General features: G+C 42.3%; 2 protein-coding genes across 4 annotated transcripts; one reads left to right on the top strand and one right to left on the bottom strand.

The window, feature by feature from the left end:
• Positions 1–49,010: 49,010 nt before the first annotated feature.
• On the bottom strand, positions 49,011–113,620 carry LRIG2 (leucine rich repeats and immunoglobulin like domains 2). Of its 3 annotated transcripts, none has more exons than XM_059135429.1 (18): positions 113,159–113,620; positions 79,123–79,188; positions 77,448–77,522; positions 77,149–77,283; positions 76,479–76,622; positions 76,223–76,366; positions 75,237–75,380; positions 74,888–75,031; positions 72,076–72,156; positions 71,282–71,353; positions 71,078–71,146; positions 66,268–66,431; positions 58,307–58,627; positions 57,017–57,298; positions 54,775–55,224; positions 53,802–53,966; positions 51,894–52,184; positions 49,011–49,940 (listed from the first exon to the last, which is right to left on the bottom strand). In XM_059135429.1, the coding sequence occupies exons 1-18, from the start codon at positions 113,395–113,397 to the stop codon at positions 49,714–49,716; spliced, it is 3,213 nt and encodes a 1,070-aa protein (XP_058991412.1). In that variant the 5' UTR covers positions 113,398–113,620; the 3' UTR covers positions 49,011–49,713. The 3 variants fall into 3 exon arrangements, with proteins under 3 accessions (XP_058991412.1, XP_058991413.1, XP_058991414.1); XM_059135430.1 differs by having other exon boundaries at positions 53,802–53,951; XM_059135431.1 differs by lacking the exon at positions 113,159–113,620 and adding an exon at positions 112,785–113,145.
• On the top strand, positions 80,623–81,944 carry LOC131809846 (small ribosomal subunit protein eS27-like). The gene is made up of 2 exons (XM_059137262.1): positions 80,623–80,713; positions 81,655–81,944. Exons 1-2 carry the CDS (start codon positions 80,623–80,625, stop codon positions 81,942–81,944), a joined length of 381 nt encoding a protein of 126 aa, XP_058993245.1.
• Positions 113,621–144,179: the final 30,559 nt, after the last annotated feature.

Genomic DNA, 144,179 nt, shown 5'->3' with positions numbered 1-144,179 from the left:
CGGGTGCTTCAGGGCAAGACAGAGGCCAAAACTCAGTCCCCACCCTCATGGAACTTTCAGTCTGGTAGGTGACGTGGGGACTTCAAAACATGACTGCATATTTTTGGTACATGGAAGTGGAGGGCTGTCCTACCTAACAAAAACTTAAAATGTGAGAACAGCTTTGGAAGCAGGTCCGCTGACTAACTAAAGGGGAGCATGGATAGATGGATGGAAGCAGGTTTCAAAAAAAAAAAAAAAACATATAATGTTCTAGAAATTGAAATTATTTTGGATTTACTAGAGCAGGGGGTCTATTTGGACAGGAATTATAGAACTCTCTTCATTCCAAAACTATTTATCGCCTGTTCTGTCCCTGATACTGTGGTATTAGTGGAGACTACAGTGACCGGCAGGCACACAGAGGACTGGAAGGTGGCCACACAAGCTCTCTTCAGAGCCTCCTCCTTCTTTTCCCTCTCCTTAACATTCACAGACTGTGCACCTCAGCCCCTTCTCTCACTCTGCCTCCTCACTCACTCCCCCCGCCACCCCAGCTCCCAAATCTGTCTTCCTGGCCTAGACCCTGCCTGGGCTTCGGTGTGCCTCCGTTCTCCCTATGAACCCAGTGCCTCCAAGAAAAACTCGGAGGACCACCTGCTGGGCACACCACCAGGCCTTTGTCCTACCCTGGAGAACCAGGCAGAGAGCCAAAGGTGAGAAGCTCAGTTCATGCATGAGGTCTCGCCAGGAAAAGAAAAGAGGAGGCAGGAGTAAAGAAAAATCCATTTCCACTATCTGGTAGGCAAGGTCATGATTCTTCCCTGATTCCCCTGAAAATCTCTGGCATTTTATCTATTTATATAGGATACCCATTTATTATGAATATAAAACCTAGTATATATTCATTAATATTAATAATAATACACTAATATACTACCTGATTCTCCTCAATATGTAATAATAAATTTTATCTAGAATATAGATAAATATACACTGAGCCCCTCCAGGTGACAGGCACAGTTTCTAAATGCACTGTGGAGCTGGCTCTGGTCGGAGGTGCAGGTAAGGGTGCCAGAGTGTCCAATGAGGTACTAAGTACAGGATCAAGGTGGGGGTGAGGCAACAGTCGAGGCCTTCCATGCATGGGGGCACTGCACATCTGAGTGACATACCCCTTGCACAAATATTTGTGGAGCAGCTAGGCCCTCCTGTAGGTGCACAAATACTTGTTGTATGTGTGAAGCCCTCTTGTAGGTCCTGGCAAGGCAGAATTGGACAAAGTAGGCAGAAAGTCATTTGAGAAGCATAAAGCTCGTCTTCTCATGGCGTGTCTATCCCCGGCCATTCTCTTGGTGTCCCACGTTCCACTCCTATCCTTACCGCCACCAGACTGGCTTCTTTCGTGCTTTCCATCTCTCGCCTGTGTTCCATCTCCCAGCAAAGAACACTCTTACACGTGCAGTTGCTCAGAATACAAATACGGCGCCATCCCTCGCTTTTCCCCATTCTTAACTCCCTAGCCCACTCTGTGCTGCCGAGACACCATCTATCAGACAAACATTCATTGTCACATTCTTCGCCATGATCTCAGTAGCAGCTCAGTAAATGTTTACCTAGTAGAGGTAGGGAGGGAAGGAGCTATAATAAAGTCAGCACAGACAAAATACATCCCCCAGACCTGGGGAAAGGTCCAGGTATGATTCTCCTCCCGACCTTTCCTTTCTGTCCTCTCATTCCTACTGCTCCCAAGGTGCTGGCTCTGGTCAGTTCACGACAGCTCCTGCCGTCTAGTCCAACTGCCGTCGGCAGCCTCCAATCACATCTCCCTCCCTGCTCCCAGACCATCACACCCAGTCCTCTCAAGATCCACACTGAACTCCTGCCAAGGCCTGGGCTCACCCTCGCTCTAGGGGCCCACCCTGCTGAGCCTATCTGCACTTCTCAAGCCGCCTCTTCCAGAATGCTCCCTGCCCCCACCAGGTGTACGGGACACTCTCACGTCGGGACCACCTGTTCCTCTCAATTTAGCAGCCTCCTCAGAAATGCCATGCACACGCATGCTTGTATTCAGTCTACACCTTTCCTTGTTCTGCAAAGGGTTTCTGCAGCTTACAGAGCAGAAAATGGAAAGCGTTGACAGGCTACCACATTCAGCTACACAGGGGACCCACTGCACAAGAGCACAGCCTGAAGGGCCAAAGGGGGTCCCAAAGGCAATCCTCATCTGTTCACCCAGCCCTGCAGCCCAGCACAGACTACACCTGCCCAGAGGGGACTTCTTTTCCTGGCTGGCCCAGCATCTGCCACGGACCCCAGCGAGCACTAAATAAAGCAGCATAAAAGAAGAAAGAATTAAGACTGAGGACAAAGGGCAGACAGGTCTTCATGATGAGAAAGCAGCCCAGGGCAGATCTGTGTTCAAATTCCCACCCAAGCAGGTCATGCGGGGAAAAAGAGGAGCCACATGTGACTCCCAAGACATATCCATGCGCTAAAGCAAAAAGAAAGATGAACAGTGTCAGGATATGGGAAAAGATAAGCAGGATTTTCAAGAACACACACCACACTGCTTTGCACTCTGGTTGCCCTCAGTCTCACTTCTGCCATGACGGAACTAGGGAGTCTAATCTAGCAAAGCAAATCCCTATGGATGGAAAGGCAGCACCACAGCCTCTTCCCACACTGACAACCGAGCATCATCATGAGTTGACTCAATCTCTTTATACAGGCAAACTCTTGGGGCCTGGGCACTGGCCACACCCTGCAGCAGACCTCCCGGTGAACTCAGGATTACAGTGTTACTCTGCTTGCTTCCCTTTGGCCAGTCCGCTTCTGACTCTCAGGAATTCTGCAACTGAGGAGAATGAGAAATTGGATTCTATAAAGCTACAAGACTCTCAAAGCTGAAAAATGAGGATTAGTGGGAATCCCTAACCCTCCCACACCTGGGCCTTCCACACTGGCTTCCTTATACTTGGCAAAACAATCAGAAGGGCTTTTGCTTTAGGATCTAAGCGTCAAAACTGCAAGTGTATCTCACTCCTGCTGACCGACATTTTATTGATCTGCTGATAACTCAGATCTATTCAAGAATTTAACTCACGGTAGCACTACGAAAGGATTGCAACCTCTGTTTTCAGACCCAAGGGGTTCAGATGAAGAATTTTATAAATATTTTGCTTTGTTCAGTGTAATGCCTGGGAATAACTATTACAATAAACCAGAGGATAGATTTTTAGTTCAGGCCCACTGCTCGTAAGACACATGGACACAAAATTATGTTAACAAATGCAATCAACAAAAACTACCATATCTAACATAAACTAAGCAGGTGCTTCCAGAAGCTGATACAGCCCCTCAACTGCCACCCCACTGGGAACGGCAGCTCACTTTGTGGGTGAGCTGTCACTCCTAGGATAGCTGGAGACTAGCGAGCTTCTCACACAGGCCACCTTCCTCGTGTTCCTTCTCTGGATTAGCTAGAATCTGCAAAGCTAAAGCAGAGAGCAGATGTCTTCTCACCACATCCTAGTGGCTGCACAGGAGTTCAGGCCTGTGTACTCAACACTTGGAGTGAAGACTGCTTTATATTCACATCACTGTGGGCCTGGAAGCTGGATGCAACCTGGAGAAAGGTACCAGCTCATGACCCACAGAAGCAGGTGAGGCTCTTGGAATAGCAGATCTTCATCAATAATAAAAGGCTTTTTATACAGATAGGGCAAAAGATATGTAGCCACTTTTTTTTATCTGCTTCAAAGAAAGGACAAGAAGCAACCTTTACAGAAGGTGCAATTTGTCAATAACACAAACAAAAACATTAAAGGAAGAATAATAGCTGGGCTTTTATCCAAACCCTCATGATGTGTCACAGAGCAGGGAGAGAACCCCAAGTTGTCCAAGTACCCCGTGCAAAACGAAACAGAGGATCCCACAGATCGAATGTTCAAGGGGCGACTCTGTTGATTACCTCTGAAAATTGAGTTAGAAAAGCTTCATTAAGGCCTTGGGAGTCAGAACTCTCTCTCATTTTGCAAACCTAAGTGAAAGTGAAAATTGGAGAAGCCATTGCGCTCCGCGGATCTGGAGCCCGGTCACAAACCAAACCCAAATATAAACGGTCCTTGTCACTGGTGAGATAATCCTGGGGTGAATTTGGTCTCCATACTCGGCCCGTAATTAGTTTTATAAGAGTCAGGGCTCCAGCCAAGAGGAAACACGATAGGCTGATATCTCCGAGGAGGCTTGGTACAAACCCTGCCCCACCAGCCAGGATTCGTCCTTTTTTGCCAAGTGCCAGCAACCCAGCCCTAAGGAGTGTAAGCAGACGAGGAGATACATTGTCTCTAAAGTTTGCTTTAGCGTTCCATCTCTCAGCTCAGTTTCTCTTTGCGCTTCGGCTTCATTTACTCCAGGAAGGAGATTTCCTCTGTGACTCCGTATCTTGGGGGAGAGGACTCCATGCAGCTCCAAAATTCCCCATAGGGTTCGTTAGCCCAGAAGAAGGCAGAGCTCCCCTCCCCCTGCTTCCATAGCAACGCCTGAGGCGGACTCTGATTGGCAGTGCTTCAGAGACAATACTAACTCTGCACCAATCGCTGTGTCAAGGGGGCTATTGTCATTGGCCAGACTGAGGACAAGTAAAGGAAGGGGAGGTCAGCTCTGCCCTGACCAGATGGATGGGCTCCTCAAAGTGTGGTTTTCTTTCCGGGAGCAGCGGGAGGGCAGCTGGTTCGGTGAAAAGAGGTGCGCTACTTCAGGGCAGGAGGAGAGCTCTGGTTGATGGAGTGGGAAGTTGATACGAGTAGATCCTTTTCTAGAATAAATCTACATATTTGGAAAGAGGGCATATCTAGGGCCTTAAATTGGAATCCTGGTTTCCACGAAGAATGCTAAACCCCCTCCCCACCCCCAGGACCTTGGAAGACCAAGGTGTTGCATGTTGGGGTGGGCTGCTGGGCCCAGTTTACCACTGCAGGGTGGTAAACTGGGCACATTCACAAAACAAAAACAAACAAACAAACAAACAAACCCCAGATAATGTGGCAGGCCCAGACAGACTAATTTACTGACAGAGGCCCTCCTCCACTTTACCCAAAGTTCCTAAATTCCCAGCTCCTTATGCTGCAGGCTCTCTGCCCTCCTTCAGGATCAGGCAATGTCTATGTTTACTACATAGGCCATACATTCATTCCATTCCCCTGCACAGCCCCAGGCACCAAGGAAGTCCTCGACAGATGTTTGTTGAGGCCCTTTCTGGCAGCTGAAGTAAATACTTTGGGAAGAATTTGGAGGAAAGGTGACCAACCAGGCCTCCCTTATTGGTAGTTCATCCTTCAGTTGATGAGAGCTCCTTATAGGACCTGGATGGGATGTTCCAGAAGACACGCACACCAGTTTCCCCCTGTGTTAGTAGCTGTTAAGAACTGACAATTCGTTTGCTACACAAAAGCATTTATTTTTTTTTAATATATTTTATTTATTTGACAGAAATCACAACTAGGCAGAGAGAGAAGGAAGCAGGCTCCCCGCTGAGCAGAGAGCCCAATGCAGGGCTCCATTCCAGGACCCTGGGATCATGACCTGAGCTGAAGGCAGAGGCTTTAACCCACTGAGCCACCCAGGCGCCCCCACAAAAGCATTTCAAACCCAAAAGGAAGACAGGTTTATTTGCTGAGCAAGACTGAAGGCAGAACAGCCTCAGAAGATTCCAGCCCTTCAGCAGCAGGAAATAAGCTCACAGGTTTTGCCAGGTATCTCTTCTGCCTCTTGATGCTATAATGGAAAACAGTCAGCAAGGCTGTTTCTTAACTGTGTCCTAAATGCCTGTCATGCGTGGTGCTGAGTAAGTCCAGAAAAATACATATGCTGTTATGGGCTGAATCCGCCCCAGATTCCTGTCAAAGTCCTAAACACAGTACTTCGGAATGTGACTATTTGGAGATAGGGCTTAAAGAGATAATCAAGTTAAAATGAGGTCATTAAGGTGGGCCCTAAACCAAATGATGGCTGTCCCTACAAGAGATTAGGACACAATGGAAAGACCATTTGAATACGCAGAGAGAAGATGGCCATCAATAACCCAAGGAGAGGCTTCTGAAGAAATCAGTGCTTGATCTGATGCCTTTAACTCTGATTTCCAGCCTCCAGAATTATGAGAAAATAAATTTCTGTTGTTTAAACCACCCAGTCCATGGTCTCCTGTTTGGGCAGCCCTTAGGCAAGTAGTACATAGCTGAATGTTGATCAAGGTGGTTTTCATACCTGAGCTGCCTTAATCTTCACAACAAGTTGAGTAAAGTGTTTTCCTCATCTTATCGATAAGGGAACGAAAATGCTATTAGCCTCAAGTCGTATGAGTGGCAGAGCCATGGCCTGAACCCAAACTTCCCGACTCCAGATCCTGCAGATCCTGCGTTCTTTCCAACACACTTGCTTCCTATTTGCAAAGCGCTGGATGCCACTGTTGTCATTCATGTCCCCACCCTCAGTATCTAGAGGCAGGTAGGTTACAATGGGTCCCCTTCGTCTAGAGAGTTGGCTGAGTGATTCCCTCTGCTTTACACAATGGCTTGGTGGCAGGAATGGTATTAAAGTGGCTCCTGAAATTCTGGGTCATTGTTAAGTGGTGATTTTTTATTTCTCCCATTCACTCATCAAATCCAAAGTGTCAAGAGCTTTTGAGCTGGCAGCTTTGTTCCAGGGTGAAACGGTAATGGGCCCCACCTCTCACGCCTGCCTCTCAGGCCTCCATCAGGTGAGTCCGGAATTCAGACGCTGAGCACCTGAAGGTTCCTACGGTGTTTACAGCCACAGTGCAAGGGTGGGATTGATTTGGCCCTAAAGGAACTGCTTGAAGGAACTGCTTTCATCAGTCACCACCCACTGGGAGGTGAATTGAACAGGGAACCCGGTTCATGTGGGGTTTACTTTCAACCTAGAATAGTCCTGTCTTTTCCCAAGAATATTGGTTGAAAAGTTGATATCAAAATAAGCACAGGAGCCAGATAAGCAAACTCCAGTGGCTCGGCTTCTTTTTCCTTTTTTGGGGTGGGATGGAAGTACCACGATTAGGGCAGTAAGCAAGATTTTAAAATAAGTCTCTTACTTAGTGCACCAACAACAGAAATCGATAGAATACATTTTTAAAAAGGAAAAATTGTATCCACAATCTTATCAGCCCTTTTTTTCCCCTCTTTTGGTGTTCCTTTCTGTCCTTCTCCAGATGCATAGATAATCTTTACAGTTCTACTGATGGCAAAGATGAGATTTCATATTTCCCTTTATCATGGTATAAACGTTTTTCCAGGTCACTGCATAATTTTTGTGATTATATTAAATGGCCACTTGTTATCCCTTGAAGGGATAGAACCTTCTGCACAACCATTCTCCTCTTAGCCATTTAGGTTGTTTCCAGTTTTTCACCTCAAGTGATACACTCCCTTATCGACTGCCAAAAAGCGGCAGAGCTTCATTTCGCTGGCGGTTTTCTGGTTTCAGCCAGGGCCTCCACGTACAGGTGGGTACGCAGGAGCCGCCCCGCAGCCATGGAACTGACGGAGGGGTCATCCTGGAGGGAAGGCTGAGCACAAAGGGCCCTTGGGAGCCAGCAGGCAAGAGCAGGGCCAGGATCATCCACTTTCCCACCCAGTCTTTGTGGTTTCACAGGGACCTCTGGCAGATACTCAGCTGACACCCAGATGGGAGGCAGCTGGTGAACGCAGAAGGTAACAAAGGGTCCCGATTCGGCACCTGCAAGAAGCAGAACCAACCACAAGCTACCTGGGGAGGCTGTGTGCCTTGCATCCTTCCCACTCCTTAAGTGCTGGGCCTTCTGAGAATTAACACACGGGATCCTCGAGGGACCTAACCATTAATCCTAGGAGACTGAGCAGAAGAAAAATGGTGTGCTTTGCTCATTTTATCAAGCTGCAGTCTGTCTGGCCTGATCCTGGCATATTTTCTGCTCCCCTGCAACTTCTGCCTGAGGGGACAGAAGTCCCAGCCCAAATACAGCCGCAGCACAGCCCCATGGGTCCTGCTGGGGCCAGAAATTATTTCTGGGGAACTCCTCATCCTGGAGCTTCTCACCTGACCCCTTTGGGGAAAACAGCCTGTAGATGAGAGAGCTGCCGACTGCTTTGGGAAATGAAAATAAGCAGGAAGGCAGATGATGTTCCCGTTGCATTTAAAGTCAGCTCCATTTGGAGACAATTCAAAATGCAAACGTACTAATGCAGGCACTGTAGCCCAAATTAATTATTGCCTCCCGTGTTACAAAATCGGTCCCACCCCCTTGGAATGAGTTGCATTTTGGGCAGAAGCCTGTGGAATCTTCTCCGTTATCCTCTTCATGGCTGAACTCAAGGTCACTCAGGGCTTGTCTTGACTGGTAATAACAGAAGAAGCCAACAGTGACAGAGAATTTATTGCTAGGTACTGTGCTAACTGCCTTACATAAAATATGTCAATCCTCACAACAAACCTATGAAGGTTATTATTAGCCCCTCTTCATAGGTGAGAAAACCAAGGCTCAGAAAGGTCAAGTAACTAACCCCAAGTCACAGAGCAGGTAAGCAGTACTGGTTAAGACTCAGACTCGGGCAGGCTGACTTGAGGGCTCAGCTCCAAGCTGGGGACACCTCCCCCTGCTAGCCCCACTAGTAATAGCAATAACGGAACACTTAGTAAATGCCAGGCACTTTGCTAAGATATTTTTGCTTGCATTCCTTTAACTCTTGAATGAGGAAACTGAGAATCAGCTTAATTCACTTCCCCAAAGTCACAGAGTAAGTGAATATGACAGAGACTGTTTTTCTCTAAAATCCAATTTCTCCTTCTTAGAGAATAATAGACTCTCATTACTAGCTGAGCACATGGCCTTCTAGAATTAAAACTATATTCTCCAGAGGTGCCTGGGTGGCTCCGTCGGTTAAGCATCCAATTCCGGATTTCAGCTCGAATCATGATCTTAGGGTCAAGGGATAGAGCTCTGCTCAGCAGCAGGGAATCGATTACTCTCCCTCTCCCTTGTCCCACCCCCAACTCATGCATGTGCATGTGCTCCCCCCCCTCAAATAAATAAATCTTAACAACAACAACAACAAAGACTACATTTTTCAGACTCTACTGAAGCTAGGCGTGTCCATGTGACTAAATTGTGGGGAACAGGATTGAAACAAAAGCAACTTCCTGGACTTGTGAGTGTCCTCCCCTTTCCTCCTTACAGTTATGTGACCCAGAGCTAGAAGGGGGCCAGCTTGAGCCAGGACATGACAGAGGGTACAGGCAGAGGAGCCACAAGGTAGAAGGAGCCTGCGTCCCCTGAAGACTCCCTGGGAGCCAACTCTGCCATCTTGAGGTGACCACCTCTAGACTTCTGACATGAAAAAGAAATAAGAGAAGTGAACACCCAACTTGTTTAAGACATCATTGTTTGCGGTTTTCTGTCATTTACAGCCAAACCTAATCCTCATTAACATAGTGGTGGAGCTGGAATTTAAACCAGTTTGACTCCAAGGCCACACTTAACCCCTTGGCCTGCTATTTCTACCATAAAACTTCATGTTGCCTCATCTTAATATTCCCAACATCTCCCATTCCCTTCATCTGCCGAGTCATTCAATAGATATTTGACAAGTGCCAGGTTCTGTGCTAGCAAATACACCAAGAATATAAATACGAGTAAGATTTGGTCAGTGCCCTCGAGGAGCTGGCAGTCCATCTTGGAAGACAGATGGCTCGGCAAATAAATAAAATACAGTGCAGTGAGTCCTGTAATAGAGACACGAGCCAAAAGCTGTGGAGCACGGAGAGGAGTGACTCACTGCCTGAGGGTCAGGAAGGCTTCACCGGGATGCAGCAGAGAAGCTGGACATGCTAAGTGTGAGGTACACTCGGCGATCCTACACCACTTTTGGTCTAGAAATGCAGCCCACCCTCCTAACCTGGAATTTCCGACGAAATCTCCAGCACTCTCTAGCCCTTTGGGAATCCAGACTGCTTCTGCTTGCTGCACCCAAGGTCATGAAGAAAAATGGACGTGGGACCCAGAAGGCCAACAGCCCTCACGACGAGGAAACCAGAAGGCCTCAGCGGCAGGGCTGGATAGATAAAGATTCCTCAGCATAGTCGCAAAAGCCAGAAGGAGTTCTGTCTGTAATTACTCTGTGCTTGGAAATACTGTTCCCAACATGACCTTTCTACCTGCAATTCTAACGGCAGAGCTGCTGTCACTGTTAATAAAGCCCAGGCCCAGCTCTTCCTGATTGGAGCCAATTAGAATTACCTGGAGAGGGCAGCCAGGGCTCCTCGTGGCTAATGAGGGCAGCTGAGGTGCTGGCGTTGGCTTATTTGCCCAGCGACCAGGGGATGGAAAGCTTATCCCACCAAGTGGTCCCTCCACCCCCGCCCCCCCCCCCCAGCATTCAATAACTCTTCTCAACTATTCCATGCACATCATCCTTAAATCAAAGGAAAGAGATCTACTCAGGGAGAAGGCTCTCTCCTGTATGAGGCCAAGCAACGCTTTCCCTCACTGAGCATCTGTTTAGTAAGCAACTACTATGTGCCCAGAGTGGTGCCAGGGGCAGCATGTCATCGTGAATAAGATACAGACGGAGGCAAACTTACCATGAGGTTGAAGAAGCTCAAGTTTCAGGGCCTCCCATTGGCACAAGTTCCGAAAGGGGCCCTGGCAATGTGGTCAGTCGCACGTTTTTGTAAACTTTGCAAAAGCGAACTATTTTCACCACACTGAGTAAAGAATGCTGTCTCTTTCCACTCAGGCTTCCCCTCTGTCACATTCCCCCCCAGGGTGGGTTGGCACTGAAGAGACCAGGGGCATTTGTGGGATCTGGCAAAGGGGAAGTAAAATTAGGGATATAACTGGGTTTGTGTTTTGTGGTTTGTATTTAGGGGGTTGGCGGTCACTTTTGTGTATAATAATTTTTAGGTTCGTCTTCTCAGTGTGGAAATGGCTTCCAGGAATCCTCCTTACTGCTCATGGTGCCGACTCACTTGGCATTGTGTCACTAAGGAGCACGGCCAAAGATCGTATCAGATTGGAGAGAGTGTCCTATGGAACTTGGCACTGAGAAGCATGGGGGTAGTGGAGGAGAAACACAATTTGCATTGTATAGCGCCAAATGCTAGTCTATGGGAGTTTCTTCTAATCATCCGATGTGCACAGTTCTACGTGCAAATGGAATTTATCAGAATTCCTGTATTTGTAGGGTACAAACTATAGCAGTCCTTCCTACAAACAGCAAGTATGTCTGGTTGTGGACTCACATGCTTTATGCACCCCAAATATTAATAATACATAAGAATTTTTGTTATTCTGGAGGAAAGACTTCATTCCTTCCTTTCTCTACATAGAAAATGTTACAAAATTTTTGTCATGCGAAAAGTATTCAGATTAGAGTATTCAGCCAAAAAATGCAGAGGAAGAAAGATTACAGCAGTGTGCTAGGGTGCTAATTAATAACAACACGGTAGGAGCATCTGGCTGGCTCAGTCGGTAGAGCATGCAACGCTTGGTCTTGGGGTTGTGAGTTCGAGCCCCACGCTGGGTGTTGAGATTACTGAGAATAATAAAATCTTTAAAAACAACAATAAAGGGCGCCTGGGCGGCTCAGTGGGTTAAGCCTCTGCCTTCAGCTCAGGTCATGATCTCAGGGTCCTGGGATCAAGTCCCACATTGGGCTCTCTGCTTAGCAGGGAGTCTGCTTCCCCCTCTCTCTGCCTGCCTCTCTGCCTATTTGTGATCTCTCTCTCTCTCTGTCAAATAAATAAATAAAATCTTTAAAATAATAATAATAATAATAAAAAGGGACACCTGGGTGGCTCAGTCAGTTGAGTACCTGACTCTTGATTTTGGCTCAGGTCATGATCTCAGAGTCATGGGATAGAGTCCTGTAACAGACTGCGTGCTCTGTGCAGAGTCTGCTTGAGATTCTCTCCCTTTCCCTCTCCCCTTCCCTGCTGACATGTACATGGTCTCCAAACTAAATAAAATCTTAAAAAATAATAATAATAACAAATGCATTGTATTATTTTTCTGTATTTTGTGATACTTTTGTCTTTTTCAGCTTTACAAGTCTTACAATTTGTTGTCATTTCTTTTCACAATCTAATAAAGATCCACTTTCATGCTGAATTTTGTTTTTATAACTTTGTATTTTACTTAGAGAGTAAAATTTACTTTGCAGTCCCTTTTTCTTTGCCATGGTCTAATGGGAGAACACTATTGCTTTCCTCCCCTCATCACGTATGTGATCAGAGCTCACTGCATGCCAGTCTCTAAGCTAGGTATGGGCACACAGGGGTGGGTGAAGGAGATTGGGCCCCTTCGCACATGGAGAAAGGGACACAGACATCAGATAAACCAAATCGCATAGGATGCTGTTCAGGAGAATAAGAGGGAAGAACTTTTTTTTTAAAAGATTTTATTTGTTTGTTTGACAGAGAGCACAAGCATGCACAGGGGCAGGGAGGTGGCATTGGAAGAGGGAGAAGCAGATTCCCTGCAGAGCAGGGAGACCAAGGCGGGGCTCTACCCCAGAACCCTCAGATCATGACCTAAGCCAAAGGTAAACGCTTAACCAACTCAGACACCCAAGCATAAGGGGACAACTTCTTATAGGAAATAACATTTCAGCTGAGGCCCAAGGGGTAAGAGTTAGTCAGATGAAGAATTAAAATATATTTCAAGCAGAAAGAACATCGTAAGTGAAGGCCCTGAGGTGGTAAGAGCTTGATGCATTACAGGTATTTGGTAAACATCTACTGAATTTTAAAAATAAATATTATGGTTTAGGCAGGGCTAGGGTATTATAGGAACATATGAGGAATAAGAAAAAGGTCAAAATTGACTTTCTGGGGCACCCAGATGGCTGAGTTGGTTGGGTGTCTGCCTTCCACTGTGGTCATGATCCTAGGATCCTGGGATCGAGCCCCACATGGGGGTCCCTACAGGGGACTCTGCTTCTCCCTCTCCTGCTCCCCCTGCTTGTGCCCTCTCTTTCTCTCTCTCTCTCTCTCTCTCAAATAAATAAACAAAACCTTTAAAAGAAATTGACTTCCTGACTTTTAGGAAAAAAAGGAGCATGTGCCATGCCCTGGGGTCAGAGAGAGAGCAGAAAGTAGTTCTGTATCACCGTGCACATAATTTGGAGAGAAAGCTTTGGCTGAGGGGAGGTTGAAAGTAGAAAGGGACGAGAGCTGGGGTAGAACTGGCAAGAAATGAGGCCAGACCATGAAAATCCTCACAAGCCATGTTAAGATGTTTGCACTTCCTGTTGGCTGCTATGGTCACGTGGCTTTAGGAAAGGCAATGACGTGTTCAGATCAGCATGTTGGAAAGACTGGTTGCAGGACAGAGAGGACTGCATTAGGCAGCCAGGCAGGAAGACCAGTCCAGAAGCTGTTAGAGAAATACAGTCATGAGAAGGTGGGGCCAGAGGAAGAGGCAGTGGGGATGAGAACAAGGGGACAGAAGCAGAGAAGAAAATTATGTATTTGATGACGTCAGGCAGGCAAGATAAAGGAATGACATCAGGGGGTTGGTACCAGGCTGCTGTGCAGTTCCTCGACCTTCTGAAACCAGTCAGTCTCGTGGGACACAGGCACAGGGTACTTATTTACAAGGGATGGATTCTTTCCAGAAAGAGGATTGCCTGCGTCCTTGGCCACGGGTCACTCTCTGCTGCATACTTCTGTTCACCCCTCAAACCCTCTCTCTATCCCCTCATTTCTCACTGGGGTTGGCCAAGCGGGAGCCGAGAGAAGACCAGAGAGCAAGGAAGTAAGGTCACAGTATTCCCCACTGCCTCCTTGTGCGGACGCCCCTGCGTCTCTCACAACAACCTTTTCATCTCTACCTTTTTCTACGCGATTCCTCTTCCTGGTTTCCTGTCCACTCCCCCGCCGTTCGCTTAGGGCTGACTAGGAGCGGAATCACCCCAACAACCCCGTGGTTCCCCCGCTCCTCACCCACACCTCTGTCTCTTCCTCTTCTTTGGTTATTCTAATGAAGGCGTCATCTGTTTCCTGCGGGGCCTCCGCTCCCCTCGGACACCAGGATGCGGTTCCCACCTCGTGCATTTACGTCAGGCCACGCCCCCTCGAGCCAGACAGCCAATGAGGCAAAGACCACGCCCATCAGCCCTCTCCTAGCAGCCAACCAGGACTTTCCTGCACCCGTTCGCTCGGGGCCGCCGCAGGGTTACCCCTAGACTAGAGTTAGGCTCCTTGGGGCTTTCCTCCCGCCCTGGGGAGACCTGAGCAAACAGTCCTCAAGTGACCAGTGACCAAGATACCTGCTTGCCCCTCCTGAGAGCCCTAGACAAGCCTCCCCAATCGTTGTTCTCAGACTCCCGGTCTCCTGGGCTCTCCTGCTGACCTGTAATCAGCTTCCTTATGCCTGTCTGGGTACACACGTGTGACCTATGGCCGTAGCATTTTGCTGCTGCCTCCTCCCCCACCCGGAGGACAGGGACATCGCCATGTTCATGTTATATCCCAGTGCCCAGCCCAGGGCTTGGAACACAGTAATTCCTATTGCCAACTAACGGTCCGACCAACTGGTCTCCCGTCGTCTGTCACAGTCTTCCCCCAGACAAGATAGGACACCATTAATTAGGCTTCAGGTCTCGTCATTGCAGTCCCTTCTAGTTTTGCCTCCCTCAGACCAGCCTCTTCAGCATCACGACTATTTCCAGCCACTGCTCCGACACACATGGGTAATATTCTTCTGGGACACTTCCAGGGCCCAATTAATGTCTTTATCAGCCCTAACCCTTGACAAGTTTACAGGGACTGACTTCACATGAAATTCAAAATAAAATTTTATTTTCTGATCTAACAAGAAACATTAATTCATGCTAAATTTTTTTAAAAACCAGGTTTCTGGGCTCAGTTGTTTAAGCATCTGCCTTCAGCTGATGTTATGATCCCAGAGTGCTGGGATCAAGCCCTGAATCAGGTTCCTCACTCAGCGGGTAGCCTGCTTCTCCTTCTGCCTGCCAGTCCCTCTCCTGTGTTCTCTCTCTCTTGCTATCTCTCTCTGTGTCAAATAAATAAAAAAAAGAAAAAAACTTTCTAGATTTTTCAAAATTTGCCTGCAAAATTGTGAGTGATCTCAACACAGCTGAACTTACCCTTCTTGCTGGCTGGTGCCCTATGCTTTGAGTCTGCCCTTGGGCACTAGTTACCGTGATACAAGGCTAATTCCATTCACAAAGTGTGTATTGTACTGGTTTGACTAGGCAAAGTTAAGCCAAGGTGGGGTTGGGGAAAGATGACCCCAGTTTTCAATTTCTTGGGAGGATGGAGATGGCAAGGAGTCAATTACCACATGTGTTTTTCAACCTTGGTGCTACAGTCAGGACAATTCTTTGCATGAGACTAACCTCGTCATTGAAAGATATTTATCATTTCTGATTTCCAGGCACTAAATGCTATTAGCACTCCTCAGTCATTGTGACAACAAAAAAAAACCTCCAAAATCTCCTAGGGGAGCAAGGTGAAAAAACGTGAGAAAGTGTCATGACCTGTGTGCTTGAGCACAGGTTGAAAGAATATTCTTCGAATGGTTCTGTCTTCCCCTATTTTTGTCTGGAATGAGCACCCCTTTCTGCCCCTCCCTACTGACCGTGCGGTCGCATGTTCCACAAGACCTTGCCTGGGCAAGAGGGCTCCCAGCTTGTCCTCACGCCGAGCAGGCAATGGTATTGGTAAGCCCACTCCCTCATTTAACATTTTGTCATGTGATATGACTCTTGTTACATCACCACCTTTAATTTTAATTAAGTCTCTGGATTTGTTCCAGAACATTTTAGAACCAGCGTGCGTGTCTCTCTGACTGAAATACAAACTCCCTGAGGGCAGAACCCCTGTTTCATGGCCCCTCTGTTGTGGGAGGAGATGAACAGGAATTAGGTGGAAAGTGACCCAGATGTAAGCTCCCAGTGAGCTACTTGGACTGTGGGCTGAGGGCGAAACGGAGCTTGGAGCTGCCCACAGGGATAGCCTATAGGATGGCAGGAGAAGGCATGCTGTTGGCCCAAAGGCACCACTTGGAGGAATGACCAAGGGTATGCTGGAAAAAAATAAAGTCAGCAAAGGAAAGAGGTTGTGGGAGGTGATGGAAATGTTGCAGAGTCACAAGTCACGAGAGAGGGGACTGGTCAGGACCAGAGGAAGCAGGAGAAGTCCACGGCAGCCTTCTGGCCCCACACAGTGCAGTGGGGAGAGTGGGCCATGCCATAGGGGCTGACCAGCGAGGAAACTAAAGCAGAGAAGGCAGTTTTCAAGAATTCCAGAACCAGGGGCGCCTGGGTGGCTCAGTGGTTAAAGCCTCTGCCTTCAGCTCGGGTCGTGATCCCAGGGTCCTGGCATCCAGCCTCAGGTCTCAGCAGGCAGCCTGCCTCCTCCTCCTCTCTCTCTCTCTCTGCCTGCCTCTCTGCCTACTTGTGATCTGTCTGTCAAATAAATAAAAATCTTAAAAAGAAAAAAAACATGATTTCCAGAACCGAAGGGCAGGGAGGACGCCACATGAAAGGACAGCTGGGCACATACGAGGCTTTCCACCAACATGTCCGATTATGTAAATGTGGAATCGATACGTATATTTATTTTCAGAACTCTTTCTGAATAGTATAGAAGAGATGGAAACAGTGCTTGTGAGCAGAGGTGGAAGTGGAGTGTTAGCAGATGGAGCCCTCAGGTCTGGGAGGGAGAACTTGGGACCCAGAGAGTATGGGGGCCTTGGCCTTGGGAAGGAAAAGGGCGTTCCTGGAAGATAAAAATGAAGGCATGTCGGAAGGATTATTTTGAAAAATGGGTATTTTAACGGGAATGAGTTGCTTTCCTGGTAATTTTACGAAAAACATGAAGTAACTGACCATTTCTTATTTAGGCAGAAACATTTTTGGTGGATCCTAGCAGCTCCTAAGCCTCGCACAGAATGCAGAATTTCTGTCACTGGCTTTAAAATACCTTTTCTTCATACCTGATTGCTCTAGCTTGGATAGGTCATGTGAGGGCATCTCAGAAAAAGGAGGTAACATTACCAAAGTGTCCAGAAAACCAAAATGCCTCTTGCATTCCAAGCATAGAGTTCAGTAATAAAAAAGCGTTTCTCACAGATTAATCCACAGTCTGAACACAAAGTTTACATGATGGGGAGAGGGGAAGAAACCCTAACCTAGATGACAGGCAGGCACTCTTCCTTGTTACAACCCTGGCAAAAACAAGCAAGAGACAAATCCCATTTACAAGGACAGCAAAGCCCAGTCTCCTCTTTGACCCAGGCCCTCTCCATGCATCATAAATATTTCCATAGTCATAAATATCACTGATGAGGAAGCAGAAGGCTCTTAATTGGCTTCAAGTCATTTCATGGTGGAGGAAGCTAGGAAGAATGCATTGAATAAGAATAAGACAGGGTGAGAGATCTCCCAGGAGGAAACTAAAATCGATTCTTCCATCGACATGATGTTGTCTCTACGCACTGACTTCAGCCAGGAAAGAGCCGACTGAGGTGAGAAGCACCTTCTCCCACCGGCTCAGGGCCTTCCTGTCTCAGACCTGCCGGATTCCTTCAGGTCGAGTTTTGCAGTGGTTGGTGTCATTGATGATGAGCTACTGTAAGGAAAGAAGGGAGACAACTAGAGTTTGTTAAAAATGAGTTGCAGGATAATGGATCAACAAACGAGGGTGTGTTCATCCAATGGAATCCTGCCCAGCAGTAAAAAAGAGGGACCATTAATCTCACATCATGGATAAGCTTCAAAAACACGCTGAAGGAAGGGAGCCCTGCAGAGAATTCATACTATCTGATTCCATGTATACAACTTTCTGTAATAGATGATCTAGGCCAAGGGCAAAAACCCAAACGACGGTTGCCCCTAGGAGTGGGGGAGGGATGAATAAGGAAGGGGTTCGGGAGAACTTTCTGTGGTGATGGAGATGCTCTGTCTGTCCCGATGGGGGTTTGGATTACACAGGTGTTTGCATTTGTTAAAACCCAGTAAATGTACACTTAAGATTCATGCATTTCATTATAACTAAATTTTACATCAGATGAAAAACTAAACAAATATTGAACCCTAGTTAATGATATGCACGCTGAAGTATTCAAGAGAAAGTGTTCTGATGTCTGCAATTTACTTAAAATAAAATATACTCACGGATGGATAGAGGGATAGAGAGACGGATGGGTATGTGGAAAAGCAGTGTTCGATGTTAATGATGGAATTTCGGTGGTTAGTAGACAGCTGTTCCCTGTGCAATTCTTTCTTCTTTGTTCTGTGTTTGAAAATCTACACAATAAAATGGAAGAGATAAGAATGATATGGGCCTCTGGGTGGCTCAGCCGGGTGAGCGTCAGACTCTCCGTTTCTGCTCAGGTCATGATCTGGGGCCGTGAGATGGAGCCCCACGTTGGCTCCTCCCTTCTCTGGGAGTCTGCTTCCTCTCTCTCTCTCCTCTGCCCCTCCCCTGGGCATACACACTCTATCTCTCAAATAAATAAAGAAATCATTATATATATACATATATATATTTATTTTCTTTAAAAAAAAAAAAAAGAAAGAAAGAAAGAAAAGAAAAACAACCACTGATGGAATGTCTACATCTACCAAGTGCTGTGAGTCCATTTCCCCAATCCTCATATGAACCCAATTTTGTAGACCACAAGGTTAACATTCAGAGAAACACAGGTTCGAGATAGAGGGATGTTTCTTGACCCTTCTTTTCCGAATGCCATCCAGAGGCAGGATCTGGGGGTGTCCAGTCCCCGGCACTTGTATTCTGGGTAACAAACGTTCTCTTCCAGAGCTGCTCCCTCTGGGCCTTCATCTCCGTTCTGGCTTCTGGATTAACCTCAAAAGTGAAGAGCAGTCCTCAACACCAGCCAACCAGTGACTCCACAAACACTGACTGAATGTCTACTGTGTGGCGGGAATTCAAAGGACTGTAAAACACAGTCTCTGTCTTCAAGGAGAAACCATAATATGAAACCCAGCCTAGGGTTTCTGGAGATCTGGCCTTGAGGTGGGTGACTTGGATCTTGAGCAAGTTACGTCAATCCTCAGGCTTCTAGCTCCTCTGAAATAAGGCCTTGAACTAGACCATCTCTCCGGTCCCTGGCAACCCTCATGTGTTTGTGACTTTTGACCCATGGGAATTTTAAGAGTCAGTGACTGGTCCAGGTAGAGTTCGCTAATGGAAGACCGAGGAGGAGAAGTCCCTTGGGCGGGGAGTTGCCTCACAGGGAGTGCGGTCTAAGTGTGCCTAGTGGATGAGAGGAGGAGACGGTGCTCCAGGTAGAGGAGATGCAAACGCCGGGCCTGGAAGGGGGGGACCCTCGGGGGCAGTAAGGAGAAAGCTGACTGGAGAGGGGGCCTCGTGTCCATATCCGGGGAGCAGAGATGATTCTGGGAAAGACGCTTTGACTTTAACTTCTGAGAAGCAGCATCTTGTGGGGGATGGTGAGCACAGGAAGAGCGAGATGAGACTGTATCTAAGGAAAATTAATCTAGTCACTTGCAGTCGTGGAGGAAAACAGCAGCGCCAACAATCCCAAATGACAGATTATTATAATACAATGTGGCAGACTCCAGAACATTCTCCATCAGTGGTTTTCAAGCTATGATCTTCAGAATGTGAGGGCTGCTGGGAAGGGCCGCAGGGACAGGGAGTGGGGCAAGGGCCGGCCAAGGGAAGGCAGGGCCCGGCATCCTCTCTCGTTCCTGCCCCAACTGCAACAGCGCGACATGTACCAGATGGCTTCCTGGGAGTTCCAGATCAAATTTATTTTGAAACAAGAATTCAACAGACCTCAGTTGAACCATATCAATTAATTACAGAAATAAGTAGCCAAACAAATGTGTCAGGAGGGGGTTGTTTGAGGATAATTTGCTGGGCATGCGCCTCACACCTCGAACCGAGATGACTGAACATTTTCACCTGTGAGAGGCCGGCTCTGACAAAGGCGGGTAGTGCCGGGAAGAGGGCAAAGCCCTCAGCCTCCCAGAGGACAGCTGAGCCCCAAGCCCCAGCAAGTAACCAACATGGTCTCACTCCCCGAATCATCCAGATGCAATGGGCTTTTGACTCTCAGGCCCCAAGGACCTGCCAAGGGCCCTGCCAGGCTCTCGGTCCTGATGTGATTCCCTCCACACCTGGCTTACCTCCCCCGTGGTAAACCACCAAAGTAGCTTTGAGGGGGGCACTGTCTCTTCCTGACTCCTCGTTGTTTGTCACCCCAACCAAACATTCAAGAGCATTTCACTCTGTAAAACTGACCAGTGTCACCCAAACAGCCAAGTTGGGGAAGTTACACAAGTTCTAGATTTTGGCTGATATTTTGGCTGAATCCCCTGACTCCTGGCTCCTTCCCAGGAGAGAACTGCCAGACTCTGTCCTCCACATTTAGTCCTCAGTCATCTCATCAATGGTCTCTTCTGACCACCTGCTCTCCGCTGCCCTCAAGGTAGCGCATGGGCCCACCCCTTGCCTCAGGCGTCCCTCACCCTTTGTTCCACAAGGCAGGGCTCCCTTTGAGGACTTCCTCATGGTTGTGCTTCCAACCATACCACATGCATGACCTTCTGCTAGGCGTTCTGGTTATCTGTTACTGCCTAACATATCAGTGGCTTAAAAAAAAAAACAACCAATTTTTTGTTTCCTCTCACGGCATCTGTTGGTCAGGAATCAGAGGAGGACTCGGCTGGATGAGTCTGGAGCAGGGACAGTTACAGTCATATGCCCCTCCTGGTGCAGGAGGACCCACTTCCAAGGTGGCTCCCCTCACCCAACTGGCAAGTTGTTGCTGGCTCTTGATGGGGGACTCATTTCCTTTCTAGATAGGCCTCTCCAAAGTGCTGCTTGAGTGTCGCATGGTGTGGAAGGTGGCCCCCCTCCCCCAGAGTCAGGAAACCACGATGACTTTCATGGCCTACCTTGAGGGTCATACACTAGGCCTTCTCCCTTATTTTCCTGGTCACCTGGGACAAGTTCAGATTCAGTGTAAAAGGAGATACGCAAGAGGGCAAGGGTCATTGGAGGCTGAACCAGCATACAATAGAAGGGTCAGAAGAAGAGGGGTCCCTGCTTGAGCCATTATTAAGTGGCTTGTGACTTATCTGTAGGGAGAAATCTTATATACTTGTACCTATAATACTAAATATTATATTAAATACTTGTACAAAATTATATTGTGTTAAATGTTGTACTAAATACTAAATAATGACAAGGCAGACAGCACATGTCCTGGAACACCCCCTACGTACTGAGTGAGCAAGACAGATATAGACTCTGCCCTCTTAGAGCTTGTAATCTAGCAGGAACAGGAATGACAGGTTTCACATAAATAATTGCACTTGAAATAAAATCCTATCTCCTTGACCTTGCCCATCTACTCTTTCCTTCTACTACTCATCTCCTTTGTCACTGGAGCTTCAACCAGTCACCTTTTCTCCAGTCTTCCAACAGACTAAGTAATCCCTGTCTCAGGGCCTTTGCACTTGCTGTTCCCTGGAACGCCCTCCAGGTCTTCTCGCCATCCAGGTCTGTGCATTTAGTTGCCATCTGATCTTTTCTTGCATACTTATCATCCACCTCCCCCGACTAGAGCTGCGTAAGAACAGAGACTGTGAGTCTCCCTCACTGCTGCGTGTCCAGACCCACATGGCTAGCACTCGTGGGAGAGTAAGTGGTGAATACATGTTGTAATGAGTGAATGAAGTACCCACTTTCTGGGCCATGTATGAGATCCTCCCTCGAGGATCTCATTGAAAACATAAGTGCCAGCCCTGCCACCTTGCCATCTCATAGTCCAAACCAAGGCTGGAGAATTGCTGACTCCTTGACCCGGAGCGAACAGTGTACATCTGCCCCACCTGAGTTTTCACCCACTTCTGGATTCAGTTGATCCAGCTCTGGCTGACTATATTATTTATTCCTACTTCTCCTCAGGAATGGTCCTCAACCTCTGACCACCTTTGTTTGGCTTCCTGGACAACTTCCCTCTCCTCCAGAGAAAGGGCGATTCCCAGCCCTGTTTTGCCAGACTCACACTCGGGTGGTTCAGCTTTCCTGGGCAATAAGAATATTAAAAATGGATGCTCATTAACTTCCCAGCTTTCCTGATTTTCAGGAGAAAGAACATGACAAACGGGAGACCCCACGCATATTTATTTTGAAAATATGTTTTGTAATTTGCAAGCAAATGGACGCTGCTGGTCTGCAGGTCACTTCACCTGCTGTGACGTGCAATTAGCGAGGCCTTTTCTCTCTGGGTGGTGAGGCCAGCTAATGGTCTCAGGCTCCCTGTGTATGTTTATCTTCAGTTAATTACAATTTTGCCAAGTCTTCCTCACAGCCCCTGTGCCCAGCAAGGCTGAGCCTTGGTTTTTGGCAATGATCTGGGCTGGCAGCCTGGGAGGGGGCGATCATCCTATCAAATATTAATCCAGAAGGGCAATCAGGCTTGTGGGCTTCCACCCCTGATGTCTCTCCCCAGGAAGTCACAAACTGATGGCAAAACTCAACGCCTGTGACAACTCTCCCTGCCAGGCCTGAGTCAGCATCAGGCGCAATTTTTCAGAACTGTTATTTGACAATAAATCCGAGCAGGACTCTGGGAGATCACTCTTAAAAACGGGAATGAATTACACGCACATCCACGTTTGAAGGGGGTGTTAACCATCGTGTGAAACATTATAAATGATGAACAGGCCAATTTGCCAGCATTAATTTCAAAGTTACGGGTCAGGGTCAGGGTCAGACTAGCTCTTCAGATGCTAGTTTTGAAAACCCGCCTTCACCAAGAATGGGGGAGGCTATTAAGGATTGAGCTGGCACTTAAGGGCTCCACTGCCCCATTTTTGACAATGTGGAAGTTGGTCCCCACAACTTCACCTTCCCATCCCCCGCCCCTTCCTTCAATCACTGTGAGTTAGGTCCTAGCTATAGAATCATTTCTGCAGACACCTTTGCCAGCAAACTTGGAAGAGAAGAAGAGCACTCTGTCGCGGGTTGAGCTGTGTCTCCCAAAACAGTAAGTTGAAGTCCTAATCCCCAGGACCAGGGGGACTGTGACCTTATTTGGAAATAGAATCTTTGCAGGTGTGATTAGTTAAGGTGAGGCCATCCTGGATTGGGTGGGCCTGATCCAACAGTTGGTGTCCTCATAAGAAGAGAGAATAGTGATAAAGAGATACACAGGGAGACGACCATGTGATGTCATGGAGACCGGAGTGGTATATCAACCAGCCAAGGCCACACCAAGGATTGCTGGCAATATCAGCAACTAGGAAGAGGCAAGGAAGGCTCTTCCCTCTGAAGAGCCTTCAGAGAGAGCATGGCCCTGCCAGTGCCTTGATTTTTTTACTTCCAGCCTCTAGAAACGAGATGATAAATGTGAGTTGTTGTTTTGGTGTTTATTTGTTTGTTTTTAATCATTCTTTTATGATGTTATGCTAGTTTTAAAGCACCACGTGTGTGGTACTGTGCTCCAGCAGCCCTGGGAAACTAATACACACTCAATCCAGGCCCTACTGCTAACAGCCTCCACAGCTTTGCCTGCAAACCCCACTGATGGGCTCGCTTCCCTGCCTGGGACGTTAGCTACAGTGAAGACCCAACTTGCTGGAAGGCTTAGGAAGTGGGACATCAGGCTAAAAAGAAAATCTCCTCATATCTTACAGCTTGCAGATGAATTTGAAACATCTCAGTCCACATTCTTGCCTGAGCGGAAGTCAGAGTACATAATAAGACGGCTTTTTGATGATGGAGGATGCCACTTGGCCTCAGGGGTCATCACTCCAAATTCAAGTTTCCCTGCATGGCATCACATATACACAGAGAGTGAGACTTTGGCGTGACTTTGTACGATCCCAACACGTACTCTGGAAATTGAATTCTTACTATCACAGTCCTGAGTAACTGAATGTAATAACGACGACAGATCCAGCAACCAAGATTCTACAAAATTCTGTCGGCTTAAGAGAGCTGTGGGAAGGGCTATTGAACTTGAGGTCACAAAACTTGGACCTGAGTTCCAGCTCTGCCCATCCTCACAACGGGCTTGCCAGGTGAGCATGATCGTCCCCCATGCCCTGTGGCAGGAGGACTGAGGCCGTCCTGTCCACCTGCAGACAGACACAGTCAAGGAGAAGAGCTTGGGCTTGATCTTTATTTTGCCTAGTGGGGCACACCTGCTGAGGGGCAGGCATGAACTGCTCTGGACAACAAAAGGGGTTTTTAAAAAGTCCTAGAGGTGAATCAAAGGAAAGAGAGAAAAGATGATTGGCAGGGAAGAGGAATTTGAGAGATGCCTAATGGAGAATTTGATTTAATTTCTATGGTGTGGTGTATGATCTGTATCTTCTTCCCCACATCCCCCCCAAAAAAGATTTCTAGATGGAATTAGATCTGCTTTGGGAGGTGGGCATCAGACAAGGAACAAAGACCACCCAAAAGGATCCAATCAGCCGATGAGGGGCTGACTAGGACATTGAGTGCCTTGCTCAGGGTGATGCAGCCTTGGGTTGCAAAGTCAGATCTGTGTGACTCCACACTTGAGTTCTTTCCTCTAACATAGGGTGGACTCACTACCTGATTTCAAGCCCAGGAGGTAGTCCAGATTGAAAACTAAAATATCCCCGAATTAGGGGTGCCTGGGTGGCTCAGTCAATCATCTGTCTTTGACTCAGGTTATAATCAAGCCCCAAGTCATGCTCAGCAGGGAGCCTGCTTCTCCATTTCCCTTTGCCTCTCCCCCCTTGCTGTGCGCTCTCTCGCTCTCTCTCAACAGCCATCTTTAAAAAATAAATAAAATGAAATACGCCAAAATTACTTGTATAAGTGCCCTGAACAACAACAATAAAAAAAGCCGTTTTCATACGGCTAGAGCTTTGCAGTCTGGAGAAATACCTCCTGTTTATTGAGCATTTACTAAATGTAAAGCTCTTTTATTTGCATGATGTGATCGAACCTTCTGAGTAGATCTGAGAGGCAGACATTTTTATCCTCATTTCACAGGTGAGGAAACATTAAAGAGTGGCTAGCCCAGGTCGTTGTTGGGAAGCAGCGGACCCAAGATCTAAATGCCCAAAACTGTTTCGTTTATTTACTTTCTGAGTAGGTAATACACACACATACTACGATGTTTACCAACGAAAAGGCCAACAGTGTCTTCCTCCCCCCAGTGACCAGGCTCCCTTTGCTGCCACACTGAGATCACCCACTATGACCAGTTCTTGAGTGTCTTTCCAAGATATCCTTGGTATTTACAAATATGACCAAGTTCTTCTGAGAGCACAGTTGCCTCGCTGGGGGGAAAAAGAACATTTGAAGTTGACTCAAGGAGACAATACCTTCCCTCAGCCCTGCTGGTAGGCTTCTCTTTAACCTCTGGAGCTCCAATACCAAATGGAGTATGTTTTTGTGTTTCCCAGGGAGCCGGTGGGTGTACTGAAGAAGCGTGGGGTCTGGAATCTCAGGACACCAAGTTCAATTCATAGCCAGAGCAGGTGACTCCACTGCTTGGAACCACTTCCCTGTCTCAGAAATGAGGCCCATGTCCCACCTACCTGCTGTGAGGATACTAGAAGACAGAAGAAAGGGAAAACATCTGGCACATCTGGCATCCTCCTTCCCTCCTCCTCCTACAGTCTCCCCCGTGCTCCTTTCAGAACACAGAGAAAAGGAAAAGCAAACTCCCCCAGATCGACACGCTGTTTAATGATCAGCTTTGACCTAATTCTACTTCAAAGCATTTCTGTCTCCTTCCTACCTCCCACTACCTCCCACCCAGCTGCCAAGTATAGAGAACACATGAAAACTTGGGCCAAATGGGAACCTGGAATGTTCAAGCCTTTGAGAAAGCAGCTGTTTGTTTGTTCATGTATTACCCGGTTTTTGCCCCTGTCTTGTTTGATTACAAGAGCCCCCCGGGAAGGGAGAATCCTCTGCGCTTTGGTCTACACAGTTCTCTTCCACCCTTCATTCCACTCCCCAACAATGCTGTGAAAACAGCGAAACTGTGGTTCAGGGGTTCACGCTTCGGCTGGGAGGCACGAGGCAGAAATGGGGCTAGGACCCAAGTCTCCCCCCGATGGCCTTGCCTCCCACTATCACTAGTAGCTCTTCATGAGTCCTCGCTAATGTATCAGTTAGGATGCACTGGGCTGCCAGCAACAGAAAATCCAAGTCACACCTGCTCAGGTAACTGGAAACCTAGAGGTTGGACGGCTTCAGGATCAGCAAGACAGCAGCTCTGCGCTCTTTCTCCGCTCCCCTCTTGCTTTTCCCCCTCCTCTGTGTGTTGCCTTCATTTCCAGGCTGGCTTCCCTCATGCCGGAGTGACTTATTGTACTCCAGACGCCACATCAACACGTCACAGTGTGCAGAGAAAAGAGATTCTCTTCTTGTGTCCCTTTTATAAATGAGGACGATTCTTTATAAGAAGTCCCAACAAGCAATGCCCTTGTGCCTCATGTTCTCAAACTGGAACAAATCTTGTGGTAGACATCTGTCATACCTGTGGTCACTCAGGCTCTTTTGAACACTCATCCTTTGTTAGGGCAAGTTCAAAATTATAAGTTCCACCTCTCTGAGGTAGAAGCCAGATTTCGCTCTTCCTTTGTTAGGACAAGTTTGTAAGTATAAGTCCCACCTCCCCAAAGTAGGGGCCAGACTTTGCTCTCCTGACACAGACATGGGTCTTTTACTCAAGAGTGAGTGATGCAAGAAGAAAAGCATGGAGACAGGCTCCTAGCTCTCCCCTCTACTCCTCCCTGCGTGCTGGCCTGCCACACACGTGCACGCGCGCGCACACACACACACACACACACACACACACACGGTGGAGGTATTAGTGGTGCAGAGTAAAGTCAAAGCACAGAAGCAGCTGGAAGGCAGTCTGTAGCATGGGCATCCAGATCATGGTGACTGGGGGGGCCATTTTCTTGTCAGCTCTGACCCGTGGAATGGTTTGGGCCAGCTCTCCCTATGATCTGGCAAGCCACCCATTGTCCTTTCTATAAACATTGAAAGTGCTGAATCACCCAGACTCGGCTTCTGTTGTTGCAGCTAAGAACCTGATGGAGGCACACCCCCGTTCCTGGGCACATGGCCGGGGCTGGACCTGTGCCCTCTGCTGACCGGTATACACCTGAGTTCCTGAGCCAGTGGGCAGCAAGAGAGTTGGGATTTCCCTTATGCCAGTCAAGACCAGCTCTGAAGTTCAGGATGCGGCCAGCTTTCCAGGAAGCACGGGGGACATACGGGAAACCTAAATAGAAACTGAGATTATGTGAGAAAGGGGCACTAGCCATTTTGAGGGCAGCCCACAACATCGCCGAGCCCTGCTGTGTGAGATGCTCTGTGGCCGACCACCTTTACCCTCAAGCAACTCTAAAGGTAGGGGTCGCCCCCACTTCACAGTCGTGGAAACAGCCATGGAGACATCAAATAACAAGATGATAGAATTCATAGGCTGGAATTCAAACCAGGCCCATTTGACTCCAAAGGCACTTGTACACTTACACACAGAGTCTTTTCACTCTCGGGTCTGTGGCTCAGCTGTGGCTCTCTCGCATTTGGCTCCAGCGGCCAGTTGGGTTCGGGCTGGCTCTAGGAGCCTCGTCATTTTTCTTGGACCCGTGGCTACTCAGTGGCTGCCCAGATTCTCAAGGTGGCAAGGAACTATTCTGAAATGTGCTATTAGTCACACAACTCTGCGAATCTACTAAAACCCACTAAATGATCCACTTTCGAAGGGTTGAATTTTATGGTACGTGAGTTACATCTCAATAAAACTTTTCTTTAAAAAGAAAAGAAACCTAATCGAAGCATCTTCTAGTGGAGGTTAGCCCAGCAAAGGCGGGTAGACTGGGCTGCTCAGAGGAACTCCACCTGGAGATCCCAAAGATCCGGTTGTAATCCTGGTCTGTTTCTTGCCATCCTTAAATGTCATCGTTTCGGACCTCAGTTCCGTCATCACTAAGGTGGAGAGGCTTTATTAGATCAGTGTTTCCCAAGCCTTTGTCATTTGTGAGCATGATTTTTAAAAATTTTTAAAATTACATATAATGTATTATTGCTTTCAGAGGTACAGCTCTGTGATTCATCAGTCTTCTTTAATACCCAGTGCTCATCACATCCCATGCCCTCCCCAGTGTTCATCACCCAGTTACCCCATCCCTCCAAACACCTCCCCTCCAGCAACCCTGTTTGCTTCCTATGATTAAGAGTCTCTGATGGTTTGTCTCCCTCCCTGTGTTCATCTTGTTTCATTTTTTCCTCTCTTCCCCTATGATCCTCTGCCTTGTTTCTTAAATTCCACATATCAGTGATTGACATATTTCACTTAGCATAATACTCTCTAGTTCATCCACTTTGTTGTAAATGGCAGGATTTCATCTTTATGATGGCTTCATAGTATTCCATTGTATATATGTGTGTACCACATCTTCTTCTTTTTTTTTTAATTTTTAATTTTTTATAAACATATATTTTTATCCCCAGGGGTACAGGTCTGTGAATCGCCAGGTTTACACACTTCACAGCACTCACCAAAGCACATACCCTCCCCAATGTCCATAACCCCACCCCCCTTCTCCCAACCCCCCTCCCCCCAGCAACCCTCAGTTTGTTTTGTGAGATTAAGAGTCACTTATGGTTTGTCTCCCTCCCAATCCCATCTTGTTTCATTGATTCTTCTCCTACCCACTTAAGCCCCCACGTTGCATCTCCACTTCCTCATATCAGGGAGATCATATGATAGTTGTCTTTCCCTGCTTGACTTATTTCGCTAAGCATGATACGCTCTAGTTCCATCCATGTTGTCGCAAATAGCAAGATTTCATTTCTTTTGATGGCTGCATAGTATTCCATTGTGTATATATAACACATCTTGATCCATTCATCTGTTGATTGTACCACATCTTCTTGATCCATCCATTCACCTTCATGATTTTCACTCTGTCACCGCATCAACCAACCAAACGATTATTTACTTATTTTTTTTAATTCACCTTTTCTTTTAAAACCTAACATCATTCTAAACAAAAATGTTCATAAAATCATGGGTTTGCTGGGCTGCTTGTATTTCCCCCAAACACATTAAAATCAATGAATAGATAGAAAACTTAGAAATGTGCATCCATTCCCCATGGCACCAGTCTTATTCCTCCCATTTGGGAACCTTGATGGAAGGGTCTCCAAGCCGGGTCTACAGGCTAGCCCGCTGGAGAGAGGACAAGCTCTGACCTTGCTCCTCCATCAACCAACCAATGTGGACATTTAATCATCGCTTCTTATGACTTGGTCTTGCTGTGGCCTAATGTTGCTTTGGGTGTGGGGCTTCCTGGTCTGATCCAAAAGGAGGACTGTCCCGAGTCTAACTCTGTTTAGTAACCTAACCATGAGTTCTAGGAGGTACTTGCTGAGTAAGTAAACGGAGTCAACCACGCTAGGGATGGTTATTGTTATTCCCATCTTACAAACTGGGAAGATGATCTCAGAAACACGAACATCCCAGAAGAGGAAGAGCCAAGATTGGAAACTAGATCTTTTCTTAATTCCTAGAGTTTTGTAACTGTCTCATAATACGCCCTGGGGCTGGACATTTTGGGATGGATGTACTTGGAGTCTCCATGAAATCAGTCAATGCCCATAACTCCCACCTTTGCCTGTGGGCAGCATCCGCCTGGAGGAAGGGGACACAAGGGCGGCTTCTAAGATAAAAATTGTATCCACTGAATATCTAGTATTTCTACGTATCAGCAACAAACAGTAACAATCTCCCGCACTTCCTCCACTACACATCCCACTCGTAGCTGCTAGTGCAAAATCTCTCTTCCTGCTAGTCAGGGACCATGTCTTTCTCATTAATTGCTGTGTCTGCCACACTCAGCACAGTATTTGGCACAGGGCAGGCCCCTGAGAAGTCTGAGTGTAATTCACGAACAGCCCCTTGCCCCAGAGGTCCTCTAGCCTGGGGAGGTGGAATGGGATAGGCTGAGTCAAGCCCACAGACAGGGGACAGGGCTCACTGCTGTGTCAGGACACCTGCTCTGCAGGCAGGAGGACACCGGTAAACCCATCAGCCGTGTACCCCACATGATCGACAAGTATCTGCTTCCCTTTCCCTGGAGCAGACCGCAGTCACCACCTGAGTCCATCTGTGGAGGTGGTTTCGATCTGTCCAGACAGGAGAGCAGAGCAGAGCAGGGATGCTCCTATTCCATCCAACAAATAACTACTGACGAGCAGCCCCATGCAGAGCCCCATGCCAGGCACCACGGAGGAGACCAATGTAACTCAGGCCTGCAGTGAGCCCCACGCAGGGCTCCTGAGTACACAAACCACCAGCCTAGGCCTGCCAGTTCCTTGGGCGGTGTTCTTTCCACAAGAGCACAACCTTCCAAAGGAGATGCCCTCGCTGCCAGAAAGGAGCTTTCTTCCAGCAGCATGCTCTAGAAGGCTGCAACTGAGATTTCTGTTTGAGGGGCCTGCAGTGGGTTAGGTGCAGGGCTACAATGGAAACAGGACTCATCCCTCCCTAGGGAGCATCAGTATCTAGATAAGATGGGGGGATAAGAAGAACCGGCTCACAGACATCTGGACCAGGCGGATGCAGAGTCAGTGTCTGGGAACCTGGGAGAAAGGAAGCCACAGGCAGAGGGAGGGAGGAACAGGTGTGCAGGGGCACAGAGTGCGCTCCGTCTGGGGTTTCAGTAACCTCGGGCTTTCTGGCCGGTCCTCGTCATGGGATGGGGCACTGCTCCCTAACAAGGCAGCAGCTCTCCTACAGCCCCTGCCCCTCACTGGACCTGCAATAACAATGGACAGGAAGGCTTTCTGGGTTTTGCTTCCTGCCTTCAGAAATCTGTCCCATGAGTTTTATACTCTTTGGGGAACCCAAGCACCAGAGTGTGCCCCCTGGAATGCCTACGCTCCCTCCAGCGGACTGTGCCACTATGGCTACGGTCACCCAGCCCATCCCATTTTCAGTTATCCGGGCAGATCAAGGACAGAGAACCAGGAGCTTTGGGGAAGCCTAAGGAGATGATCCATTGGTAATAGTTGGTCTACCAAGCACTGTGGGTATGTCTCAGTACAATGAACGTTTGGCCGGATCATCCTTTGTTGGGGAGGGAGAAGAGCTGTCCTTTGTGCTATAGGATGTTTAGCAGTGTCCCTGGCCTACATAACAGAAGCAACTCCCCAGTGGTAACAATCAAAAACGCCTCCAGACATTTCCTATGTCCCCTGGGGGTAAAAATTGCACCTTGTTAAGAACCACTGGTGTACAGGCTTGGAGTCTGCATCCCGGCTCTACTGTCCAGTTTCTGTGTCAGCACAGCAAGTTCTTTAGCTACTAACCTGGGCCTCAGTTTTCCTGTCTGTTAAAATGGGGATGATAATAGTAACTTCTTCGTAACACTGTTGTGAAATAAGTTAATACATGTAAAGAACAGTGTCTAGCACATAATAAGCACTCGCTAGATGCCAGCTATTGTTCTTACCATAGAGACCAAACTGCATCATCCAAGTGTGATAATCCAAGCTGCCCTTTTTTGGACTTTTGCTCGCCTGTTTTATTTTCCTCGTATAATTGTGATTTTTTTTTTTCCAGAAGTTGGTTTTAAACACTATTCTAGTCTGTCCTTCATCCCAACTATTAGTTGTAATTAAAATTCACTGCTAATGAACAAAAAAGAAAAGAATAAAGGAACCAAACTGCAGATAAAGTGGATGGTCAGAAAGACTACTCCATAAATACTCATTGAGTACATAAATAAGAAATTTAATTCAATCATTCATTTTCTGCCCTGCTTATTTCTGGTAAACTATTCGAGGCAGCTTAAAATAAAAGCACAAGGTACCTGGGTGTCTCAGTCAGTTAAGCGTCTGCCTTCTGCTCATGTCATAATCCCAGGGTCTTGGGATCAAGCCCTACATTGGGCTCCCTGTTCAGTGGAGAGCCTGCTTCTCCCTCTCCTTCTGTCACTCCCCCTGCCTGTGGTCTCTCACTCTTTGTCAAATAAATAAATAAAATCTTTTAAAAATAAAATAAAAGCCTACACTAACAGGCAATTTAAAAAAAAATTCTACAACCCAAGGGTAAATAATTTTAACACTTGAAAATTCATATAGATCAAGAAATGAATCATTAATATCACCTAGATTAATCAGGACAGGAGTTTATAGAAGTTTATGGGAGAAAAAAGTTTATAGAAGGAAATGACTTAACATGGAAAAATGCTCAACAAAGACATAAGAATTTAAATAGCAACCAAAAATAACCTATGAAAAATGTCAATTAGCAGAGGATGGTGAAACTGGCCCTCCCATATATTATAGTTAGAAACATGGCAAATTAAAATTAATCCAGATATCAACAACCATTAAAATGGGAGGAAAAACTGAAGGGAGGAAGTTAATTTCATCACAAACTCAAAAATCAGATGGAGGGTTCACTTAAGCAACAAATAGAACCCTGAGCTTCCTAGCAGCCACTGAGAAAATAAAAACACAGCTAAGAGAACTTCTGGCCAAGACCTCTAGGAGAGATCAGATTTGTTCACTATGCTGAAAAAGAACTGTGAGTCCTAACACAGGGCCTTGAGTAAGAAAATTAGACAAAGTTTCAACAGCAATATAACAGGCAGCTCAGCAGCAACAAAGTATGTTTAAGACACCACACATCTCTGCACCCCCTAGACTGTGCCCTCACCCACCCACTCCCAGCAAAGAATGAATTCCCTGAAAATGCCATCCCTCCAGCAGCAACAGAAGGCTGGCCAGAGAAGCAGCCTCTCCCAGCCTCTCCCAGCAAATGCTGTGGCCCTTCAGTACAGGGAGGTCCATAGTGGAGCTTGGCGCCAGGGAGATACTGCAGCCAAGCCTCCCCTGCCTTCCCCTGGCTCAGTTCTGAATGGTGCCCTAGGCTGGAGAAGGAGGCAGTGTGGAAGTGAAGAAGCCAGCTCTCTATGAGCAGAATAAAGGAAGCCGGGGCTCAGAGTACCCCCAAGGAGAGGAAAACAATCACCTGGACATGACATGGTGAAAGCAGCTCCTTGCCCCTGTAGCTTCCCTGGGCCTCCACTTCCTCTTACGTAAAATCAGAATATTCACCTCACAGATTGTTGAAAGGTTTAAAAGAGTTCTCCATGTAAAGTGCTTAGAGCAATGCCCAGCACACAGTACATGTTAGCCGCCATTATTGGTATAATTCTTGCCCTGGGTGCACCTGTGTATATATTCCAGACTTAAGCAACAGGTCTCCTGGGGGCGCTCCAGGGCACCGGGTGGGACAGGAGAACTTTCTGAACTTTTTCATCGCTGTGTAACCCTCAGCCTAAAGCCAAGCAACGGGACCAAGTATTAGTTCATGATGGATTAGAGGAGCCCTAGCTGGAGGTACTAGTCCCGGCCCTGCCACTAACTCCTGCCCTCTTGCGAGGGTCTGGTGCAAGCCTTTGCTCCAATCTGGGCCTCAGTTTACTCATCTATAAAATGAAGTGATGGGACGAAATAATTCCTAAATTTGACTAACGCTCAGAACCACTTCAGGACATCATAAAATGCAGATCCCCAGGCTCTGGAAATGGAGACTGAGAATCTGCATTTTAATGAGCTTTTTGAAGGATCCTGATGTTCTGTCAGGTTTGAAAGCCACTGACTAGATGAGCTCTGAGGCCCCCCACTCCAACATTCACACACTCATACTTAAAAGATTCATGGAGAAGAAAGGAGCTGGGCATGGCCACAAGCCTGGCTGTCCAGGGCAATGGCCGTAGCCTGTGAGTGAGCTCCTGAAGTCATGCTGGTGTTCTTGGTACTCCTCTAGTTGTTAATCATTCTCAGAGACCAGAGACAAGAAGTTATACTTCCTGCTTAATCAAATACTTCATCTCAGCATTCTACCTTCTACCAATCTGTGGGTTTTGCTCTTGGGTTGTAGGAAAGAGCTGGTTGGTGCCTTACAGCACAACCCCTCATGAACCTGAGGGCTCCTGATGTCAGCCTCGTCCTGCCAATACTCCTAGTGAGATAGCTCTTGACCTTGGCCCTTCTCTTCTGTTTCCATTGTTACCTCCCTAATGCAGGCTGTTAATACCTCTCGTTTGGACCATATAACAATTTCCTAGCTAATCTCCTGCCCTCCAGTTTCTCTCCTTTCCAAGCTTTTCTTCATGGTATCAACAGTTATTTCTGATTGTGTTATGTCTCTAGCACACAGCCCTCCACATCTGCGCACCCAAACCTAACTACTCAGACTGTCACTCAAGACCTTTCAGAGCCTAAACCAACTCACATTTTTGCTTTCATATTTACATTTCTCTTCCATAATCCCCTCTGGTCAAGAGCCACCTTGAGCTAGTTAACTCTCTTGAAATCTTTTTTTTTAAAGATTTTATTTATTTATTTATTTGACAGACAGAGATCACAAGTAGGCAGAGAAGCAGGCAGAGAGAGAGAGAGGAGAAAGCAGGCTCCTTGCTGAGCAGAGAGCCCGATACGGGGCTCGGTCCCAGGACCCTGGGATCATGACCTGAGCCAAAGGTGGAGGCTTTAACCCACTGAGCCACCCAGGTGCCCCTCTTGAATTTTTTTGATAGAGGATTTCCCAAACTTGTATACAGTGTAACTCTACTTCTGTCTATATATATATATTTTTTTAATTTATTTTGGGAGAGAGAGAGCATGAGCGCAGGCAGGCAGGGGGAAAGGGAGAAAGTCTTAAGCAGACTCCACATGGAGCGCTGAGCATGGAGCCCAATGCAGGGCTTGATCTCAGGACCCTGAGACTATGACCTGAGCTGAAACCAAGAGTCGGAGGTTTAACGGACAGCACCACCCAGGAGCCCCTACCCCTGAGTATTTATCATGGCAAAATACCCATAACATTTCATGGATACTAAGTGATTCATGGTACTCAGTTTGGGAAACACTCTCTAAGCTTTTCCCTCTGTTTGTCAATGGCTTGACTCTCTATTCTAGAATCTGCTCAGGTCTCAAACTCCAACTGAGAACAACCATCTAATGTCATGCCTGCTCTCTCTCCATCTGACTGTTTCTGAAGACCATCAGGGTTCTACAGGGGCGTGGAAGCCAGAACACTGATCCATCCACCCCCCTTATCCCTTCTTTGCCTTCCTTCCCGAGCTGGTACCACATTTCCCCTAAAAGCTGAACCGCTCAATGTCTGTCCTGATTGACTTAAATGAACCTAGTGGACCATTCCACCATCTTCGTTTTACCAACTTCCAAATAAACAGCCTGTGCTTCTCCTTAGCAACTCAAGCAAGTAAGTCTCTATCTCTCCTGGGGCTACTCCCTTTCCTGCATCCTTGACAGCCATTGTTGACTGATCATAGCACTTGCTCCTGAGTCCCAGATGTGGGGTATAGATTCAGAGTCCTCCTCCGACACCACTCTACAGGCACGTATTCTCCATCAATCAGAGTTGGCATGCCAGTTGAGACAGTCCTACTCACATCAATGACATAATTGATTATATAGCGAATGTGTTTACTAGAAAAGCTCTGTCGAGTTTCAATTTCAACTCCCTTATGAAACCTCAAACTATAGTGGTCTCCAGTTACACTCCATCTACTCCAAGCTTTCTAGGCTAGAGGATCTGAGCTGTGGGAGAGGATCTATTAGGAGTCTAATCTGACATGAGAACTGGAATGAGACTGCTCAGGTCAGACGGGCTTTCACTAGCATTGTCCACCTCCCATCTTTCTCTCATGCCAGACCCCACAGAAGTGTCCGGTGAGCTGGCTGGTCTCTAGACATAAAGAAGAGCACTTGAGAGGCTACAAAACAGATGACCAACTACCCCTAGAAAAACAACTCTCTGGGGCAGGCAGCAATTGGAAACTCCTTCAATGTCTCAGAGCAGCAGCAAGGTTTTCAACTTGGCCTGAGCTGATGCAACCATCAGCAATGGAACCATGTACAGTAGAAGGACTGATATCTTTGGTCCGGTAACAGGCTGCTCCAGTTTCTTCTCTCTCCTCCTCCCCCTCCTTCTCTTCCAAGCTGATCACATTTCCTTGGTGATTTTCATGCTTAGTCAGTAGGTCTTAGAGGACAAGTGTGAATTCCACAGGGACCTTGTCTGTATAAAGTACTCTGTACTAATGTTATCATCTGTCTTCCTTCCTCCCTTCCTGCCATGAACGTTTATTAAACACCTACTATGTGCTATGTGGCAAGCACCGCTATAGAAAAGAAAGCCCTTGAACTTGGACTGGAGCCACCAGGAGAGGCTATATATTAAGCAAAGATAATGTCACTGCTCTGATCAGCAGAAAAAAGCATTTCAAGTTGCTTCCTCTCATTTTTAGACCTCACAAGAGTTATAACTGTGGCAGAAAACTGAGGGCCTGGAAGCTACAATGCAGGAAGTCCAGGGAATACTACAAAATCATGAAGAGCCCCCATAGGGTAAACACAAGCCAGTTCTCAAATCCTGGATACTATAAAGAGAGATGTGTGGAACACAGTCTTAGCCTTGACTTACTGCCAGGGACTGTTTTAATTGTTATATAGTTATCCCCTAAGTCCCTAAAATACCACTATGAATTAAATACTCTATGGTCGTCACTTAAAAGATGAGAAATTGAGGTGTGAAGAGGTTAAAGGTCTTGCCCAAGGCTGCAGCTAAGAAGTGGTGGAGCTGGGATTTAAACTTGTATGGTCTCCTGGCAGAATTCTACACGATCTGAAAAATGTACATTTAAATCAAGAGTGCTAATTCATGGATCAGAGTGGGGTAGGGTGGATCACTGGATGAGCTTTTTACCCCCAGACTTCCTAAAGCTAGAGACAGAAAGGTTTTGATAGATGGGAGCAGAATGTCTAGCACCCCCATCCCTCACACTTTTAAGGCAGGCTTCCGAAAGGACAGCCACGCCCCCAGCCCCACCCACATCTCCTAGAGTCCCCCTGACCCCAAACTGGTGCTCCAGGGCCTGACCTGAAGTTAAGTCTTCATGTTCTGGAATGTCACACATGGAGAAGATCTGCATGGGTCCCTTTATGTACTTGCAAACTCTATTTCTGCCTGGAAAAACACATGATATAACTGGTACCCAGAGCAGCAATGTCACTGCTCCTAGAAGCCCTAGAAGCCCGAAGCCCTAACTTTTAGACTGCACTCCACCACCTACTGTCCCTTGATTAGGTCTTTTTTTCACCCGTAAATATACATTCATTCAGCAAACCATTTTGAGCATTTCCACCCTGCCAAACACCCAGCCCTAGGCTCTGAAACCACTAAGTGGAATTCAGTAGCTGCCCCTAAGGAACTCAGGATTTGCTGGTAGAGACAGACCAGGAAGGGGGTCATTCTGTTGCACTGTGCACTGCACCCTCCCAGGGCTCCTGAGAGCAAGGGAGGGGCCCACCTGCCCCTCCCCCCAGGGAATTTGTGAGCCAAAAAATGAGATCACAAAGGGGAAAGTGCTTTGTAAACAGGAGAGGGTGAGAATGAGGTTCGTGGGGAGGGAGAGGGAGAGGATTTCAACCCAGATGCTGTCTGCCGTGTTTGCAGACCTTGGGCAGGCACGCAGCTGACCAAGCTAAGTGCCTGGCCTGGGGCTGTGAGCCTGGGCATAGTCGCCGGACAGAGCCTCCTGGATGGGTGAGGACAAAGCCTGAAGCTCTGGCCTCATTATCCCAAAAGGCCAAGCCCAAACCTTGCTACCCAGGCCAAGCTGCTCTGGGCTCTGTCCTGGCAGGAACCTAAACCTATGGATGTTATTTTGCTTGGGTCTAGAAGGTTTTGTTACCCCACCCCCACCTCACCCTGTTCCCTGACCTCTCCAGGGTCCCAGCTTGAACAGTGACAAAGGCTAGATCTTCCCTCCACTGTATAGCTGGAGAAGCCCAATTTCCATAAATCCCTTTATATAACTAGATGCTAAGAAACAGTGGCCAGAAGTGACGCCAGCCACTGTCGTTCGCTGTGTTGAAGCGCCATCTGGAGCCCAATCCTAGATCAAACAAATGGGTAGGTGCGCTTTCCTGTCTGCCTCAGCAGGGTAAACAGAAGGAAAAGAGATGCGCAGGCAAGAAAATGGCAGAGGGCCCCTAAGAGGACCCCATCAGTCCCTTCACCAGCTCCGCATCGTTTACCAGTGAGACAGTCAAGAGCTGAAAAGCTGTCTCAGCTTTTCACTGAGACAGGCTCTCCTCTGTGGCCGGGGACCAGCATGAGACTGCCGCTGTTTCTCACAGATTCTAAAATCTGGATCCAAACAGCAAACATGCAAGAAAACCCTCCAGTTTGCCCTGCAGCCCAGACCCCCCCATCCATCTGATCTTCTATCCCACACTTCAGACTCTCTGGCAAGCTTGGCAGAAGGGAATTTCAGTGGATGAGGTCTCCTTTGGGGGGGGGAGTTTGTTGGTTCTCTGGAATTGCCTGCCCTACACCAAGGAGGAACACACATTTATTATGAGCCATTTTTTCAGCAGTAGCTGGATGCGCCTATAAAGACATCAACAAAAGCCAATAGTTCAAAATCAGCATGGAGTTATTTTTGCCTGAAGAAAATCCAAGCCAGATGGTAGCAGAGGATCAAGAAAAGTAAGCCAAGCTCCCAAACTGAGCAAGGACTTTTTTTTTTTAAATCATCCTACTTTAGGTCTTTCTGCTCAATCCTTTGCCAGACCAACAAGTTAGCGTCCTACCAACTGTGTTTATTGAACTCTTCAGTATCATTGGAAAACAAGATACATAAAGTATTTAAGCTCTTGTTGTCCATCAGAGCATCCTAGTCCACGCTGTTGGGGACAGCCGCTGTGTGCAGTATCCAAGGAGTTCCCTCAGAGGCGACAATACGTCTTTGCCTGCAAGCAGCTGCTGGTCCCTCTTCAGACCAGCGACAATTCAAACAAGGGGCACTCTTGAGAGTACACCCTGAGGAAACTTGGGGGGAACCAGAAAGGTGTTTGAATCTATTAAAAAGCTACTGCTGTCCCTCATGGGTAGCATGCAGTCCACTGACCAGCCAAGAGGCCCAGAGGAAGTGAGGTTGCTGTTTCCTTTAGCCATACTCCAAATAAGTCAGATTTACTGAAGCTGAAGGGTTTGCTTTTCCACAGTAGAAACAATTCCACCTTGTGCTCACAGCAGTCTTGACATGAGACCTTAAGGTGAGTATGATCATTGCTGTCTTGTAGAGACAAAAGCAGAGGCCAAAAGAAGTTGAGTAATTTTCCTGTAAGCCAAGTGGCCAAGATTTGAACCAAGTGTTCTGCTTTCAATTCTTCCAATGCCATCATCTACCATGGCATGAAGCCAACATATTAAGTACTGAAGAGAATATTCTGAAAAGCAATCCAGTTTGCCACAGATTGTTGCAAGAATTCTTACACAATCATGAGAACTATGTTACAGGGTGGCATTTGTAGACCCATGAAGACCCCCACGGAGAAATAATGCTCCCTGGAAGTCAGCTCAATGTACTTCCTGGGAGGCTCAGAACTTCTCGAGTGAACAATAAAAAATTCTCCTTTGTCTCCCACTTTCTTCCTTTCATTTAAACCAGACAGTCTCTTCGTCTCCTCTAAAGTCCCATGCACGTATTTATAATTCTTCTTCTTCTGAGAAAAAGTGAGTTCCCTCTCGGGAGAGTTAAGAACTGCTAAACAAGTGCAAGAAACAGGCACAACAGGGATAGTGTTGAGGGGGGTCTATGCCCCTGGAAAAACCACGGTGATATTCAGAGCTGGAAGGGGCTGCTGAGAGCATCTGATAACTGTCCAAATTCTCTTTTGGCAGAAGACATTGAGACCCAGCAGTCAAGTGACTTCCCAAGATCATGTGAAGTGAGTGGCAGAGCCGGTCAGAATCCCAGTCCCACTGACTCCTACCTGAAGGCACTTTTCAATTAATCGTCGTTGAGGAGACTATGTCTTGTTTCTAAATAAAATCCAGCTAGCAATCCAGCTCTCCAGCACTACCCCTAAAAAGACTCTTTGGGGAAACTGTTGACATTCCCCATCTTGAGCTGTCCTAGATAGGGAAAGGAAGGGAAGAGTAAAGAAATAAAGGGGAAAGGAGCTTTCCATCTGAGTCCCCATAACAATGACTAACAGCAGCCAAAATTTACTGGGCCCTGTGCTTAGTACTTTATATGTATTAGCTCATCTAATCTTCTCAACAACCATTATCAAGCATGATTATTTCCACTTTACAGATAAGGAGAATGCAGCCCAAAGGACCTAAGGAAGCTGCTTAAGCTCCCACAACTGGTAAGAGGAAGGACTGGAGGGTCGTAGTCCAGCTCTGTTCTGTATTAAAGCCAGTGCTCTGAACCACTGACTTTTAAAACCATATGATAAGGCAGGGCCCAGGGAGACCCAAATTAAATTTTGGCTAACCACAGAGAATCCTGATGCATTGGCCAACTATATCCCTGCCAAAAACTGCAGCCCCCACCTAGCTAAAAGGGGGGACTTCCACCCCAGTGGCAGATTTGGGACTTGAGTTTCTTCCTTTTTCTGCCCAGGCTCTTTAACTGGGAGGCGGGGGAAGAGTAAGATGGGCAGTGAGGAAGGACACATTCAAGACTGGAGGTTTTTTAGTAGCTCCGGAAAGAAAACAGACAGGTTTGTTTTCTAAACCAAAGGTATTCTAAAGGCCACACCCTGCCTTCAAGAGCTACAGAAGAAATTGGATGCCATTCTGAAAGTCTCCCACCTCCCTCAGCCACATTTCGCTAACAAGTCTAGCATCCTCTAGAACTGAAGACACAAGGACTTCATGTCAAAAGAAACCAGTCACCTCTCAACTGGATTTCTCTTTTTTTTTTTTTTTTTTAAGATTTTATTTATTTATTGGACAGAGAGAGATCACAAGTAGGCAGAGAGGCAGGCAAAGAGAGAGGAGGAAGCAGGCTGCCGGAGGAGCAGAGAGCCAGATGTGGGGCTTGATCCCAGGACCCTGGAATCATGACCTGAGCAGAAGGCAGAGGCTTTAACCCACTGAGCCACCCAGGCGCCCCTAGAGTTCCTCTTTATAAAACACCTTTCCCTGAGTGAAGAAAGTAACGTTCCTGGCCAGCTCTCAGGGCTTCTCTAAATGGAGGCTGCCCAAAGAAAGGAGCACTGAGACTTTCCTCGGGGTAGATCAGGAGGTACTCTGCAAACTTCTTACTTCACTGGGTATTAGTCTTTCGAGCTCAAGGGACCTTTAGGAAAAGTACACCTTTGGCAGGTGAGACAGGCAAGTAAGGTCTACAAAAGGTGTGAGAAAATGCCGGTGCTTGAGGTGGAGTGGGCCCAGGAGGTAAAACTCCCGCCAACGTGATGCATCATTTTTTCTCCAAATCTGCTATTTATTGCGATTTTTGTGCTTCTCCAAAATTCTCAGCACCACACACTTGAATCTTAACCTTAAAAGTTCCTTTTCAGTGAAAGCGTATCAGTGTGGTCCCCGAGCCACCCCTAGGTTACAGGTATAAAGAACAGGGCCCTGGAAGCAGTAGGAATTTACTGTTTGACAACAGTGTTTCTTCTCTGCATGGTTTCTGGCATAGAGCATATACTCATGCACTTGTCTCTGGAGCTCACCCAGAAGTATAAATAATTCAGGCTAGCCTCCATCACGGAGGACCTTAACCACATGCCTATTGTTTTTGAGACAGAGGAATTCGCATCGGCTTTGATGACGCGTTTAAAAGGTACACAAAATTAAACTACTTGATACAGCATATAACTCTGGTTTCTTCTTGGGAGAAAAGAATAAAATAGGAGCTTAAGGCACTTACTTTTGAATGCTCCAAACAGCCTGCTTCTTTGTTCCCAGATGCACTCAACTTGAGGGTACGTTGTAAACATGAGCAGCTTCTGGCGCTCTGGCAAACGTGGCTCAGAGCTGCTGTTGGTGAGGCTCACGACGTGCGTGCCGGGCGTGGGAACTACAATCTTGCTGGTCAGGGTTCGTCAGTTTCATCTCCAGTTTCTCTACAGGGCTTTTCAGGCTAGAAAGCACCAACTGGGGCGGAAGACACCGTGGCTCAGTATACAGAACACGGGCTTTGGAGTACGTGGCTGCAAGCAAATCACATAGCCTGTGTTCTAAGAAAATTCTGCCAACCTGGCTTGGTTACTGGAAGTCTGTGTTCATCTGTTCGGGCTGTCATAACACAATACCACAGATGGGGTGGCTTACACAACAGCTCTTTGCACAGTTCTAGAGGCTTGAAGTCCATGATCAATATACCAGCAGGCTCGATTACTTCAGAACTCTCCCCTGTTGGCCGGCAGAGGACTGCCTTCTTGCTGTGTCCTCACATGGGCTTTCCTTTGTGACCATGCGTGTCTGCTGATTAAATTTCTTCTTATAAGGACACCAGTCATATTGGATTAGGGCCCACCCTGGAGATCTCATTTTAACATCATTACCTCCCTAAGACATTATCCAGTCACATTCTGAGGTACTGGAGATTAGGGCTGCAACTTCTGAATTCAGGGGACACCCAATTCAGGCTGTAACAAAGACTAAGGGACAAAGGTGATAAAAGTTCACATTCTTCCTGTCTTTGGCCTAAGGAAAAAACTTGTGCTTGGAAATCATAAAGCATTACTTTTGGGCATCTTGGTGGCTTAGTCAGTTAAGAGTCTGCCTTCTGCTCAGGTCATGACCTTGGGGTCCTGGGATCTAGTCCCCCATTGGGCTCCCGGCTTAATGGGGAGCTTGCTTCTCCCTCTACCCTTCCCCCTGCTCATGCTCTGTCTCTCAAATAAATAAATATGTTTTAAAAAAATAATAAAGCATTACTTCCAGCTCCTGGTTCTATTGCTTGCTAATTATATAAATTTGGGCAAGCTGGTTTCAGCATCTGTACAATGGGTATAAGAGTATTTCCCTCAAAGGGATTGTTGTAAAGATCAAATGCTGAAGTGCTTAACATACTGGAAGGAGTAGGCAGAATATATCTGTTCTTACTGCATTACTTCATCCTAGCAATAATTGTGTACTAATGCTTCCTATTTGCCTCTTTTTGTCAAAGTGCTTTCGCAGCTAGCCTTGGTAATGACCAGTGAACCAAATAAACCAAGTGAGAAATTTCTTCCCTAGGGATTTCAAGAACCGTGTCTTGGTTGGCTGAATAAAGACAACAGCGGTGGTGGCAGCTGAAATTTCCCCAAGGGAGCCTTACTACGGCGATTACACAAGTCCACATCAGCCCCCAGCATCAGACCTGTCCCTCCCAGTATGCTGACCCATGCCCCTTCTCTTCCCTTCCCCTTGTGATGACACATGCGCTTTCTCTCCCCCTCAACCTAGCTCGTGACAATTTCCCTCGTAACAAATGTCATAGAGCTCTGGCCAGAAAGACAGCAGGACTAGAAATAACAAGCCACATGCTACCAAAAACTCCATCGTGCAAGCAAGGAGCTTCAGGGCAGGGGTGGGTGGCTGAGCTAAAATGGTGCCTTAAATCATTGCTTCCAGTCAGGATGGCCTCAAGGGACAGAAGCCCGGTTCTCCAAACCAGCAAGAGTAAAAGGAACCTCCAGAAATGAGTAAGTCGATTCCCATCATGACACACAACCAGGTCATACATGGTTACCACTCTTGCAGTATGCATATCTGTGCCTATCCATAAACTGCTGCTGGCCCATGACAAAGCACAGAAATCAAGAGTAACATTTAGAAACTGTAAGAGCAGTTGGACAGTAATTTTGTGTCTGTCAAATCTAAAATAAAAATTTTATGGTTGTATTTTGCCTTTTTATTTCATTTTTCTGGAAATTTATTCTCACTGTCCTTTACAAAAGCATTGCCAGGGGTGGGGGTGGGCAGTCGGGGAAGCATTGGTCCACGGCCACTAGTCCGGCAGCAGACAGCTTCAGTGCTGGGTTACAAGCGTCTAAATAGTTGAGTGGGTGCAAATCTCTCTCCTCATTCAGCAGGATGTAGCTACTTGGGCTGTATCCCCCTCCAGATCAAAAACACAGTAAAACCATAGCATTTTTCTTCATTCCACCCATAAGAAAAGAAAATGATCGTCTGTTTTATCAGGACTGTAATAAAAATCAGTTTCCAATATACAATCCAGTCCAAACTTCACCACAATGGAAGTCATCAATGTCCAGAGGGCTTTTTCTTCAAGCATTTCTGAAGACCACAGACACAATACTGTGTTCGGAACTAGAAGATATCAGTGGGGGAAATTCTGAATGTGAGAGAGAAAATCTGGGTTCAAGTCCTGGCTTTACTGCCCAAAGGCTTTTTAACATTGTGTTAAGTGATCATCTCACTGAGCAGTTTCCTGAAGTACAAAAAAAAAAATGGAGATTAAAATCATCTACCCAATCTATATCTTAGGAGACTCAAATAGATAATGTCTGTGGAATGCGCCCCATAAAGTACATGATAGGAATGGGATCGCGGGCCCAGCCAGAATAAAACAGGAGCTTCTGACAGTCTCAAAAGAAATAGTTCCAGGGGAACTAGATGGCTCAGTCGGTTAAGGGTCTACCTTCGGCTCAGGCCATGATCCCGGGGTCCTAGGATCAAGCCCTGAGTCAGGCTCCCTGCTCAGTGGGCAGTCTACTTCTCCCTCTCTCTCTGTTGCTCTCCCTGTTTGTGCTCTCATGCTCTGTCAAATAAAACCTTAAAAAAAAAGAAGTTGCTAATACAGTAGAGTGAGAAAGTTGATCAGAGTATTAACATTCTTCGAGTATTTTCTTAATTTTGAATTAGAAAATGATGCCTTCAAATCTTTCCCTATTTAGAAAGCACTCTTATTTTCTAATGAACTGTTAAGTGTATTTGTTTCCATCCACACTACCAGGCATCTAACATCACAGCAGACACGATGACAGGCAAAGGGCACACGGCGCAGGCCCTTGGGAAGCACAGGGCTGTAAGGTATTCCGATGGCAGACTCCAGACAGTATGTGACTCAAACACAGCAGGAATGAGAGGTGCCATAACTTGTACAACTCTTTGGTGACCCTCTCAAAGGACCACAAACTTAAAAATATACCACTTCACTCCTGTATGTCAGGCGACAGAAAACCAGAAAATCATAATGTATTTTAGCTTTATTGGAGACATATTACAGTAGACAAACAAGTAGACAAACACATGCCTTATAAAATATACATTCTCATGTGTGAGAAAATATAAATAGATACTAGGAAAGGACCACACTGAAAAACAACTTGGCTTAGAACTCTCTTTCGATACATCTGGTATCAGGGCTACTCAGATTGACATCCTCTGTGGGAAGAAGAGGGAACAGGAGAGGGTAGAAATAGTCTCTCTATGGATCAAGAGGCCACTTTAAGTAGCCAAGAGATATACTCCAAGAGCACTTGACCACCTGATGATCAATTTCTCTTTCAAGACGGTTTAGTTGATAAAGGATCACTTTACTCTTTCTAATCTAAAAACAGGTTCAAATCAAGTTGTTTTTTCACCCTCACCCCACTCATCGGTGGAGATTATTGGGACCACTAAGAAACACTCAACACACAACCTGAAGGGAGCAGGTCCAAATATTACTCTCCACACACACACACACACACACACACACACACACCCCAACACATGCACACATGTGCATATAGACACACACACATGTCCCTACCTCTTATTACCCACAACATCTTCAGATGATTCATGGGCTTGCAGGTGTTGTTTTGTAAAGAGCAGCTTGTAATATATCTCTTAATTCAGAGCTTGTTATTTTCATCAACAAACCAGGCAGTTGTCCGGAAAAGGAAAAAAAAATTAAGGCTAACTGATGTTGGTTGAGACAGCACTCTAAACAAAAAAAGTTCTAAGTTAGAAGCAGAAGGGAAAAACATCTGCCAGACTGAACTGGGAAAGAGGACACGTCAGAGAAGAATGAGACATTCCTTGCAGGTTGCCAAAAATCTCAGCTCAACCTTGGAAGGCCCAACTACTTCACATTACCTCTGCAATCGGCATTAAGAAGCAAACTCAAAAATGGAGCACACAGCATGAAATGGCAGTAAATTTACCTCTGTTGCTCCATTACCTCCTAGTATTCCGGTGAATATTAAAATGATTGGAAAGGCTCCAACACCCTTGGGTAAAATACTGGGTGCAAAGCTGAACACCACAATTCCAACCCCATTCCAACTGGAGTCCTACTGATAAGAAGAAACAGGCATAAAAATTAAAGAGTAAAAAGGAGGGTCATAATACATTATATAGGCTCTTAAAGTTTTTAGTATGGTAATGCCATTTCTGTTACTAACTAGTTATAGATTTCTTCAGAAGCGTAAGCCCAGACTTTGATGTTTTTAGCCATTAACAGGAAAGTCTCCTTTTGTCAACCAAAAACCAAAACTCTTGAACTGAAAAAAATTTAAGTGCTCTATACTTACTGTATATAAAGGATTTTGAAAGGAAAAGTTTTAAGACTGTTAGAATGGGAGCAGACATGACCTTTGTCCTCAAGAATAAAAACAGTGAATTCTAATCCTAATTCATGGCAACACTTCAAGGTATTAAAGACTTTTAGCGTATCTCCCATCTCTTAGGAAAATGGATAAGAGTCTAAGTTGCTAGATATCCTAATGTTGCTTTTACAACCCCACAATGGGCAGTGTGAAGGCAATTATTTTTAAATAGGAAAGTTACCTTTCAGAAAAATACACATAAAACTCTCAGAGTGGCACATTAGAGGGTTCCTGATACTTCGTATCCCCCAGAGTAACTTGCACAACTAGGGAGAGCAATTTAGAAGCTGCTGAATGACAGAAAGCCAATGGCTTATATAGAGACCACGTGCCAGTGCGGACTTAAAGGAAGATGCTATTTCTTCTTCCAAGGAAGACTTGAAGATCAATGTAAAAGGGGCACAACTTAAGAGAACTTATATATCTCTACTGATACAAGGTGGTAACTGGATGAGGAGCAGAGAGTATTTCTCCTGGCATTTTAGTTTGCCTTGCTTAACAACAATCCTGATTAAAAGAGGCATTAGGGAGACATCACATTGCAGGGAAGGAACACTGATGAGCTTCTAACCCTGTGTACGGTAGATGGATAAATCACTGCTTGGTCAAAAACATATGCAGTAACAAAAAATTCCAGGAAGCCCTTCTCCTAAGATTAGAATTTATTAAATTTATTATTTTTTTTTAAGACCAGTTTTGTTAAACTTCACGTTTAAACAAATTCTTGACTAGTTCCTTAGGTACTTTGGCAAGCTAGGAGCATGTGGGAAGGCATCTCACCATTGGTGCTAACGGAAGGGAGAACCTGGCCATTCAGGAGACCTGACTCTGACAGTCCTAAGAGGAAGAGGACCACCATATCCTAAGTTTTCTAGAACACTGGTTCGCACCCTGGTTTTCAGTCCTGTCACCCATAAGAGCTGATACTCACCTGCAGCCTCGCTCTAACTACCCCTTTTCACTCAAGAGAAGTCTGTCAGAATTTGAGTGAGAGTATCAGATAGTTACAGATCACCTGCATGAATGAAGACATCTGAAAGGTAAGGGAGTCACAGACTAGCTACAGATCAGCTGCAGCGCACCTCTCAACTGATTCCATGCTCTGGTGCGCGGCAGCACTGGCATTCAGACCCGCTGCCCCAGATGGCATCTGGTAGCTTCCATTGAGTCAACAGTCTTCCTTTACTGAGCCGGTTTCAAAGCAGAAGAGCTCTTCTCACAAATACATCTTACACTGTCCCTCCTGCTAAGGAGGAAGTGAATCTGGCTCAAGTCAGAGTAAGCAGCATCACTCTTGTTACACTAACAAATGTTTCATGAAAGCAGCTTTGTATTAGAGTAGCATAATCCTCCCTGGTCCTTGGAGGGATCACAAATTCACAGAACGTTACAGCTGGAAAGGGCTCTGGAGCATCTAGGAGAATGCCCTTATTTCAGAAATGAGAAAATCTGACTGCGAAGCAGACTCCTGCCCCTGACTACAGCCAATATGGGGCAGAGCTAGGAATAAAATCAGGTCTCCTGATTCTACATCAGCCCTGTACAGATTAAAGTACAACCTAGTAAGGAAGAAGAGGAATCACAAATTGAAAGGATGGGAAAATAGTGGTATTTAAGAAGTTTGAAGTAAAAATGAACAGAAGCTGACAGTTCAAAAAAGGAAAGAGAGAATGGCTTGGTGGTACAAAACCGTTAGAGACGGTTTGGGGAGAAAAAAACTAGGACTGACAACTACATGTAATTCAACTTTCTGGCAAAATATGAGTTTAGAACCCTTGAAATGCACAATAACTTAGAAATAGATATTTTCATTTAAGTGATGGAAGTTATCCAGCACGTAACTAGTACTCACTAGACTGAGAGGACTGAATCTGACAGCCTAGGGTAAGGAAATCTGAAAGCACAAAGCAAAAAAGAACTTTAGTTCATTACATTCCATTATAAAGTCCTTTGTTCACATAAAGCTTTTTGCAATCAAAAATTCAAGAGAACTTTTTGGCTTAAATAATCACTTGTATAGAACAAGGAAAACACTCTAAAGCTTTGTAAGAATTTGTGCACATTCAACTTATTCCCAAAAGCACCCTTCCCTTAAGATACACTGTGCATTGGCAGAAGAGATATTAAAAACAACAACAAAAAAACCCCCAAAAAACAGAAAAGAAGCAATCTTTGGTTTCCTCATCACCTAAATACTTTGCTGAAAGAAGGTATTCCCAAAAGAAATTTTCCTTTGTCTCTGTGCACATGACTATGATAAGACGGACTGCTAGTCAATTTTGAGTCTTTTTATGCTAGAAAGGTAATACTACCTGGCACTTGTAAACAGATGGCAAACGATTAGACATATGAACTTTTAGGTCTGAGTAAAGAAGCTAATTAGACCAAGACTGTGTTTGTGTGTATGCAATCACTAGGTTCCCTGCCTCTATACATATACTTCTTAACAAACATATTTTTAAAACTTCAAACAAAGTCTTTAGGTTCACTAAACCAAGTCATACAAAATCTGTGGTCTGAGACGCTGCTGTCAATATTATTAACTGGGTATTATATATAATTCTGGCATATCAAAAATATTTACAATGCAGCCAACACATATGGTCAATGAATACAAAAATTATTTATAAATGCACATATATTTACAATGAGATCCCTGGGTGATAAGGACCAAAAAAAAAAAAAAAGATTCACAAGAATACAAAACCCTTTGATGTGGTAACAATTGGTCAAGCCTGGGATTCTTGTCAAAGACCCTGAATATCAAAGCCCTGGTCTCAACTAGATGCTTAAAACCACTGAAGAATCCCAGACACACTTCCCAGAGGGCTCCAAAGTTATTTCTGCTCCTGGAAGACACACCAGAACAGTGATGTTTTCTCAGAATCATTCTGCAGGTTGAGACAATCCAGCATGTTAAGCAGCAATGAGACTCCCTAACAGGCAGTGCACAGCTGGGCACATCCCCATGGAACCATCAGCAAGAACGTTTTGTCCTGTATTTTCCTCTGTCCGTGTTGCACAGGTTTTATTAGATGTACCCATTTCTGTCAGCCATTTCCCCTTCTTCATCAGGAATAAGCCCAAATAAATGCCTGGCGTACCTCAGTGGGGTCAGATGTAACTGCAGATGGGGTAAAGCAAATGCTGACTTTGGGGTTTCTTCTGAACTCTGAGGTAGTAAATACAAAATGAAGTAACTTGAGTCTCTGCCCACATCTCTTTCTGGAGTGAGTTTCATGTGCCCTCACTACCATCCTGAATGTTCCGAGTCCTACTAAAATCAAAAGCATGGTCATGCAACCTGTGACAAGGCGTGGGGGAGGCGGAACAGTCTGGGCCACTCTCTGCCAGACCCTCATTTTGATGGACTTGTGGTGGCTCAAGGACTGGCTGCTGGGAAAAGGGAGGATGAGGCAAGCCTAGCTCTTTGCTTATGTTCCACAGAGGCCGCGGCAACGTTTCTGAAAATGAAAGATAACAATCAGTGGCGAATGGAAATTCAAAATTAATGGTTTAAAACTTCATTTTCTTTTATCCAAATTCTCCCAGAAATAAAGATACCCAGTATTCCTGAATAAGGACATTGAGAGTAAATGTACACTTCTCATCTTCTTAGCAACAGCTAATAAAAGAAAACAAAATAGAAACTAGAACCATGGTCTTTCAACAAGCTTAACCAATTATTTACTAAAACCATGTAATATGTCCTCTGCTTTCATTTACGATTAGTGCTTCTGCTGCTGCAAAATTTAAAAATACAATCTTTAGACACATGGAAACAGATTAAAATAGTATCCCTACTGTAGTGAAAGTTGCATTATACAAAAATCACTGATTTAACACAGCCATTACATCTTTAAATAACAAATGAGCATGTTAAAAAAAAATTGTTTTAAAAATAAACCATTTCCCTCCAGCTTCTAGCATGCCAGTAATCCTAACAATAAAGTAATAATGAAAAGCAGCAATTTTAAATCCAATTATTATACTTTGAGACTCTGGTCTCAAAGATAATACATCTCTCATTCACCTTACTTACTGCAGTGGTGAGCTCTTTCCCCAATGAATATTTGCTGAAAGCTATATTAACTTCATGGGGATACATTTTGGAAAAAGTCAGGCAAACATTCTGGAAACAAACACTCAGAAATAAAAACAAAACCCATGTGTTAAAGTAAGCTAAGGCAGGGTTTCTTAAGCTCTGACGTGCATACAAATAACCTAGGGATCTTGTTAAAAAAAAAGACTCTGGTTCACTGGGTCCGGGGTGGGCACCTTGGTCTGCATTTCTAACAAGCTCTAGGTAATGCTGAAGCTGAGACCACTCTGTGAATAGCAAGGAGTGAGAGCGCCCCAGGTAGGAATGAGCAATGCACCAAAGCACTCATTTGCTGATCTCCTCACTTATACACCAAGGCAACAATTGAGACCTCTCCGAAATGAAGAAAAAGGTACACTGCATTTTTTGTTCTACTTAAAGCCTTTTTAGGTGTGGAACTCTTAGGACATGGGAACACGGAATTAGTGTTGGTGCCCTTCTTTCACGGGCAATGAACTTTAAAGCCAAGAGACTAGCTTCAGTGAGTGACAGTACACTTTTCTCTGACTTGTACTGTCTTTGGAAATCTTTGGAGTTGGTCTCTAAATTAAGAACAACAGAACACATCTTAAAAGTCCCAAGTCAGATCATTCCCTCCTACCAAAAGCACCCCTGGAAGCACCTGCAGGCCTCAGCTCTACCCAAGTTCCTGTGCTCTTCCATTTTAGGCTGACAAGAGGGTGACAGCTGATGAAAAACCTGGACGGCCAGAAGGACATGCTCAGCAGAGCCCCTCATGGTCTAGAAAGAGTTCCGTTTTACTGACCAAGCTGTTACCAAATGCCTTCTCTGCACAATGTGACTTGTGTTTCTTCTCCTGGGTCATCCCACAACTGCTTCCCCACTTTGGGACCTGATCATAAGGCCTCACAGACGAAATCAAACACTGGCTAAGTGATACTGCCATTCAGTATTTACCCTCTAGAACAGCAACCAAATCATTTTTAAATCTTCTCAGGAAAAATCTCCACCAAATTATATCCTCAGCATTTCCAATCACCATTATTTAAATAAAGATGAAAAAAAAATTAAACCTATATGAAACTTTTTTAAAGCTTTTTCTATATGGCTTCTGAATTTTTAGAAGTGTGATCTTGATACTCCCACAGAAGCTGTTTCCATCCTACTGATGCAGATGTCTCTAATTCTAATCTCTGAAAATCTCTGGCCCTAGTTTATACCAGCTAGCTGTAGCTAATTACTCTATTATTCCAATTTGTTTGCTTCCTGTCAAATCAGAATGCTACTTATATGACGGAAAAATCAAGTAGGTGAGAGTAAAAACAAAGTAATCAAAAAAGACTGTGTCCTTTACCACTATTCATCTGTGTGGACGTAAGTTTCTTCTCATTTATCCTCTCATGGTTGGTGGGAAAGGCAGCCATCTCTTTGTCTGCTGATGACACCAGGCTCTCCAGGGTAGGGGCATCTGGGGGAGGATGTGCCAAATATGTCTCCTTGGGCATCTGGACCATGAGGCTGGACAGTGTCTGATCTAGAACATCTTCCTCAGCAATATACGTGTACGGGCAGTATTCTCGGGTCCTGGAGTAGATGTTGGCATTGTCATAACAATCTGAGCAAATAACCCGGGTACCAGGACCACCTGATGACGACACAGGAAAGAATCCTTCAGTTAAGGAGTCAGCTTTGCCAATCACCAGTTTTCTGCACCAGCCATCCCCATTTTCACCGCAGCTGGCACTGACTGAGCACTTATTTGATAAATCAGGTAAAATCTCAAGGTCCTTCTGTGCATTAACTAATTTAATCCTCATGGCATCCCTATGAGGTGGGTACTATTATTACCCCCATTTTACAGACGGGGTAACTACAACACAGAGACATGAGGGAACTTGCTCCAAAACACTGCTATAACACACGGCTGAAAACTTGGGCGCTCTGGCTCCGGGGCCCATGCCCTTAAACGCTACGGTAAACCACTTCTGTCCAGCCTGGATAAGGTGATGCCCAATTCAAGGGAACGAAGATGCGGCTGCACTGTGCTGTAAGACACAGGTCTGGCTGAAGCGAACTAAAGCAGAGAACAAGGACTAAGGAGGACTTCACTTCATAAAGCCAGCATTACTTTCATGAGTCAAGGAATTAAGCAACACTCATGGCTTAAAGTACCCCTAGAGAAAGCCTCTGATGGTCAAGAGTCCTGTCTGACGCATGTGTGTGTCTGGCAGAGGTAAAGTTTAATAACGAGCTCCCCAGACTGTTATGTGCTCTGAAAACTGTTCAAAGAGAAAAAAGTGAGTGAGAAATAAAGAGCAAGTAACTTCCTGATCAAGCAACAGTGTTACAACTGGAAGTTAGTTTGGCCCAGAAAGCAGTGTTATTTCCCACCAATTTCAAAGAGCAGAGGCATTTAAAGATTCTTTTAAATGCTAGAAGTAACCCCTCTTTCCATGGAAAGCCAAAATAAAATCCAATTTAGCGATGAAACCGATAAATTCTGTTAGCTCAGCCTAAAAAAATCTCCATATGAACAGAAAAGGCCTTTCATTTGTACAGTGCTGGAAGGACTACACCTATTTGTTGAAAGGATCTATGAGAATTCTGAGGGAAGTGCTTTACTTTACCGCTTCTTTACTTTAAATGAGAAAGTTAAAGCTCAGATTTCAGTAACTTGTTCATGGTCCCAGAGCCAGAAAAAAGGAACTAGGAATCAAACCCAATTCTTCTATCCCTTAATTCACCTCCCTGAGTTCTGTCACTCCCTGAGGGAAGGGGGGAGTGGGGAAGAGAAGTAGTATTGAGAAGCCAAGTTAATTAGGGAACATCTTGTATCTCTCTGATTTCTCCAACATATGCTGAGAATCATCACTGCCCTTTAAACTTCAGCGACTACCAACCAGTCAGCAGGAGACACAAACCGCCCCTGGATATGGTCTAAAGAATGCTCATGCCTTAAAAAGACAAGACCCCTCAAAAAAGTTTCGAGAGCACCTCCTTCTCATAATAATACTTTGGTTTGGGAGACTTTGCTGGGTACACCAATCCCTTGTTTTGGGATGTGTTTCTTCTGTCAGATGATTTTCTTCTCTGGTACGATTTCAGTCGATTTCCATCCATCCTATTTCTCAGGCAGTCCAATGTTTTCACTGAGTATCTTACTTTAAAATGTTGTATCAGGTTAATGGGAAAACTACACGCTGACAAATAAACTCAACAAAATAGGCCAAAATTATAAGCATATACAACAAAGAGTCAGTACCATCAGCGCCTTTGTGTAAATATCCATTGGCAGGAGGCATAAGTTGCTGATGACTGCCTGCCTCAGAGTTGCTGTAGCCTTCTTGTGGCTCTGACAGTGTTCCTTGGGAAGACAAGTAGCTGGGAATGTCTGCAGGCAGATTAAGCTCCTCTGTAAAAGAGACATCTGTAACTTTCAAATTACATTAGGCAACACTCAGAAGACTATAGTGCAAATGTGCTCCACTCTGATATACCCACTGGCCAGGAAAATGTTATCTAACTAGGAACAGGTCTTAGGATCTTCCCCCCAAACTCTTTCTCGCTAAAATTCTTTTTAAAGATTCATTTAAAAAGTATTACTAAAAGAGGCAAATCCTAAAGTCTAAAATCTAGTCCACAGGCATACTTTCACTGTCTGATTGAGCCTCTTCTCTTTCAGGATTTCAGGGAAGAGGTGTGAAAGGCCAATCCCAGTCAGAAGGGCTCCACTCTTTGCCCACAGAGAAGCTTCGACGGAAATGAGCCTTAGGCATTAAAGAAAGAAGGTGCACCTGTACCATGTTTATAAGAGCAAAGTTTGGGGGGACTATCTAAAAATTCTTAAAATTATTCATCGGACGGGTGCCTGGGTGGCTCAGTGGGTTAAGCCTCTGCCTTCAGCTCAGGTCATGATCCCAGGACCCTGGGATTGAGCCCCGCATTGGGCTCTCTGCTCAGCAGGGAGCCTCCTTCCCAAACACCCACCCCCCCACTCCAGCCTGCCTCTCTGCCTACTTGTGATATGTCAAATAAATACATAAAATCTTAAAAAAAAAAAATTCATTGGAGACATTCCATTATTTCAATGAAGTTGGACATTTTAACAAAAAAACCTCTTCCTTCTACTATATATAAAGGATCAAAGCTCCATAGCTTTTTCTATTTTATAATAAATTGTATACTACATTCCTGACTCAAGTACAAGCTGTAGGTATCAACTGAGTACCACTCACCTGTGTTTGTGATACTGTAGTCTTCATTCTTCCTTCTCATGTGGTAAATAACAATGACCCAGATCAAAGAGGTGCCCACAACACAGCAGACCACAACAATGATGACAATGCCAACTGTGGTCCAGCCATCATCTTCATGCCCAATGCTACTCTGGGAAGAGTCACAATTGGGAGATGAAATGACATTTAGGTAAATGTGACCACGTTCTGTCCCAAGGGTGTTAGACATAATGCAGGTGTATTTCCCAGCATCTTCCAGGCCAGCATCGACAATGATGAGAAGCTGGTTGGCTGCCGCAAAGAAGTGCCGTTCTGTCACCAGCAGTGGCCCGTCATCTTTGGTCCAGTTGAGACGAGGGGCAGGGCTCCCTCCAGCTATGCACTGTAATACTGCAGTCTCACCTCGGGTTACTGTCTTATCTTCCAGGGGTCTGATAAATGAGGGTGTCTCTAACAGAAAGAGTGTATAAAAAATCATGTTAAAACAATTTTATTTCTTAAATCCCACTGTATTAGATGAATGAGGTAATGATGCAATAAGTAGGCAATTTCAGGGGCGTCTGGGTGGCTCAGTGGGTTAATAAGCAGCCAACTCTTGATTTTAGCTCAGGTCATAATCTATAGATCCTGGGATCGATGCTCAGCATGCAGTCTGCTTGAGATTCTCTCTCTCCTTCCCTCCCCCTAGGATAAATAAATAAATCTTTAAAAATAATAATAATAATAATAAGTTGGGGCATCTGGGTGGCTCCATGGGTTAAAGCCTCTGCCTTCGGCTCAGGTCATGATCCCAGGGTCCTGGGATTGAGCCCCACTTCGAGCTCTCTGCTCAGTGAGGAGTCTGCTTCCCTTCCTCTCTCTCTCTGCGTGCCTCTCTGCCTATTGTGATCTCTATCAAATGAATAAATAAAAAAATCTTAAAAAAAAAAAAAAGTAAGCACTTTCATATACTCATGTAAAGATTAGAAGTTAGTGTTCAGAAAAGCAAAAGCCTCAAAAATCTTATCTTACTAATTCTACCTTAGGCAAGCTATCCTAAGCAAGGAAGTCAAAAAGATTTATACATGAACAGGTTTATTATGAAATTAGTTGTAATTTTTAAAAATAAAGGAAAAGATCTTTAAATCTAGCAGGAAAGGTTGTTAAATAAACCATAGTACAAATACATGATATTTTTTGAAGACTTAATGACAGAGTAACCCTTATGATACAGTATTTAAGAGGAAAAAAGTAGGTACATAACTTCATGAAAATGTGTTTTTTAAAAAGTCCAGCATATGCCAAAATCTTTAAGTGTTTTAGTGACTTTCCCTTTTTCTAATTTTCTATATATCCTACATTTTTAAAACGATATACTTATTTTTCTGATTACACAAGGAAATAACACAAACTAACAAACTTTTAAAAAACCTAACATAAGGGGCGCCTGGTGGCTCAGCAGGTTAAAGCCTCTGCCTTAGGCCCAGGTCATGATCCCAGGGTCTTGGGATAGAGTCCCGCATCAGGCTCTCTGCTCACCAGGGAGCCTGCTTCCTCCTCTCTCTCTGCCTGCCTCTCTGCCTACTTGTGATCTCTGTCTGTCAAATACATAAATAAAGTCCATTAAAAAAAATAAATAAAAAATAAAAAACCTAACATCAAGGGAAACCAGAGAACTAGAAAGCAGAATCTGCCTTTGGGTTGAGTATGAAGAAAAGTATTCTCATAAGAAAAAAAAATAGGCTTGTCAGAGGAACTTAGGGAAAAGACATTTTATTTTACCATAACACAGAATCAAGAGGCATACACTGGAAGAGAACAGGAAATCTAACCAAAAGATGGTAATTTTTATGCATTAATTTTTTTTTTCAAAAATGAGTTAGAGGAGAAACAAATTGTCTTGAGTGGTCTGTGAAGCAGTATAAAACAACTGCAAACCCACTGGTGAATACTAGAAAAAAACATGTTTGAATTAGAAACCTCCAAGGGGGCAAGGTAACAGGATAAGGGGATTTGAATTTTCAAATTCATGTGATGAAGATCTCTAATTCTGCCCTCACTGCTTTTGCAGATTTCAGTTTTCTGATCCACTAATATCCTAGGCTGACATGACCCAGCCATATATTGGTAAAACATGGTGACCAAGATATAAGGATCACTATTAAAATCTCAAAGTTGGATCTTCTCTGCCATTAAGACGAGAGCAGACCCTTAAATATAAAGGCTCCATCCAAACCAAGGACCCATGGGGCAGTACACATACCTAATACTGTGAGAGAGGCATTTGCTGAAAGGCCTCCGGCTATATTTTGTGCCATGCAGCTATAGACTCCCATGTCTTCTATTTTCACGTTGGCAATGAAGAAGACATCATCCTCAGGCATGACATGCATGCGTCTTTCTCGAGCTGCAGGAAAGTCGGTGCCACCATCTTTCTGCCAAGAAATCTGAGGTGCAGGGTGCCCCTCTGCAGCACACTCTAATCTGGCCATGGCACCAGTGCGGATAGTGAGATCCATTGGAGTTTTCAGGAAAGATGGCATCTCTGTTTCAAGAAAGATTACCGAAACAAAGTGGGTGGAGTGGTGGTGGTGGGAACATGAATACACACACACACACATACACACACACACAAAGTACCAACTTGTAATATTCTATTTCTTTCAGAAGGCATGCTCTCTAGATTGACAGAGGCCATCTTTTCTCTTTGAACCTCAGAATACTTAGAGTACAGTGATGAATAAATTCTTCTAGAATGCAGACACATCTACTACCTGATCTCTCTGATGGGGACAGGAAAGGCAGAAGGCCACAAACCTTTCAGAACTCCGTACATTTATTATGACTCCCTTACTTAAGAGACTAAACAGTGCTCTCCAAGCTAACATCTACAAAGCTGACAAGGCAAATGCATGTTAAAAAAAATTTATACCAAAAAATAAAGAATACAAAAAATGTATGCCTTCAAAAATTTCATAAAACAACAGTGAATTAAGACACAAGTATGTCCTTTGGTTGCACAAAACCTAAACTGTTTTAGTGATTCAATCCGATAGGTGACGATTAATCAAACTGTTTTGGAGAAGTTCTTTTTTTACAGCCACAGTGAAGAAGAGCATTAATTTAAAAAATGATTCTGTATGACTACATTTAGACAATGATAACAATCACTGCACCCAGAAATGTCCTAAATACTTCGTTATTATAAAGCCCTGCGAACAGTGGCAGGAATACATTTCAGTTTTCAGAACAGAATTATGGTTCTAGAAAGAACAGAGAATTTCTAAAGAATTTTTTCAAAAGCAGAAACAACAAAAAAAAGCAGCCTATCTCCTGGGGCCGTGAAACTTCCCCCCTCGCTTCCAACCAAGGACCAATTAGGGACATAACTGGACAAAACGGTAACCCAGTCTACATATTAGCACAACCTTAATTAATACAAAACACTAAAATCTCCCCTTCAAATGCCAGGCTTAGTCTCATTTTCTTATCCAAGTGGTTCAAAATTGAACATGAAAAATCCTTCTAACCATCAGGGACCAGAACTCCTTACCATTCACAGTCAGTTTGGCTTTTTGAGAATAATTAGATCCAAAGTGATTAGTAACGATACACTGATATCTTCCTTCATCTGTGAAATTCACATTGAAAAGATGTAAGACACTCGTATATTCTAGAGCTTCTCCAGCTTGCTGCTGATAACGAACAAAATTCTCAACATCGATGTCATTCAGGATTTCACTGTCTTTGCGCCACACGGTAGACATGGGTGAGTCGCTGCTGCTCACTGCGGTGCACGTCAGAGTCACATTCATGCCTCTTAGAGCAACTGTATTTTCAGGATGCATTTTTATCTGTGGCTTGAGAAAATCATCTAAGAGAAAAAAATGGGGCAGGAGCCAAGTCACTCAATTTTAATTCTACACATTTTGAAACAAATAACGTAAAATTACTTGTTCTCTTTACAAAATGGCATATTAAGATTGACAAGCGACTACAGGGCTAGAATCCAATTCCTTTCTGTTCAAAGATGTGGGAAATGAGGCCCAGAGGGTCAAACAACTTGTTCAGAGACAAAGGGTGGATAGGGAACTCAGGTTTTCAAACTTCAGGGTTTAGCATACTTTCTTTTTTTTAAAAAAAAAGATTTTATTTATTTATTTGACAGAGATCACAAGTAGGCAGAGAGGCAGGCAGAGAGGAGGGGGAATCAGGCTCCCTGCTGAGCAGAGAGCCCGATGCGGGGTCAATCACAGGACCCCAAGATCATGACCTGAGCCGAAGGCAGAGGCTTTAACCCACTGAGCCACCCAGGCGCCCCTAGCATACTTTCTACTATCACTCATGATCACTTACACTTAGAATGTATTTCTTAAGTACTACCAATTACTAGGAAAAAAGAAAAACCTGAACTAGAGCGTATCATGCTTAGCGAAATAAGTCAAGCAGAGAAAGACAACTATCATATGATCTCCCTGATATGAGGAAGTGGTGATGCAACATGGAGGCTTAAGTGGGTAGAAGAAGAATAAATGAAACAAGATGGGATTGGGAGGGAGACAAACCATAAGTGACTCTTAATCTCACAAAACAAACTGAGGGTTGCCGGGGGGAGGGGGTTTGGGAGAAGGGGTTGGGATTATGGACATTGGGGAGGGCATGTGATTTGGTGAGTGCTGTGAAGTGTGTAAACCTGGTGATTCACAGACCTGTACCCCTGGGGATAAAAATATATGTTTATAAAAAATAAAAAAAATAAAAAAATAAAAAAAAAAATAAAAAAAAAATAAAGGAAGTATAAAAAAAAAAAAAAAAAAAGAAAAACCTAAATTCAAATCTCAAGACAAGTTCTAATCCTGTTAGCTCTCGTGAATATGTAGAGGCTACATATATAAACATATATATGATAAGACCCATTATCTTTTCCTTGCCAATAATGAAAATGGGGATTACATATTACATGTTACAATACTTACCTATTAATAAAACATTTGTGAGCACGTGGGTGGTTCAGCTGGTTAAGTGTCTGACTCTTGATTTCAGCTCAGGTCATGATCCCGGGGTCCTGAGATCAGGCCCCACATTAAGGGCTACGCTCATAACGGAGTCTGCCTGTCTCTCTCCCTCTGCTCCTTCCCCTACACACACACACTCTCTGAATAAAATCTTTTTTAAAAAAATTAAGCATTATTGGAACATACATCATATATGCATAACTCTCCCTTCAAACAGTGAGAAATTCCAAATAGGCTTAGGAATAGCTAATATACTACAGATTCATAAGTAATAGTATATTGTTAATATGTAAAAAACAATGTAAGTATTTTGTGGGCCTGAGCTTCCAAGTGTTCTAAGTATCTTTTAAGTAGATTATAAAAATAGATCTGGCAATATATGGGTATCTAAATAATCAGATACTAGTGACATGCAAGACAACTACGCTGATGTAAAAGTTCTAGTGCCTAAAGCTAGTAATCAGTTACTCTACTTAAAAGGAAATTTAAGGGGCACCTGGATGGCTCAGTGGGTTAAAGCCTCTGCCTTCAGCTCGGGTCATGATCTCAGGGTCCTGGGATCAAGCCCTGCATCAGGCTCTCTGCTCAGCGGGGAGCCTGTTTCCTCCTCCCTCTCTCTCTCTCTCTGCCTGACTCTCTGCTTACTTGTGATCCCTGTCTGTCAAATAAATAAATAAAATCTTAAAAAATAATAATAAAATAAAATAAAGGAAATTCAAGTGTAAAGGATAAATGCCCAAGTTGAGAAAGAATGATATAGATACATACTTCAAATTATGAGTACTGGAATTATGACAACGTTTTTTTTTTTAAGATTTTATTTATTTATTTGACAGAGATCACAAGTAGTCAGAGAGGCAGGCAGAGAGAGTACGGGGAAGCAGGCTCTCTGCCAAGCAGAGAGCCTGATGCGGGGCTTGATCCCAGGACCCTGAGATCATGACTAGAGCTGAAGGCAGAGGCTTTAACCCACTGAACCACCCAGGCGCCCCTGGAATCAAGACAACTTTTACATGGTTGTCCTTCTACCCCCCCAAAAATTCTAAAACCCTGCCACCACTTTAGTCTTAAGAAACTGCATCAAAAATAGAAACTACATTCACACATTACTGGTGACAACATAAACAAGTGCTATCTTTCTGGAAAACAGCTGGTAGTACTTTTTAAGATCTACTTTAAAAAAAATCATTTTTGATTCAGGAATCTTACTACTGGATATTTATATTAAAGGTTAATAACCTGGGGCATCTGGGTGGCTCAGTGGGTTAAAGCCTCTGCCTTCGGCTCAGGTCATGATCCCGGGGTCCTGGGATCGAGCCCTGCATCAGGCTCTCTGTTCAGCAGGGAGCCTGCTTCCCCCCACCCATGCCTGCCTCTCTGCCTACTTGTGAACTCTGTCAAATAAATAAAATCTTAAAAAAATAAAAAATAAAGGTAACAACCCCCTAAAAGGGAAAGGCCTACATTCATAAAGATGCTGTTATACTATACTGACACTGAAAATGATCAATGAAGAACACACAGGAAAAAACTTGTCTTATGATATATTAAGTCAAAGAATACAAAATTAAATCTACGATTACAAAATATAAAAATTTCACAGAAGAACACAGAGAAATGGAAATAGATATGCTAGTTAGAAAGCATTCTGGTTGGGTTGCCTGGGTGACTCAGTTGTTTGGGTGTCTGCCTTCAGCTCAGGCATGACCCCAGGGTCCCAGAATTGAACCCTGAATTGGGCTCCCGGCTCAGCGGAGAGCCCACTTCTCTCCCACTACTTGAGGCTCTGCAAACTTGTGCTCTGTCAAGTAAGTAAATAAATAAACTAAAAAAATAAAAACTTTAAAAAAGTGAAAGCATCCTGGCTTAATTTTTTTCCATTCTGTTGTTAAGACAGTAAGTGTATGCCATGCATCTTTTCTGACAACAATGCTATGAAACTAGGAATCAACCACAAGGGGTTCATGGGTGGCTCAGTCATTAAGTTAAGCGTCTGCCTCAGCTCAGATCATGATCCCAGCATCCTGGGATCAAGCCCCACACTGGGCTCCCTGCTCTGTGGGATGCTGGCTTCTCCCTCTAGACCACTCCCCGGACTTGTGTTCCTTCTCTTCTTGTCTCTCTCTCTCGCGCGCGCTCTCTCTCTCTCTCTAATAAATAAATAAATAAATAAATAAATCTTTTTTTTTAAAAAGAGAAAGAAAGAAAAAGAAAAAAAAGAAATCAACCACAGTAAAAAATATAGAAAAGAGCACAATATATGGAGGTTAAATAACATGTTATTATACCACTGAATGGGATGGGCAGCCTGGCTGGCTTAGTTGATAGAGTGAGCATGTGGCTCTTGATCTCAGAGTTCTAAGTTCAAGCCCCATGTTACGTATAAAGATTACCTAAAAATAAATTTTTTTGTTTTTAAGATTAGATTTATTTATTTATTTATTTGAGAGAAGAGAGTACATGGCAGGGCAGGGGTGTGGGACAGAGAAAGAGAGAGAGAATCTTTAAGCAGACTCTGCAGAGAGTAAAGCCCAATGTGGAACCTGATGCCATGACTCTGAGATCATGACCTGAGCTGAAACCAAGAGTCAGATACCTAACCAACTGTGACATCCAGATGTGTCCCCCAAATAAATTTTTTAATAAATAAACAAATAAAACAATGAGTTTGGGGGGGGGGGGGGCTGGGGGGCTCAGTGGGTTAAAACCTCTGCCTCAGGTCACGATCCCAGGTCATGATCCCAGGGTCCTGGGATCAAGCCCCGCATCGGGCTGTCTGCTCAGCAGGGAGGCTGCTTCCTCCTCCTCTCTCTCTCTCTGTCCTGCTTCTCTGCCTACTTGTGATCTCTGTCAAATAAATAAATAAAATCTTAAAAAAAAAAAAAAAAAAAAAAAAAGAATGGGTCAACCAAGAAATCAAAGAAGAAATAAAGAATTACATGAAAACAAATGAAAATGAAAACAGAGTCCATAATCTGTGGGATACGACAAAAGTAGTTCTAAGAGGGAAGTTTACAACAATACAGACTTACCTCAAGAAGCAAGAAAAACCTTTAATAAACAACCTAACCTTACACCTAAAGAAACTAGAAAAAGAAAACCCAGTCCCAGCAAAAGATAGGAAATAATAAATTTAAGAGCAGAAATAAATGACATAGAAACTAAAAAAAAAAAAAACAGATCAATGAAACTAGGAGCTGGTTCTCTGAAAAGATAAAAAAAAAACTGATAAACTCTAGGCAAGATTCACTTAAAAAGAGAGAGAGAGAGAAAGAGAGAAAGGACCCAGATAAATAAGATTACTAATGAAAGAAGAGAAATAACCAATACCATAGAAATATAAATAATTTTAACAGAGTATTATGAAAACCTAAGTATCAACAAATTCAACAACTTAGAAGAAATAGTTAAATTTCTAGAAAATATAACCCCCCAAAACTAAAGCAGGAAGAAATTTTAAAAAAGCTTTAACAGACCAATTACCAGCAATGAAACTGAATCAATAATCAAAAAATTCTCAAAAAACACCAGTCCAGGACCAGATGAATTCATAGTTGAATTCTACCAAACATTTAAAGAAGAATTAATACCCATTCTTCTCAAACTATTCCAAAGAACACAAGAGGAAGGAAACTTCCAAATTCATTCTACGAAGCCAATATTACCCCAATACCAAAACCAGATAAAGACCTTACAAAAAAAGAGAACCGACCAATATCTCTTATGAATCTAGATGCAAAATCCTCAACAAAATATTACCAAACCAAATCCAATAAAATATTTTTAAAAATCATATACTGCAATCAAGAGGGATTTATTCCTGTAATGCAAGGATGATTTAATATGCACAAAACAATCAATGTGAGGCATCACATCAGTAAGAGAAAGGATAACAACCATATGATCATTTCAACAGATGCAGAAAAAGCATCTGACAAAAGTACAACATCCACTCATGATAAAAACCCTCTACTAAGTAGGTCTAAAAGGAACATATTTCAACATACTAAAGGTCTTAGATGAAAAACCCACAGCCAACATCATACTCAATGGTGAAAAACTGAGAGCTTTCCCCCTAAGGTCAAGAAAGACAAGATGTCCACTCTCAACATTGTTATCAACAGAGTACTAGAAGTCCTAGCCACAGCAACCAGACAACATAAAGAAATAAAAAGCATCTGAATCAGTAAGGAGGAAGTAAAACTTCCACTATTTGCAGATGACATGATATTATATATAGAAAACCTTAAGACTCTACCAAAAAATACCCACTAGAACTGATAAATTCGGTAAGGTTGAAAAACACAAAATCAATGTACAGATATCTGTTGCATTCCTATACACTAATAATGAAGCAGCAGAAAGTGAAATTAAAAAAACAATCTCATTCACAATTAAACCAAAACCAATAAAATGTCTAGGAATAAATTTAACCAAAGAGGTGAAAGCCCTGTACTCTAAAACTATAGAACACCGATGAAAGAAGTTAAAGATGATGCAAAGAAATGGAAAGACATTCCACATTCGTGGATTAGAAGAGCAATACTGTTAAAACATTTGCCCTACCCTAAGCAAACTACACATTTAATGCAATCCGAATCAAAATATCAACAGCATTCTCAAAGAACTAGAACAATCCTAAAATTTGTATGGAACCACAAAAGACCTTGAGTAGGCAAAGCCATCTTGACACAGAAAAACATAAATGGAGATACCACAATTCCAGATTGCAAGTTATACTACAAAGTGACAGTAGTTAATGTGGCATAAAAACAGACACACAGATCAACGGAATAGAACAGAAAACCCCAAAATAAGCCCACAACTATATGGTCAATTCATTGTCAACGAAGAGGAATGAATATACAATGGGAAAAAGTTGCTTCAACAAATGGTGCTGGGAATACTGGTCAGCTACATGTGAAAGAATGAAACTGGACCACTTTCTTTCACCATACACAAAGATCAACTCAGAATGGATTAAACACCTAAATGTTAGACCTGAAACCATAAAAGTCCTAGAAGAGAGCACAGGCAGCAACTTCTCTGACCTAAGCAATAGGCAACATTTTCCTAGATTTGTTTCTAGAGAAACAAAAGCAAAAATAAACTATTGGGACTACACCAATACACCAGGGGCACCTGGGTGACTCAGTCTGTTAAGCATCTGCCTTCAGCTCAGTCATGACCTCAGCGCCCTGGGATCAAGTCCTGCATCAGGCTCCTTGCTCCATGGAAGCCTGCTTCTCCCTCTCCCTCTGCCTGCCACTCCCTCTGCTTGTGTGCATGTTCTCGTTCTCAAATAAATAAATAAAATAAAATCTAAACAAAAAGAAATTCTGCACAGCAAAGGAAACAACCAACAAAACTAAAAGGCAACCTACTGAATAGGAGAAGATGTTTGCAAATGACATATCCAATAAAGGGTTAATATCCAAAGTATATAAGAACTGATACAACACAATACCCCAAACCAAATAATCCAATTTAAAAATGGGCAGGGGTGCCTGAGTGGCACAGTCAGTTGAGCATCTGACTTGGTTTCGGCTCAAGCCATGATCTGAGGGTCATGAAATCGAGCCCCACATTGGGCTGCACACTCAGTGCAGAGTCTACTTGAGATTCTCTCTCCCTCTGCCTCTCCCACTCATGCACTCTCTCTAAAGCAAATAAATAAATCCTTAAAAAAAAAAAATAGGCAGAAGACACGAACAGACATTTCTCCAAAAAGACAGACAGATGGCTAACAGACACATGAAAAGGTGCTCAAGAACACTCATCATCAGGGAAATGCAAATCATAACCACAATGAGATATCACCCCTACATGTGTCAGAATGGCTAAAATCAAAAACAGAGTAAACAACAAGTGTTGGAAAGGATGTGGACAAAAGGGAACCCTCCTACATTGTTGGTGGGAATGCAAACTGATGTAGCCACTACAGAAAAAAACAGTATGGAGGTTCCTCAAAAAATTAAAAATAGAACTACCCTACAACCCAGGAGCCACACTACCCAAAGAATACAAAAACATGAACTGAAAGAGATACATGGACCCTTGTGTTTTTTATTTATAGATTTATAGATGAATGGATAAAGATGTGGTATATACATACAATGGAATATTACTTAGCCATAAAAAAGAAAAAGTTACTATCTGCAGTGACATGAATGAAACTAGAGAGTATAACACTAAGTGAAATAAGTCAGACAGCAAAAAAGTATCACAAGATTTCACTGATATGCAGAATTTCAGAAACAAAATAAGCAAAGGGAAAAATAAAGAGAGACAAACCAAGAAATGACTCTTAGACATATAGAACTGATGGTTACCAGGGGTGGGGGTGGTCAGAAGAGATGGAGATTAAAGAGTACACTTATCATGATGAAAAAAAAAGTAATAATAAAATAAATAATAACAAATTAATAATAAAATAAAAAGACAGCATGTTTCAAAAAGACAGCATGTAGTATAAAATATTTTAAAACAAAATACAAACCACAGACAAAGTCTTTCAGATCCACGTTCAGGATGCTCTGCCCTGCTAGCCACTCGGGGTGTGCACAGCTTACGTTCACAGAATGCTGGAAGTTATTATCAACCAGCCACTGAAGCAACCACTTCAAATGGCAGTCACAGAGTAAACTGCTTGTGTTCAGAATCCTGCAAAGTCAAGAAGAAAAGAAAGACGCTTTACTTTTCATTCTGTTTTCTTCACCATTAAAAGCTTACTGCACACCCATGCAGTCTTCTCTCCAAAAAGTGCTCAACCTGAATCAAACCACAAGAACACAAATTCAGACGTTCAGCCTCAATTCCTCAAATACGTCACTGTCATCCAAGACATTAAGAAAAGGGGCAAAACAACAGTCAGAGACCTATTTTAGATTAAAGGAGACTAAAGGCTCATCACCAAATGCAGCGCATGATTCTAGACTGGAAGAAATATCTACAAGAAACATTTTTTGGCACTGGGGAAATGAGTATGGACTCCGTATCAGTGACTATTATTTTATCAAAGTTAATTTAATTGAATGAGGTAATAGTGCTGTGGCTATATGTAAGAAAACACCATTGTTCTTGGGATATACATGCTGAGATATTTAGGGTAAAGTGTCATGATGCTTGCAACTTACTATCAAATGGCTAAGCCAAGTAGTCGTGTGTGGAGGAAGGAGGGACAGAGAGATGATGGGAGGAGGAAGGGAGAGAAACGTCACAAATTTAGCAAAATGTTGACAAGCAATAAATCAAGGTAAAGGGAATATGGATGTTAACTGTACCTTCCTTTCAGTTTTTAAGGTTTAAGATTTTTCCCAGAAAAGTCTGGGGGAAAGCTTACCATATACATTGCAGCACAGAGACATGTTTGTTGTGGAGAAGATATTTTCCAAAAGAATATTCCACAATAATTCCACAAGCTTTATTTTCAAATTATTTCATTAAGACTGAAAACATTGGGACGCTGGGTGGCTCAGCGGGTTAAGCCTCTGCCTTCAGCTCAGGTCATGATCCCAGGGTGCTGGGATCGAGTCCCACATCGGGCTCCCTGCTCAGCGGGGTGTCTGCTTCTCCCTCTGTCTGCTGCTCCCCCTGCTTGTGTTCTCCCTCTCTTTCTCTAACAAATAAATAAAATCTTAAAAAAAAAAACAAAACTGAAAACATTTCATCCCTGTGGCAATGTGTACTGCAACTTAAACTAGGAAACAGTGAAATTTTATTTGTTGTCTATGATAGGGCTATAAAACATAATCAGAAAAAGAAGATAGGTTTTCTCTTAATGACCCCATGAATGTCCCATCCACCTGGAAGTAGTGAGAGCAAATGATTTGGAGAAGATTGTGACTTGCTTTGTGTGCATCACCCAAACCCTCATTTAGTCAAAGTATCTAAGATGTGATTCGAAGACGTTTCAATCAGTCTTCAATGGAATCTCAAAAGCCTTACTTGAGTAAGGGTTATTTTAATTAATCGGGCCAGAAGTTACCTTTTGCATTTCAGAGTTCTTCATTATATTCATTCACTGACAGACAAATGTTTGAGTCTCCTCTATGCGAGGGACTGCTCTAGGCCATGCGGATGCAGGCCTCACAGAACTTACGCATTCATCAGAGACAAGCAGTGAACACATAAAGGCAAAGCACAATGTCAGAAAGGTAGTGCTATCAAGAAAAACAAAGCCAGGCAAAAGTAAAGAGAGGGCAGCTACTAATTTAGATCAAGCAGTCAGGGAAAAATACTTTGAAGAGACAGCATTTAGGCAAAGACCTGAAAGAAGCAAGAGGGCAAATCCCACAAAGACCTGAGGTGAAAGTGTTGCATACATAGGAAACTGTAGGCAAAGACCTTGAGGCAGACAGGCCCAGTGCTCCGGAGGAAAAGCAAGGCCACTGAGGCTAGAGCACAGTGAGGGAGGGGGCAGTGACAAGGACAAGGTCAGGGAGCTGGGTAGGGAAGAGCAGGCCATGCAGGTGCTTTGCAAACTAAGAAAAGAATTTGAGGTATTTTCTCCCTATGTGTTGTACAGGAAGCCACTGGAAGGTTAAAAACAGAGGAGTGATGTGGTCTGATTTATGCTTTCTTGGGTATAAACTGACTCATGAAACCTGGCCTTACTCTTCTTCTGCTACTTACCTTAGGCAAAATACTTAATGTCTCTAAAATCTCAGTTTCTATTTCTGGAAAATGGGTTAGAGAATGTCTACCTCAAAAAAAATTTTAAATAAAGCATTTAGCACAATGTCTGTACACAGATGCCATTGAATTCACATTACTTCCCTTTAGTTATGTTTCTTTTACATCTTTCCACCCTCAGTGCTAACCAACCTGCTCCCAAGGACCTCACAGAATAGTCCGCATTCTTTCAAAAAGTGTGAGGACAGATATACACCAAAATATTAAGAGTGATTGTTTCAAGAGTAGTAGGGATCTAGGGACTTACTCTCCTTCTTGCTTTAACTATATGTTTTCTACTGTTTCTACCATGATTATGTAAGTTTAATGCAAAATATTTTTAATTTACATACGACTTTCTCATCTCCCCCTAATATTTATGCAAAGCACTGTGAAGGATACCAGAAAGCACAAGGTTACATTTTAATAAATCCTGATGTAACAGTATTGTAAATATGACTTAAAGTAAACCAAAAGCAACCAAAATTTCTCAGTAAAAAAGGTATGTTACAGTTTCCTCCATTAGCAGTTTGTTCAAACTAATTCTCCAATTACCAAATGACTAAGACTGAAACTACACTATCTGCTTTCAACAACTACCTAAATTACATTTTACACTTAGCTCTCATTAACAAGAGTTAAAACTTTATGGTGGCCCTCAGATTATCATGGACAAAAAATGGGTAATACTGAAATGCACTAAGGTGTGCCCTTAAAAGTTAAACTGAGGGTTGCTGGAGGGGAGGGGGATGGGGGATGAGCATTAAGGACAACACATAATATAATGAATAATAGGTATAAGACTGATGAATCACTGATCTCTACCTCTGAAACCAATAATACATTGTTATATGTTAATGAGTTGAATTTAAATTTTTTAAAAAAGAAAAAAAAAGTTAAGCCTAGGAAAAATAAATCAAAATATGCTGACCAGAAAAAAAAAAGCCACTTAAATGTCTGGCAGAAAATAACTAATAATGATTCCTATAACATTTTTATTTTATTAGTATTAGTTATTCAACTTTCAGTACGTGCCAGCCTCTGTACTTAGCACCTTCTCAAAACCTTCTAAAGTTTCCTAATGAACTTAGAGGGGAAAAAAATCCAAAGTCCTCATGACTCATTATGCCCTGGGTGGTCTGGTTCCTGATTAACTCTCTGACCTCACCTCCTACCCCCCTCTTCTTCCTTTTGCTCTCTTCCAGCTACACTGTTGTCTTTGCTGTTCTTCAAGCATAAAATGCAAGCTCCTACCTCAGGGCCTTTTCACTTGCTGTTTTCTGCCTGGAATGCTCTTCACCCAGTATTCAAGGCTTTGCCACTAAGGTACTGACTCAAATGTTATTATCTCCCCCCCTCGCCCCCCAAAAAGGCCTTCCTTTACTACTTTATCCAAAATCCTGGTCACTCTCCATACCTGTGACCCACCTTTACTTTCCTTCAGAACTCTTATTACCTGATGAGATACTATGTACCTACTGACTTATTCTTTGATTCCCTTACTAGAATTCATTGTAATATGCTATGAGGATAGAGATTTTGTCTTGTTCATTCTTGTGTTTTTAGCATCTAGGACAGTACCTTACATAGCAGATGACAATAAATATTTCTTGAATAAACAAATCATCTAATTTTATCCTCACATAAACTCTGAGGGAGATATGTACAACTTTCATTTTGAGAAGGGAAATTGAGTCTTAGGCTAAATTTTCCCAATGTCACACAGGTGTAAAGAATGAAGCAGAAATCTGAAATCAAGGGAGTTTGACTTCACACACTTCAGTGTATCTCAAACTACCTGTGATGAAGGACCAGTTTTATAAATTTCCAATCTGTTATAGATTAATACTATAATATTCAACAAAAGTGTCAGAGTAATGTCAAATTGTTTAAAAGTTTCTGAACACTATGAATTTCTATCCTTATCTCTTCATGAACCAGTTCTGGTCCACAGTCCTTCTTTTGAGTGGTTTTAAAGCAAGGCCACTGATTCTTAACACTGGCTCAACAGTCAAGTCACCAGAGTTTAAAATTAATAAAATTAATACCAGTGCCCAACTAACCACCCTCTCCACCCCCCAGGGGAAATCTCTAAATCAGTAAGAGCGATTTCTTAAAAATCATAAATGAAAAAGGGTATGAAGTAATATGTGTTTTTTTATTACAACTATTTTGAATAGTGTTTGACCATTTTAGTAATTTGGCAAACAGATTAGAGACATTCCTTCTGACAATACTGAATGTGCTAAATTATCTCTAACAAATTACCTAATATCTTAACCGTAATCCACCCTAAGATTCCCACCTAAGGATATTAGAACATATTTTTCCAATAATCCAAAAATAAACAAGGGGAAGAAAAGGAACAGGAAGATATACCTAAAGCATAAGGAGCCATGCTAAGGTCTTTTTAACTAAAAGCACATGAAAACAGTTTGGTGCAATAAATTCTAGGTTTTTCGATCTTGGGTTATTTTAAAATTATATCCAGTCACTAAAATAACTGAATATTAACATCTTTTTTTCCTGCCTAAATTGTGTGTTTTTGGAAACACATGGGTCACATTCATCTCACTTTAAGAGCAAAAGTATGGATAATGATCTAATGATCGGTGAAAAAAAAACTTGTTACGTACAGTTCTTTCAAGCGAGTCTGAGAAAAAGCATTTTCTTGGATAGACATTATAGCATTGTTGTTCAAGTCTCTGAAATGAGAAATAAAACATTACCGGTCACCATTTCTACAATTAAATTATATAAACACTTTAAATGGTCATGAGAACCTCTGCTAATAGCAAAGATTATTTATATACTGAGCAAAATGGATGCAAAATACTTACAGATGCTCAAGGGATTCAAGACCAATGAATGCTTTCTTTGTAATTGACTTAATTTGATTTCCTTGTAAGATTCTGAAATACAAACAGACCTTTCTAGTAAAGTTCTCCACTAAGCAAAATTTAATTCATTAAATCAAACATTTACCTATAAAAAGTGAAAATAAGCTTAACATGCATTTTTAAGAAAGTTGTGAACCTTTATCACCAACTATTGCAAAGCACAGAACGAAGGCCTCTATGAGAGGTTGGAGCTCAACGAGGTGCTGTGAAAAGCAGTGAGGACCAGTGATGCCCTACTAAATTTCATGTGAGAAACTGGATTAGAGTCCCAATCTCTCCCTTCTTGGCAAAAGATCAGGTCAAAGAAATTCAGACCAAGTGTGAAGCTTTGGAAAAATTCTCAGGAGAAAAGATCTAAAATCTTACTTGAGAGAATTCCTCTCTTTCTAGATAAATTACCCATAAATTTCATATGATTAAAAGAATACTGCTTCAACTCTGGTTTCTCAGTGCATTTCTTTTATGTGACTCGTTAAGTCTACTTCTATGAATAACCTCTTTGAGTGCCCACTGGACAGCTTTTCTCAATAGAAATGTCCCAACACTAACTAAATAAATAAAACTTAAAGCCACCAATAAACAAAAAACTTAGTAAACAAAAAGGTTCTTCCTTTAGTGGGTGAATCAAAAGGCTGACTTTCCAGCCATAGCAAAAAGACATAATGCAATCACACATACAATTGGTTCTTGAAAATACACCTTTATAGGCATACATAAATATTATAAATACATACAATTTAGTGAGACTTGTGAGTCCAGCAAAAGCTTCACTAGCATCTTCTATGGCCCATGAAATTTCATTGTTCCTTAAGTTTCTAAAAAAATATCAAAGACAGGTTATGTTAGTTCACATGGCCATGACAACGCTGGGCATCATCCTGGCACGGCAATACTAATTTTCATCCTTATTTTAACAGTTATTTATGAAGATGACTCGACTCTTTTTTTTAGAGAATATCTTCAATAAGCATATAAGAACAGATTCTCATAAGCAAAGGGTTAAGCTGGCCTTGATAAATAAATAAAGCAACCTGCTAAGAGAATTAACCTTACTATCTAATAGCCCCTAATTTTGTTAGCATATTAAAATTATAGTCAGGGTCCTGCAAAAAGCAGGATTTCAAGAAGCAGGGGATATGGCTTACAAATGTGATTTTAGACTAATGGGATTTCTGGGTGACCCAAGTCTTCCCGTGGGCTCTTAAACCTAAAATGGCTAACAAAGAACAATGTCAGTATAAAGCTTCACAGCTTGACAGCAATTAAACATGCCCCCCTGGGAAGCAAGACTGATACACCCTTGCACTAGAGTGATCACTCTATTACTTTTAAAAGGAAAAGTATGGATCTTTTAAAATCCACTGCTGCATTCTCAGAGGAAATGCAACTGCATCATGCGGTGTCCTGCTGGAAGAAGTATCAGTTAAAGATTTTTTTTTTTTTAAGATTTTATTTATTTATTTGACAGAAACGACAAGTAGGCAGAGAAGCAGGCAGAGAAAGAGAGGAGGAAGCAGGCTCCCGGCGGAGCAGAGAGCCCGATGCGCGGCTCGATCCCAGGACCCTGAGACCATGACCCAAGCCGAAAGCAGAGGCTTAACCCACTGAGCCACCCAGGTGCCCCTCAGTTAAAGATATTTAATCACTGTTGCTTCCTTAAGTCATCTCATAATAAAATACAAAGCTCTTTTCTTCATAATACACTTTTAGGTTATGTAACAGTATGGCGATATAAGATCACTCTTCCCCTTTAGCTCAATCTTTATTTGAAGTGAAAGCTAACAGGTTCATTTTATTTTACTAAGGAATAAACATTGAAACAACTCAACCTTCCAGGACTTTCCCCCACCTCCAGAGTACAGCATAAATAGAACTCACTGACCAAAGGGAGTAAGAAGTATACACTCTGGCAGGAATACTGGCCTCAAGCAAGATTTTCTGATCTTATCCTAATTATGCCTTAACCTTCTTTGTGGCATTAAACCATGACTTATTTCTGCAATTATTTTCTTAAACTTTAATACTAAAAATAATAATCAGCTGAAAGAAACTGCTTGCCATTCTTTGAATTGCCAAAAGGCTGCAGTTACATCTGAGAGAAGCTCCTGGGTTTGAACTATTCTAGGCTCACCTCTAATAATGTAGATAAAAGAAAAAAAAATCACTTTAAATATTTCAAGGCCAAATCTGAAGGAAGACTGCCTCATTAAGTTAAAAAAAAAAAAATCAAACAAACTTGTACAGGTAAACACACCTTCACAAAATTATCATGCTTTCTTTCTCACTGATGCCTAGGTCCCAAAGTTGAGAGCTTGCCTCTTTTCAGACCAGAAAGTCCCCTATTCAGAAACTGTAAGAATCTACAAATTCTACTAATTAGCCTTTTTCTCTTATTCTCCTCTATGTTTAAAATCACTGTATTTCATTTAAAATACCTCTTTGTTCAATTACATTTCATAACAAGGGTAAAACATCCAGCTTACAGAACCCCAGAATTTTAGAGTTGAAACTGCCTATAGCAATCATTTATTCCTGTCTCCATCCTCTGCTGAAGACATATGCAAAATGACACCTAGGGAAGGCTAAGTGATTCTGTTCATCTGACAGTATGGTAAGAAGTACCCGAACTTTAGTGTCAAACAGACCTGGGTTCTACTTCTGGTTCAAATGTTTATGAGCTGTGTGACTTTATGCTGAATGTGCCCAGTTTTGTCTGATCTCTGAAACTAAGCTGGGTCTGGCCTGGTTAGTACTTGGATGAAAGACCAGCTGGGAATACAAATTGTGTTATTTTAAACCATCATTTTAATCTCTCTGAACCTCAGCCTCCTGATATGGAAAAGAACTGTAATATCCTAGTATTCTGAAAGCACCTAGCACATATCAGATCACTGATAAATGTTAAGTTTTTTCACGTTCAAAGTCATGCAGCAAATTAGCAACAATGAACAGCGCTCCTGCCAGAGCTCCTCCCACTACGCACCCTTATCCTGCTGAATGAATGTTTTCTGGTAGTAGTTCAAGGTCAGAGGAACAAAAAAATGTGTGCATTCTTGATTCTCTGTCTGTCTTGATTAGCAGACTGTGTTTTATTCCACAGTAACTGGCACAATAAGAGATGCCTTGTTGTTCAGTTGGTTAAATTCAGAATTAAAGCACAAACTCAACTGGCTAAAGATAAATAAGATTTATGTATGGGGACAGACACAATTAACAATGTCTTGTCCCAAGGTGTAAAATAGAAGAACTACAAAATATTAACATAAACATAAACATGTAGCTTGATTAGCTGTTTTATTTTGCTTTACTATTTTTTTTTAATTGTATTTATTTATTTGAGAGAGAGAAAGAGCACAAGCAAGGGGAGGGACACAGGGACAAGCAGATTCCCCAATGTGCAGGGAGCCCAATTCAGGGCCCAATCCCAGGACCATGAGATCATGACCAGCACCAAAGTTAGACACTTAACCAACTGAGCACCCAGGCGTCCCTATTTACTATTTTTAAAAAATTAGCAAAAAAAAAAAAAAGGACAGATGTACTTACAGTGTCTGAAGATTGGAAAGAAATCGAAATACACCATCAGCAATGTGAGTGACTCTGTTGTCCCCTAAATTCAGTCTCTCCAGTAAGCTCAGACCCACAAAGGCAGATTCATCCAGGCGGGTCAACTGGTTATAGGACAAATCACTAAGAACAGGAAACATGAAAGATAAGGAATTAGTTGTATTTTAATTCAACTTTCCTATTCTCATTCTATTTATGTGATAAATTTAGAGTTTTCAACAAACTTCTAACAAAGAGGGATGTTAGATCTCATTACTGGCCATGAGAGTGATTTATTCCAATGTACTCTAGTCTCACAGCCTCCACTGAAATGCCATCCAACACTCACAGTTCAGATAGTCTTTGGCAGAACTCCCACGCGTCAGGGCTGATTCTTTCAACAGCATTCTGGCTGACATAGAGCTGTTGTAACATTCGCAAGCCATACAACCATCCCTTGTTCACTTCTGTAAGGTTATTATGCTCTAGCTCTCTGCAGAATTAGAGAAAAAAAGGAGAAAATACGTTTCAAAACAAGGCACTGCAATGAGAAGATTCCAAAACCCTCCATTAGGTCTTGCTCAGAGAGGCATATACTTTTTGCTCAATTCAAGTGAGCCAACAAATTCTATTCAAGAAATACTAATATTTTACTTACAATATACTGCTAAAAGGTAGTAAAACCATCTAAAACATCAGATCTAGGGGTGCCTGGGTGGCTCAGTGGGTTAAAGCCTCTGCCTTTCGCTCAGGTCATGATCTCAGGGTCCTGGGATCAAGGCCCACATTGGGCTCTCTGCTCAGCAGGGAGCCTGCTTCCCACTCTCTCTCTGCCTGCCTCTCTGCCTACTTGTGATCTCTGTCTGTCAAGTAAATAAATCAGATCTATAAAATCAACACACTAAGAACTTTGATACACCTGTTCGAGGTGAATCCTGATCATTTTCATTAGTTCCAAATATTAAGAAAAATATAAGCTTTCTAGACAAATTTTTTTTTAAAGTAGGCTCCATGCCCAGCCTGAATCCCAACATGGGGTTTGAACTTACAACCCTGAGATCAAGACCTGCACTGAAATCAAGAGCAGGACACTTACCTGACTGAGCCACCCAGGTGCCCCTAGATGAAATGTTTTTAAGAATGATGAAAAAAACACTAAATAACAATATCAATAACAAAGCTTAAAGAGCTTTGTATACAATTATTTCGCATCAGAGTAGGGAGAAAGAACTAGTGAACTTGGGTATAATTAAATCAACTATCCTAGCCATTTTGTACTAATGGCACTGGCAGACCCCTTTCGAACAATATTCTATTCTAGTTCATAGTACTTACAATTCTTCCATGTTATCCAAGCCAAAAAATGCTCCATCCTTAAGTTTGCTAATACCATTCCGCTGCATCTTCAAAGATCTTAAGGAGTCAAGCCCTTGGAATGTCAGACCTTCCACCACTTTAATTCTGTTTCTTTTAAGTTCCCTTTAACAAAAATGGTTTTACAGTCTGAAATTTGCCGATTTGTTCTAACAATAATTAAAATAATTTAAAAGAAAAAACAATCTTTTAAAAATCCATCTATTTAGTTACTCACAAGAACTGGAGGTGAGGTAGCTTGAAAATCTTAGGTGGAATCATGCTGATTCTGTTCCTGTTTAACTTTACCACTAGTAGGGAACTGGATAAATTATCAAAGCAACCAGCCTCCAAGATGGTTATCCTATTATTACTCAAATTTCTAAAATGAACAAGGTAACAAAAAAATTTAGTGAAACATTCTACCACTTGACAGCTACCCAAAGTCTATGAGTGAGCCCCCTGCTCTACCACTTAGCAACTACACCCAACTTTACGGATCATTTAACTGCTTTGTTTCTTCAACTACAAAATAAGGATAATACCAACTTCATTTAGTACATTCATCTAGTACATTCATACAGTAAATATGGATATGATTGGTAAACTATAAAACACTAGCACACGTTGATTATCATTATATAGGATAAGCCACTGTTTAACAAACCAATCTTATTTACCTTTTACAAAACTGTTAGTAAAACACACCCAGAATTAAACCTCAAAAATAACCCTGGATACTTAATATTTTCTGACAACAGGAGAGAAAAAACAACCCAAAAAACTGACTCCAGATTTGTTTTTCATAAGCATATCAATATCACAATAATAACAGACATTTCTGAGAAGATAAGTATCAATAAATAACAAACATGAACTTTAAAATAAATCTAGATTAAACTACTTACAGGTATTTAAGCTGCATTCGAGGAAATGAAGAGGTCTTGATTTCTGATATTATATTTGAACTGAGATCTAAATTCTCAAGAGCAGGGTAAAACTGAAACACTTCTGCATTTATTTCTGGGATTATATTATGGACTCTATAAAAAAAAAAAAAGACTGTAATGAAGCTATTGCCAGAGACCTACCCCAGGCCATGAGGATGTTAAATAGTTAGGCTCAACAATAAGGGTACCGAAAACAAAATTTTTTTTTAAAACTGTACTATTCATAATTTAAAAGATCTGAAATCTGATTTACTTACAGTGAGAGCAGAGTAATATTAGAGGTTGGTTCTCCAAAATATGGGATTTCTGTTAGCTCATTATAATTCATTTTCCTAGGAAAAGAGGAAAAACAAGATTTCAAACTTTAGAAGGGGAAATGTTGCCTCTTGAGTTCTGGTTTCTGGACAATAATTATTTTTTAGGATCAGTGCCAAATTTGAAAAAGGCAGATGACTCAGAATGAATCAGACTAAATGCATTATACTGAGAAATTGAAGATTTTAATAAGAAATGTTTTTTCATGATGTAGATTTATGACTGACGTCACTATTTTGCACATCAAGTATTTTTAATCCCAGCAAGGTTCTTGAAGTTACTTTTCTGACAGCTAATACCAATCCTTCTTAAAGAATTAACCTACCCATATCTCTTTATACATTTATAGTAAATAAGATTAAGAAATTATAAATTAAGTAAATTTTTAAAACATACACACATTTTTTAAGTTACTCAAAGTTAGAGAGGGTTGCGTGAGTCCACAAATGAATCTGCCCGAGAGATGGAGCCTATGATTAATTTTACAGATGACATGACATGTCACCATCTGATCTTAGCAGCTCTTTAAACGTAATGTCTCCAATGTTTTACTAGCAAATCCAACATAATCACATTTCATTAACCTGGTTTTCAATCACTGAACAACCTCAATTACCTAGACTACAGAAAAGAAACCAGAAGTAAAAGGCCTCCAAGAAACCAGCCGAAGTTACAAAGTCCATGTCCTAAAGCTCATGAATTTCCCACTGAAGCATTTTTCAGGACTTTCTTCAGTGCCTAGTCTTTAAGCCAAATAACCTTGTCAATTGTTTATTCAGAGCAAAGCAGATCAAAACCAGTCAATTTGGAGCAGAGACAGAGGGAATTCAAGGACAATGAGAGCATGAAGAAGTTAACCTCATCAGCAAGAAATCAAAAAAGAAAAATAAGTCCAAAGGTTCTGCATTTTAGCATAGAGGCAAAAGGGCTCAATACTTGTGCCTCTGGAAACATCACAATGCAATAACTGATATTAATAGTATTTTAGAAAATTTCCTCCAAAAAATACATAATAATACATCTCAGTATTAAAGGAAAAACTTTAGTGAAGTAGAAAATTGAATTATATTAACCACCACACTACAGACAATACAAAACACTCAAAAGTATTTCAGGTAACTCATTTTTTTTTTAAGCAGGTTCCATGCTGGGGCTAGATAATGATAATTACCTGAGATCAAAAGTCAAGACGCTTAACTAACTTGAGCCACCCAGGCACCCCCACGTAACTCTACTTTAGATATGATGCTTGTATCTCAAGACAAGTCAAGACATGAAAAAGTTTAAACAACAGAGAATTTCACTGACTGAAACCAGCAAGAAACATGCAAAATATATTTATTCTGAAAAGGGGGGGGGATCTTACATTTTGGCCCCAAGAAAGTAGATAGAATAATATTTCTACACAGTTTGCAACTAATCACCAACCTAATAGCGCAACACCCAGAGAGCCTGTAATGGTAGCAAAGCCAAAGACAAGTTTAGATTTAAAAATGTCTTTTAAATTTTTTCTGTCAATTTCGGACAGCATTTCTGATTGAACATCCTCAAATTCATAATGCATCAAATCCACCTCTAAGAGTTTAATTTAAATTTAAACAAATAAAAGTAACTTACACTTCTTGTAAGGTTTGAGATTCCAAACTGATGTTCCAGTCAGACAAGCGATTATGACTCAGATCCCTAATGGAAGACAAAAGATCATTCTTAGTTCAGTGTTGGAAAAGAGACTTAACGGAAAAAAAAAAACTAAACTAAACTAAAACGTAATCTAAAAGCCCCATTGAATATAAATTTGCATAACACACACAAAAAGATGTTTATAAAGAATAAATATCTAGATTTCAAAACAGCTATTTTACTTTTTCTTCACTTTTATGAGGTCTTTTTAAAAAACTAACTGGGGAATACAGTCACATGTTTCAATAATCAAAAAGTGTAAAAGAAAATATAGTTAAGTCTCCCACCCTGTCACCAGCCATTATGATTTCCATCCCCAACAGCAACAAATGAAAATCTACCATTTCTTGAGCAGCCTGCCAGATATTTTATGCACATACCAGCAAATTTTTACAAAAATGGTAGATTAATTTATGCATTAATTTGCCTTAGTCTTTTCACTTAACAATACATCTGATAGACCATTCCACAGCAGTATTATAAGGTTCTTTCATCTTTTTTGTGATTATCTTCTACTTTTATTGTAATGAACTACACTTTACATATTTTTGAAAGAAAATACACTTTTTAAAGTAACATGTTATATAATTTTTCAAGTATTGTATGTACTTTAAAGTATTTACACATTATAAAATAATATTGTAATATACTGCATTATACTTTAGCAGTAGATAAAAGAAGATTGATTTTGCAAGTCAAGATAATGAGCTTCTATATCAGAACTAAAGTTGACCATATCCTTAATAGAGATACAGTCTTCCTAAAAAAAGCAATCCAGCTTTGGGGAAGAAAAATCCATCTCCAAAATTATGTTAATGATGATGACTGGTGGTAGTGGTGGTGGCTAACATTCATTAAGCATCAGGCACTCCTCTATGTACTTTATACACACACGTTAACTACCTAAATCCACCCAACAACCTTGCAAGGCAAATACTTTCACAATCCCTGCTTGCCTAAGACAGAAACCGGCAGAGAGCAGTAATTTGTCAATCCAAGGTCATACAGCTAATAAGTGAGGAAGCCATAAACTTGAAAATCCATCTCACTTTTGGCAAGTAAGTTTGTTAGATATAGCAGAGATTTCACTGAAATTAGTCACAAGTCTAAATATTTAAATAGGCTTTAAAAATTCACCTTGATGCTTCCTGGCATCTTTACAAGGCTGAAGTGGAATCCAGCCCACACAAGCTGTCTGCCCAAGAGATGTATTATACATTACAATATGGCTAGCAATAGGGATACACCAGAGAAACATTACAGATCACTTTATCTCACTGTGCCATCACAGGCAGTTGACAGATGCACACAGGTCTGAATGATGTCTCTATCACAGCAGAACAATTTGTTCTCAGCTAGATTCACGTCTGTCCATCTGTAAAATTTAGCCACTTTCATTTAGAAGCTTAATTTACACCGTAAGATAATTAAGGCTAGATGAAACCATCCCTCTTCCGCAACAGTTCTAACACCTTTATTCTAAGATACCTGGCACCAGATATCAGCTCAAGGACACTCATGACTAGGGGTATGTGCTGGGAAATGCTAGAGATAAAAATAGGAATTTACTCCACACAAAAATCTTATATTCAGATACTTTCATCCAACTCACAGTTGCTACTAAACAACACTGGATTTTATGCAAGTGGCATGTCAACTAAAGAAGAAATTCAGCTCTTCTAATTTAAGTTAGATAGTCCACATTCTGCTCCAAGGTGGCCGGTCTGGCAACTATGACCTGTGTAGCAAGCTAGCACAGTATGATTTAATTCCGAATCTGATGCTTGCTAAAATTTATTTTTCCCCCTTTTACAGATTAAGAGCTTTCATTTTAATCGTAACAGTGCTTCTAATGCCTTCCCAAACCCTAATCTCTCTGGCAATGTAACTCTTGACTATACTCATTTCCTACAGTTCTCTCATGGATGTCAATGACCAGATAATCACTTTTTTTTTTCTTAAGATTTTATTTATTTATTTTACACACAGAAAGAGAGATCACAAGCAGGCAGAGAGATAGGCAGAGAGAGGGGAAAGCAGGCTCCCGCTAAGCAAGGAGCCCAATACAGGGCTCGATCCCAGGACCCCAAGACCATGACCTGAGCCAAAAGCAGAGGCTTAACCCTCTGAGCCACCGAGGCACGCCCCCCCCCATTTTTTTAAAGCAATAATCACTTTTAAAGAAAACTATTATCAAAGAAATCTAAAACAAGTTAACCCAACTCACACATGGTATAAGCTACTTTGTATTAAGTATCAGTGAAAACTGTCCAGTGTCTCTACTGGGGGGAAGGAGTGATTTTCTCTCTTTCTTTGAAGAACTTCTAAAGGCTTTTTGATGGAACTCAAAGGATACCGGAAATACTTTGGAGCCTCTCTACAGGATAATGCTGTCTTAAGAATATATGCCTCAGATGCTGCAAGCCCAATCTCGTGCTGCTCACAAGGGGTGTCAACGTTAGAGATCAGACTGTCTGGGCTCACGAAAGATCAACAGGCTTTTGGCTAGAGATTTACTATACCCGTCCTCGGAAAAGGAAAAGAAAAAAAAAAAACATAAAAAGAAACAGCTAGTTCAAAGCCCACATTCCTATTTTATGGATGTACAAGGCCCAGGCTGCTACAAGATTACCACGGTTTTCAACCATGCTCAGATGGTCTTTATTTGTGCGGGCTGTTCAACAGTGTTGCTGTGCAAGCCAACAGAAGGAAAGGCCAGACTCACAGGGTGTTCTTCACTTAGAAGAAAGCAACACTAACGATCCACACAACCTCCTGAACTTGTGTTACATGGCAGAAAGCCTAATCAATTCAGTAATTCCAGTTATGTACCAAAATAATGTAATTATGTTTAATTTTGTAAGGTACACAATGGTTCTATTTTGGTCTCAGTTTGTTTTTTGTTTTTTTTTTTTTAAGATTTTATTTATTTGACAGTGAGAGAGGGGACACAAATAGAGGGTGTAGGAGAGAGAGAAGCAGGCTCCCTACAGAGCAAGGAGTCAAATGTGGGGCTCGATCCCAGGACCCTGGGATCATGACCTAAGCAGAAGGCAGACACTTAACAACTAAGCCACCCAGGCACCCACTGTCTATTTTTCAATAAAGTTTTGATTATGGATGGATTAAAAAAAAAAAAAAAAGACTATATGCCTCAGAGGTCAGAACCCCATAATGAGGCTCTCTGGACCTTTCTGTGACAAATCTGCATTAGGTGGGATTTTAAAACACTAACAGTAAACTAAAATACACTCCCAAAGAAGTACTACCATAGAAAGCAACCACAGTAGTTCCCCCACTCCCCATTATCCGCAGTTTGGCTTTCCATGGTTTCAGCTGCTCACAACTGTGCTCTAGAGCAGATGACTCTAACGGTAGCTCACAATGCCTACATCATTCATTTTACTTCATCTCATCACATGGGCATTTTATCATTCCACGTCATCACAAGAAGGGTGAGTTCAATAAGGTGTTTTGAGAGATCACTTTCATATAACTATTATAGTGTATGGTTAGAATTGTTATTATTGCTGTTAATGTTTTATATGGTGCCTAATTTATATATTAAACTTTATCATAGGAATATATAAGAAAAAAAGCGTATATAGGGTTCAGTGCTATCTACAGCTTCAGGTATCCGCTGAGAGTCTCAGAATGCATCTCCCGTGAATATGGGGGAAGGGAGACTACTACAGTATAAATCCGTATAGTTGTTTGAGTTATCAAAATTCCAGGTGTTGGGGCGCCTGGGTGGATCAGTCAGTTGTTTCTCCCTCTCCAACTTTCCCTGCTTGTGTTACCTCTCTCGCTGTTTCTCTGTCAAATAAATAAATAAAATCTTAAAAAAAAAAAAAAAAACAGGTGTCTAAAATTATATGGATTGATCTGATCATCAGGTATTCATGCAATAAACACTTACTGAACCATGTGCTAGGCCCTGTGCTAAGTACTAGGGTTACAAACTATCAACTATAGTAAGCTTTTTGTCTTTTCTGAAAGCAGCATTTACAATACTTAGGTGGCATCACTGGAAAACTAAAGATAGACTGAACATCAACTCAACCATTCCCCTTCTTCCCTAGTAATGTATGCATTCTTTCATACCTAAATCTCCCTCTGGAATTTAATCACAACATGTGCATATGAGAGTGCACAGACACATCCTTGCTTTCCATAACCATGCTCTTCCTATTTCTTTTTTTTTTTTAAGTACTTCAAGGGGCTCCTAGGTGGCTCAATTGATTAAGCATTTGCTTTCAGCTCAGGTTGTGATCTCGGGGTCCTAAGACTGAGACCCGCATCAGGCTTCCTGCTCAGCAGGGAGCCTGCTTCTCCCTCTCCCATTGCTGCTGGGATCCCCTTCTTGTGCTCTCACATGCGCTAACAAACAAAATCTTTAAAAAATAAATAATAAAAAATAAAGTACTTCAAAAAGGCTCAAGTAGACTAAAATTGGAAGATTTCGATTATAAGATGTAAAACTCTTAAAGATTAAGAATTTGGAGGGGTGTCTGGATGGCTCAGTCGGTTCAATGGCTGCCCTCAGCTCAGGTCATGATCCCGGGGTTCTGGGATGGAGCTCCGCATCAGGCTCCTTGCTCAATGGGAAGCCTGCTTCTCCCTCTGCCTCTGCCTCTGCGGCTCTCCTGTTTGTGTTTTCGCTCTCTCTCTTTGTGTCTTCGCTCTTCCCTGCTTGCTGTCAAATAAATAAAATCTTTTAAAAAAAAAAGTATTTGGATACTTAGTCTCTCGCCGTTCTTCCCAGGTGCAAATCATTAATTCCATTTAGTTTGCATAAGTTAATACAGGCTTGTCAGGGTTGGTTTTTATTTTTAAGCAAAAGTCCTGAAATAGAGAACTGTCCTTCAAATATTTTCACCCTGAACATCCCTAAAATGTACTTAAAAACTTTAAGTAGGGGCACTTGGGTGGCTCAGTCGCTAGGCGTCTGCCTTCTGCTGTGGTCACAGTCCCAGGGTTCTGGTCTCAAGCCCCACATCGGGCTCCCTGCTCAGCAGGAAGCCTGTTTCTCCCTCTTCCACTCCCCCTGCTTGTATTCCCTCTCTCTGTGTGTGTCTCTCTGTCAGAAAAAAGAAAAGAAAAAAAAAATCTAAAAAATAAATAAATAAATAAATAAATAAAATAACCTTAAAGCAATCTAATGCTTGATAAACAAAACCTAAAGAGTCTAGCTTTGTAATAGTCAATAATATTTGTTTCTTTCCTTTATTTCTAAACATCACTAATATCTGAATATTTATGGATATAATGCTTAGAGAGTAAAAATCTCAGAGAATGCCTTATCTCAATGTTGTAAACTCAGCTCCCACTCATGCTAATTTACAGGGATGTAGCTGTAATAAGTCATGAATTATTAAAGTTCTTGATATCATGTGGAGCCAGAGGTGCCATTAATGTAGTCGTTTAGTACCATCAGGGTGTAAATAATTCATAGAATGTACAGGGCAATCACAACACTCAGAGGAAGGGAATCAAAATCTGCAAGCTAATTGCAGAAAAGTCCTACAGCAACACAGATGCAGAGGTTTTCTTCTGCCCAGTCACAAGTGTGCACTTCTTGAGTCATCATCAATCTTTTTTGAGAATCTGCAGCACTAATAGACTCAACAATACTGAGAAGGGGGTCCCTTCTCAATAAAGTATTGTTGAAAAAGTTAAGAATACATCATATCCAACAGTTTAGGTATGTCGATGCTGTACGTATTTATCCAGCATAATTTGCCCTTTTGTTTTGCTTTTAGAGGGAGAGAGAGCACACACGCATGCAAGGTGGGGGGCCACAGAAGGTGAGAGAAATAATCTCCAGCACTGAGCATGGAGCCTGACGTGAGGCTTGATCCCACAATCAAGATCATGACCTGAGCCGAAATCAAGAGTTGGCCAGTTAACAGACTGAGCAACCCAGGCACCCAAGACAGAGATTTCTGTTCACAAAAGAAAGGTCAGGGGCCCCTGGGTGGCTCAGACGGCTAAGTGGCCAACTCTTGATTTCGGTTCAGGTCATGATCTCAGCGTGGTGCGACAGAACCCCATACCAGTCTCCAGGCTCAGAGCAGGGTCTGCAGTAGAGTCTCTCTCTCTCTCTCCCTTTGCCCCTCCCCCTGCCCAAATGCCGGCAAGGCAGGCAGGCGCGCAGGCGCGCACGCGCGCGCGCGCACACACACACACACACACACACACACACACACAGTTCTCTAATAAATTTAAATAAATTTTTAAAAATTTTAAAAAGAAATAAATCCCTGTCTTATTAAAGTGTATCTAGCATAATTTACTTTTAAAAATAATACTCGGGATTATCATTACAATGAGTTGTAATACTGTAATTTTAAACAAGTTGATGACCTTGAGTACTCCTGAAATATACTAAAGACAAGGATCCCAAAACAACTCTTTTCTTCTTTTTTTAAAGATTTTATTTATTTATTTGTCAGAGAGAGAGAGAGAACAAGTGCACAAGCAGGCAGAGAAGCAGAGGCGGAGAGAGAAGCAGGCTCCCTGCCAAGCAAGGAGCCCAAACGGGCCTCGATCCCAGGACCCTAAGACCATGACCTAAGCCGAAGGCAACAGCTTAACTGACTGAGCCACCCAGACGTCGCCCAAAAGAACTCTTAAAATCCTGTCTTTTAGGTTTGATTTTCTTGTAGCACTACCAGCTTTACACCAAAAGCTATTCCTTCTTAGAACTGTCAGCAAAAATTTCACTACCTGAAATTTTTCTAATTTGTTGCTTTTTTTTTTTTAAACATTTTATTTATTTGACAGAGATTACAAGTAGGTGGAGAGGCAGGCGGGGGGGTGGGGTGGGGGGGGAAGCAGGCTCCCAGCTGAGCAGAGAGACTAATTCGAGGCTCCATCCCAGGATCCTGGGATCATGACCTGAGCCGAAGGCAGAGGCTTTAACCCACTAAGCCACCCAGGCACCCCCTAATTTGTTGCTTCTAATCAATTGCCATAAGCTAGGAAACCCCAGTGCTTGAACTGTCTGAAGTAGGAGTAAATGAGATCTGAGTAAGAGTCTGAGCAGCTACTTTATGAAGAAATGCTTTGACTAGAGATACTAGGTAAATTATCTTTAGGATAAATGAGATTTTATTATAGCATGAAGCATAGTGTGATTCCAAACTAAATCTTCTATCCTTCATTTACTCTATTTATTTGTAATACACCATACAACATTTTTTATACTCCAAAATGGAGGTGGTAGGAAGATGGCAGCATTCATTTCAAGAATCAGAGGGAGGTTCTCTTTTCTTCCATTTTATTTCACTGGGTTCTTAAGGACTTAAACTACTGCTTCACTAGAAGGAATACAATGACAAAACAGGAAATACGAATTCTATAGTTATATATATTTTTTTAATTTAAATTCAATTAGCCAACATATAGTACATCATCAGTTTTTGATGTAGTGCTCAATGTACAGTTATTTAAGAATAGTTTCCACATGACCAGTTTTGGGGCCTTGGGCAAAGCATCCAATGTCTCTAATCTTCAGTCTCTTCTAACGTTAAATAAGAACACTATACTGATCTCCCTCAAGTGCTCAGGAGATTAAAGAATATATACCAAATGCTTAGCATACAAATGAGTAGGTATATAATAAGTTATTACTGGACTGAAAGAGAATGATTGTCAAGCACTGTCATTTTTTCTGAGTATTTATCTATTATATATGCAGACACACAATCCACTTTCCAAGATAAAACCTTAATTAATTGGAACTACTCCCCTACATTAACTTAAAAGTAGTAAACTAAATATTGCTTGTGAGTTCCAATTTTTTAAGATTCCAAAAACAAGGCAATCCACCAAACATTTAGTCAAGTTATTGAAGTACATACCTATACCACAAGATCTGATATACAACCTATACCAGTTGTACCTCTACACATAATTATGAAGAGATATCTACCAGGAATTTACTGGAATTGCAAAATCATAAAATAAAAAGAAATCTGTTTATTAAAATGGGATCACTTAAATAACTTAGGAAAGTTCCATACAATAGATATCTCTGCAGTCAGTAAAAAAGAATAACAAATTTCTTTTAAGATTTTATTTATTTGAGAGAGAGAGCACAAGCAGTGGGCGGAACAGAGGGAAAGAGAAGCAGACTACCCACTGAGCAGGGAGCCCAAGGTGGGACTTGATCCTGGGAATCCAGGATCATGACCCGAGCTGAAAGCAGTCGTTCAACTGACTGAGCTACTACCCAAGCACCCCAAAAATAACACATTTATTTACGTATGGTACATAGCATGGCTTCATGTGTGTGCAGGCACATGTGCATTTCAAAGAAAAGAAAAAAGATATATATGTGTGTGTGTGTGTAGAACTTCAAGAAGTATACCCAAGAAACAGTTAATGGTGGGTTTTCCTTAGACGGAACAAAAGAACTGTTATTTTTGCACTTTATATGCTCCTGTACTGTTTTAATAGTTTACCATGGGAAAATATTATCTAAAAATAATAAACTCACATATAAGATCTATCTTCAACTAAGAATGTAACTAAAAAAGTTTTTTAAGATTTTATTTATTGGACAGAGAAAGAGATCACAAGTAGGCAGAGAGGAAGGCAGAGAGAGGGGGGAAGCAGGCTCCCCGCTGAGCAGAGAGCCCCATTTGGGGCTCAATCCCAGGACCCTGAGATCCAGACCTGAGCCGAAGGCAGAAGCTTAACCCACTGAGCCACCCTGGTGCCCTTAGAAAAGATTTTAATTCAATTAATTTTCTAAGAGATTAGAATCTGGGGCGCCTGGGTGGCTCAGTCCTTAAGCGTCTGCCTTCAGCTCAGGTCATGACCTCAGGGTCCTGGGATGGAGCCCTGTATCGGGCTCCTTGCTCAGGGGGAAGCCTGCTTCTCCCTCTCCCATTCCCCCTGCTTGTATTTCCTCTCTTACTGTGTCTCTATCAAATAAATAAACCCTTTAAAAAGGGGGGGGGGGCTAGAATTCTTCCCACAGACTGTTTGCAGAATAATTCCCTAAACTGACCAAATCAGGTTAATTATGAACTGGACAAAAGGGGAAAAAAAGGTAACTAGATGGTTCTTGTATATTCCTAATCAGTAATATGCCTCAGAAAGTGGAAAATGTAAACATACTAGACTCTTTAGACTGATGTATGAAATAGTAAACTCCATTTTAGAACCTAGTGTCTGGCCTTCAAATTTCAAGCCAGTGAAGAGAGTTGGAATTTTAGCAAGCAGTACAAAACCATAGCATACTAATAAAATAATTCAGCAATAGCAAAACAAATGCTGCTGCTTATACATGAAAATATACAAAAAACTATGCATTTTCCATCATTATTAGTAAGCATTTTCTGTATATCAATTGAATTCACATCCTTGTATCAGACCATATTTTTAGATTATAAAAATTTTTAGGAGTAGATATTAAAGTAAGTTATCTTATCATCTACATTACTGGTAGAAAAGGAAGGTCTAATCAAAGCCAACCATCAGTTGGGTTTCTCATTATTAATGTAATCCATCATTCCTTAATATCCACATAGTTTAACTTGGCACAAATAAGCATACTTATGCTCATGGTCGGTTATGCTTTTCCTGCAGCAACCTGCCAAGATTCTGATTATACAAGCAAGATAAAATAGTGATCCTGAAAACAGATTGGTAAAAAATAAAAATACGTACAAGGAACCCAAAGTTAAGAAGTATTGTTACAAACTTACTTATACCACACTTCACTGATATTGCATTATTTATGATTTAACTTTAAAACTGCTAATCACCACTAGTTATTCTGACAATTATTCCTGCAGTTAATTTTGTTACAAATAACATAATTTCTTCTTTGGGGAAAAGTTGGGGAAGGACAAGGAAAAGAGAAAGGTAAAGAATATACACACTTTTTTTTTTTTAAAAGGCTGATAGCAAAGTAAAGGTTGCATTAACTATTCTGTTCCATTGGTTTTTGTCCCAAACATGAAATTAATAATTAGATAGGATGCAGTTACTTAAATTGCTTTTATTTTTTATTTGCATCAGCTGAACATCTTAATACTTTTGATGACTGGAATATTACAGAATAAACAAGTTGAAAAAGTACTGGATAAAAATTTCAGATATTTTTCAAATATATTTTTGCTAAACTGTTAATATGATATGTTTTTCTCTACTGCTAAATGCCCATCTTCCATTAGGATTGAAGAACCTTTAAAAAATAAAATATACCATATGAACTGTCATGGACCAAAGATGAGGGAAATGTATTTTCTAGCATCGGGAAGAAATGATTATCTTAATATACAAGTAAGTCCTGAATATCCGTGTGCTGACTATATATGTTGTAGATCAAGAAATGCAAAATATTTTTAATATAATGAAACATAAGGACAATATTCCCTATAAAAATAAGTGTCCTTCAAAGCATAAAGGACTTTCAAAGAATTAAGCAAAACACAGATCTCAATTAACATTCAATAAGCAACAACTGTCTGTGGTTCAGTGGTTCTCCATCACTGTTGCAGCATCACCAGGGAAGACTTGAACATACTGATGCTGGGGTCTCACCCCAAACCAATCAAATCAGAATCACTGGAGTGTGGAGCCCAAGCATTGGTATTCTGTAAAAGTTCTCCAGGTGACAGTTTATTGTGCAGTGAGCACTGAGAATCACTGCACTCATCCAGAAATCGAATAAACCAAAGCCTGTGGGCCAGAGGATGTTAAGATTCTCTCAATTCTTTTCCTTTGCTTGCCCTACAATAAACCTATCAACGAAGACTTGACACCCATCATTTGCCAGGCAACACACTAAGCAGGCATGAACAAAACAGACATTTTTGGAGTTTACATGCTCCCTCTCGTAGTTTACAGAATTACCCTAAACTAAAGTCTCACCAGCACCGAGATGCCACTAAATTCTATTCACTATCAAGATGAAATTCCTATAAAGTAAATTCCTGGGGCACCTGGGTGGCTCAGTTGGTTGAGCACTGGATTCTTGATTTTGGCTCAGGTCATCATCTCAGAGTCATGGGATTGATTGAGCCCCATATGGGCTCCACATTGAACACACGGAGTCTGCTTGGGATTCTCTCCTTCTCTCCTTGCCATTCCCCTGGCACAGACTCTTCTCTCTTAAAAAAAAAAAAAAATCCAGGGGCACTTGGATGGCAGCGATGTCAGCTGAGCATCTAACTCTTGGTTTCAGCTGGGGTCTGATCTCAGCATCATGAGACCAAGCACCACATCCAGCTCTGCACTCAGTGGGGAGTCGGCTTGGGTTTCTATCTCCCTCTTCCTCTGCCCCCCATAACGCTGCATGCCTGCATGTGCTCTCTCTCACTGAAATATATTTTTTTTAATTCCTACTTGTACCACAGGAGGGTGGGATAAAAGAGTAAAGGAAGAAATGGATGCTTTTATTTCTATTTAATACATTTCTGTTTTGCTTTTTCAAAATGAGAATATATGCCCTCTCATAATTTATATATGATTTTTGAAATAAGATTTTTTTTTCAAGATTTTATTTTTAAGTAATCTCTACACCCAACATGGCACTCACCCTTACAACTCTGAGATCCAGAGCTGCATATTCTCCTGACCAAGCCAGCCAGGCGGCCCAAAATGAGATTTTTTTTTTAAGATTTTATTTATTTATTTGACAGACAGAGATCACAAGGAGGCAGAAAGGCAGGCAGAGAGAGAAGTGGGGAAGCAGGCTCCCCCCTGAGCAGTTAGCCCGATGCAGGGCTTGAACCCAGGACGGTGGGATCATGACCTGAGCTGAAAGCAGAGGCTTTAACCCACTGAGCCACCCAGGCGCCCCCAAAATGAGATTTTTAAAATGCACTTGTAGATAAATGCAGCAAGACATATTAGTTGATTCTTTGATAATCCTTGGATACATACTTCACTGGGGACAAGTGGGATTTGGGTTTGGGTAAAAGAGTCCATAGCAAAGTTAATGACCCTAGGCTTCTTTAATTTACAGTTACAGGCTTGTTTTTTCTAATCCCTTAACTATTGTTTCCACACCCAGCAAGATCTTACCAGAAAGGGCAAAGGTTGAAGGTAAAACTCCTTCCGGATCTGAAGAGCACACTACTGCTCTTCTTTCCCAGTGGTTCTAACACCTGAAATTAAGAGCCAATGGGGCAAGGCAATCCCTAGAGGTAAAGTTAATTAAGAGAACCAAACAGACTGCTCAAACAAAAGCAATTAAAACACTTTCCTTCTACCAAATTATCAAAGACAAAATTTTTAACAATAATCAGTGCTAGGTGAAGTATGGTAAGACAGGCACTCTCAAGGGTGCCTAAGGTTTAACTTGTTAACTTATGCTGAGTTCCACGTAAAATACCAAGGTAATTCAGGGAAGACCTGTGTTAACAACCAGCCCTGTATGATCTGTAGCAAATAAGGCATTAGTTCAGATTCCTTAAGGCTCCCTCATTGTAGGCTTTCTTCTTAGGTATCTTCTGAACTAATGTTTGAAGACTGCATAAGACTTCAAGGACGGGATCGCATCTTCTGTATACCACTTCCCTAGATAGACCAGGATAAAAATGAAGTATTATTCCCTTTCCCCTCAATGTACTTTAGGAGTTTACCAGTAGGTCTGGTGTTTCTCCTAGCGCCTAGAAAGATAAAGTATGTGAAAGACAAAACACCTTTTGAAGTACCCCTACTCTAGAAACAGATGGCTGCTGTACAAGTTGAAATGAAGTTGTGCAGGCTATTAAAAACTCCTCGAACCACAGCTGTAAGCCATGATGACACTGTGTGTGCAACTGATTATTCACTAATATTTAGTAATTATCTAACAGATGCTGCAAAGCCCTATAAGAACAAAGATGATCAGAATAGATGAAAGATTATTTGTGCATGGAAAAGTTTCTGGGTGTACTCAGACAAAATATCCCAGACAGTGTAAGATGAGAGCCAGAGTTAGCTTAATTTAATGTGCCTATATTTAGAATTTTTGTTTGTAAAAAAATTTTTTTTGACCTTAAAATACAAATAATTAGCTAATACCCTAATTCATTCACAGTGTTTACTATGGTAAATGAGGTGCCCTGAAAAGAAACCATCTAATATATAAAAGACTAGAGAGGCAAATGAGAAAAGACCGCTTTGAACTTGTCTTGATCTCTCTGTCCTCAGAAGACACAACCATACACTTTATTTACTACATTCACTCAACAAATACAAATTTTTGAGTACTTACTGCTGATCACTGTTTGTCTACAGCAATGGACAAAAATCCATGCCCTCATGGTAGTTACAAATCTACTGAAAAGAAGGCAAAGTAGAATATGCAGCACATCAGAAAACGATGCCTGCTAAAGACAAAAAGGGAGCCAAGGAGTTCCAATGGTCTCTGGGAGGGGAGAGAGAATCTGAAAGCCCAAGATTCTTGTGGAGACTGGTATAAATAAGAATCAAGGGCACTGGGGCACCTGGGTGGCTCAGTGGGTTAAGCCTCTCTGCCTTTGGCTCAGGTCGTGATCTCAAGGTCCTGGGATGGAGCCCTGCATCATCAGGCTCTCTGCTCAGCAGGGAGCCTGCTTCCCCTGCCTCTCTGCCTGCCTCTCTGACTACTAGTGATCTCTCTGTCAAATAAATAAAACGAAAATCTTAAAAAAAAAAAAAAAAAAAAAGAATCAAGGGTATAATGACACTGGTGCTGATGGTCTCATGGCAGGTGCTGATTGGTAGAGAGACTGTGAGAGGTGAGAGGAATGAAGATGTAGAGCATCTTTCCAGTGTTTTACTCTGAAAAGTCAACTTGGAACAGGGTAGTATTATCCAGAGCAAAAAGAGTTTACTCTGATTTCTACCATATGGAAGCCTAGAGACCAAGAGAAGGAAGTCCTACTAGGTTTGATTAGAGAGAACCGGCTTTCTAAACACACTGTATGCTCAGTTCCATATAGTCAATCTTACTTCTCTGTAGTAAGTATGGTGAAAATAACACGAACACAACGGATGGAGGAAGTAGAAAATAAAGGTTGACAGTAATAAATGATAGTAATAAATAAATGAAGTAAATGAGGGACCTTAGTAGAAAGGAAATCACATCAATATTGTTTTTTAAAGGACTCATTTACAGTTCACCACCTTGTCAAAGTTCTTTTCACTTTCCAGCTCGATTATTCAACTAAAGAGTATCAAATTATGTCAATGTTATGTCTCTGCCTCTCACAGTTTTCTTCACAACATACAATGGAAGGTTGAGAGTTCATTTTCAGAAAAACATACATACCTGCAGTGAACTTAGGGCCCTCAAATCAACTTCCCTAACACATGCATCACTTTCTAAAACCTAAGAATGTTTTCCAAAGCATATTTTAATCCTTGCCAGTATCACTATAAGTGTAGAAAGGAAGGACACTACAAATTAACTGTTCCCCCCCCCCCCCGCTTTTTAAGAGATTTTATTTATTTGAAAGAGAGAGTGCACACAAGCAGGGGGAGTAGAAGGAGAGGGAGAAGCAGACTCCCCACTGAGCAGGAAGCCTGACCCAGGGCTTGATCCCAGGACTCCAGGATCATGACCTGAGCTAAAGGCAGACACCTAACCAACTGAGCCACCCAGGAACCCCTATCTTCCCCTTTAGAAAGGAAATACAAAGTATCGACAAAGCTATGTAATTTTTACTTGCTATCACACTGGTAGTGAGATCTGGACCTTTGAAAGGATAAAGGGTGAGTCCACCTGTTAACTAACAGTGAAAACATTCTGCCAATGTTACTGACCAAGGGCAGCAGCTAAAAAGGTTGAAGCTCATGTCACCCACAAATTTGGACTTTCTTAAGAGTTATCCAGTGTAAATCAATGTCCTCTCCGTAAGCTAAAGAACTCATCTGTTCACAACTATTCTAAAAGAACAAATGCAAACAACTCTTAAAGTTATCATCATGAGAACAGAAGTGATAAGAAACTAGAAATAAATACATATGAAATTTAATTAATCAAATATAGCAGTGATTCCCACTGATCCATGATGAAGTTTTTACCAGTCCACAGTGAAACAAAGATAGGAAGGACAAGATGACAAGTTTTCCATAAAGTTAAATATATTTAATCTACAGAATGCCTTTATTTCTATAATTATACACTTCCTAATTTTTGGTCCTGTCATGAAATGACCATGAAAACAAATAATTGGAGGATAGGGATTCTAATGGTGTCATTTGATAAATCAAGAAGTTGACTGATACATGTGGGCCTCCAATTCCTGCATGTAGTGTGTGTGTGTGTGTGTGTGTGTGTGTGTGTGTGTAGTATCAGAATAATGTGATACAGAGCTTAGCACCCATGGTTAATCCAGTCAAATTTTGAATAACCAAATAAAATATGAGTTTCTGATACACAGAAGCACAAAGACAGAATCCAAACAGGTTTCTGTCTCGCAAAAATTCCGTTTCTTCTACCTTTATTCCTATACACAACACTCCTGACACCAGATGTATGATTTCCCACACACACAACCAATTCACCACCACCAACTGGATGTCCCACAATTCAGTTCAGGCATTAATGGGAGTTACAGCACACCCTACAAGTTAAGAGCTCAGTCCCAGAAGACTACCCCCAATTCACCCCCACAGCCCATCTCACTTCTCTATAAGAAGTATGGTAAGGAGCACCTGGGTGGCTCAGTCACATAGGCATCTGCCTTCAACTCAGGTTGTGATCTCAGGGTCCTGGGATCAAACCTGGCATTGAGCTCCCTGCTCAGCAGGAAATCTTCTCCCTCTCCCTTTGTCCTTCCACCGCCACCTCTCCCCCCAACCCCACCTTCCTCATGCTCATTCACTCTATTTTTTTTTTTTAAGATTTTATTTATTCATTTGAAAGTACAAAGAGTGAGAAGCAGACCTCCTGCCACGAAGAAAGCCTGAAACGGGGCTCAGTCCCAGGACCCCAAGATCACAACCTGAGCCAAAGACAGATGTCCAACCAACTGAGCCACGCAAGCACCCCTCTCTCTAATAAATAAATAAAAATCTGGGGCACCTGGGTGGCTCAGTTGTTCAGCATCTGCCTTCCACTCAGGTCATGATCCCAGGATCCGGCCCGTACCCAGCTCCCTGCTCAGGGGGAAGCCTGCTTCTCCCTCTCCTACTCCCTCTGCTTGTGTTCCCTCTCTCACTGTGTCTCACTCTCTCAAATAAGTAAAATCTTAAAAAAAAAAAAAAAAAATCTAAAAAACAAAAAAAGAAGTATGGTGAAAATATCACAGGCACAAAAGGTAACTCTAAGTAGCAGGCGCTATGTCAGGAGTCAAAGACCAAGTATTAGAGCACAAGATATTTCCAATGCTCTCATCACTTGGAAGTTTCAAGGATTTCAGCTCTGCCACCAACCAGGGTCAGAGACCAGTATATACTTTTTATATTATTTCACAGCCCACCTTGGTCTCTGGCCACAGACCCCCTTAAAGCAAAAAGATACACAACTCAAAAGATACACATTAGAATCCCATTCAGTCATTAATAATTGTACTCGTCCATCATCATCTCATATGAAATTGCTTTCCAGCCAAGGCCACTCAGGTTCACAGGCTTCTAAATCTTTTAAGGTCACAAAAGCAAGAGTGGTATAAGCAAACAAAGTTTCAGCAAGGCATCTGAGATAACGAAGAGATGATTATCATCTCTTACTCTGAGCCCCTTTTGAGGTGCTAACATTGGATTTCCCTCACTATACAACCCATTTATTCATCCCTCTACCCTCAGCTACTATTGCTCCTTCTCTCCACTTAACACGCAAACTCTTTCCCCTTTGGAAGAGACATCAGGTCTGGCTACTGTGATCTAGATTGCAAACAGCAGTAACAGACTAGCAGGAACCACATCCCCCTCAGTCCACTCCATTCAGTTGGGGAAAGGTTATATAGATGTAGAACCACTAGGCTCCTCTTACCACCAAGCAACAGGAGTGGCATTCACTCTTAACCTCAATTTTGCCAGATGAAGCAAAGGCACAACCCATCCCATCAGGCCCTTGGGATTCCAACCCAAGCTTAAAAATACAGTCTCTTGCTAAGGAATCACCTGTTTTCAGCACTTTGTATCTGCAGCTCTGGTCATATGACTGGTGTACCAAACACAAAGGAAAAAAGTTGAGGTGATGTGAAGAAGGAAAAGAACAGTCATGACATGAGGATACTCCTCTCTTGAAAAGAACTACAGTCATCCCAGCACCCTTTGCCATCCCCTCTTCCCCAGATCCACTGGGAAAAAAGAGGACTCTGCCTGGTGGGGCCACTCCTTTAGCCCCACCTCACAATGAATGAGCATACACTCTCATGAACATGGGTAAGCCACACGCTCAGGTCTTTACCTCCCATTTTACACAACCAATGTTTCCATTACCTGTTCAATTCTCTATTAAACTAGTACTCTGAGGACATCTCTCTGCCCATTTGTTAGACACTATGAGCTGTATATTCCTCAGTCTAAAGAAATTATGGTTGGCCACCCAAATTGTTATAATTATCTTCTGTTCCAGTTCTTCTGTAGTAATTTGAGTATTTGCATCTACTGTCATATAGCCAAAGCCCAGTCCAGACTCAGTGTCTACTCTTGTCAGGACCCATCTGTAACCTACCAGAATTACAGCATCAGTCTTATTGCCACCAATATGTAGGGCTTTCCTAACAGGAATCTGCCACCTAGCCATCTACAATCTCTATTTTGCCTGCCGATAAAACAATTCTTACTGGCATTTTGTGCCTCAGAAGGTAAGGAGGATTACGTATATATTCAGTCATCTTTACATTGCCCCATTATCCACTCCTGTCCACCCAGGTGGCCACCTCAAGCAAGCACACAGGAGTATGTGCTTGATTCCAATTGCCTTACGAACCTGAAAACGGGTTCTTCTGATGAGCACTGAGATGCCCTACTTTAACGCACACTTCAAATTCCCGCAGCGATTTCCACAGGGCTGTGCTCTCTGTGGGCATCCCTCTAATAGGCCAGGTAGGTTTCCACTGTTCTTCTGCCTAGCCATATGGCCAAGCCACTGGCCACTGCCTGTGAATCAGTAAAAACCCAAACACAGGGGCTTTTACCACTGTTCAATTCATCCGTGCTTCTAGGAAAATAGCATGCAATTCAATCCACCAAGCTAATTTGTCTTCACCTTCTCCAATCAGAGTGGTGGCCTTCTAAACAGGAAGTTCACTTTGGAACTGCCATCCCCAACCAAGGAGCTCCTCACTGGTCAGTTATGAACTGTTTCTAGGACTCTGCCCAAGGGACAACAGAATCCAGCAGCTCCACATAGTTCCCTAGTCGTTCTGGGGGGAAAGAACCTTCCTGCTCTTGAGTATCTCCTCTGCTCATTTCCATTTTGGTACAGAACTCTCCGGGCACTGCCCTACCTAATGAAGTGTTATCCGACATTGTGCAAAACGTCATGAGTATTTCAGTTTGCAAGATTATTTTTATGATTTTTAGTCACAGTGGCTGTTTCAATTACTGGTCAATAGCAAGGCAGTAATTGCCCTTCAAGCGGGAATTCTCTAGTCCAAAGTCCAGAAAGTCATTGCTGGGAGGCACTCAGAGGCTTTTGCCATAAGCCACAGTCTGTATGGTACACTACTACCGTAGACTAACGCAGAAACTTTGTCCATACAAGCACCTGGACTTCTATTCTACATTGTCTGGGCTTGGGCAATCTTACAGGTTCCCCTTTAGTGTATCCAATTAATGTTGAAAGATGGCTTTACCTGACTTCGGTTTTACAATAATAGGTAAAGGAAATATTCCCCAGTCAGACAGAAGGTCCATCTCCCTAAATACAATCAGGTAAAAACTTGTTCGAATACACCCATTCTCTCAAAAACTTTCACCTTATATTCCTAACTATAGCCTCCAGCTGAAACTTACGAACACATCTTGGTTCTACAATACTAGGAAATCTGATTCCCAAGCTAGACGCAATTCATTTCCATAAAACATTCAGGTAAAGGAGACACTTCTTTACATACAGCCTTGTTTAAACATTCCAACTTTCAAAATCCTATCAACCCTTCTATGTTTCTGTTCCTTCAACTGCAATAGGGCTTTATCAATGGGTTCTGGTATTCGAGTGCAAATACCACAGCGCAAGAGACTCCCATATCAAGGAATCCTGGGAACTTTCCTTCTCCACCTCCTGATTATTTTACCCACTCTTGTGCAAAAGGCTTTGGGTCTTCCCAGGGATGAAGCCAAGGGACCCTGGCCCTTCATCAATTTTTAGCTCACTGGGGCACCTGGGTGGTTCAGTGAGTTAAGCCGCTGCCTTTGGCTCAGGTCATGATCTCAGCATCCGGGATCGAGTCCCGCATCGGGCTCTCTGCTCAGTGGGGAGCCTGCTTCCATCTCTCTCTGCCTGCCTCTCTGCCTACTTGTGATCTCTGTCAAATAAATAAATAAAATTTTAAAAAAAGAAAAATTTTTTTTAGCTCACTTAATTTATCTACCCAATGCCCCAAGCAATTACTAGTCACATTACTCACTGTAATCTCTGCCTTTAGATTTTTTAAATTTCTCCAAACTGGGATAAATAGAATATACTTATTTGAGGCCCTTTATGGGGGGGGGGGGGTGCAGATAAAGGTCTCTGTGGACTGCCCAACCTTAAGTAGTGTTGTACTAAAATCTTTGTCTTAACCCCATCAATATCTATCTTATTCATCCAATTTTTTTTTTTTAGAAATTTTATTTATTTATCAGAGACAGAGCACACACAAGCAGGGAAAACAGCAGCCAGAGGGAGAAACAGGCTCCCCACTGAGCAAGGAGCCCAATGCGGGACTGGATCCCAGGACCCCAGGGCCATGACCTGACCCAAAGGAAAACGCTTAACCAACTGGGCCACCCAGGCATCCCTAATTCATCCCACTTCTTAATAACCATCTAAAGCTTTCCATTCTCCTCACTTGAATCCTGTGGTTCTTCCCTTTCTTTTTCCTTTGTCTTGCTCCAAATGATATATGCTTTATTCACCTGATTTCTTAAAATTATTTAATATTTTCCACATTGGGGTGCCTGGGTGGCTCAGTCGGTTAAACATTTGCCTTCCAATCAGGTCATGATCCCAGGGTCCTGGGATGGAGCCCACATCAGGCTCCCTGCTCAGCGGGAAGCCTGCTTCTCCCTCTCCCATTGCTTCTGCTCTGTGAGTCTCTCTCTGTCAAATAATAAAATCTTTAAAAATAAATAAATGAGTAAAATAAAAATTTCCATCTTGCTAAAACTAGTCCCTTGATTCTTTCCTTTGCCTTTCCTTGTTCTCTTGCTAATTAACCTGATACTTTTATTAAGGGCTATAAAACCTGGGGGGGGGGGGCGCCTGGGTGGCTCGGTGGTGGGTTGAGCCGCTGCCTTCGGCTCGGGTCATGATCTCAGGGTCCTGGGATCGAGTCCCGCATCGGGCTCTCTGCTCGGCAGGGAGCCTGCTTCCTTCTCTCTCTCTCTGCCTGCCTCTCAGTGTACTTGTAATTTCTCTGTCAAATAAATAAATAAAATCTTAAAAAAAAAAAAAAAAAAAAAACCTGGGAGGGGAAGCTGAGACAGCAAATATGTAAGGCTTCCCCTATTGTCCCTAGGTTTTGCAGCACTTAAGGTTATATGGGGTGTTCATGCAAAAGAGCTCCCCTTAACCACAGCATTTACTATCAATAGAGTAACACACATACTCAGCAGATGAATATCCCAATTATCATAAACATAATCCCACTGAGCTTATATATGAAGCATACCATCTGCTCCATTGAGGGTGGTGTTCCACTTGGCATTACAGGGCCAGGTGGGCAGTCCCCATTATCAAGGTAAAGAGACCTTAGAGTGGCTTTTATCCAGACCACGAGGCTGGCTGTTCCCTCGGGAATAACCTGCTTTGGGTCTGGACCACAGACAGCTATCTGTGATTGCTCCATAGTGAGCCATGCATCCTGCACCAACCCAAACATAGTCTCCCACACTACAGCATTTAAAACGAGATACTTCTCCTAAGTTACTCTCCAAACCCATTTTAATAAAGGTTCTTCAGAAAACTGCTACTACTGATCCACAAAATGAAAACAACTCCTTCACACAATATTCCCTGGTTTCAGTAATTTCTCGCTTTTGCCCTCCCCCTTACACCAATGGTCTTCTTGGTGACCAGAGGTTCTAGAGGTAACTTTTTGTTGCCTTTGCATAATTTTCCCCTTGAGGGAGGCAACTTTGGGGCTAGTAGTCAAAACTGACTGAGTGAAGTTTGATCAAAATCAGACCCAGAAGTCTCTTTTAATTTTATTTTAACTATCACACATTACAATAGCCAAAGGACTTAACATTTCACCTTTTCCTTATTAGTTTCCATTTCCTTACATATATCTAGTGAACCAAAGTGCTGGAAACTGGATCCATCTCTAAACTCCACTTGTAACTTTTATATTCAGTAACTGAGAGCAGGACAGCTACTGCTCCATACCAGAGGTGAACACATGTCTCCCAGGATCAATGGCTCCACATTCCCCATCCTCTACCCTCTCTTCCCAAACCATGTTTCTATAAGCCAGGGCCACTCTAGTAAATCTCACTTCTGTGACACCTGTGTTAAAAGGAAAAAATATTCAATGACACCTGTTAAAACCTCATGAGAAAACTTTATTCAAGGTGGTACAGGTTTTCTCTTCAGGTATAGGAACCACTGTGGTGACATTTTTGCAATGAAGGGGAGAGTGGTCTCAACTCCAAATACTGCATGGGCAGGTGGGAATTTATAGCCAAGGAGCAGGGTGGTCAGCCAAAATCAGTGCATGGAAAATCACTAAAAGGAAAAAACAGGGATAAGGTGGGTTCTGGCTAACCAAATATAAGCAGATTCTTGCTGAAGACAGGCCTGGGTAACCAGACAGCACCTGAAGAATGCTGGAAGGTAAGAAAACCAATCAGACATCAAAGGGTATGATCAGATACCAAGGGTGTGATCCTACAGTGAAGGCTTCTTGCTTAACTGACTTAGCAGGGCTCTTGCTAAAACTGCTTTTACAAGGACCTAGAAGGAGGAGCCCAGAAGATGATTCAGGAGCCTAAAATTTGGTCAACCAAAGAATCTGTCTGTCCTATTCTTGTCCAAGGAAAGAGGCATTCATCCCTCCTCTGAACAATTAAGTCTATTCTCTTTTTCAGTCGCCTTTTGTCCATTAAGGACCAGGGAAAGCTTCTGTTGGGACTTAGTATTAAAGGATATCAGCTTGATGATGCTAGTATTAAAGGATATCAGCTTGATGATGCACAGGCATTTAATGAGGGGAGCTTCTATGAAAATACAAGAAAACAAAAATTAATAGTTAGATTAGAAACCTAGTTTCTGAGTCCAGAGGAGTGCCAGCTGAAATTCCAGAGTAGAGCTCGAAGCATCTTTAAATGGTGGAATGAGGGTGGCAGTAGCCATCTGAAGAATTTTCCTGGTTTGTAGTCTGAATGCCTCTGGTGATGGCACTGGGTGTTCTGGTGAACCTCTCGTCCATAAAGCAGGAGGCACAAGGGTTGCCCATATATATGATATGTGGTGATTTGGTTTTTTTGGTGTGTTTTTTTTTTTTTTTTTTTTTTTTAATTTTGTACCAAGTCATCCAGCTTTAGCTTGCAGGGTTTCAGGAAAAGAGCAGTTTTAATTTTCGGTGATGTCAAGCAGAAGGGTGGGAGAAAAAACTACAAACATTAGTTTGAAAACTTAGAGCCATTAGTTTGAAAAACTACAAACATTAGTTTGAAAAACTGAAAATTAAATTTTCAAATTAACTGAAAAATTAAAACCATAAACATTAGTTTGAAAAATTATAAACAACTCTGGAGGAAACCAGAGTTGAGTATCTGGTAAGGACTGGCAAAACATGCAAGACAGACTCCACAAGGGTGCACTACAGATCTGCACTGAAACAAAAAAATTTCTCTCTATAGTGAACCTTTCAACGAAAGAATTCTGATCTCACTTAAAGCCTGGGATATTTAAGTCTGTCAAGTTGTCTAAGTTGTTTCTGTGACATTTCAGTTAAAATAAAGTTTTTAGTTTTTGTCTTAAAAAAAAAAAGCAAAAAAAAAAAAAAACCAACCAAAGAATTCTGACCTCATTAGATTTGTCCGATTATTTACATAGGTGCAGCAAGAATAGTGACTGCCCATCCAGTCATTTTTTGAGTTTGCTTTTACTGGACCTTTTCATACAGAAATATCAGATTAAACTTTAAAAGCCTCGGGGCACCTGGGTGGCTCAGTGGGCTTAAGCCTCTGCCTTCCACTCAGGTCATGATCTCAGGGTCCTGTATCAGGCTCTCTGCTCAGCAGGGAGCCGGCTTCCCTCTCTCTCTCTCTCTACTTGTGATTTCTGTCAAATAATAAATAAATAAAATATTTTTATAAATAAATAAATAAACAAACTTTTAAAAGCCTCTGCGATTATGTAGCCAATCCAGGAATTAGCTACCAAACTTTGTCTTCTCATATCTAAAGCCTGAGACAATTCCTCTTTCCTTGGGATCCCCAAGATAGCCTGAGATTTCTGGGCCTGCCAGGAAGTAACACTCCTTACTCACCTATAACGCTGGGAACCCTGTAGGACAGATAGCAGGCCAGTTTTTCCAAGAGCAATAGCTTCATAAGGGCGATCTTACTCCCTTTAAACCAGATTTTATGCATGTCACTCTCAACTATAACATTACAGTTGAAGCCCTGATAATAAAACCAATGTTTCCAATTGTATCCTGTTACAAGAACAGATTCTTCTTCAACTTACACAAATAACCACAGTATCCTGAAAACAAGAATATGCACTAAGAGTTTCCAAATTCTGGAGGGATCAGAGAGGTAGAAAAAGTAACTGTTTCATCTTTGTTCACAAAGGTATAATCAGATTGTTGTAAGCTACAGTTTAAGAGAAAAAAGGGGGGGCTTTCTTTAAATCTGGAAAACATTAAAGAAGGAGCACTGTTTCAAACAAAGAGGCATTAAAAAAATATAACCATCTTCTTCAGTTCATTTGGTCCCATGTAATTAATTCTTATTCTCTTCGATCTTGGGTTAGCAGTTTTATGAATCCATCAGCTTCTTCATTAGTTCTGGAAATTCTTACTCAGCCCAATGCATTGCCTTAAAATTATTCAACTGAGGGATGCCTGGGTGGCTCAGTCAGTTAAACATCTGCCATCAACTCAGGTCATGATCCTGGAGTCCTAGGATCAAGCCCTGTTTTGGGCTCCTTGCTCAGTGAGGAGTCTGCTCCTTCCTCTCCCTCTGCCCTCCCACCTGCTCATGCTCTCAAATAAATAAATAAATCTTTTTTTAAAAAATTATTCAACTGACACCATTATGGAGTATTCTTGCCTGTAGCTGATTGTAACTGGTCTCAGAGAAGAATGAAAGTAAAACAACTTGTCTATGAATGAAAAAGACTTATAACAGCCATGGTTAAAATTCTGATCAGAGTTCATTTGATAAGCAAAAAAAGTTATTCTTGTATCATATAATACTTTAACATACTAGACAACAACTATAAACTTCAAACATTTCTGGGAATACCAAAATTAGTAACATATATCCATACACAAATAACCTAAGAAGGTTTGTCATCATTTCTTACTTGACAATGCGTCCCATGTAATCTAACATAGCAAATAAACCTAATTAGTTTAAATGTCTCTTTTACAGGGTGAGCGACAAATCCTTTGACATTTTTTCAGAGGCCCTCTGAAAAAATTATAATATTAAAATAAAGTTAGTGTGAGGTCAAAAAATTCCATGTAGGGGTCCCTGGGTGGCTCAGTCAGTTAAGCACCCAACTCTTGATCTCAGCTCAGGTCTTGATCTCTGGGTCATGAGTTCAAGCCCTGCACTGGGCTCCATACTGGGAGTAAAGCCTACTTAAAAAAAAAAATCCATTTAGAATTTTATTTGGGGAAGTTGTCAAAAATGTCAAATGGTTTAAATGCCTGATTAAGTAAGGGGCACTTGGGTGGCTCAGTCTGTTAAGTGTTTGATTTCAGCTCAGGTCATCATCTCCACGTCCTAGGTTTGAGCCCTGTGAAGGGTTCTGCACTCAGCAGGGAATCTCCTCCATCTCTCTCTGCCACTCCCCCTGCTCATGCTCATTATCTCTCAAATAAATAAAATCTTTTAAAAAAATAAACAATTGACTTAACAGGTCACTGTGAAACAATACCTACTCATTTAAAAAAGGTGGCAAAAGATTTCAAAGGCAAATACAGAAAATTACATGGTTGAAAAAAAATCTTAGCTTTTGTAATATTGAAAAGACTCAATTCTTTAAAGTAATAAAAGACTTGGGGTACCTGTATGGCTCAGTCGGATAAATGCCCAACTCAAGATTTTTGCTGGACTCCTGATTTCAGGGTCATGAAATTGAGCCCAGTAGTCAGGCTCCTCACTCAGCAGAGAATCTACTTCAATCCTTTTCCCTCTCCCTCTCCTCTGCAACACCCAACCCCACACACTGCACAAGCGCTCTCTCTAAAATAAATTAATCTTGGGGCACCGGGGTGGCTCAGTGTGTTAAGCCTCTGCCTTTAGCTCAGGTCATGATCTCAGGGTCCTGGGATGGAGCCCTGCATCAGGCTCTCTGCTCAGCAGGGAGCCTCCCTCCCCCTCTCTCTCAGCCTGCCTCTCTGCCTACTTGTAATTTCTGTCTGTCAAATAAATAAATAAAATTAAAAATAAATAAATAAAATGAATCTTTTAAAAAAAGAAATTATCAAAGAACTGATGAACACAAAAAGCACAGGAAATTATTTTAATTACACACAAAATCTTTGTTTCCTAGGCAAATTACATAAAAGGTAAAGGAAAATCTTTTTACAATTTCTTAATAAAAGCAGAGAAATAATCCAAGAAAACTGTACCTCTCTAGTTCTGCATCAGGTACATTTTGATATTAAAGTTAAATTTTTTTTAACTTATAAATAAATCACTAAATCTTAGCAACCTGACCACACATATAATTACTGTTCTGCACATCTATAACCATTTTTCTAATATCCATTCAGTTTTCGTCTTGTATTTTTTATTATTTCCCATTTGGAACAACCTGTCAGTCTGCCTTAGAAAATTATTTTTTTCCCTGCAAAAAAACACATCCTTCATGCCTTACACACTCTGCATATAAAATGGTTTCATATTATTTTTTTTTTAATTTATTTATTTGACAGAGAGAGAGATCACAAGTAGGCAGAGAGAGGGAGGAAGCAGGCTCTCCGCTGAGCAGAGAGCCCGATGAGGGGCTCAATCCCAGGACCCTGAGATCATGACCTGAGCTGAAGGCAGAGGCTTAACCATAGCCACCCAGGTGCCCCAAATTGTTTCATATTATTTTTACGGTTTCTAATAGTTCTACCTACATATACTGATTACAATTTTTTTTTTTTTTAAAGATTTTATTTATTTATTTGACAGAGAGAGATCACAAGCAGGCAGAGAGGCAGGCAGAGAGAGAGGAGGAAGCAGGCTCCCTGCTGAGCAGAGAGCCCGACGTGGGACTCGATCCCAGCACCCTGAGATCATGACCTGAGCCGAAGGCAGCGGCTTAACCCACTGAGCCACCCAGGCGCCCTACAATTTTTTTTTTAAGATTTTTATTTGACAGAGAGAGAAAGAGTCAGAGAGGAAACACAAGCAGGGGGAGTGGGAGAGGGAGGAGCAGGCTTCCTGCAAAGCAGGGAGCCCGAGAGGGGACTCAATCCCAGGACCTTGGGATCATGACCTGAGCCGAAGGCAGACGCTTAACGACTGAGCCACCCAGGTGCCCCTACAATTTTTTTTTTTTTAAGATTTTTATTTATTTATTTGACAGAGATCACAAGTAGGCAGAGAGGCAGGCAGAGAGAGAGGAGGGGAAGCAGGCTGCCTACTGAGCAGAGAGCCCGATGCGGGGCTTGAACCCAGGACCCTGGGATCATGACCTGAGCCGAAAGCAGAGGCTTTAACCCACTGAGCTACCCAGGTGCCCCTGCCCCTACAATTTTTAAAAGCATTAATAAACTTTCTTTTACAGAGAATACTAAACATAGACAATTGCCTTCTGTCATATATCAGCATTCTGTAGATTAGTACACTTACGAATATGCAATTTCACAATTTCTAGAGACATATAATTCCTCACAAAATTATTTTTCAATGTGGTAAATGACATGTTTACTAAGAGATTCAAGTATCTTTAGATTTTCTATACCACATAAAAACAAGACACCAAGGGGCGCCTGGGTGGCTCAGTGGGTTAAAGCCTCTGCCTTCAGCTCGGGTCATGATCCCAGGGTCGTGGGATCGAGCCCCGCATCGGGCTCTCTGCTCAGCGGGGAGCCTGCTTCCCCTCTCTCTCTCTGCCTGCCTCTCTGTCTACTTGTGATTTCTGTCTCAAATAAATAAATAAAATCTTTAAAAAAAAAAAAAAAGACACCAAAAATACAAAAACCCAAACTGAGATTCAGTAGCGAATGTTTCAGCAGTTTACTCTGCTTAGAAATGACCTACATTTGGGGTGCCTGGGTGGCTCACTTGGTTAGGCATCTGACTTGTGATTTCAGCTCTGGTCACAATCTCAAGGCCATGAGATCAAGCCTCAAAACAGGCTCTGCACTGGTGTGGAGTCTACATAAGATTCTTTCTCTCCCTTTCTCTTTGCCCCTGCCCACACACATACATGCAAACACCCTTGTGCTTGCTCTCTCTTAAAAAAAAAAAAAAAGAAAAACTTTTAAAAAATGGTCTACTTTTTTATTTTAGGCAGATTATTTTTTTTTTTAAGATTTTATTTCTTTATTTGACAGAGAGAAATCACAAGTAGATGGAGAGGCAGGCAGAGAGAGAGAGAGGGAAGCAGGCTCCCTGCTAAGCAGAGAGCCCAATGCGGGGCTCGATCCCAGGACCCTGAGATCATGACCTGAGCCGAAGGCAGCAGCTTAACCCACTGAGCCACTCAGGCGCCCCCTATTTTAGGCAGATTATTAACACCAAACTAAGCCACCCATCATCTCAAGTTATTTCCCCATTAACTATTTATTTATTTCTATTTTATTTATTTATTTGACCGAGAGAGACAGCACAAGCAGCGGGGAGTGGGAGAGGGAGAAGCAGGGTGATGTGGGACTCTATCCCAGGATGCTGGGATCATGACCTGAGCCAAAGGCTTAACCAACTGAGCCTCCCAGGCACCCACCCTATTAACTATTTTTTAAATTTTATTTATTTGAGAGAGAGAGAGAGAGGGAGAGAGAGCAAGAGCAGGGGGAGAGGCAGAGGGAGAAGCAGACTCCCCACCAAGCCGGGAGCCTGACGCGGGGCCTAAATCCAGGACTCCGAGATCATAACCTGAGCTGAAGGCAGATACCCAACTGAGAGAGCCACCCAGATGCCCCACTCCCATTAACTATTTTTAGTTATATATTTTTATGTATATAACTAATATATAAATATAAATATAATATATAATATTATAGATTATAATCATATAATTATAATTATTATATATTGTTATATATAAATATAATAAATATATATTTATATATATTTTTATATATCATATATATTTTATAAATGATAAGCAAGCATCACAAAAGTAAAAACCCAGGAAGATTAAATACATGGTCTCCCCACTGTCTTTTTTTTTTAACTATAGTGCTTGACATACATCAAGCAATTCATTTTTATGTTTTAGTCTTAATTTGGATTTATAGTTTTATAATCTTAAAGTCTAGTAGAGATTATATAAGCTTGACTAATAAGCTTAGGTAGAAGAAAAATTAGATGTTCACATTATATTTAATGCTGACTTTAAAGACTTATTTTACCATCAATTTTCAAAATAGCTTTATTTACAAATGTAAACTTAAAATACTGGATTAGTTTTGGAGTGCCTGGGTGGCTCAGTCACTTATCTTCCTTCAGCTCGGGTCATGATCTTGGGGTCCTGAAACAGAGCCCTACAACGGGCTCCCTGATCAGCAGGGAGTCTGCTTCTCCCTCTCCCTCCTACCAGCTCATGTACAAGCTGCACTCCCTCTCAAACAAATGAAATCTTTAAAAAAAAGAAAGGGAGGATGGGGGGCAAGACAAAACACTGGGTTAGTTTCTCTATTTCTGGGAGTTTCAGAAATATTTAATTTATGTAAGTGCTCACTTACCTCTAAGGCAGCTTGAATTAAATTCCTTTAAGGGTTTTTATAAATTAATTTGATAATATTATCCAGAGGTAGAAAAACATCACACCTTTACAACATACATACACACACACACACACACAGCTACTGTTTTCATTCTAAAATTTCAGTCTTAAGTTAGTAAAATATAGTAATACAAATTCACTGGTTTATACAAAATAATTTGTTCTTGTCTTTTCTCTACTTTTCTATTTTTATACAAACTGTTTCTAGGGGTGCCTGGGTGGCTCAGTATGTTAAGCATTGCCTTCACCTCAGGTCATGATCTTGGGGTCCTGGGATCCAACCCTGAGTCAGGCTCCCTACTCAGCAGGGAGTCTGCTTCTCCCTCTTCCTCTGACTCTTCTTTCCCTGCCTATAGGCACATGCACACTCATGTGCATGCTCTCTCTCAAATAAATAAATAAATAAATATTCTTTTTTTTTTTTTTTTTTAAATTGTGTTTCTAGGAAATGTCGGGCCAAGTTAATGTGTTGGTTTACCAATTATATAAAGACCATCTTCAAGACTTCCCCTTGTCCTGATAATGTCATTTTATGGAAGTTGTGGACCAAATTTTAAGTGAGTGACCAAGGAGACATCTAGCCAACTACCTGCGTATCTCCAAAGCCCATCCGACTGGCCAAAACATCCAGTCTGTTTCCAATTAGCCTTCTCCTTTTCAGGTCAAGTAGTTGCTTATGGGGGTCCCTAAGTCCCCTAATACCCCCTAATGGAGGGCAGGGGGCTATAAAATTCAAGGGACTATAAAGACTGTCGTGGAAAAAGGCCTGGCGGAGGTAGAGAGAAGAAAAGAATTTGGAGAGGGACATAAGAAAAGATTCAATGGAACTGGAAGTTTTAAGGCAGTAAGAGGAAGGAGGAAGAAAAGCAGCAATGGGAAGGAAGAGCTCTTCAAGGAGCCAGATTGGGGAAATCTCAAGTTTCTCAAAGAAGGCAATGAAATTCTCCATTATTCTCAGCAAAAGCATGCCAACACAAATGGATGCAGACACAGCTGGCAGCAAACATAGTTAGCAGGGGTTCAAGATGGGTATTTTGAGTCAACTGAAAAAATCCTATGGAAAAGCAGGATCCAACACAGAAAACTCAAAGAGGTATTATAGAGAGCCAGGAATCTAAACTTCAAGTACAAGGAGACAGGGGGAAAAATACAAACAGATTTACAATCCAGAGAGTCAGAAAATAATCCCCACTCAAAAAAAAAAAGAGTCAAGAAGAAGAGATTTCCAGTCTGGTAAGTAGCTTTCAAAGAAAGAAGCCTAGGACTCTAACCCAGCTTCTTACAAACAGCTGTTTGCCTGGCATTCTGACTGAGCTTCTTACAGAAAAACATGGGACTCCAACACAACCTGTGTTTATCTGAGACTCTATCTCATCTTCTGGAGTATACTCAGACTCTTAAGAATCAAAATCTGTCCTTACCAGCTTCCACGGACATTTGTCCGGAGCAATGGTTCAGGAGTCAGACTCACCAATGGATCCCCGATCAATCAGTCAGGAATGAAGATAAAGTCTTCAAAGGTATGCACTTAGGGTCCTGGGTGAGAGGTCTGGGGGTCCAATGATGAATCTGATCCTATCCAAGTTGAGAGATCATAACTGGTAAAAGGAAAAAAATTATACTTGTTAAAGCATGGTAAGGAAGACTTTGGGAGGTGGTGAAGCTATGAAATTTTGTAGTGGAGGAAAGAGATGGGGCTCAATTCCGAATAATGCATGAGCAAGACAGACTTTATAGCAAAGCAGAAGTGAGGTCAATGAATGGAAAATTATTGAGAGGAAACTTGGGGGGCAGGGGGTAAGCACTGACTAAACAGCCTAAAGGATTCTTGCTAAAAGCAAGCAAGAACAATAAGACATCACTTTCTGGATGTTCTAGGAGGAGGAACCCAATCAGATACTGAGCGGGGGCACTTCTTGCTAAACTGACTTAGCAAGCTTCTTGCTATAACTAAATTTTACAAAGATATATACATATGGCCCAGAAAAGTTCAGAAGTCTAAAGTCTGCCCAAGCAAAGAGTCTTTGTCACCTGTTACTTCCTTTTACTCCACACATAATACTGCTGATATCAGACACGTGAGGGTTTTCCTCCCACACCAACCAATTCTCCAACACCAGTTACAATTCCATTCAATTCTAACACTACTGGAGTTACAGCAGACCTCATAACAGAAGATCTCGGCCTCACAAGTCTGCCCCCGACTCCAGACACTAATCACAAGTGGTGGGTCCCCATATTACCTACAACTTCTGACTTGGCTAAAAACTGGAGGTCCACAGGAACCCCTCACTGGATTCAATCACTTCCTAGAACAGCTCACAGAACTCAGCAAAACACTTACTTATGTTTACTGGCTTATTACATAAGGATATGGTAGAGAACAGAGATAAAGAACCAGGCAAAGAGATACACAGGGTGAGATCTGGAAAGGTCTGCTGCTAGAGTTTCTGTCCCAGTAAAGTTGAGGTGTGCCACTCTCAGGGTGAAGGTATGTTCACCCTAGAAACTCTTCAAGTCCATACTCTTGGGATTTTTTGGAAGGTAATCATATAGGTATGATCAATTATTAACTCAATCTCTAGTCCCTCCCCTTCCAGGAGAATAGGGATAGGGCTGAAAGTTCCAAGCTTCTAACAATGGCTTGGTCTTTCTGGTGAGGGACTCCCATCCTGAAGCTCTTCAAGAGCCTATCGAGAGTCTCCTCTTTAGATCAAAACACACTCCCATCACCCAGGAAATACCAAGGGATTTAGGAGCTTCTGTGTCAAGAATCTGTCAAGGACTGAATGTTAGAACACAAAATGCTCCTAGTGCTCTTATCACTTAGGAAATTACAAAGGTTTCAGGAGCTCTGTACCAGGAATTCAATACAGATAATACATACATACATATTTCAAAAACCAAGATTAACGGATTTCATCTATAATCTTTTTGATGATGGCCACAAGGTTCAGCATTTGAGTTTGAATCCCTAATGTATTCAGAGCATGACATCTGCTTTAAACATTCAAATTTACATTTAAAAACCCATGTGTACTTGGTGGTTTTATAGCTGAAGGCAATGACTGAAGAATGTTACATTTCTCAGTTTATAAAAATGCAATGTTTTATTATTCTAAAACTTCTGCTAATGTAAGACTTCCATCCAATTACATTTCTACAACAGAATTACTCTCCAAGGCATTTTACTTCAACTGAAAATGTCAATTTCATTATAAGACATTTAGAATTTGGGGATGTCATTTGGCTTTAGGAAATCTGTCTAGATTACATCAAATGCAGACACAAAATAATTTTATCTTACATAAAACTATTCCTAATTACTGTTAACCTACCAATAGAGGATCTTTAAAAAGCAAGCCACATTTACCTCGAACACAGCTAAACAGTGTTGGTTTTAAACCTGCATCAGATTCATTCCATCATAATCAGGAAGCTGTTCCAAGAATTTCTTAGAAAAAGGCACTTGCTGCATTACAAAGATTTTGTGCTAAGTTCAATACAGACCACGCTGATCACTGATACCAATTTTTATATTTAATCTGGGTCAGCAAAAACAGAGTTAGCTACAGGTATCACTACCATAAAACAACAGAAAACATTTTTAGTGCCGATCTATGCTATGACATTTGGTTATTTAAGTTACCTTAATTTTCTCAAAGAACTTCTGAAGTTGCTTTCTTTCCCATCTATCTTAACCTACTTGTAAACGTTTAAATACCTTAACCTCTGCGGCAGAGAGAATTTCCACTTGTGGAAAATCCAAGCAGCCTCTCATACTTTAATGGCACCTCAAACTATTCTTTTTTGTGACACTCTTCTTAGAGAAGACTCTATTAGAAGTCTGTCAATTAATAAATGCGATGCTCAGTTAGCAACAGAGGAATAACTGTTAGTGGTTAAGAAACCCCATAATTGCAGCATTTAACGCCTACTGTTGCTCCTACTGCCACCAGGCTGACTCAGACTAAGGAGCTCTCCAGGTGACACTAACACAGGCCTGTCAAGATGAGCATTCAGCAGTACAGTCTCCAGAAGAATTCCTCCAATCACTGTACTTGCTTCTCACACATAAACAAAGAGAACTGATTTTTAGGTTCTTCGCACAAGGAAATGCACCGAAAACAATTAAAGCAACACATGATCTGGGAAAGAATACTCCCTCCTTTCTTTACAGTGAATCCTGAGTTAGATTTTTTTTTTAAGAATGCCACTTATAAAGGTAGTTCCTCGGATTAGTACTAGATCTCCTACTAACACATGCTGTTTCAACCCTGTCGTTCAAGTATCGAAACTACAGCACCCAACGTGCCAAAACGCGAACCAGAGACAAAAGGACCGTTCTTGTGTCACTGGCGACTGTGGTTATAACATCACGTACCTGCGGAGCACTCAGGTTGAGTTACATCTGGATGAGGCAGCCCAAAGTGGGCGAGGATCTCCAGCCATCCAGAGTCAAGGACGGTGCCCAGGTCCAGTGAGGCGTTAACAAGATCCCCGTCCCAACTCCTCCCTTGCCCCGGAGTCACAAACTCCCCAGCCTGAAGAACCTTAACCCTGCTTGTCACACGAGCCTCCAGAACCTTACTTACCTCCAGGTTGTTCAGGCTCCCACCCCACCCCCCAAAAAAGTTCGCAACATTGTAACGGCATATCCCTTCAGAACTTAGGCTCCCGACCGCGACCTCTGACCAAGCGAGCCCTGGGAGCGGGAGCTCCCTTTCTTCTGGACCCCCTCCCCGCAACTCGACTCACAAGCTGGCAGCGTCGGGGGGCAGCGGGCTCGACAGCGCCCTCCAGCTCGGCGCTGGTAGTTTCCTGCGACTGCAGTCCAGCAGAGGGATGCGGCAGGAGCAGGGCGCGGGGCACAGGCCCGCCCGAGCAGCCGGCAGCAAGAGGAGAGCAGCCTGGGCGAGGAAAAGAAGCCGGGAAAGTGCTCTGGACCGACGATCCAGCCGCGGCTCCTCCCGGACGCCTTGGGGCGCCGGCGCCATTTTCCAATCCCCGATCCGGACCCAGCCGAAAAGAGCCGCCAACTAGCAAAGACAACTCGGCGGAGACGTTTGGTGGCTGCGCTGCCACCCCAGGGCCCGGCTGTCGCCAGTACCCTCGAAAGGGAGGAGAGGGGCGGATATACACAGCAGCGGGGGTGGCGGCCGAGGACACACGGCTGAGGCCTTACGGACAACGCTCCTCTGCCCCGCCCCGCGACGCAACGTCTTCACGCACAAGAGCCAACCAATCGGTGCCACAGAAGGAGGTCGCGCCGGGGGCGGGACTCCGTGAGGAGGCGGGGCCAGTGATTGGGAGTTTCTTAAGGAGGATTTTAAGGTGTCCGGCACGTTGCGGCGCCCGTTTGCGGTTCCGCCGCCAATTCTCCGCTGGAGGGCGCAGCAGCTTCTTAAGAGTCTTAATAGTGGGTAAATCTCCTAGTCCGAAGTCTGGATTTGGGGGCTATTTCCTATAATAGTAGAGAATGATCTTTCTCCTGGGCTCTCTGGAAGGGGAATGATAGAAGGGCTACCTTCCCAGTCGAGGACTCTGAAGGTATGTTACCTGGCGTGGGGCCCCAGGGCCCAGCTGGGGCCGCCTCTGCCCCCTCCTGCCTGTCTGCGGCTGGTGCAGTCCTGCAGGTGGGCGGTAACTCCCGCTGTCCTAACAGGAAGCCTGTTACCACTATCAGTTGATGGACTGCTGTCAGTGGATCCGCTCCACTCCGCTGTGTACCTCCTGCTTCTGTGCGAACTTGGAGCTGAATAAATGTGGATGGGACTCCACCTGCAAGGCACGTCTCTAAAGAAAATACCCTGCTTTCCTCTGGTTCAGGGAAGCTGTCCTTTTGCTCACACTCAGAAAAGCAGGTGGGACCTGTAATGAAGCCCGGGGGGGGGGGGGGGGTGACAAAATTTTTTATTTATCCTGAAGCAGAGGCTATGAAAAACCTACTAGGAAGAAGAAAGTCTGGCCTCCTTATGCTCACTCAGCCATTTCTTATATCCAAGTTAATTAATAAGACTTTGAGAGTAAGAGTGGTAGCTCACTTACACGTACTGCTTTTATGCTTTTCAAAGAGCATTTGCATCTGTTACCTCGTTTGGTCTCTCAGTGACTGTGAAGCTGACAGGACAATTGTTGGTGATGAGAAAACAAGCCCAGAGAGGTTAAAGTGTTAGAAACCAATTCAGCTGAGTAAATTTGAAGATCTAGTTGGCTTTACACGACATTCATGAACCAAGCCACATCCTATCCAGCAAGTAAAAAGGAGCTCTGAGGAGCTGTACAAAATGGAAGGCTTTGGTAGGCAGAAGTGGGCGAGAAAATGAAGTTTCTAGGAAAAAGTCACCTCCTTTGGTGGAAAGTGGGGCGTATATCAGGCACATTACCTTACCAGTGCAGACCAGGTAATTCCAGACTGAACTGATTAAAGGTCACAGTCCTGGGAGTGTCGTAAACTGCATTTAGGTTAGGTATTTAATCTTGGTTTGCTATTGTGGGGCTTAGACCAGGTGACTGCATTTTGGACCTGCTGTTTCTGTTTCAACAAATTACCTGGAGCAGAGGCAGACTTGCATCACTATTTTTCTGACTCTGGTGAATTGAAAGACTGAGCAGGTTTTTAAAAAATGATAATGCCTAGGTCATATGGTTATCCTAGAAAGTAACTGAAAGCAATCATTCCATGACAGACTGGGAGTCACAACTATGCTTTTAAAACCCTCTTTCCATTTTTAAGATTGAAATATTGCTTGGATATCCAAAGACCTATCCAATGCGCCAATCTTAACCAAACTTTAAAAGCCAAGACAGCAGGGTGAAACTTACTCTTAACCTCCCTTCCCTGACTATTAAGCATGCTTAATAACCTCCACTAAGGGGACGCCTGGGTGGCTCAGTTGGTTAAGCAGCTGCCTTCGGCTCAGGTCATGATCCCAGCGTCCTGGGATCGAGTCCCACATCGGGCTCCTTGCTCTGCAGGGAGCCTGCTTCTCCCTCTGACTCTGCCTTCCACTCTGTCTGCCTGTGCTCACTCTGGCTCGCTCTCTCTCTGACAAATAAATAAATAAAATCTTTAAAAAAAAAAAAAAAAAAAAAAAAAAAAAAATAACCTCCACTAAGAAACTGGGCATTGGCAGGAGTATCTTAGTACCTCTCTGAATTATGGTTTCAGAGCTTCCCTATGGGCACAATAGAAATTCATGCTCTCTATCCTTTGTCCTCCCCAATAAGTCGTGCACGTCACACCAGTTAGGAGCCCCTCCCAGTTCTTAATTCCTTCTGCACATTATTTTTTTACCGTTTTGATAGCACTTACATGCATCTTATCTATCTCTGTATTCCCCATATAGGCTAGCACAGTACCTGGCATATAACAGATAATAAATGTTTGATGAATGAAAAGATGATGATATTTTACTCTCTATTGGATAAAACTACCTAAAGTGTTTTCTTTTAAACTTTCAGTATGAAACTTATTTCATAGCAATAAAAAGAATAATAAAATAACCTCATATGCCCAACTAGCTAATACATGTTATTAACAAATTACTGATCAATTTCTCATTAAAAATGGAATAGAGAGTTGTTACATTCATTTTCCTAAACTTGTCTTATTAAGCCTTGAGTGCCAAGTACATGGGTTCAATGTAGCCCATAAGCTGAGACTACCCCAACTACAGACTCCTAAAGAAAACTGCTCACTTTCAATTCCTTGTTGCAGATCCTTCTATAAACACCAGACCTTTATATTAACACCATATCCTTAAAATTTAGCTGCCCCAACTTCCATTATCTCAGGACTTTGCTCTTTGCTAAGGCATAGCTAACTGATACGGCCAATTCTGGTGTTCTAAACTAGATATCCGAAGGTCACTCACACTGCCCCCTTTTCTTTCCTCCCAAATCCAATCAGTCACTGGGCTCTAGTGATTTCCCCTAAGGAATGCCTGAAATCTTTCCCCGCTCCTCATCCCCAGTGCTACTGTCTTTGTTCAGACTTTCTTCTCTCGTGGTTATTAATACAATAACCTCTCAGCCCATCTCCTGTCCTCCATCTCTCCTCTCTGCCAGAATATTTTTCCAAAGCATACTGATATAAATATGTTGTTAGCTTCTCCCTGCATGAAAATATTTGAGAGGTGCCTGGCTGGTTCAGTCAGTAGAGCGTGTGATTCTTGAACTTGAGGCTTTGAGTTCAAGTTCCACATTGTGTGGTGTTTCCAGTGGTTTTTATTCTGGTTTTGGTGTATTCCCCCAACATTTCATAATGAATATGGATTATTTTGGAAAACAGTAAAAAGAAGATTTTTTTATTAATGACTTCCCTGTTGCCTGTAATATCAAATTCCAAATTCCCTGTTCTACCTTTGAAGATTCCACAGGTAGGGCCCAGCCCAGCTACCTCCCACATCTCCCATTATCTTCTCGACATTTTCTTCATATTCCAGCCACAGGAAGTTATTTGTCTTTCATAAATTGGTCCATGCATGTCTATACTTATTTGGATATGTTATTCCTTCTATAGGTTGCCCCTCCCTACCTTCTCTGGCCAGATATTTCTTACTCTTCTTCTAGGTCCTTCCTCTTTAAAGGTTTCTCTGACTCTTCCAGGCATTTTGTGGTTTCCACTTCCATTTTTCTACCATAGTTGTCAACTCCATCCCATTGTGTTGAAATAACTTTTTCCAGCTGTCCTCCCACTAAGTAAGATATCTCCATTCTCATTTTATATCCCCGGTGCTAAGTGCAGTGTCTGAGAGATAGTAGATTAATAGACAGATAGTAAATATAATAGTAATAGATAGTAAATAGATAGTAAATCTAAGAGATAGTAAATTAATGTTTGTGACCGAATGAGTGATTGTTAATTTCACTATTTCTTGCTATTGACAAGAGCCAGATTATGGAAGCAGCCCAAGAGATGAATGGATAAGGAAGATACCAGGGTGTGTGTGTGTGTGTGTGTGTGTGTGTGTGTGTGTTTACTTAATGGAATTAAAAAAAAAAATAAAATCTTGCCATTTGCAACAACATGGATGGAGCTAAAGAGTATAATGATAAGTAAGTTAGTCAGAGAAAGGCAAATACCATATGAGTTCACATATATGTGGAATTTTAAAAACAAGACAAATGAGCAAAGGAAAAAAAAGAGAGACAAATCAAGAAACAGACTCTTAACTACAGAGAACAAACTGATGATTACCATTGGGGAGATGGGTAGACGATTAGGGAACTAGGTGATGGGGATTAAGGAGTACACTCACGATGAGCACCGGGTGTTTCATGGAAGTGTTGAATCATCATATCAAACAACTGAAATTAATATTACACTAATATTAACATATGTTAACTATACTGAATTAAAACGAAAAGCTTAATGGGGAGCCTGGGTGGCACAGTTGGTTAAGAGTCCAACTCTTGGTTTCAGCTCAGGTCATGATGTCCAGGTGGTAAGATCAAGTCCCACATCAGGCTCCAAGTTCAGTGCAGAGTCTGCTTGAGATTCTCTCCATCTCCCACTCATGCTCTTTCTGTCTCTCTCTCTAAAATATATAAATGAATCTTCAATAAAATAAAATAAAAAGCTTAATTAAAAAAAAAAAATTTCACTGCCTCTTACTGAATAAACACAGATGTATTTAGAAAGCATTTCATCTCCTTCCCTCTCTTCCTTCCTCCATCTCCTTTTCGCACTGAGGCGAAGAAATAGTAATAATAATTACTACTCAGTGAAGCAAAATCTAAAGCCAGAAAAAAAAAAAAACCAACAAACTAGACTTCATCAAAATTAAAAATTTCAGTGCGGTTGGGGCACCTCGGTGTTAAAGCCTCAGCATTCAGCTCTGGTCATGATCTCAAGGTCCTGGGATGGAGCCCCACATAGGCTTCTCTGCTCAGCAGGAGCCTGATTCCTCCTCTCTCTCTCTTTCTCTGCCTGCCTGCCTACCTATGATCTCTGTCAAATAAATAAATAAAATCTTTTAAAAAAAAATGAGTGCAGCAAAGGATCCTATCAAGAGAGTGAAAAGACAACCCATAAAATGGGAGAAAATATTTGTAAATCATCTGTCCCATAAAGATATAAAGAAGTCCTACAACATGGGTCACTTAAGTGACTCAGTTGATTGGGCATCAGACTCTTGGTTTTGGCTCAGGTCATGATTTCAGGGTTGTGGGATTGAGCCCCAGTTTGGGCTCTTCACTTGGTTCAGATTTGGCTTGAGAATCTTCTCCCCCACCTCTCTCCCCCCTCTCTTTCCCCCAAGCATATGCAATCTCTCTCTCTCTCTCTCAAATAAGTAAATAAATGATCTTTAAAAAAAAAAAAAAGAGAGAGAGAGAGTGCGCTCAGTGCGTTAAGCCTCTACCTTCGGCTTATGTCATGATCTCAGAGTCCTGGCATCGAGTCCCACATCAGGCTCTCTGCTCAGCAGGGAGCCTGCTTCCCCCTCTCTCTGCCTGCCTCTCTGCCTACTTGTGATCTCTCTGTCAAATAAATAAAATCTTTAATTAAAAAAAAAAGAGCTCCGGGCGCCAGGGTGGCTCAGTGGTTAAGCCGCTGCCTTCGGCTCAGGTCATGATCTCAGGGTCCTGGGATCGAGTCCCGCATCGGGCTCTCTGCTCAGCAGGGAGCCTGCTTCCTCCTCTCTCTCTCTCTGCCTGCCTCTCTACCTACTTGTGATTTCTCTCTGTCAAATAAATAAATAAAGTCTTTAAAAAAAAAAAAAAAGAGCTCCTACAACTAAATAATAAAAAAAAAAAGTGAAGAATGGCAAAGGACTTAGACATTTTTCTAAAGAAGATATACAATGGTCAATAAGCACATGAAAAATGCTCAATATCTTTCATCATTAAGGAAATGCAAATCAAAACCACAGTAAGATAGCACTTTACACCCATCAGGATGAATATTATTGAAAAAAACCCACAAAACAAAAAAATAAGGGGTGTTGAAAGGATGTGAAGTTGGAACTCTTGTGTGTTGTTGGTGGGAATGTAATATGGAGCAACTACTGTGGAAAATGGTATGGCGTTTCCTCAAAAATGTAAATATAGAATTCTCCTGTGACTCAGCAATTCCACATATGGGTATATACCCAAAAGAATTAAAAGCAAGGACTTGAAGAGATATTTGCTTACCCATGTTTGGAGCAGCATTACTCACAGTCAGCCAAAAGGTGGAAGCAAACCAAGTGTCCATCAACAGATGAATGGATAAAGAAATTGTGGAATATATACTCAGTGGAGTATTATTCACCCTTGAAAAGGAAGGGAATTCTGTCACATGCTACAACATGGATGAAACTCGAGGACATTATACTAAGTGAAATAAACTAGTCACAAAAAGACAATATTGTTAATTCCATTTACATGAGGTACCTAAAGTAGTCAAATTCATAGGGACAGAAAATAGAATGGTGGTTGCCAGGGGCAGGGGGAGGAGGAGATAGGGAGTTATCGTTTAACGGATACTAAGTTTCAGTTGGGATGATGAAAAAAGTTCTGGAGATGGATAGTTGTGGATAATTGCAAAACAATCTAAGTGTACTTAATGACGCTGAACTGTAACTTAAAAATGGTTGAAAGTCCATAGGAGATTCTCAATGTCACAAAAAAAACTGAGGGTTGCCAGGGGAGAGTGGGGGTAGGGAGAGGGTGGTGGGTTATGGACATTGGGGAGGGTATGTGCTATGGTTGAGTGCTGTGAAGTGTGTAAACCTGGCGATTCACAGACCTGTACCTCTGGGGTTAATAATACATTATATGTTAATACACTTTTAAAAAATGAAAAAAAAAATGGTTGAAAGGGTAAACTTTATGTTATGTATATTTTACTACAATTTTTTTTACAAAAAAACTTAAAACCAGAAATCTAGGACTCTTTCTCAAGTCTTTCCTTTCCCTTTATTCTCCATCTGCTCCCAACTGTTTCCCCACATCCAGTCCATCAACATATCCAAAATACACCTTAAAACTGACTGCTTCTTTCCACCTCTGTTACCACCACACCAGCTCAAGACATAATCATCTCTCACATACACCACTTCAGTAGCCTCCTAACCGAACTCGTTTTTCTAATCTTGTTTCCCTCAAAACCATCCACACAGCACACAGCATGAAGGTACTCCTTGACAGGAAAATCAGAGCGTGCCAGCCATTCACTACGTTATTAGCAATTGACTACATTATGAGATAATACCAACAATTTATGACATTACCAGATATAATACTTGTGTATATTCATGTTATATATATTACATATATTATATAAATATACTGTATATCATATATTTTTTCATATACTAAAATAGTAAGTTTTTTTAAACACATATGTATATGTATACACCATATGATATATAATATAGGTCTCATATACTGTAAGAAACATGAAAATATCATATATATAATATATCTTATATGTGTGTTTAACAAAATGTTCCAGATATATTCATTACAAAAACTTTTTGCCAACTTGGAACACAATAAGCTTGCTTAAGCTGATAAAGGATATTTACCAAAACCTGTAGCAAATTTCATACTTAATATTAACACTAAAATTACAATATAATGGAGACACCTCGCTGGCTTAGTCAGTAGACCAAGTGACTCTTGATCTCAGGGTCATGAGTTCAAGCTCCATGTTGGGTGTAGAGATAACTTAAAAAAAAAAAAAAAAAACTTGGAAAAAGACAATACAATACAAACATTAAAAATAGTCATCTTGGGCTCAGTAAGTTAAGGGTCTGCTTTCAGCTCAGGTCATGATCCTGGGCTCTGGGCTTGCCAACCCCCCAACCATACGGCTCCCTGCTCAGTGGGGAGCCTGATTCTCCCTCTCCCTCTGCTACCTCCCTGCCCCGACTCATGGCTCATGCTCTTTCTCTGGCTTGCTCTCTCTCTCTCTCTCTCTCAAATAAATAAATAAATAAATAAAATCTTTTAAAAATTTATATATTCATCTTATATTGGGATCAAAACAAAGATGGCTATTACTGCTTCCATACAATAAGTACTAGAGGCTGCAAGCAGTGCAAGCAAAGATATAAAAGGTATACGGATTTTTTTTTTTAAGATTTTATGTATTTATTTGACGGGGTGGGGGGTAGCACAAGCAGATGGAGTGGCAGGCAGAGGGAGAGGGAGAAGCAGGCTCAACACCAAGCAGGGAGCCCAATGCAGGGCTCCATCCGAAGGCAGACCCCTAACTAACTTAGCCACTCAGGTGCCCCAAAGGAATATGGATTTTAAGACATAAAAGTGCCCTTACTCATACAGGATATGATTGTCTGGAAGAAAAACCCAAAAGAATCTTCAAGTAAACTACTGGAGTTAGTAAAAAGGTTCAATAAGTTTCTGACTATAGGATTGACAAACTAAAATCAATGATTAATAAATTAGCAATTATAAAATACAATTCTTAAAAGACAGCTCATGCAATAGCAATAAAAACCAAAAGGCACCTAGGATAGAACTAAAAGATGCCTTGATCAAACAAAGAAGTGCAAAAGAAAAAGTATATGGAGAACATTATAAAATAAGTATTTCTTAAAAGGTCTAAGTAAATGGAGAGTTCTACTCTGCTTTTAGATTGGAAAAATCATCATCAGAAAGATGTCAATTCTCCCAGGTTGATTTGTAGACTTAATGCAAAAGTAAAAATCTCAAATGTACATGGTATTGCAAGGGGAAAATAACAGCAAAAAATGTAGATGGAGCACCTGGGTGGCTCAGATGGTTAAGCGTCTGCCTTCGGCTCCGGTGATGATTTCCAGGTTCTGGGATCCTGCCCCATTTCAGGCTGCTTCTCCTTCTCCTCTGCCTCTCTCCCCTGCTTGTGCTCTCTCTGTCTCTCTCTCTCTCAAATGAATAAATAAAATCTTTTTTAAAAAACTATAGATGAATTTGCCTTATCAAATATCAGGATAGATGTTGAGCAAGTGCCTGACTGGCTCAGTTGGAAGAGCATGGGACTCTCGATCTCAGGGTTCTGAGTGCAAGCCCCATGTTGGGTGCAGAGATTACTAAGCAAATATGAATAAATAAACTTAAAAAAAAAAGAGATAGGTGCTAAAGGAATAGTGACTAAAAAGTGTAGTATTGCCACAGAAAAAGCTAAATAGACTTTTGGTACATATCAGTGTCTTAGTTGGACATTTGATTTATGACCCAGGTAGAACTTCAGATTGTTAGACAAAGGACAGACTTTTCAATAAATGGAGCTGAGATCATTAAATAATCACACAGGGGAAAAAATGAAACTAGATCCTTTTTTTTTTTTTTAAGATTTTATTTATTTACTTAACAGAGAGAGACACAGCAGAAGAGGGAATACAAGCAGGGGGGGTGGGAGAGGGAGAGGAAGGCATCCTGCTGAATAGGAGCCCGATATGGGGCTCGATCCCAGGACCCTGGTATAATGACCTGAGCAGAAGGCAGATGCTTAACAACTGAGCCACCCAGGCCCTCCAAAACTAGATCCTTTTTCACACCACATACAAAATATCAGTTCCAAGACCTAAAAATGAAAAGTGAAACTATAAAGCTTTTAGAAGAGAATAGTGAACACTATCTTTCTCATTTTCGAATAGAAAAGGATATCTTAAAACAGAAAAAGATGATTCATCATAAAAAAGAAAAGAATGATAATATGTAGATATCAAAATAAACTTTCATTCACAAAAGACACCAGTAAAAGATATTTACAACATAGATAATCAACTAAGTATCCCAAATTTACAAAGATTTCCTGCAAATCAATGGGATAAAGGCAAACAACCTAAAAGAAAAATGGGCATAAAATTATAAGGTATACTTCAGAAGGAAAAAGAAAATACAAATAGCCAAATAGCACATGAAACATTGTTTAATCTCATTATGTATTGGGGATGTGGAATATTAAAGCCACAATGAAATACCACTACACATATCAGATGGATAAAAATTACAAAACCTGAAAATCCTGAGTGTTGATAAGAAAATGGAGCAATGAGGGGCACCTGGATGCCTCAGTGGATTAAAGCCTCTGCCTTCGGCTCAGGTCATGATCTCGGGGTCCTGGGATCGAGTCCCGCATCGGGCTCTCTGCTCAGCAGGGAGCCTGCTTCCCCCCTCTCTCTCTGCCTGCCTCTCTGCCTATTTGTGGTCTCTGTCTGTCAAATAAATAAATAAAATCTTAAAAAAAAAAAAAAAAACTAATGGGGATGGGAATTAGTGTAACCACTCTGGAAAACAACATGGGATTAAACTCCTAAAGCTAAAAATGTATCACAATGCAACAATCTCTGTTTTAGGTATACTCCTTAGAGACAGACATGCTTCTGCATTGGACACGTGCACCGAAATGTAGACAGCAGTCTTAGTATAATTGCAAAAAACTGGAAACAACCTAAACATAATTTTGAGCCAAAAATCCAAATTACAAGAGTGCATCCTATATTATTTCTTCATATAAAGCTTAAAAAATGAAGAAATATTTATGTAGAGATACAGACACAAAACTATAAAGAAAAGCAAGGCAATTATTCCTATAAAAGCCAAAAGTGGTGACCTCTACCTAGGAAGAGGACAACTGTGACTAATACGGAACACACAGGGAACTTCTGGAGTTACCACGGTATTCTGTTTCTTAGACCTGGAGAATGGTTACATAGGTTTTGCTTTACAACCAAAATGTAGATTTCTATTTTTTTTTTACACTTTTCTATATGTTATATTTTACAAGAGAAAGATTAAAACTGACAGCTCTGCCAAGATGAATCCAGAGGTGCAGCACGACTCCAAAAAAGAATCTTATGAAACATGACAAGTTGATTCTAAAATCATAAAGAGCAGAGAGCCAAGGAAAACCAAGATGATTTTTATAAAAAAATAATTAAGTCAAGGGGTTCATATTTACAGATCATAAGACTTATAATAATACTCTAATTATTAAGAGACTGGGAAGAGACATAGGGATAAACAACAAGGACAGAATACAAAGGGGCACCTGGGTGGCTCCATTGGTTGAACGCCCAAGTCTTGACTTTGGCTCTGGTCATGATCTCAGGGTCATGAGATGGAACCCCACATTGGGCTCCACACTCAGCCAGAGTCTGCTTGAGATACTCTCTCTCCCTCTCCCTCTGCCCTTCCCCCTGCTCACACATTCACTCTCTCTCTAAATAAATAAGTAAAATATTTTAAATAAATAAAGTGAATAAAATTTAAAATTTTTAAGGAAAAGAACAGCATAGACAGTCCAGAAATCAAGTCATGCCCACAGAGAATCGAGTCATGCCCACAGGGGAACTTGACGGAGGTCCCATCACAAGTCAACAAATATACCTGAATGTAAGAAATAAAGTAAAAGGGACCCCCAACTCACATTATAATGAAAATAGAACCCTAATAGAATAAAGACCTCGGGATAGAGAAGGTAGAAAGAAACTACTCTTTGCCCACCAAGTCTACTCTCCCATTCTTCCAAAATAATTCTTCCAGAATAATCACATTGTATCTGGGCATGTTCTCCAGCCTCACCTGGAGATGGACCTGGTAATGGGTTGTAAGCAGAAATGCTGACTGCCCCTTGCAGCTCTGGAACTTGACATTAGGTAGGCCTCCTCCATGCTTTCCTTTTCTTTCCTGTGGGTTGGAATTTGAATACGGCAGCAATCCAGCTGTGGGTGTACAACATGGCAATATGCCCAAGGGGATGGCAAACTCATGGGATGGCATGACCTTGGCTCCCAAATGCGTAGGTACAGCAAAGCCACCTCAGTAATCGGGACTACTCATCTTGGGACTGTTTTGTGAGAGAATAAATGTCCCTAATCTTTTTTTTTTTAAGATTTTATTTATTCATTTATTTGTCAGTGAGAGAGAGAGTACACACAAGCAGGCAGAGTGGGAAGCAGAGGAAACGAGAGAAGCAGGCGCCTCGCCGAGCAAAGAGCCCGATGAGGGACTCGATCCGAGGACCCTGGGATCATGACCTGAGCCAAAGGCAGCAGCTTAAACAACTGAGCCCCCCAGGCGTCCCTAAATGTCCCTATTCTTTAACACACACCATTCTGGGGTCTCTTTGTCATAGCATCTCTGTCTTCACGGACACAGAAATATTTTGTAACCATGACTCAAAGAGCACCAATTAGACAGAAAAACGTCAATAAATCTGCCTACATTATAAAATGAAAAATATCTATACCATAAAACACCATAAATAATGTAAAAATAGAAGCTATAAATGAGGGTGCCTGGGTAGTTCGGTGGGTTAAGCCTCTGTCTTCAGCTCAGGTCATGATCTCAGGGTCCTGGGATCGAGTCCTGCATTGGGCTCTCTGCTCAGCAGGGAGCCTGCTTCCTCCTTTCTCTTTCTCTGCCTGCCTTTCTGCCTACTTGTGATCTCTCTCTGTCAAATAAATAAAATCTTTTTAAAATTAAAAAAAAAAAGAAGCTATAAATGAAAACAGAGATTTATAATGCATACCCAGGTTATATAAAAAATGCCTCTCCAGGTTAGTGGAGAAAAGATAACCTAATAGAAACACAAAGGAAATAAACATGAAATCACAGAAGAAACCAAAAGGCCAAGGAAACATTGTAAAAAATGTTCAACTTCAGTAGTAATCAGATAAATGTAAATTTAAACTACCCCCCCTAAAAATACCATTCACATCCCAAAATTGAAAAATTCAAAATAAATATTAAAGTCTAACAATACCAAACGTTGGCCATGAGCAACAGGAATTCTTGTACCCTGTTTTTGTTGCGGCTTAAATTATAGAACCACTTTGAAGAATAACTTAGAGATCTAGTAAAGTTGAGGGTGCATCTTACTATAATAGAGTAATTCCACTCTCAGGTATACATCCCAGAGAAACTCTTGTGCAAGAGTATTAACTGCAGCATTATTTATAATATACAAGAGTACAAGAGTATTACAAGATATACAAGAGTATTAACTGCAGCATTATTTATAATAGTTGAAAACTGGAATCGACCTGAAAGTCCACCGGCAAGAAAACAGATAGAGGTAGCAGCACCAAAAATAAATCTCCAAACTTAATGGCAAATGGAAAAAAGCAATCTGCCAGCAGGTATGTCTGGTATGTCCAAGATACAGTTTAAACTATGCAAAAAGTACCATGTAGTAAACATGTAGTAAAAGCATGTGAATGATAAACACCAAATATGAATTTCTAGAGAATGTTGTGGCCTCCGTGGACAGAAGGTAGGGAATGAGTGTGTATGTGTGTGTGTGTGTGTGTGTGTGCACATGCTTTACATTGTTTTTTTTTTTGTTTTGATTTTGTTTGTTTTTATAACATAAAGTTTATTTACAGTAGATGGAAGAAAGTGTTTCTTTATAATAAAGAATAATATGGAAAAAAAGAAGAATGTGAGCTTATAAATGCAAGTGGAATGATAGAATTAGAAAATCACCATTGGGCAAGGATGAAGCTTTAGATTGTTTTTATACCGGCAGAAATCAACCTCTGCATGTGGGTCTTCAGAAAGAGAAGCAAAACTTCAGGGGCGCCTGGGTGGCTCAGTGGGTTAAAGCCTCTGCCTTCGGCTCAGGTCGTGATCCCAGGGTCCTGGGATCGAGCCCTGGGATTGAGACCCGCGTCAGGCTCTCTGCTCAGCGGGGAGCCTGCTTCCCCCTCTCTCTCTGCCTGCCTCTCTGCCTACTTGTGATCTCTGTCTGTCAAGTAAACAAATAAAATCTTTATTTAAAAAAAAAAAAAAAAGGAAGCAAAACTCCACGAAGGACACTTTGTATATTCCTAGAGGCTTTGAAACTGTCCTATTTACAATTCTGTTTGCCTTTAGTCCTCTTCCCTCTGTCGTAGTTTTTTTTTTTTTCAAGTTGTCCTCAAACATACAGCAACAGTCTTTAAATTTCAGCAAGTGTCAGCGTCGCTCAGAGGGCTGGTTAATACACAGACTGTTGGGCTGGCTCCCCGAGTTTCGGATTCTCTAAGTCTAGGGTAAAACTGGAGAATCCGCACTTCTAACGAGTTCCCAGGTGACGCTGGCATGGCAGGCCCAGGACCACCCTTTGAGAACCACACTCTTGAGACCTACAGGGAAGTCTATTACAGGAAGCCTATGTGTTTCTGTGGTTATGGGGAGTTAGACTAAGCAGTGAGAGAAAATGGGGCACTCTCTACCTTCACCTTGGGCTGCAGCCAGCGTGGAAGCTCATAATTCCAGGGGCAAAGAGAAGGGCCAACATTGCAGCAGGTGGGGGCCAGGTGTCGGGGAAGCGAGTTTGATAGGAACTCCCTTTTCCCTAAACACGTGCCTGAACAGGTCTCTACGGTGTAACTGTCTAGGGAAATAACTTCCCATCACAGCACGCCCCCTCCCTTTCCCCTCCCCTGTTCTCAGCAGAAACGCCAGGTTTACACCCCATGGTTGCTGGAGGAGGAGGCTGAAAATGCTGACTCCATTGTGTACCCAACCTTCCAAGGGCTTCGGGAGCCTCTGAGCTAGCCTGTTAGTCCCAGTGTCTTGTTTCCAGTGGGCTGGGCCGCTCCCCGGGCTTGCTCCTTTATCCTCTCCAGGCCGGGCAGTGGCAGGGAGCCTGCTGTCACTGTGGATGAGACACTTGCAATGGCTGAATGGGCCCTTGGGAACTTCAGGGTTTGATTATTCTCAGTCATCAGCAGGAGCAGTCATGCGTTTCTGGGCCCCGGAGCTTCACCCTGCTCACCAGCTTTCCAGGCCTGGAACAGACCCCACTCTTTCTGACTAAAAGCCCAGAAAACTTGGAACTTGTGTACGTGCCTGCATGGGTGTGTGTGTGTGTGTGTGTGTGTGTGTACGTTCAATGGGGAGGTGAAAGCTAGAGCACAGAGGAAAGTCAGAGGCTTGGGCTGATCATTATCTCCAGGCCCTAAATGGGACCCTGGTATTCTGCCAAAAACCAGACTCTCACTCTGTATAATGAAGTTCCCATTGATTATCCTGTTGATGTCCCAAGAGTTGGGGGCCCAGGAAGGTCCATCTGCTGCCAAGCCTTCCTTGTTCCACCCCCCTGTAGAAACGAGGGTGCCCCCTTCATGAGGGTGCCCCCCATCGCCTCACTTCCCCAGCATAACGGCACATCCACAAGGGACCCTGGTCCTGGGGTTGAAGTGAAGTGACAGCAACCGTTAATTAATTGGACTAATGAGAGGCCTCGGCAGGGAGACAAAGAGAAGAGCGAGAAAGAAGGGGATGCGGACAGGAACATCACACAGCCCAGGAGTTCAGACTGGAACAGGCAGCTCATTCCCTGAGCTTTCAGGGGGTGGGCAGGAAGGGATTTGGAATTGGTTTTGCAAAGCTCCTGTGTTTTACAGGAAATGTGCTAATTTTTCATCAGCTGATCATAATGGCTCCCATTTCCTGAATACCTGTGTTCGGGGACTTTGCTGTTCTGTGTGCATGATCCAAGTTCATCTTTACTAGAGCCATTGGAGGAGGGACTCCTTCTATTCGTTTTGCCCATGACAAACTAAACCCCAAAGAGGTTTGCCTAAAGTCATCCATGTAATAAATAACAGAACCCAAACTCTGAACCACTGTCATTGTGGGAAGTGAAAGCTAATGCAGACACACACACACATACACACACACACACAGAGCACTTACTGATCATTTCTCTTTTCAGGCAAACAGCATTAAGCCCTCTGTGGGCCACAGCACCTCCAACCCTATTGGTATAAGGCAGGTACGTTTATTTTTGTGGATAAGGAAACTTAGGCTCAGAGAGGTGAAGTAATTTGCCTTCGGCCACACAGCCAGGAAGAATCAGAGCAGGGATTTGCTGTCCATCTACCAGAAATTCCGACCTTATTTCCCTGCCTCCCTTCATCTCTCTTTGCCCGGAGCATGGCAGCCTGCATAAGAGGAGGTGAGCTGCAGGGAGGCTGGGAAGGTTTATTTGGCTATACAGGAGGTTCTAGATGCATGGAGGAGATCAGGATCGCCATGAGATTTAGTCCGTGGAACCGAAGCCCTTAGCAAGTGCGAGTGGTCAGGACTGGGGTCTGGAGGCTTGTAATGCGTGACAGGCAAGTTTTCCTCGGGGCAACCTAACACCGCCTCGCTCCCCTTTCCAGGCAGAGGCTTGAGGGAGTTATTAATAGCATGACGATCTCCTCAACATTTTAGGACTTAAATATTTTTTCTGTCAATGAGGCCAACAGGGTAGGCCGCACCAGCAGCTGCATCCTTCCTGTTTGTTCTCGTGAAGCAGTTCCAGCTGACCAGCCACTGGGAACCTGCTGCTTAAGCAGCTGGTAATGAACTACAAACAGCACGGGATGAGGAGGGCCTGCCAGGCAGGGGTCAGCGCCCTCCTGGGACTGCGGGCCTGCCTTGCCAAGAGAAGCCAAGGGCTAAGAACACAGGAGCACCGCTGATGTGTGCACATCTAGCCAGCTTCTGCTCTGGACTTCTCCTGGGTTTTATTTCTTTTGCTAAATAAATAAATAAATACTTGTAGGCAAGTTCAAATCACACAGAAGAATATAAAGTAAAAAGTGAAACCTCCCCAACCAGACACTCCCAGTTAGCCGTGGCTATCCCTGCTGGGTCTATCTTTTCATGCCTTTTTCTGCTAAATCTCGGTATAAAGATGAGCTTACATTTAAAAAAAAAAATTTTGTTATTACAAAGTGGGATGGCTATACTGATCTTCAATGTAATAACTAGCTCTCCAAAATATTGTAGCAATTGACATGCTTTCGACAATGTACGAAAAAGCCCATTTCCTCGAATCCGAGCCAACAGAGACTTGTTGTGGAGTAAAACAAGATGCCACTGTGTAAATTGCAAAACTTGTAAAAATGCCTCTCCTACACTTTCCCTTTCCCTGTGCTTTCCCCTGCTTTCTATTAACTTTGTGACCTCTGACCCATGTATATTACAGAGAATCCAGAGGTTTGTCAGTAGATGAGAAACCAAGGGGAGGGGCACCTGGGAGTCTCAGTCGGTTCTGCCTTCAGCTCAGGTCATGATCCCGGGGTCCTGGGATGGAGCTCGGCATGGCATCAGGCTCCCTGCTCAGCTGGGAAGCCTGTTCCTTCTTCTGCCCCTCCCTTGCTCCTGCTCTCTCTCTCTCTCTAATAAATAAATAAAATCTTTAAAAAAAGCAAGAGGAGGGAGCACTTATGGGTCACCAACTGGGATACACAGAGGTATAACATTACTCTGTAAAAGGTGATGTGAACACATCATATGTATGTATAAGCTCATTAGCCAACAAAACATAATGCTCAAGACTCCCTGCTAGGTTTGGGCTCTCATTGGATCCTCAGATAATCATGTGGTTAGAAAAAGCAAGTCATACTTTCCCATTTTAGGGATGATGAAAAGAAATTGACAGCGGTGCCTGGGTGGCTCAGTGGGTTGCGTCTCTGCCTTCCGCTCAGGTCGTGATCTCTGGGTCCTGGGATGAAGTCTGTATTGGGGTCTCTGCTTGACGGGGAGCCTGCTTCCCCCTCCCTCTCTAACTGCCTTTCTGCCTGCTTGTGATCTCTCTCTCTGTGTCAAATAAATAAAATCTTAAAAAAAAAAAAAAAGAAGAAGAAGAAAAAGAAAAGGAATTAACAAATTTGGGTGATTGCCTAATGTCACAGTGCTAGTCTATGTTCTCTCCCTTATACAACACCCACAACTTTTATGTGTGTGTGAATAAAGGTGCGCGCGTGCGTGTGTGTGTGTGTGTGTGTATAACTATAAATGATAAATGCACTATGCATAATTTCTGAACACATATTTAGGTCACACCCCATTTTATACCTACAGATATATACTAGGTGTAATCCCTGTATGTATAATACAGTGTACATAAAATGTCATAGATGGTGCAAGAGACACTAAGAACCCCACCTAAATGTCACCGGCAGACCCTGATAAAAGTGTACTAGGGATTAAAAAGGGTTGGGCCATGAACAGTAAATGAGGTCTCTCTTTTTTTAAAGATTTTATTTATTTGGCAGAAAGAGGTCACAAGTAGGCAGAGAGGCAGGCAGAGAGGCAGGAAGAGAGGGTAGGGGAAGCAGGCTCCCCGCTGAGCAGAGAGCCTGATACGGGGCTCGATCCTAGGACCCCGAGATTATGACCTGAGCCGAAGGCAGAGGCTTAACCTACTGAGCCACCCAGGCGCCCCATAAATGGGGTCTCTTAAAGTCATTGTTCTGGAACCACGTATAGCGGGTTAAGTGCACGGGAATTTGGAGTCAAATATACCTGGGTTTAAGTCGTATTTGAACCACATTCTAGATGCATGACTTTGGACAACTGAGCTAAGTTCTCTGGGCCTCATTTTTTTCACCTGTCAAAAAGAGATACTATTCTCTATCTGGTAAGATGTTTGAGTGGGTGAAATGAGATAATGGGTGCAAAACACCCATGAAACATGTAGGTCTCAATTAGTGTTAGTTACTACTAATTTGTATTATATGTTTGCCTATATTCCTTTTTTTTTTTTTTTTTTTTTTTTTTAAGATTCATTTAATTGAGAGTCAGAGACAGAGGGAGAGAGTTTATGGGGGAAGGAGAGAATCTCCAAGCCGATGCCCTGGTGGGCATGGAACCCGATGTGGGGCTTGATCCTGAGTCAGAATCAAGAGTCCACTGTTTAATTGACCAAGCCACCCAGGCACCCCTATTCTTACTTGTTTAGATTCAACATAGTTGAGCTGTACATAAAATTGCACCTGTGACCCAAGAAGTGACATTAAGGCAAGACAAAAGCAACGGTTCTCGGCCCCGGCTGCCTACTAGAAACCTCTGGTGAGCTGAAAACACAATGCTGATGTCCAGGCCTAGGAAATCAGAGTCTCTGAAGGTGTTAAGAATCACTGATTAAATGGAGGCTGCTAGGGGCATGAAGTTTGCACGGGCTGCTAACAACAGTGAGTGAGGTTATGTGCAAATCAAGTCTTTAACTAATGGGGTCCTCCAGAACTCTGACATCTGAAAGCAGAACATGGCGGTTTGGTGACTCCTTTTCACTTTCCCAGTAGCCCTGTTTTATTTACATCTGGACGTCTATGTAGCCCTCGGGAATGAGACTCCTTTCCTGACCCCCCAAGGTCAAGCAGCAGACCCTGAGAGTTAAGGTAATCATTGCATTTTATCCACTGCCATTGGGGGGTGGTTTAAAGGGTGCCGTGACCAAAGCTGTTGCAGTCAGGGTGACCCTCAGACAAAGACAAAGACACCGTCTTTCCTGGCGTGCATGAATGAGAAAGAAGGTAGCCCCTGGGGGAGCTGGGTTTAGCCCTCTTGGGATCCCCAAAGGGAGTCAGCTTTAGTAAGAAGAGAGCAGAGGAAGGAAAGGCATTGTTTTTGCTGCTAGATCCAGCCTCACCTAAAACGAGCGCCCCCTGGACTTCCTACCCTCATGACCCAATAAATTCCTTACGCAACTCAATTTTTTTATTTTTCTACCAACAGGGTACTCTTGATGTGGGTAGCAATAACCACGGGCAAGTTTCCTTCTATTTCACAGGATAACAGCAAGTCTTTTGCTAGGGTCTCTTCCTTTCTTCCTTCCTTCCCTTCTAGAACCAACAGCCAGAGCAGAAGCAAATCAACAACAAACAGAGCAATAACTCCTCAGCTTGTGGCAAAAGTCTTGGGTTCTCCTTGTTAACTTGTTGAGGTGAATTAAAGCAGCATCCCTGTCCCAGCTCTCCCCGTCACTCTGCTCACCCACTTCCTGTGGCACCCCCGCTCACGCGGAGGCTGCCTCCGTGCTCACCACCCACTGCACCCCCATCTCATTTTAAACTACTTGCTCTTCTCCAAATCTCATCTGCTGTCATGTTTCTTCTTCTTCTTTTTTTTTTTTTTTAAGCTTTTATTGATTTATTTGGCAGAGAACATAAGCGGGGGGAGCAGCAGACGGAGAGGGAGAAGCCGGCTCCCCGCTGAGCAGAGAGCTTAATGCTGGCCTAGATCCCAGGATCCCCGGATCAGGACCTGAGCCCAAGGCAGACCCCCAACCGACTGAGCCACCCGGGTGCCCCTCATGTTTCATTTTCCGTTGCCTTTTGTACCTGCAGCTCCCTTTGCCGGCCATACTCCTTCCCCCTTCTCACCTCCAAGGTCCAGCTTCAGTGCAACTCCCCCCATTTTCCACCCAGACAGGGCAGGGGCCCTTCCTCAGGCCTTTCATGGCCTTTGTACACAGTACACACCCTCCGTATAGCGCTTATCACATGCTGGGCTCACTGTGTCCCTGTGCTGTCCCTGTGCCTGTCTCCTGCACCAGATCACAGGTGCTTCTAGAGCAGAAACTCTTTCTTTTTCTTTTCTTTTTTTCCCTTTTAAAGATTTTTATTTATTTATTTGACAGAGAATGACAGTGAGAGAGGGAACACAAGCAGGGGGAGTGGCAGAGGGAGAAGCAGGCTTCCCGCTGACCTGGGAGACCAATGTGGGCTCGATCCCAGAACCCTGGAATTGTGACCTGAGCAGAAGGCAGCCGCTTAAAGGCTGAGCCATCCAGGTGCCCCAGTTCTTATCTTTTTCATTTCAGGATCCCAAGTGAGGAGATAGAAGGCGATGGTTAAGTACACTAGTTCCGGAGGAAGGCTGCCTAGATTAAAATCCTCGCTCTCCCCTTATTACCTCTGTTACCTCGGTGGAGATATCTAAAGTCTCCCGACCTCAGTTTCCTTCACTGTAAAATGAGGATTAAACATAACTTCCACATCATAGAGGGCTGTCAGGATTAAAGAAGATACTGCCTCTAAAGTCCGCCAGCAGAGTGCTTCGCTCAGGTTAGCTGAACAGAGATGATCATAACTGACAGCAAAGACAATTAGCACACATCCCAGTGCCTTGCACGTTCCAAGGACTAAGTACATGTTGTTAAAACTGAACAATAACCAGATTTCTTAACCCAGAGACCTCTAACTTGATCCCAGAGTGGCAGAAGGCTATTTTCTGGTTACTGCTGAGTCCTGAAAACTTTGACCCCAAGGGAAGAGGACCGTGAGGAAAGCTTCGAGAGCGCTTACAACTTAGCCTTGAGGTTCTCAGTAACTAGGCTAACCTCGGGGCAACTCCTTAAAGCAGCGTTTTTTTTTTTTGTTCTCTATGCAAGCATTTTGAGCATTTTTTCCGAATCCATTATTTTCTGGGCTCAAACAGCCTGGATTTTTTTGTCCGTGTGAATAATTAAATAGTCAAGAGCACAACAGGAGCTCTTTGTCTATGTACCTTTTTCCACATAATAGAATTATTTTGAGGGGCGCCTGGGTGGCTCAGTGGTTTAAAGCCTCTGCCTTCAGCTCAGGTCGTGGTCTTGGGGTCCTGGGATCAAGCCCCGCATTGGGCTCTCTGCTCAGCAGGGAGCCTGCTTCCTCCTCTCTCTCTGCCTGTCTTTCTGCCTACTTGTGATTTCTGTGTCAAATAAATAAATAAAATCTTAAAAAAAAAAAAAGAATTATTTTGAGAACCATCCTATTGTTGTGTATATGCACATTTCATTCCTTTTCATTGCTGAGCAATATTCCATGATAGGGAGATATCTCCTGTTTATCCATTCATCACTGTTAGACATTTGAACCATTGCCAGTGTTGATCAAGCTCTGAATGTTTGTTCCCAAGTCCGTGAAGACATCTAACCCAGTCCGATTTGAATAACAGTTAAAACATCAAGAGCAGGCGCTTGGGTGGCTCAGTGGGTTAAAGCCTCGCCTTCAGCTCAGGTCATGATCCCAGGGTCCTGGGATCGAGCCCCACATCCAGCTCTCTGCTCAGCGGGGAGTCTGCTTCCAACTCTCTCTCTGCCTACTTGTAATTTCTGGCTGTCAAATATATAAATAAAATCTTAAAAAAAAAAAAAAAAAACCACCACCACCAAGAGCAACAGCTATGAGTGACCAAGGAGGGGAGGTGGATAGAATGACAGCAGTAACACGTGACCTCTTTATTCTTAGTATGTGTTGCTAACGTGGGTCTAAAATCTTAAATATCAAATTATCCAAATATTTACAAATAGGAATCACTGGGTTAACTGCAAACTTAGATTTCCCAGCACAAATCCCCACCTGGTATAGACCCAACTCAAATATCCCTCCGGGCAAGAATCCAGCGAGAATAACTAGCTATCTTGAACACATTTTGCAAGAAACTGAAACACTGACAAGAACTCCTGGGTGCCTGGGTGGCTCAGTCATTAAACGTGTGCCTTGGGCTCAGGTCTTGATCCAAGGGTCCTGGGACAGAGCCCTGCATCAGGCCCTCTGTTCAGCGAGGAGTCTGCTTCTCCCTCTCCCTCTCCCTCTCCCCCTGCTTGTGTTGCCTCTCTTGCAGTGTGTCTTTCTATCAAATAATAAATAAAATCTTTTTTAAAAAATTAATTAAAAAAAGAACTCCCTGAGCACAGAAACTTGTCTCTGCCATGTTCTAGCACCCAGAGTCTGGACACACACACACATACATACACACACACTTTTTGTTTTTTTTAAGCAGCTTTTTCCATTTTTGGAAAGTTCTAATGATTACAAAGTCTTTCTTTACGTGTAGCAGATACTGATCACCCTTCTAGAGCCATATTTTTCACACGAAATTAATATGTGAAAATACAGACCCATGCTTCTTAACCATTTCCGCTAAGGCACAGTTTAACTTGGGACCATACTGACATGGTCATTCTTCTGAAAGGTAGCATGCGCAGAAGCTAGGCATAAGGGTGGGGAAGTCTGCCAGACTGTGGTCAAATCCTAATTACAGCTGTATGATTTGGGGCAAATGCTTAATCTTATAAGGCCCTTGTCTCTCCATTTGTGAAATGAGGATAGTAATTGCTATCACACGGGACTGTGGAAAGAACGAACAAGAAAGTGTTTACCAAAGGCTCTTGCTCAGTGTTACTGTCAATGAATATCTGCCAGTATTTTAAGGATCATGCTAAAGAATGGTACACCAAACCATAGACTGAGCTCCAGGTGTGGCCACCCAGGGAAGAGTTCTTTAATTTTTTGTTTTTGTTGGTTTGTTTGTTTTTAGCAGGTATACTTAAAATAAAAAAGACCACTCTGCCACCCCACCTGTTTTCATAGGATTTTCCATCGACCCATTATCCAAAAGCTCATACCTATTCAATCTAGTCCTAGGCCTAATTGGAGGATTCAATAATGTTCTTGGTTTGAGGCTGGTTTGGGGTAATTATTCCAAAATAACAAGATCATTTTGAATCCTAACTCTGTTCTCTAATTCATTAAATACTGCTCCCAGATTTCTAGATGTAGAAATTTACTAAAAATGCTTTCTTAAGGGGGCACCTGGGTGACTCAGTCAGTTAAGCATCTGCCTTTGGCTCAGGTTGTGATCTTGAGGGTCCCGGGATCAAGCTTCTGCATTGGGCTCCCAGCTCAGCAGGAACTCTGTTTGTCCCTCTGCTCCTCCCCCACCCCACCACCCCCGACCCACCACCCCCACTCCCCCCCCCACTCACCACTAGTGCATGCTCTTTCTCTCGCTGTCTCTCTCTATCAAATAAATAAATAAGATCTTTTCAAAAAATGCATTCTTTAGTCCCTAATAAAAACACCATGCAGGACAGGATCAAAGGCCCTGAATCAGTTCTTGCTGACATGGGCGATTTAACCCATGTAACCCAGCAAACTGTATTAGAATCCTGTCACATTTTTCATGATTTCCATAATGACATCAATAGACTCTGTAAATGTCTTGCTAAAATCCAGATGGGGAGTGTAACTATTACAGCTCCCTAATTTACATATCTGATAATGTTATCATAAAATAAAATATAGGTAATTTGACATGAAATATACTTAGAAAATGCAAACTCATTCCAGGTGTCAACAAAACAACTATTTAATACACTATTCTGGGATTTTTCTTTTCCTGTGAACAAAATCCTACTTCCTGGTATGATGTTCTGGAATCTGCCCTTCTCCTATTTATGAAATTTATGGTGTTTTCCTGCCTCTTGACACCCTTTTTCACCACAACTTCTCAAGAATATCTAAAATTAAAATCTGTATAACTTAATGCTCAAAGATAGAAAATTGCTGGTGGATCCATGATCCCATCTGCAAATCATTTCTCTACTATGGAACGTAACTTTCTGGGCCTAGAGATTTGGCAGGGAGGTGGGGGGATTTATTTGTTTGTTTGTTTGTTTGTTTGTTTAAAGTAGGCTCTATGCCCAACCTGGGGCTTAAAGCACTACCCCAAGATAAAGAGTGGCATGCTCTACCGACTGAGCCAGCCCAGGACCCCTCGGGAGGCATTTTTTAAAAGCTTATTTATCATCTTATTCTAATTCCAATTTCTTCTTAGCATTGTTCTTTGCCTTTAATCTTGCTATGCTTTTCACTTGCTATGCTAATCCCTTTTAACTTTGAAGTGGCCAGAGTTTTGACCTCCCTGATTTGTTAGCTTGCAAAAGAAAAATGGAAAACAAACAAAAATCAGTCCTGGCCCATGTTCCTTCTTGTCATATCTCTCCATTAATTTTAAACTTAAGAACTTGGGACGCCTGGGTGGCTCAGTGGGTTAAGCCACTGTCTTCGGCTCAAGTCATGATCCCAGGGTCCTGGGATGGAGCCCTGCATCTGGCTCTCTGCTCAGCAGGGAGCCTGCTTCCTCCTCTCTCTCTGCCTGCCTCTCTGTCTGCTTGTCATCTCTCTCTGTCAAATAAATAAATAAAATCTTTAAAAATAAATAAATAAAATAAACTTAAGAACTTAAAATTGGGGGCGCTGGGTGGCTCAGTGGGTTAAAGCCTCTGCCTTCAGCTCAGTGGGATGGAGCCCCACATAGGGCTCTCTGCTCAGCAGGGAGCCTTCTTCCTCCTCTCTCTCTGTCTGCCTCCCTGCTACTTGTGATCTCTGTCAAATAAATAAATAAAATCTTTAAAAAAAAAAAAAAGAACTTAAAATTTGGGGCGCCTGGGTGGCTCAGTGGGTTAAAGCCTCTGCCTTCTGCTCAGGTCATGGTCCCAGGTCTTGGGATCAAGCCCCGCATTGGGCTCTCTGCTCAGCTAGAAGCCATCTTCCTCCTCTCTCTCTGCCTGCCTCTCTGCCTACTTGTGATCTCTGTCAAATAAATAAATCAAATCTTTAAAAAAAAAAAAAAAGAACTTAAAATTTATTCATCAGGTATTTGATGTATAACTTTTTGAAACTTTTGAATTATAGGAATTTATTTTATTTATTTATTTTTTTAAAGATTTTATTTATTTGACAGAGAGAGAGAGAGATCACAAGTAGGCAGAGAGGCAGGCAGAGAGAGAGGAGGAAGCAGGCTCCCTGCCGAGCAGAGAGCCCGATGTGGGGCCGATCCCAGGACCCTGGGATCATGACCTGAGCCAAAGGCAGAGGCCTCAACCCACTGAGCCACCCCAGGCGCCCCTGAATTATAGGAATTTAAATAAATAATAGCATGTTAATATCTAGTGATATTTCAAAATATATTAACCATGAATTACTATAGGCAACTTAATTACTCTCTCTGTTTCTTGTTTCTGCATCCAGAAAAATGGAATAAAAACCTTCATGCACTGTTGGTAGAAATGTTAATTAGTTCATCCATTATGGAAAACAGTATAAATGTTCTTCAAAAAATTAAGAGTAAGAATACCATACAATCCAGGAATCCCACTTCTGGGTACTTAGCTGAAGAAAACAAAAACACTAATGCAAAAAGATAGATGTACCCCTGTGCTTATTGCAGAATTACTTACAATAGCCAAGATGTGGAAGCAATCCAAGTGTTCATCAATAGATGAATAAATAAAGAAGATGTGATATACAAAAGTAGACACCTAGATCAATATCACAGAATAAAAAGCCCAGAAATAAACCTGATTGTATGGTCAATTAATTTACAACAAAGGAGGCAAGAGTACCCAATGGGAAAAAGTCTCTTCAACAAATGGTGTTGGGAAAACTGATCAGCTACATGCAGAAGAATGAAACTGGACTACTTGCTTACACTATATCCAAAAATAAACTCAGAATGTATTGGAGACTTAAATGTGAGACCTGAAACCATAAAATTCCTCGAAGAAAAAATAAATAAATAAAATATATAAAAATAAAATTCCTAGAAGAAAACACAGGCAGTAATTTCTTTGACATCAATCACAGAAACATTTTTCTAGATATGCCTCCTTTGGCAAGAGAAACAAAAGCAAAAACAAACTATTGGGACTACATCAAAATAAAAAGTTTTTGCACAGCAAAGGAAACCAACAACAAAACAAAAAGGCAACCTACCAAATGGGAGAATATATTTGCAAATGATATATCAGATAAGGAGTGAATATCCAAAATAATAAAGAAGATATACAACTCAACACCAAAAAATCATCATCATCATCATCATCTAACTAAAAATGGGCAGAAGACCTGAACAGACATTTTTCCAAAGAAGACATCCAGATGGCCAACAGACACATGAAAACATGCTCCACATCACTCATCATCAGAGAAATTCAAATCAAAACCACAGTGAGAGAGGTGCCTGGGTGGCTCAGTGGGTTGAGCCTCTGCCTTTGGCTTCAGTCATGATCTCAGGGTCCTGGGATTGAGCCCCACATCGGGCTCTCTGCTCAGCAGGGAGGCTGCTTCCTCCTTTCTCTATGCCTGCCTCTCTGCCTACTTGTGATCTCTGTCAAATAAATGAATAAAACCTTAAAAAAAAAAAAAACACACAGTGAGATATCACCTCCCACCTGTCAGAATGAAACACAAGAAATAAGAATTGTTGGCAAAGATGCAGAGAGAAAGGAACCCTCATGCACTGTTGGTGGGAATGCAAGCTGGTACAACCACTGTGGAAAACAGTATGGAGATTCCCCCCACAATTAAAAATAGAATTACCATATGATGCAATAATTCCACTACTGGGTATTTACTCAAAGAAAATGAAAATACTAATTAGAAAAGATATATGCACCTCTATGTTTACTGCAGCATTATTTGCAATAGCCATTATTTACAATGGAAGCAGGCCAAGTATCCATCCAAAGATGAATGAATAAAGAAGATGTATGGGGGTCGGGGTTAGAGATATACAGATATAGACTGATATATAGACAGCCATAAAAAAGAACAAAATCTTGCCATTTGCCTCAAAATGGATGGATCTAGAGGGTATTACACTAAGTGAAATCAGTCAGTCAGAGAAAAACAAATACCATATAATTTCACTTATATGTAGAATCTAAAAAACAAAACAAATGAAAAAACAAAACAGAAACAGTCATAAATACAGAGAAGAAATTAATGATTGTGAAAGGCCTGTGGGGGCTGCCCCTCGGGGGTTGGTTAAGCATCTGCCTTCAGCTCAGTTGTGATCTCACAGTCCTGCGACCAAGCCCCACATCGGGCTCCTTGCTCGGAGGGAGAGGGCTTCTCCCTCTCCCTCTACCTGTTACTCTGCCTGCTTGTGCTCTCTCTTTCTCTGTCAAATATAAATAACATTTCTTTAAAAAAAAAAAAAAAAGAAGAAAAGAAAGAAAGAAAGAAAGGGGAGTGGGGTGGGGTGGCAGACTAAATAGGTGAAGGGTATTAAAGGGTATGAACTTTCAATTATATAATAAATCAGACAGATGAAAAGTACAGCATAGGGAATACAGTCAATAATACTGTCATAGTGTTGTATGGTGACAGATGTTGACACTTATCATGGAGAGCATTTTGTAATGTGCACAAACATCAAGTCACCATGTTGTAACCTGAAAGTAATACATTGTATATCAACTACACTTCTGTTAAAAATTAAAAGGAATCACAGTACCAACTTCATAAGGTTACTAGGAGGATTAAAGAAATTTGTGAATATGAAGTTCTCACAAAGTATATGATACCCAGCATATATTATATGTTGTTTTATTAATTGCAGGCCCAAGGTACCTGTGTATTCAGACTTTACTGAAGATGTGAGGACAAGAAGGGATTTACATCACAGATACACAACACAAACTGAATTTGATCATCATTTCTTCCCCAAAGCCTCCTTGCTTATTTAATTTTCAGGCTCCCCTTTTCTTTGACCGCTGTAAAACTGAGTTCACCCTCACCTTATTAAACAAAACAATGGACCTCTTCACCCCCTTCTCAATCCCAGCTTTTCTCTTCAGACTGTACTCAGCTAACCTGCAAGCATTTTCCCCAGAGTCAACCCCTCAGGGCCACTTAGAAATCTTTTTCTTTCTCCTTCTTCCATAGTCCCTGGGAGGATCAGGGACCAAGAGAGAGATTTCTTTCTGTATCAAAGTGCATTTCATCACCTCCCTTAGCAGGAAGAAGCAGCAACGATCAATTCTTATCTTAAATAGCAATTTTAATTACTGAAACTTAGAAATAAACATTTCAAACACATATTTTAAACACATTTAAAAATACACAGTTTATGGGGCACCTGGGTGGCCCAGTGGGTTAAAGCCTCTGCCTTCAGCTCAGGTCATGATCCCAGGGTCCTGGGATTGAGTACTGAATCGGGCTCTCTGCTCCGCTCTCTGCCTGCCTCTCTGCCTACTTGTGATCTCTGTCTGTCAAATAAATAAATAAAAATCTTAAAAAAAAATACACAGTTTTAACATATTTAAATATGCTTTTATTATCTTCCTTAATATTTAATTTCATCAGGGTATTGCCCCGGTCTTGATGTTTCAGGACTGAGGTCTATGAAAAGTGAGATTTGAATGCTAAGCAGGGCTTCATCATTCTAAGAAAGAAATCAGGAAGGATGTAGTTGGGTTATTCAGGCACAAATATAGCACTGATTCTGCCCAGCAGGGGAAGGAAGTAAAGTAAAACTTGAGGGGAGCTGCTTTCTCAACCTCGGGGAACATCCGACAACGTCATTTCCTCCTCTGCTCTCTGAGTTACTGACTGCTACTGTTTCTCCTCCCAAGCAAGGATCCGGCCAGATCTGCAGAAGCTTCAGGGGTGAGGGGGGTGGAAGGGGGTGCACCTGGCTGGCTCAGTCAATAGAGCACGTGACTCTTGATCTCAGGGTTGTGAGCTCAAGCCCCACACTGGGTGTAGAGATTACCTTAAAACATAATTTAAAAAATAAAGACAGACAGTTGGGGGCTCAAGTGCTTAAGGAAAAATTAAAAGAGAAGACTATATTCATACCCCAAGCCACAAAGCATGTCATACCAGTTATGCCTGATTATGCAACCAAGTGTCCCAAGACTTCATTAGTCCAAGACTACAGAATCAGGTCACTTTTCTTCCATCAACACATTTCAGTGACCTCAAATTGGCTTCTCTGGAATATGAGAAGCTGATTCTCAGTGTAAGCCTCATTGGATTCCCCCTTTCCTTTGTTGTTGTTGTTGTTGGCAGGGGGAAGAAAGTCAACATGATGCTGGCATTTATAGGATTTCTCCCCAAGTACATTTGCCATGCCTGGTACTTCTCCACAGCTCTGAGGCCACCTATGCCATCTGGGGACTGGCTCCTCCCCAGTACCACTGCTGCTCTCCCCCAGCTGTGTCTCCCCAACTTGGACATAGGCTCCATCCTTCCCATCCCAAAGCACAGCTAGGACCAGCAAGTGGGTGTTGAAAAAAGCCTGCCAGATGCCTTGAGGATGGCAAAAGGAAGGACACTGAAATGGGGGGAACTTAAACTGGAGGAGATATATCACTGCTCCTTGAATTTGTTGGTCCATACCCTCCCTATGGGACCCTCTACTGGACCTCAATGGGCCACATGTAATTACACAGTTCCCTGTGCTCACAAGGGCCCCATACTTAATGTTCTGGTGCCGCCATCTTGAAATTCTTTAAAAAAAATTTTTTTTAAGATTTTAGTTATTTACCCAACAGACAGAGATCACAAGTAGGCAGAGAGGGAGAGAGAGGAGGAAGCAAGCTCCCCACTGAGCAGAGAGCCTGATGAGGGGCTTGATCCCAGGACACTGGGATCATGACCCGAGCCCAAAGCAGAGGCTTTAACCCACTGAGCCACCCAGGCGCCCCGAAATTCTTAATTTTTTAACAAGAAGCTCTCCATTTTCACTTTGCATTGTGCCCAGAAAATTATGTAGCCAATCACACCCTGTTTTTTTTTTTTTAAAGATTTTATTTATTTATTCGACAGACAGAGAGAACACAAGTAGGCAGAGAGACAGGCAGAGAGAGAGAGAGACAGAGGGAAGCAGGCTCCCTGCTGAGCAGAGATCCCGATGTGGGACTCGATCCCAGGACCCTGAGAGCATGACCCGAGCTGAAGGCAGCGGCTTAACCCACTGAGCCACCCAGGTGCCCCACACCCTCTTTTTTTATTGAGATACAATCAACATATAATATTATATTAGTTTCAGATGTACAACATAATTATTTTATATTTGTATGTATTGCAAAATGATCATTACAGTAAGTCCAATTAACATCTGTCACCATACTTTGTCACAAACACACCCTCCATTAAATACCATTCTTCTCTGGGACACCTGGGTAGCTCAGTCATTAAGCATTTGCTTTCGGCTCAGGCCGTGATCCCAGGGTCCTGGGATGGAGTCCCGCATCGGTCTCCCTGCTGGGCAGGAAGCCTCTTCTCCCTCTCCCACTCCCCCTGCTTGTGTTCCCTCTCTTGCTATCTCTCTCTCTCTGTCAAATAAACAAAATATTTAAAAATAAATAATAAATAAATAAATAAATAAATATCTTCTTCTTAAACTCTGGCCTGCCTGTGTCTGCATCCAAAGTACCTATGATTATGCCCCTTCTTCTTGGAGTTCTGATTCAATTCCAGGCACAAAATTGCTTCAGAGATGCAACTCTCCTCACAAT

This window comes from Mustela lutreola, chromosome 10 (genome assembly GCF_030435805.1).
Source record: "Mustela lutreola isolate mMusLut2 chromosome 10, mMusLut2.pri, whole genome shotgun sequence".
Lineage (NCBI taxonomy): Eukaryota > Metazoa > Chordata > Mammalia > Carnivora > Mustelidae > Mustela > Mustela lutreola.
Note: the sequence above shows the minus strand (reverse complement) of the source record. Positions and strands in the feature narration are given on the sequence as shown.

Coding starts and splice junctions, on each gene's coding strand:
- LOC131809846 (XM_059137262.1), top strand. CDS start 80,623: ATGAAACCATCCCTCTTCCGCAACAGTTCTAACACCTTTATTCTAAGA. Junction 80,714..81,654: donor AAGGACACTCATGACTAGGG/GTATGTGCTGGG, acceptor GTTAGAGATCAG/ACTGTCTGGGCTCACGAAAG.
- LRIG2 (XM_059135429.1), bottom strand. CDS start 113,397: ATGGCGCCGGCGCCCCAAGGCGTCCGGGAGGAGCCGCGGCTGGATCGT. Junction 72,157..74,887: donor CTTTCCAATCTTCAGACACT/GTAAGTACATCT, acceptor ATATTTTTTTAG/AAACTTAAGGAACAATGAAA. Junction 55,225..57,016: donor TGCCTCTCTCACAGTATTAG/GTATGTGTACTG, acceptor TCTTTCTGTTAG/AGACACCCTCATTTATCAGA.